Source organism: Dromiciops gliroides, chromosome 5 (assembly GCF_019393635.1).
Source record: "Dromiciops gliroides isolate mDroGli1 chromosome 5, mDroGli1.pri, whole genome shotgun sequence".
In the NCBI taxonomy this organism is placed as follows: Eukaryota; Metazoa; Chordata; class Mammalia; order Microbiotheria; family Microbiotheriidae; genus Dromiciops; species Dromiciops gliroides.
Genome location: NC_057865.1, coordinates 278,896,535 through 279,021,046, shown reverse-complemented (window position 1 = coordinate 279,021,046; position 124,512 = coordinate 278,896,535). Strand labels below are relative to the sequence as shown.

General features: G+C 41.3%; 1 protein-coding gene across 4 annotated transcripts; it reads left to right on the top strand.

Annotated features, from left to right (window-relative positions):
* The first annotated feature begins 31,986 nt into the window (after positions 1-31,986).
* Positions 31,987-109,231, top strand: GNPTAB (N-acetylglucosamine-1-phosphate transferase subunits alpha and beta). Of its 4 annotated transcripts, none has more exons than XM_043966852.1 (23): positions 31,987-32,211; positions 49,135-49,220; positions 57,027-57,146; positions 57,885-57,926; positions 58,816-59,021; positions 63,945-64,009; positions 64,276-64,410; positions 71,675-71,836; positions 72,212-72,391; positions 72,888-73,058; positions 76,473-76,596; positions 77,670-77,873; positions 79,047-80,116; positions 81,412-81,611; positions 82,356-82,575; positions 83,904-84,017; positions 88,455-88,490; positions 89,047-89,076; positions 101,094-101,179; positions 101,389-101,487; positions 104,282-104,449; positions 107,289-107,379; positions 108,334-109,231. In XM_043966852.1, the coding sequence occupies exons 1-23, from the start codon at positions 32,095-32,097 to the stop codon at positions 108,409-108,411; spliced, it is 3,804 nt and encodes a 1,267-aa protein (XP_043822787.1). In that variant the 5' UTR covers positions 31,987-32,094; the 3' UTR covers positions 108,412-109,231. The 4 variants fall into 4 exon arrangements, with proteins under 4 accessions (XP_043822787.1, XP_043822788.1, XP_043822789.1 ...); XM_043966853.1 differs by lacking the exon at positions 108,334-109,231 and adding an exon at positions 107,595-108,153; XM_043966854.1 differs by lacking the exon at positions 89,047-89,076.
* Positions 109,232-124,512: the final 15,281 nt, after the last annotated feature.

Here is a 124,512-nt window from a genome sequence, read left to right as displayed (position 1 = left end):
AATTGTGGAATAGTTGCTGTTGCCCATTGTTGGAAAACATTCACCATACTTCTGTAATAACAGGTCAGAATCACACAAAATAAAACGAATAGGTTAATAGACTTGGATTCCTTATTGTCAAAGATTTGATATTTTTTAAGTGTATTCCTAATCACTGACTTTTTTTCCCCCAGTGGAGAAAAGATTTGTTTTTCTGAATCCCAGAAGTTTCCAGAGTCCCAGAGTGAGTGTGGTATGGTGGAATTAGCAATTGCATTTCCAATCAGAGGGCCTGGGTTCAAATCCTACCTCTCCCACCCTGATACTCATTGATACTCTCTGCCTCATTTTGGGCTAGCTCGGTCATTTGTGTGACCTTGAAAAGTCATTGTTTCTAAGCTTCAACTCCTTCATTTGTAAAATGAGGGTGTGGGCCAGACAGCTTCTAAAGTCCTTCTCCTCCCATTCATAACCAATGGTCCTATGAACCCTGAGCTGAAATCATATGTTATATGTCACATTAATTTGTGGTGCCTTAATGATTCATGTTCAATACTAACAAAAAACATTGTGTCTCTAGAGAATTATTGCATACTCTGAACCTCATCTATGCTTCTGAGGAAGTTGTGAAATCGTTTGAGATTTACAAACTATAACCATTGGCCATGTCTGTTAAAAAAGAAGCCCAATTTCCCCAATGAGCTCATTAAGAGAAATTAGGAATTGAAAAGCCTTTTTTTAAAAAATAGTATTTTATTTTTTCCAATTATATGTAAAGATAGTTTTCAACATTCTTTTTTTTTCTTTTTTTTTTTAGGGCAATGAGGGTTAAGTGACTTGCCCAGGGTCACACAGCTAGTAAGTGTTAAGTGTCTGAGGCCAGATTTGAACTCAGGTATTCCTGAATCCAGGGCTGGTGCTTTATCCACTGTGCCACCTAGCTGCCCCAACATTCATTTTTAAAAAAGATTTTCAATTCCAAATTTTTCTCTCTACCTTCTCTCCCCCCTCCCCAAGACAGCAAGGAATAGGTCATACAGTACAATCATATTGCACATATTTCCACACCAGTCATGTTGTGAGAGAAGAATTAGAACAAAAGGGAAAAAAACCACACAAACAAGAAGAAAAAAACAACAACAAAAAATGAAAATAGTATGCTTTGACCTGCATTCAGACTCCATAGGTTTTTGTTGTTGTTGTTGTTGTTGTTTTTTGGTGAGGCAATTGGGGTTAAGTGACTTGCCCAGGGTCACACAGCTAATAAGTGTCAAATGTCTGAGGCCAGATTTGAAGTCAGGTCCTACTGAATCCAGGACTGGTGCTTTATCCACTGCACCACCTAGCTGCCTCCTCCATAGGTTTTTTCTGGATGTGGAGAGCATATTCCATCATGAGTCTTTTTGAATTGTCTTCCATCATTGTATTGCTGAGAAGAGCTAAGTCTATCACAGTTGATCATCACAAAATGTTGTTGATACAGTGTACAATGTTCTCTTGGTTCTGCTCATTTCCAGGTTTTTCTGAAATCCAGCTGGTTATCATTTCTTACAGCACAATAGTATTCCATTACATTCATATACCACAACTTGTTTAGCCATTCCCCAATTGATGGGCATCCCCTCAATTTCCAATTCTTTGCTACCACAAAAATAGCAGCAATAGTTGGTCTGTTGACCACATGTTCTGAATTACTAACTTATACCGTTAACTAAACTATTTGGAGTTAGATTTTAAGAGAGAGAGAGAGAGAGAGAGAGAGAGAGAGAAACAGTCTTTTTCTCTCTCTTTCTCTCCCTTCTTCCCTCCCTGATGCTGACTGCAGCAGTATATGGGGGATGGGTGAGAGAGAGAATAAGTCCAGAGAATTTTATGATTAGTAAAAGCAGATAGAAAGAAAGTTGTGCCCTGTTTGTACAGGCAGTGAAAACAGTTTAGAAACGTTTGAGGGGGTAAAAAGGAGCATACTGTCACTTTAAGTACTTACCTGCAATTATCCAGGAAGAACCAAAAAAAATTGAGTTTGATTGAAAGATCTAGTTAGATATTTACAGTCTTGCAAACTAAAATACTGGTCAATTTTTAAGTTACTTTTAATTTGGTGTGTATGTATGTTAAAATTAGAAACAGCTGTAAATTATATGATACTTCTACCTGTTTTTGTTATGGACTATGTTAAAAAAAATTTTGGTAAATTATTGTATGGGAAAAGACAGAAAAAAACCTTCTAGACTCCCCATAATTTGTAAACTTGCCAGAAATGAGCTTGTTATGGGTTATGAAATTCCTAAACAAGAAATGGTCTTTCTGAGAAAAAAAAGAGAGAGACAATGTCAGGAGGACAAGGTTGATCAATAGCGTCAAATATAGCAGAGAGGTCATGAAGGATGCAGAGTGAGAATTTTAAAATGAGAGATCACTTACCAAAATAAAAAGGTAATTCTGTCAAAAAAAATAGCAGCTATAAATATTTTTGTACATGTGGGTCCTTTCCCCTTTTTTTATGATCTCTTTGGGATATAGACCTAGTAGTGGTATTGCTAGATCAAAGGGTATGCAGTTTTATAGCTCTTTTTGCATGGTTCCAAATTGTTCTCCAGAATGGTTAGATCAATTCACAACACAAAGTCTTAGTGTTCCAATTTCCCTACATCTCCAACATTTATCACTTTCCTTTTTTGTCATATTGGCCAATCTGATAGGTATGAGGTGGTACCTCAGAGCAGTTTTGATGTGCATTTCTCTAATCAAGAATGACTGAGGGGGCAGCTGGGGTGGCGCAGTGGATAAGGCACTGGCCCTGGATTCAGGAGGACCTGAGTTCAAATGTGGCCACAGACACTTGACATTTAACTAGCTGTGTGACCCTGGGCAAGTCACTTAACCCTCATTGCCCCACACCAAATAATAATAATAATAATTTTTAAAAATTAAATAAAAAAGAGTGAGAAAAAGTTTTCATATAGCTATAGATAGCTTTAATTTCTTCATCTGAAAACTGCCTATTTATATCAATTTGACCATTTCTCAAGTGGGGAATGACTTGTATTCTTACAAATTTGATTCAATTCTCTATATATTTAAGAAATGAGACCTTTATCAGAAGTACTGGCTGTAAAAATTTTCCCATATTTCAATTTTCCTTATTATCCTGATTGCATTGATTTTGTTTGTGCAAAAAATTTTAAATTTAATATAATCAAAATGATCCATTTTGCATTTCATAATGTTCTCTATTCATCTTTGGTCATAAATTCTTCCCCTCTTCATAGATCTGACAAGTAAATTGTTCCTTCCTCTTTTAATTTGCCTATGGCATCACCCTTTATGTCTAAGTCATTTACCCATTTTGACCTTATTTTGATATACAGTGTAAGATGTTGGTATCTATGCCTAGTTTCTACCATACTATTTTCCACTTTTTCCAGCAGTTTTTGTCAGATAGTGAGTTCTTTTCCCAGAAGCTAGAGGCTTTGGGTTTATCACACCGTAGATTGCTTTAATCATTTACTACTATGTAACTTGTTCCACTGATACCCTACCCTATTTCTTAGCCAGGACCAAATAGTTTTGATGGTTGTTTCTTTATAATATAATTTTGGATGTGATATGTCTAGGCTACCATCCTTTGAATTTTTTATCCCTTGATATTCTTGAACTTTTGGTCTTCCAAATGAAAAGTCTTTTTTAAAAAGAATATACATTTAATTTATTCAACAAGCATTTAAAAATGTATAATTTATGCTATAAACTGGGGAGACAAAGACATATTTTTTAAATCCACTTTATGAAAAAGTGTTAAGTAAAGGAATTCTATAACATTAAAAAAACCCACAACCTTTAGCTGGTGATTTTAAGGCACCTATTTTCTGTAATCTGATTGGGTAAAAATAATCCAAAACCAAGAACACTGGAAGAAGCAGTGGAACAAGCTTGGACTTGAAGTTGAGAAGACCTAAGATCAAATCCAGGGCAAATAGGTGGTGAAGTGGATAGAGTGCTGGGGGTCTGGAGTCAGGAAGACTCATTTTCCTCTGAGTTCAAATCTGGCCTCAGATACTTAGTAGCTGTGTAACCCTGGGTAAGTCACTTAACCCTGTTTGTCTCAGTTCCTCATCTGTAAAATGAACTGGAGAAGGAAATGGCAAACCATTCCAGTACCTCTGCCAAGAAAACCCCAAATGGGGTCACAAAGAGTCTGAAACAACTGACCAACAACAAGAAGTTCAAATAGAACCTGAGACACTTGTTAGCTATAGGCAAGCCTCAGTTTCCCTCTGAGCCTGTTTCCTATCTTTAAATGAGGTTAATAATACCTCTCTTATAGGGTTGTTGTATTAAAATGTAAATTTAGGGTGTCCATCCAGATAGGCAAGACCAAGTTAATGAAAAAGGTCTTTTGCCCAGATTTCAACATAAATGTTAAGTTAAATGTTTTTTTAATAATAAAAAATCAATTTTCCCTCTTTCCATACTTTCCACCATTGCAAAAACAAATAACCAACACCATTGTAATTAATATTCATACTCTAGAAAAAAAAATTCTCACAATGATCATATCCAAAAAATGTCTCATTCTGTATCCCAGGTCTATCACCTCTCTGTCAGCAGATGGATAACAGGCTTTATCATTGGTTCTCTGGAATCATGGTTGGTCGTTGTGTTGATCAGAGCTTTTCAAAGTTGTTTTTCTCTGTAATATTGTTTATATTGTATAAATTGTTCTGGTTCTCCACATTTAACTCAGAGTCAGTTTAAACAAATCTATTTCACTGAAAATGTGCCTTTTGTCATTTCTTATGGCACAATAGTATTCTTGGGGGGGGGCAGGGCAATGGGGGTTAAGTGACTTGCCCAGGGTCACACAGCTAGTAAGTATCAAGTGTCTGAGGCCGGATTTGAACTCAGGTACTCCTGAATCCAGGGTCGGTTCTTTATCCACTGCACCACCTAGCCGCCCCGGCACAATAGTATTTTAATCTATTCATATGCCATAATTTGTTTATTGATCTCCCCAAATTATAGGGATCTAACCTTAATTTCCAGCTCTTTCCTTTTACAAAAAAAACTGCTACAAACATTTTTGTTCATGTGGGTCTTTTTCCTCTGGCTTTGATCTCTTTGGGTGAGAGACTTGGCTGTGGGGTTGCTAGGTCAAAGGGTATGGCAGGGTTTAATAACTTTGGGGGAACAGTTCTAAATTGCTTTACAGAATGGCTGGCCTGATTCACAACTCAACCAACATTGCATGAATGCGCCTGTTTTACCACAGTCCCTCAAGCATTTGTCATTTTCCAGTATTGCCAACTTTCCCAATCTGATAAGTGTGAGGTAGACTAGAGTTGTTTGTAATTTGCATTTCTCTAATTATTAGTTATCTGGAGTTTATATTTTATCATAAAAGAAATAGAGAGCCATTAGAGTTTATCAAGGAGAATGATACCATCAGAATTGTGCATAAGAAAAACCACTGTTAGCTGTGAGGAGGATGGATAAGAGACGGGGAAGACTTGAGGCAGGGAGACTAATGTAAGGTCATTGAAATCATTCATGCAGCAGTTGATGAGGGCTTGAACTTAGGTGGTTAGCTGTGTGAGAGGAGAGGAAACTCCAGATATGGGAGATGTTTTGAAAGTAAAAACAAATTGCAAGATTTGGCAAGTGATTGCATATGTGGGAGTCAGGCTAAAAGGAACTAAAGATAAAATAGAGGTTGCAAATCTGAGAGAATGAAAGAATGGTGGAGCCTTTGACAGAAAGAGGGAAGTTTGGTAAAGACATGGGCTTTGGGGGAAGGAAAATAAGTTCTGTTTTGGACATGTTGAATTTGAGGTATCTATGGGATATCCAGTTTGAAATGTCTAATAATCTATTAGTAATGTAATACTGAGGCTCAGTAGAGAGATTCTGGCTTGATATATTAAAAAGAGCATGAGTAACTCCATTTTGCCTTTATCTGCTATTTTGTGAAGTTAAGTTCTAACTTCTTTTAAGTTACCTGATTACAGAAAGTTACAAGACAGGAAAGTCACAAGACTACCCTCCTACACACACACACACACACACACTCACCTCAATGTCTCCTGATGATCTTCACCAGGAAGAATTCAGGTGTCTCAATCCCTACAGTTCTGTTTTCCTATTCCCCTCAATTATATAATAACTAAAGTTTTGGGTCCTTTGTGCTACCAAGAGCATTGGAGCAGATTGTTTCTGCCATTACATGTATTGCTAAACAGTTGGTTGATTGGTTGGTTGTTGTCCTTGGTTCTTGGAGAGGACCAAAATGACTTCACTATGTTATAGTTAAGTTACAGTGTGTCTGACTGTAGCTGATCAGACCAATATGAGCCTGGAATGCTCTACTACAAGTTGGACACAAATAATCCATGTGAACATTTGGGTTGGATTCTCTAAATTTGCACATATAGCCTTTCTTTTGAAAGACTCTACTTTGCTCATAGAGCACACACAGCACCTTCTCTGATGAGGGCCAACTATGCTGGGCAGTCCTGTACCAGCGTATCCCACGTCATGCAATCAGTTCCAAAGTTCTTAAGAGAGACCTTGAGAGTGTCCCTATATCAATTTTTCTGACTACTATCTGAGCACTTGCCTTCTGTGAGTTCTCCATAAAATAGTCTTTGAGGCAAGCATACATTTGGCATTCAAACAACATGGCCAGACCATCGGAATTGCACTCTCCGCAATAGAGTTTGAATGCTTGGCAGTTTAGCTCAAGAGAGGATCTCAGTGTGTGGAATATTATGCGGCCAGGTGATCTTCAGAATCTTCCTAAAACAATTCAAATGGAAGCAATTCAGTTTCCTGGCATGGTATTACTAAATAAATAAATGTTCATCATTTCTTATAGTACACTAGAATTTCATCACAATCACATAATACAGCTTGTTCAGACATTCCCCAAATTGGTATCTGGATGTAACTACTTGGTGTCTTTATTCAGCCATAACAGCTATGGAGGCCACAAAGTAATTGAGACTTTGAGTCTCCACTTGGCGATAAGACCTTCACCAGAGGAACACTCTAGGGTGCTCTGGTAAAATTTTCACTAATCAGCTTCCTCCACTAGGATCACCTCTCCCCAGACTTCCACTTCCTCCTGAACCACATCCAGATGGTCACCTCCCTAGAGGTAAGTGGTTCATCTCAAAGGTTCCCTAGTTTCCTACAGTTCTAGTAAACCAATGTATACCCTAATATGGAAGTTCTTATTGGCCTCGGATCAGGGAAAGCTTCCCATTCAGAAGGGGATAACTAAGAATAAAGGTCTCAAATTATGCAAAGTTTGGTCTAAGATATTTAAAAATCTCAATGGGAGGGGGGCAGCTAGGTGACACAGTGGATAGAGCACTGGCCCTGGATTCAGGAGGACCCGAGTTCAAATCCAGCCTCAGACCCTTGACACTTACTAGCTGTGTGACCCTGGGCAAGTCACTTAACCCCAATTGACTCACCAAAAAACCAAAAACAAACAAACAAACAAAAATCTCAATGGGTCCCAAATTTGACCTAAAGAAGGGACTTTCAATTACTGCCAACTAAAGGAAGGGTTGGTTAGAACACAAAGAAATTGATTTGACTCATTGGGTGATGTTAAAGGAACCCAAAACACTATATAAATGTTAGTAAAATGTAAGTCCTCTATATTGGTCTTGAATGCAATCAGTTTACAATGTCAAAGGTGATAAAAATGAATTATTTTCTATATAAAATTGTTTGGAAATGCATTCCACTGAATTGGTCACCTGACTGTTAGTAAGTTTCATGTTTTAAATACATGATATTCTGAATGTTATTATTGTGACTCTAATTTTTTTTCTGATCTTGGGAAACCATTGTATCTGAAATGCTATTAGAAAAGTAATTTCTCAGGGGAAGAGGGGGAAGGAATTGGGGAGTGATTGAACCTTAATATCATCAGAATTGACTCAAAGAAGGATTAACATACATACTCAAGTGGGTATAGTAATATATTTTGCCCTGAGGGAGGGGAGGGAGATAAGGGGGGGAGGGGAAGAGGGGAAAGAGGGAAGGGCAGATTCTGGGAGAGAGTAGTAAAAAGCAAAATACTTTCAAGGAAGGTGAAGATGTTCTGCATAACAGCAGAAGTATGAAATATTGAATTGCTTGATTTCATAGGGAGGGTTGAGGAGAGAGGGAGGAAGAAAATTTGGAACATAGAATTAGCTCAAAGACCTTAAACTCATCAGAGTTAGCTCATGGAGGGAATAACATTCACACCCAGTTGGGAGGAGTAATTTATTTAACCTTATAGGAAAGTATGAGGGGAAGAGGATTAGGAAGGAAGGGCGGAAAAAAAAAGGTAGTGCAGAGTAGGGGAGGGGACAGTCAGAAGAAAAGTAATTTCTCTTTTATTCTGGTTGTTGTTAGATTATGAATTAAGCTATTAAAAGAGTATGGTATAATGTTTGAAAACTGTCAAATATTTAATGGGGTATATTTTGTTCTAAAATGGGTAATAATGATAACTTACTGTTGGGAGAAAAAGTAGTAAAGATCTCTTTCAGTTACCTTTTGCTATTTGGGCAGGGTTGGAAGATTTTATCAGCCCTCCTGGCAGTGTGTGATAAAATTGTAAACTACTGAAGTTTGGAAAAACTAAGACCAAGTCCCAGTAAAAATGAGAAAACTTACTAGTTAGCTTATAGTAAATAGTCAGTGTTATCTGATATCATCATATGAGCATCACTTATGAAAATTATAAAATTGCATCTATCAATAAATAATATGTATTAAAGTTGTGTTTTTGAGCCAACTTTGTAACAACAGACTTTGGACTCAAAGATTTCAATCTTGCCCGAGGGGTGAACAGGTGATAAGATTGGAGGTTTACTATGTAGTCAGCATTTTTCTGGCCATTTTGAGTCAGCCATCATTGATCACTGTATATGTGAAACTCCAGGATGTGATTACTCTTAATTTATAAAAGAAATTTTCTTATATTTGCTCATTTTTATGTAGCCTAATATGTATGTTTCTAATATGTTATATTCCCTAATTACATGTAAAAACATTTTTATATTTGTTTTTTTTTTTTAATTTTGAAGTCCAAATTCTCTCCCTCCCTCGCTCTCCTTTACCATCTTCATTGAGAAGGCAGGCAATTTTATATAAATTATACATGTGTAGTCATGCAAAACATTTCCATATTGGTCATGTTCTGGAAGAAAAAAACAGACCAAAACCAATAACGACAATAGCACAAGAAAAATAAAGTTAAAAGAAGTATGCTTTGATCTGCATTCAAATCATCATCAGTTTTTTCTCTGGAGATGGATAACTTTTTTCATCCTAACTAAGTCCTTGGGACTTATCTTGGATCACTGTATTGCTGAAAATAGCTAAGTCATTCACAGCTGATCATCTTACAACATTGCTATTATTGTGTACAATGTTCTCCTGGTTCTGCTCATTTTACTTTGCATCAGTTCATGGAAGTCTTTCCAATTTTTCTGAGAACATCCTGTTCATCATTTCTTATAGTACACTAGGATTCCATCATGAACACATAGCACAACTTTTTCAGTCATTCTCCAATTGATGGGCATGCCTTCAACTTCCAATTCTTTGCCACTACAAAGAGAGCCGCTATGAATATTTTTGTACATATAGGTCCTTTTCATTGTTGCTTTTCATCTCTTTGGGATGTAGACCTATTTTGTTACTGCTGGGTCAAAGGGTATGCACAGTTTTATAGCACTTTGGACATTGTTTCAAATTGCTCTCCAGAATGGTTAGATCCGTTCACAAGTCCATCAACGGTGCGTTAGTGTCTCAATTTTTCCACATCCTCTCCAACATTTGTCATTTCCCTTTTCTGGTATAATAGCCAACCTGATAGGTGTGAGGTGGTAACTGAAAATTATTTTGATTTGTATTTCCCTAATCAATAGTGATTTAGAGCATTTTAAAATATAACTATAGAAAACTTTGATTTCATCTGAAAACTGCCTGTTCATATCCTTTGACCATTTATCAATTGGGGAATGGCTCACATTTTTATAAATTTGATCCAGTTTTCTATATATTTGAGAACTGAGGCCTTTCTCAGAGAAACTTGCTATAATTTTTTTTCACAGTTAGGATTACCATGTATTTCCCCAATTTATCCTATTCATCTCTCTCCTTTAAACCTTTCCATCCTCAAAAGTGTTTTGACCCTGACTTTAAACACCCCCAATCCACCCTCTCTTCTATCAGCCCCACCCCCACTTCTCCTCCCACTTTCCTAAAAGGTAAGGTAGATTTCTATACTGTCACTGTGTATTTTATTCCTTCTTTGAGCCAATTCCAATGAGAATAAGGTTCAAGTGCTCTGCATCATATGCTCCATCTTCCCCTCTACTATAAAAGCTCTTTCATGCCTCTTTTATATGAGATAATTTACTCCATTCTACCTCTCCTTTTCCCCTCCTCCCAATGCATTCCTCTTTTTCACTCCTTAATTTGATTTAATAGGATTAAAACTATAAGGCTTGAGCTGGTCTTCAACACATAAATGAGTTATTGGAAAACCAAATTTAGGAGATTGTACTAACTTGTATTGAGGCTTGTTGCTGGCAGATTTTTAGCAGAATCTCTGCAAATGACTTGGAATCAGAGAAGCAGATATCCTAGGAGAATCCCCTTTCAGAGGTGCCCCAAGAATGAGACCTATTCTAGAATATCCAAGAGGAGATGTTTCCAGGGACCAGGCAACTAACTACCTGGGACATCTGGGACTCAAGACGAAATGTGATGATAAAATGGACATTGGGAGTGTGTTACCAGGTTACAAGGAGACTTGATATTATTTAATATTGATGATTGTTATTGTGTTGCTTCAGCTTTTTGATTCATAGTGTTTATGCCTGATGAATTTAAATGTCCCTTCTCAAGTTAGTCCATGGTGAACTTTCCAAGTAGTTTGATCTGTAGCCTGACTTAGATTACTTATAGAGTCAATTTAACAAGGTTTGTCTTCTTATGTATGAGATTATGACTGCTTTTTGTTCCTTTTGCTCCAACCCTTTGATGCCCCTTAAAAGAGACTATCATTCCATCCAGAAATCCCTAATAGATAAACTATTTAAATAAGCAACCTTGGGGGCTTAGAATCCCAGATTAAAAGAGGGGAAGTTACATTAAAAATCTTTTTCCCAAAGAGATCATAAAAAAGGGAAAAGGACCCACGTGTACAAAATTATTTATAGTTGCTCTTTTTGTGGTGGCAAAGAATTGGAAATGGAGAGGATGCCCATTAATTAGAGAATGGCTGAACAAGTTGTGGTATATGAATGTAATGGAATTCTATTGTGCTGTAAGAAACAATGAGCAGGAGGAATTCAGAGAAACCTGGAAGGATTTGCATGTACTGATGAGTGAGATGAGCAGAACCAGAAGAACATTGTACACAGCATCATCAACATTGTGTGTTGATCTACTGTGATGGACTAGATTCTTTTCACCAATGCAATGGTATAGGAGAGTTCCAGGGGACTCATTCATGATGGAAGGGGTCTCCAAATCCAGAAAAAAAAAAAAAGAACTGTGGAGTAGAGATGCTGATTGAACCGTACTATTTCTTTTGTTTTTGGTGCTGCTGTTTTTCTATTTTGAGGTTTTTCCTCATTGCTCTGATTCTTCTCTTATAACATGATGAATACAGAAATATGTTTAATGTTGTTATATATATAAAACTTATATCAGATTACCTGCTGTCTAGGGGAGCGAGGAGGGAGGGAGAAAAATCTGAAATTGGAAAACTTGTATAAACAAATGTTTACATGTAACTAGAAAAAAATAAAATACTTTTATCAGAAAAAATAGTTCAAGTAATTCCATTTTGCCTTTATCCACCATTTTGTGAAGTTTACTTCCAATTTCTTGTAAGTCAACTAATCATGGGAAAGTATCTACTGTCCCCTGCCCCTTATCTTGGTGTCTCCCAATCCCCTCTACCAGTAAGAGACCAGGTGTCTCAATTCCTTTAATCCTGTTTTTCCACTCTCTTCAATTTTGGAAAAACTGTAGAAACCAAGGTTCTAGGTCCTTTGTGCCACCAAGAGAGCACAAGACCCAATTTGTTCCTGCAATTTCATGCACTGCTAAATAAATTGTTGTCTGAATGTGGCTACTCAGTCTGGATATATAGTCATCTACATAGAGATGTCAAATCAATGGAAGCTGATAAGGTCACTGAGAAAGTATAGAAGGAAAAGATAAGAGGGCCCAGGAGCCTCAGGGACCCACAGTTAGGGAACATGACATGGATGATGGAGGCAGAGGAGTGATAAAACACATCAAAGGGCAGCTAGGTGGCACAGTGGATAGAGCACCGGCCCTGGATTCAGGACTCCCTGAGTTCAAATCTGGCCTCAGACACTTAACACTTACTAGCTGTGTGACCCTGGGCAAGTCACTTAACCCCAATTGCCTCACTTAAAAAAAAAACACATCAGAGAAGACCCAGGAGACAGTAGTGGCAAATAACAAAAACAAATAGCAAAACAAAAAACAAAGGAGATAGGATGGTGGTCAGCAGTGTCAAATACAACTGAGATTTAGAAAAAGACCCCAAGTTCTAACAAATAACATATAAACCAGTTTGTCTGTGAAATCATAGGACTTATCCAGCCCAGTGCCTGCCTGGTACTAGGAAACACACAAGAATTTCATGTTGTGTTCAGAGTGTTGATTGAAGCTTTTGGTCATTTTTCTTGTTGGACTTTATATGTTTATGTCAAGCTTTGTTCTTCTTGCTTTCTCAATGCAGAGGTCTGGGGAGATAGGGTATGAGTCAGGAGGGACAAAAGTCAGACCTGAAATGAAACTAAAGTAAACTAAACTACAAAATAGAAAATAGAAATTTTAAAACAGGACATTTTAGGGAAAGATTTCTTGTGTTGCTTTTCTGAAATATTGTAGAATTTAGAGCTGGAATGGATCCTAAAAGTCATCTAGCTCTGTCCTCTAATTTTAAAGATTAGTGATCTGAAGCAAAGAGAGGGCAACCCAAGGTCTTATGGGGATTAAGTAGCAGTGTTAATATTTGATCTCAAGCTCTCTAATACCAAATCTAATAATGCCTCTCTCTTGTTCTTTACCAAATTATAAAATATATAATACTTATATATTTATAATTCATAGAGGTCCATTAGTTTTATACCTAATAACAATCTAAGTATAGCTTGCTTTACACAGAGATGCATTTCTGAAAATGGGGTGTGGATTCAATTTTTGCAATTGAAATTGGGTTTTATTTATGATAAAAAAACTCAGATTTTTATGTTCCTGACATCATATAAGAAATAAAACATTTATTAAGTACTTCCTATGAATCAAGTTCTGGGAATACAAAAACAAGAAAACAAAATGGTTCCTAACATACTCTGAAAGGGGGGGTGTGTATTAAATATATGGGAGGGGTTGTGACATAAATCAGCACATGGTCTGGAGATAGCTAAGACATGTCTGTAGAGGCCTACTTCTGGGCAAGTTCAACAATCAGAGCCCAGAGGGATTCTAGAAGCAGAGCTCAAGGTTCTGGTGGGAGGTGGATGAGGAAGATGATGAAAATAGTTAAGGTGCAGGGGGTGGGGCAGCTAGGTGGCAAAGTGGATAGAGCACCAGCCCTGGATTCAGAAGGACCTGAGTTCAAATCCTACCTCAGACATTTGACACGTACTAGCTGTGTGACCCTGGGCAAATCACTTAACCCCAATTGCCTCACCAAAAAAAATAAAAACAAAAACAAATAAAGTGCAGGAGGCAATGGCCCAGAAGTAAGGATTTTAGAAAGTTTTTTTCAATCATTCATGTGGGATTTCTGCTTTACAAAGCATTCTTCTCAATCATGGAAAGTGGATTTAATAAATGCTATTATCCCAATAATAATATGATCTATAATTTACATAGCTTTCTAAGGCTTGCAAAGTACTTTGCATGTATTATCTCATTTGTTCCTTGGTGTCAGTGCCATCATTATCCCCATTTTAGAGATGGAGAAAACTGAGGGTCAGGGAAGTGGTGGAGAGGGTAGAGAGCCCAGAAGACCTGAGTTCTACTTCTGACACATACTGGCTATGTGATCTTAGGCAAGTCACATATCCTCTCTAGGTAACTCTCTAAAATTATAAATTTCAGAGAAGGTGCTGACCTGAATGGGTAGCACCTGTAGCAATGAACTCACAGCAGTTTCTATGCCCTATTTTGGAGATGGAAGAAATTGAGGATTAGAGAAGTTAAGCAATTTGCCTGAGGTCACACAGGTTGTAGATGCCAAGAGCACATTCTAAACCCAGGGGCTCCTTATTCTGGGCAATGTGTTCTTTCCACCTCACCATGATACCCTCAAATACTATTTCTGAGGAACTCAATGGCTCTCCATTGGGTTTATTTCTGTTGGAATCCAGCCAAATTGAGCTACCTGCTGTTCCCTTGAACTCGGTGTTCCTTCTCACTCATGCCTGGAATGCACAACTTCCTCATTCTACTTCTCCTCCTGTTTGGAATCATTAGCTTCCTTAAAAGCTCAGAAGTCTCTCCTGAGCCCCCAAGTGGTTAATGCCTCTTCCCCCCTCCCATCTGATTCTTCATTCCTATCTTTGCATCCTCTATAGTTATCATAGTGCTCAGCACACAGTAGATACTTAAATGTTTGCTGAATTGAATCCATATTCTCATGGACATGAGTGCTCCTTTGAATGAAAAGGTTCTTAATTTCAAGTCTGTGAATGTCTAATATATATATGTGTGTGTGTGTGTGTGTGTGTGTGTGTGTGTGTGAGGCAATTGGGGTTGTGACTTGCCCAGGGTCACACAGCTAGTAAGTGTCAAGTATCTGAGGTTGGATTTGAACTCAGGTCCTCCTGACTCCAGGGCTAGTGCTCTATCCACTGTGCCACATAGCTGCCCCTAAAAATATTTTTAATAATTATATTTCGGCATCATTGATATCCTTTATAATCCTAGGGACTTTATTCTACTTACTTAAAAAGATAATTCTGAGAAGGGAGTGTATAGGCTGTCTCAGACTGCTCAACATGACCCAAATGTTGAGACCCTGTTCATTCCTCCTCATCCCATGCCAATATTTAAAAAAATTCTCCATTCATGGAGAATCTACCCAGCATGCTGAAGACCTTTGTCTACCTCTCCCAGCATGCCTTGGGTTCCAGTGTTCTCCCACTGACCTGATCTCACATTACCAGGCTACCTACTTTTCGATTTCCTGGATGATACACCTTTTATACTGTTTCTCATTTGTAAATTATTCAAGTCATCTCAACAAGCATTTATTAAACTCCTGCTATATTACACATACTTTGGATTTAAAGATAAAAGGGGAAAAAAAGTGCTTACCCTCTAGGCACTTACAGGGATCATACAACATTTTTATAGATAATTTAACAAATAGAGAGAGAGCCCTAAGAAATGGAGGTGGGAAGGAGTCAGAAAGGGTTTCTAGAAGGCAGTACCATGACTTGAGCCTAGAAGGAAGCTAAGCATTCTGGGAAGGAGGCTTAGGGAATTCAGTGCAAGCATTAGTAATGGCCTGGGCAAAAGCATGGAGGTAAGGGAGGCAATATGGTATAGGAGCAAGGTGCTAAGCTTAAATCAGGTAGACCTGGTTTCAAGTCCTGCCCCAGAGATTTGCCCCCTGCAAGACCCTAGACAAGTCACTTAACCTCTCTAAGCCTCAGTTTCCTCATCTGTAAAATGTGAAGGCTAGATCCAATGAGCTCTAAAGTCCCTTTCAACTCTAAATCTATAATCTTGTGATTTGTTGTTGTTCAAGTATGTCTGACTCTTCATGACCTCATTGGGCAGATATAAGTGGTTTGTCATTTCCTTCTACAGCTCATTTTATGGATATATAGGAAACCGAAGCAAACAGGGTGAAGTGACTTGCCTAGAGTCACCCAGCTACTAAGTGTCTGAAGGCAGATTTGAACACAGGAAGATGAATCTTCATAACCCCAGGCCTGGCCCTCTATCCAATGAGCCACCTAACTGCCACGCAATTAATAATAAATCATTGGACTTTTGGAGAGAGACTTTGTTTGAATGATGAGGTTGGAAGCCATATAGATGTTAAAGTGTTGAAAACTGAAGAAACATGAATGGGAAGTAGAGAAGTTTGGCTAAGAAAGGGAGGAAAGAGATAGAAGGAGGGCTTGAAGGAACAATCATCATTGGTAAAACAGCCTATTTATGCCAACCATGTGTCCCATCATTGTTTTGTGGAACTCTTGAGTCTTCATAAATTGTGGTATCCTATGACTCACAACTATAATGCATCAGAAAAAAATATTTCTAATACTTTGATGCATCTGTGATCTCATCAAAGTGGGAACTCCCTCCCACAGAACAAATCACATCACAATCCGTCCATATTATCTCATCCTGTGCAATTGTTGTCCATGTTTTCCCATAATATTCTACAAGGAGAATCCACCCAATATACTGGAGACTTTAGATTGTAGGTCTAGAGCTAGAAGAGACCTCAGAGACCTTCTCATGCAACCCTCTAATTTTACAGAGAGGAGAGTAAAGCCAAGGGGTTAGATGACTTGCCCAAGGTCACATGGATAGCAAGTGGAAGATCTGAGATATGAATTCATGTCCTGGGATTCCAAGTTCACTGCTCTTTCCACTGTACCAAGATGCCTTCCTTTAGACCTCTTGACTTGCATGTATACCAAAATTGACAGCCTCACAATTTCTACCATAGTGACCCTTTGCCAGGGCAGCTCATCCTTATCTTTGTTTTTCCATTAGTCTTTCATGACAGACAAACTTATCATGCTATAGGCCTTCTTGTATCCATAGAATTAGCAGCTTAGAAGTAGAATCGACCCTAGAGGTCATCAGAGCCAATCTCCCTTTTTTTTTGTTTTTTTTTTGTTTTTTTTTTTAGTGAGGCAATTGGGGTTAAGTGACTTGCCCAGGGTCACACAGCTAGTAAGTGTTAAGTGTCTGAAGCCGGATTTAAACTCAGGTACTCCTGAATCCAGGGCCAGTGCTCTATCCACTGTGCCACCTATCTGCCCCCCATTTTTTTTAATAGATGAGGAAATGGAGGTTGAAGGAGATACAGTTATTTGCCCAAAGTAATGCAGGTATTAGAGATCAGAGGCAGGATTTGAACCCAGGCCCTCTGCCTCTGAAGCCACTAGACCATGTTTCCTGGTATTTTGTCTTCAAAGTCAATTGGTTGGGGTAGCTGGGTGTCACAGTGGATAAAGCTTCAGCCCTGAATTCAGGAGGACCTGAGTTCAAATTTGACCTCAGACACTTGACACTTACTAGCTGTGTGACCCTGGGCAAGTCACTTAACCCTCATCTCCCAGAAACAAAGTCCATTGGTTTCACATTCTGCAGAGTTAACCATTGTGAGTCATAGAAGACTCATTTTCTATTCCTTCCTTGACAGCTAATGTATCTTGAGACACATTATTTTAAGATCTTTCAAACTGCAATTTTTGGGGGGGGAGTGTTAAATTGTAGACAAATATTTTTAGGAGAAGGAAGCAGGGCAATTAATAAAACAGGCAGTTAATTAATAAGGTAATTAATAAAAGGGTAATTCATAAACAAAGGGAACATGTTATTGGGCAGAAATCCAATGAGTGTTTAAAAAATAAATTCAGGGATCTAGGGCAAAGTTGAGGCCCCACATGGGGTCCCATAACTGAATGTGGGGGTTGAGAAAAATTTGTAAAAGGTTATGTATACCTATTTTATATATTTATATACCAGGGGGTGCTTAAAAATTTCTCATAGGGAAAGAGATCAAGAGTGGAAAAGGTTTAAGAAGCTCTGATCTAGGGTTGTTGTTTGTCCTTTGTTCTCAAAAAGGACCAGTGACATCAGGATGGTGTCATGACTTGCAAGTGAATTATATTTAAATGAGAGAGGGCTGTACAAAGTCAACAACCTCCTTCTCTCCTCCAGAACCATCTGGGTCCAGTGGCAAAAATATATGTGTGTGTGTGTTTCATCACGAGGCTTTTGGAATTGTCTTTTTTTTCATTTTTTAAAATATATTTTTTATTATTTTTTTGGAATTGTCTAATCAAGGATAATATTCACAAATGACCTAGTATTTTCACAAAGTCTGTTATGCATTGAACTTTCCTGCACTCCATCTTTCTCTCTTTTTTTTAATCACTTCTATTTGGTTAATGTTCATTTCTACAATTAAGAAAGAAAGAATAGGGGCAGCTAGGTGGCACAGTGGATAGAGCACCGGCTCTGGAGTCAGGAGTACCTGAGTTCAAATCTGACCTCAGACACTTAACACTTACTAGCTGTGTGACCCTGGGCAAGTCACTTAACCCCCACTGTCCCACAAAAAAAAAAAGAAAGAATACAGTTAGGAAATCAGGGGATTCACAATTGGGTCATATAATGACTAGTAAAAAGAAGGATTTACTTTAAGAATTATATTGTGGTTATGTTTTATTTTTTTTTCCTTTCCCCTAGGCTCAGAATTGACAATTAGTCTCAAAACAAACGAGAATAAATGAATTCTAAACAAACTGGTTGATCTTGGAAATGAGGTGCTCTGATTTGCATTAATTAGCATTATCTGTTACTTCATGCTCAAATGAACTCTTCTAAAAGCCACCCACACATCATGCTTTGGATGCCTTAACTCATTGGGGAAAGTACTTCCATTTCCCCAAGAGATATGGTCAGGAGATATGAATAGCTTTTAGAAAAATGCAAATGAGCAATAAAAATATGAAAAAACGTTGCAAATAATGAATAGGAAGAGAAAACAAAATAATTCTGAGGCTTCATCTCACATCTGGAAAATTGTTGTTTGTTGTTCTTGAGCCCTTTCAGTCACATCTCACTCTCTATGACCCCATTTGGGGTTTTCTTGGCAGGTATACTGGAGTGGTTGGCCATTTCCTTCTCCAGCTCATTTTCCAGATGAGGAAACTGAGGCAAACGGTTACATGACTTGTCCAGGGTCACACAACTAGGAAGTATCTGAGGCTGTATTTGACTGAAGGAAGATAAGTCTTCTTGCCTCCAGGCCAGGAGCTGTATTCATTGAGCCCCGTAGCTGCCCCTCTAGAAAACTGGCAAAGATGAAAAAAAAAAATAGTCAATGGGGGAAGAACCTTGGGAAGATTGGAGGACAGTACTTAATACACATTTGGTAGAGCTGTGCCTTCATGCCAATCCCTTGCTTTTGTTTTCTTGAATTTATCTGATATAGATATAGATATAGATATAGATCTTGCTTGTGCATATTGTTTTCATGTTATCTCCCCTGTTAGGCTGTGGACTCCCTGAGAGCAGGGTCTTATCTTTTGCCCTTCCTTGTATCCCTAGCTCTTACTACAGTGCCTGGAATATTTGTTGTTGTTCAGTCGTTTTCAGTCATGCCAGATTCTTCATAGGTGCTTCATAAATGCTAGTTGACTGACTGATTGTATCTGATCTAACATTTCTAGAAAGCAATTTGGAATTATGTGAGAAAAGTCACTCAATTATTTCTATTTCACCTAGCAATCCCCACTACTGGGCATATTCCCCATTGAGATTAATGACAGAAAACGTCAATCTATAACAAAATAATTCATACCAACTTTCTTTGTGGCAGCAAAACAAACTAAAAACAAAACAAAAAAAGGAAGCAAAGATAGTATCCATCAGTCAGAGAATTGGAGAACAAATTGTGATACATGAATGTAATGGGAAAGTTTTTCTTTTCTTTTCTTTTCTTTTTTTACTGGACCTGTTATTTCATCCAAACCCTTCTTTCTACCTTCATAAGCCATCATCTTAGTTCAGACCCTCATCATCTCTCAACAAATGTGTTTTCCTCCCCACTCCAGTTCATACTCAACAAAGCTGCCAACGTGACTGGTTTGGTTCACGTCACTCTTCTCAGTGTCAATGGCTGCCTATTGATTCGAGTCAAATAAAAATTTCTCTAGTTGGCTTTTAAAGTCTCTCACAACCTGCCTCAATCTATCTTTGCATCCTCTTTGGACATTACTCTCCTCTTCTCTGGGACCCTGGCAATATGGCCTTCTCTTTTTTCCTCACATATGATTCTCTCTCTCCTACCTCCTAGTCTTTGCACTGGCTGTCCATTTCTACTCCTTTCTCACCTTCACCTCATAGAATTCTTCATTACAACCTTCTACAGGAAGTCTTTCCTAATCCCTTAATTGGTAGTATTCTCTCTCCCAGTTAGGATTTGATGCTAGAATCAATAGGGAGCCACTAGAGTTCATAAAGTATGGGAATGTCATGGTCAGACATATGTTTAAGGACAATTACTTTAGCAGCTATATTAAGGATGGCTTGATGTGGGGAAAACCTTGAAGCAGGGAAACTAATCATCCAGGTCAAAGCTTCTTAAATTGTGGGTTGTGAGCCCATATGAGGTAACCTAATGTGGAAGAGTCATGAAAAATTTGGCAACAGTAAAAGGTTATGTATTCCTTTTTTATATGCCTATAAACCTGGAGTCACATAAAAATTTCTTGGTCAAAAAGGGGTCGCAAGTGGGAAAAGTTTAAGAAGCCCTGATCTAGGTGAGAGGTGATAAGGTGATGGCTTATAAAAGTAGACAGAAGGGCTTGGAAAATACTTTATGCTGTTTATATTTATTCTGCATATACTTATGTAGCCCAAGTAAATTGAGAATCTTCCACTCCCACTGGTGAGTTTTAGGGTCTGAAGCAAGGCTACATTTCCCCTTCAAGGTTCTAAGGATACTCCTGAGGAAGTTAAGCTGATTCTCTGCTAGTATTGGTTTGAGCCCCCACTGGTATGCTTCTATCCAAGATTATCAGTTAAGAATCAATTTAGTCAGCTATAGTTCAGTATGTTTTTGCAAAAGGCATTTACTACTACAGTGCTACAATTAGAATAGTTAGTACAAATCATCCCTCCAAATGCCTGCAGCACATTTTCCCTTAAGAACAGAGTCCAGGGGAGTATGAACTTTAACTTAACATAGCATATGTGACAAAGGAGTAACTAAGCTCTGTTGCTGCAGGTCCATTTCTCCCATTACTAGGAAGCTCAATCATTTCCCCTTAGGCAGGGAGTGGTTTCTTTGCCAATCTCCTTATATTGCCCTGAGTGTAGACTGTCCTGGACTGGCAAACTAGCCCCTGACACCAGCTAGTGCTGACCTAGGGGGATGATGTTAGGATGCTGATAGGAAGGTGGGAAGTCCAAAGTCCTAGGGACCTTTGGAAACTCACAAAGCCCTCCTTCAACCAAAGTTGGGAGGGGTACTTAACATTCTCAGGATGGTTATGAAGATCAAATGAGATATTTGTAAAGCTCTTAGCACAGTGCCTATACTTATATAACAAACGCTACTATTATTATCATTACCTTAAAATCTATAAGGGAAACAAGCCTAAGAGGAATGAAAATAACATTCTGTAAAAAATAAAAATTAAAAAAATTCTGATGATACAAATGCACATTTTTTCAATGGGGCAAAAAAGATAGATGCTTGCCTAATGATACCAATGTGGATACATAAGAAACTCATTGAGCAACTTGGTTTTTTTTGTTTGTTTGTTTGTTTGTTTTTTAGTGAGGCAATTGGGGTTAAGCGACATGCCCAGGATCACACAGCTAGTAAGTGTTAAGTGTCTGAGGCCAGATTTGAACTCAGGTACTCCTGAATCCAGGGCCAGTGCTCTATCCACTGTGCCACCTAGCTGCCCCTCAACTTGGATTTTTAAAAGACACATTTAGAAGATGAAAATCCAGGCCATGTTGATGAATCCTGAAGAGCTTCATGGGCTTGACTGTTCTGTTCAACAAGACCAACAAAAGGACATTTTTCCAGCTTTCTAAGAGGAAAAGGGGAAATCTGATGGAGAGGATTCCTCCCACATTGGTGAGGAAGATAACACATCCTCAATCTTTCTTTTTCTTGCCAACCTCCTTAGGCTTCCTTCTGGTCCCAGCTGAAACCCTATCTTCTACAGGAAGCTTTTTCCCTTAATTCTGTTGCCCTTCCTCTGTTGATAATTTCCCAAAATATATCCTGTATATAGCTTGTTTGTACATAGTTATTTGTATGTTGTTTCCTCCATCAAACTGGGAGCCCCTTGGGAGAAAAGATGGTAACCAATGCTTAGTACAGTACCCTGCATATAATTGGAGCTGGAAGTGACCCTAGAGGTCATTTAGTCCAACCTCAGCATTTTACAGATGAAAAAACAGATCCAGAGAGTCCATGTGACTTACTTAGGGTCACAGGGTCATGGATTTAGAGCTGGTTACAGATCTAGCCTTACAGATCTAGTCCAACCTCCCCATTTTTACAGCTGAGGAAACTGAGGTCCCAGAGAGGTTATGGGGTCACTTAAGGAATAAGAGAGCTTACTTGGGTAAGCTGACAATGAATTCAAGTCCTGGGAAACAATAAAAGCTAGGATTTACATAGTTAAGGTTTCCAAAGCACTTTACACACGTCATCTCAAAATATATTCAAAGTATTCAAATAACTTGATAATAATAATAAAACAGTACTGTAAAGAAAAACAACTTAGAAAAACTTCAGAAATCTTGTCTATTCCAAAGGACTCAGGATGGAAAATGATCACCACATCCAGAAAAAAAGAATTGTGGACTCTAGATGCCAATTGAAGGGTTAGGGTTAGGGTTAGGGTTACTCTTTCTACTTGTTTTGTTTTTTGTTTTTTCTTGTTTGAGGTTTTCCCCTTTAGTTCTGATTCTTCTTTCACAACATGATGAATGCAGGGAAAAAAAAAGAAATAGTATCTAGGCAAAGATTCACAATGATTTGATAAAGCAGATACTCCCGAGTCTGGAATGCCCTCCCTCCACTCTGCCTCTGGGTTTGCCAGGTTTCCTTGGAGTCCCAGCCAAAACCCTATCTTCTATAGGTAGTCTTTCCCTTTCTCCCTTAATTCTGTTGCCCTCCCTTTGTTGATAATTCCCCATTTATCCTGTATATAGCTTGTTTGTGTATAGTTATTTTCGTGTTGTCTCCTCCATTAGACTGACAGCTCCTAATGAGAAAAGATGGTGCCCAATACCTAGCATGGTAGCTGTCATGTAGTAGGAGTTTAATTAATGGTAATTGACTGGTTGGCTGACTTCTAGACCAAGAAGCAATGGATGCTAGGTGAAGAATGAAGCATACATTTTCAGTCAAGGCCAATGAGGGGGTAAAGTATACTGTTTTAAATTTGCATTATCTTGTTCAGTTGTGTCCAACTCTTCATGACCCTATTTGGGGTTTTATTGGCAGAGATCCTAGAGTGGCTTGCCATTTCCTTCTCCAGCTCATTTGACAGATGAGTAATTGAAACCAACAGGGTTAAGTGACTAGCCCAGGGTCATACAACTAGTAAGTGTCTGAGGCTGGATTTGAACTCAAAGAGGAGTCTTCCTGACTACAGGACCAGCACTCTCATTGTGCCACTTAGCAGCCCAACATATCTCATACAAAAGTTTTATTTTAATTTCTTTCAGCTTTAGAGGGGGAAGATTGGAAAGCTAGAAGGAGACCTGGGGAAAATTTTACCAAAAATGAAAAAAAGTAAGAAAAGACTGTTAATGAAACATTTTAAAAATGAAATAGAAGAGAAACCAGATCGAGAGTCAAGTTTGTTTTCATTTATTTATAGTGAACAATATTTGGTTTATATTTTTCACTATTTGATGCAGGCTATTATTTCAAAAATTTTAGTAAAAAATTCATATGATAAACTAGTAAAATATTTTTAAAAAACAACCCCCCACAAATAATCACAAATAAACATAAACAAAAAAGAACACAAATAATCATAACAACATTGCAGCAGCTTGGTGGTGTATAGTTGGTTGCATGTGGCCCTTGGGATCAGGAAACCTGAATTCATATCTGGCCTAATATAATGACTATAATGACCCTGGACAAGTCATTTAACTTCTATGTGCCTCCATTTCCTCAACTATAAAATAGAAATAATAATAGTACCCACCTCACTGGTTAGGTGAGGATCAAATGAGGTAGTATTTGTAAAAAGCACAGTGCCTGGCATATAATACGTACTATAGAAATGTTTATTCTGTTTCTCCTTTTTTTCCCTACCTGACTTCCTGAGCCTCAGTTTCCTCATCTGTAAAGCAAAAGGGTTGGAGTAGGTAGTCTCTGAGGTCCCTTAGTGCTCTAACATTCGATGTGTTTCACAAGCTTTGGAGCTGGAAAGTTCTCCCTAACATCTAACCTAAATCTTTCCAGCTGTAGTTAATAGCCTATTACACCCTGCCCTTTCCTCTGGGAACATGGGAAACAGCTGTCTCCCTGCAGTCCCCAGTACCTCCCCGCTCCCACTCCAAACTGCTTCTGTTACAAGAATTGTCAATTCAGAACACATGCTAGCATTCAGAACCCCTCCCATCCTGAGCTCTTCTTGGGTTCTCTTCCCCCTCATCCTGGACATCACAAGAAGATCAGGCCATACTGTGGATTGTTGTTTGGCTGGAGAAGAGCCTCTCCTTCCACCACCTCTGCTGGGCTGACCCTGGATCAGCTGCTCAGCTTCTCACCCAGTTTTCTGGGAAGATTATTTTTCATGATAGGAAAAATACCCTTCTTTATTGGCCAGCATTTTGTAGAGGAAGGAAACTCAGGTGCAAGTTAATTCTCTAGTATTTTCAGCTGTGTAACCACAGGCAAGTGACTCAACCATTCTGAGACTTAGTTTCCTCATCTGTAAAATGGGAACAATAGCATTTCCCTTCCTTTCTTTCCTCCTTCCCTCCTTTTCCTTCCATCTTTCCTTTCCTCCCTCCTTTCTTCTTTCCTTCATCCTTTCTTCCTTCCTCTCCCTCAAATGAGATAATATATGTAAAGTGCTTAGCTCTCAACTTAACACAGTGACTGGGAAATAGTAGGCACTTTAAAAATGTCTATTGACTGATGGTTTTACAAGCAGTCTTTAAGTTCTAGTTATTGTTATAGCTTTGAAAACTCCATGTTGAATTGATTTTATATTTAAGAAGCAAAGCAAGCTCTTCATTAAACAGATTTGCAACTTCCTATACAATCCTTTTTTTCTGTTTTACTTCCCACATGATAATGCTTCTTTTATTTGGCATTATTTAACTGGCGTGTTTGGGTTCTTTTTAAGGGGAGGGAAAGAGTTATTTGGTAAGATCCCTGAACCACCATCAGTGATATTTGAAAAACTGAGGAGAATGGGAGAGATGCTGCAGAACTGAAGAAGGGCCCTTCCCCCTATATTTCCTAGTGTTTATCTGTTTTTTTTAAATGCATGTGGGCAAAGTTTTGAAATTATCAGCCAAGGAGTTTGACCTTGAACCTTCTAGAAATTGAAATTCTAGACTCTATTACTCTTAAAGTTTTATTGCATTGTTTTGTTTTTAATGTTACAAGTACCTACAGATTATATATACTTCTGGACCTTATTATTTTTTCTTTTCCTTTCTTTTTTGTTTTTTCAGGGCAATGAGGGTTAAGTGACTTGCCTAAGGTCACACAGCTAGTAAGTGTCAAATGTCTGAGGCTGGATTTGAACTCAGGTCCTCCTGAATCTAGGGCCGATGCTTTATCCACTGTGCCACTTAGCTGCCCCTGGACCATATTATTAAAAGGTTCATCTGTGATCATTTAGAAAGGGAAGTGCTACTTGAAATTGGCTTTGACCCTGTGCTGTATTTTGATTGAAGATTTAGATGAAGGTAGGAATAGTGTTATGACCACTAGGGGGCACAGTGGCTAGAGCATTGGGTTTGGAATCAGGAAAACTGTTTTCTAAAGTTGAAATTCATCTTCAGACACTAGCTGTGTGACCCTGGGCAAATCACTTGACCCTGTTTGCTTCAATTCTTCATCTGGAAATGAGCTGGAGAAGGAAATGGCAAACCACTCCAGTATCTCTGCCAAGAAAATCCCAAATGGGGTCACCAAGAGTAAGACATGACTGAAACTACTCAACAAGGAATAATCAACTTTTTTCATCTCAATGATCTAATGATCAATCTAAAATAAAACATGATCAATATAAAATGATCTTGACAAGCTAGAATTGTAAAGTGAATCTAATATGATGAACTTTAATAGGAATCAACATAAAATTTCACCTATGAATTTTTAAAAATCCACTGGACCCTCTTTTTGTGGTTGCTAAGAATTGTCATTCAAAAGAATGTCCATCAATTGGGGAATGGCTAAACAAGCTGTGGTATAATGGTGATGGAGTATTATTGTGCTATTAGAAATGACAAGGAGGATGATTTCAGAAAGGCTTGGAAGGACTTGTATGAACTGATGTATAGTGAAGTGAGCAAAACCAGGAGAATGTTGTGCACAGTGACAGCAATGTTTTTTGATGAAGAACTGTGAAAGACAACTATTCTCAGCAATATAATGATCCAAGACAATTCCAAAGGACTATTGATAAAACATATGATCTACTTCCAAAGAAAGAACTGATATTGATTGAACGGACTGAAGCATACTATTTTTCACTTTCATTTTTTTCTTTTACTCAAGTTTTCTTGTACAAAATTACTAGTATGGAAATATTTTACAGAATTGCACAAATATAACCTATATCTGATTGCTTAGTGCCTGGAGTGGGGCAGGGAGAGGGAGGGAATGAGGGATAAAATTTGGAATTCAAAATTTTAAATAAAAATGTTTATTATTTTTTTAAAGTCCACTGGACCAGGGTAAGACTAGGGAAGTATGGCTAGAAAGCAGTCACTGTGAAAAAGATGTGAGGGTCTTAGAGGCAGCTAGGTGCTATGCATATAGAGCTCTGGGCCTGGAATCAAGAAGACCTGAGTTCAAAATTGGCCTCAGATACTTACTTAGTAGTTGTAAGACCCTAGACAAGTCGCTTAACTTCTGTTTGCCTCAGTTTTGTAAACCTCTCTGGGTTTTTCTGAGGATTATATGACATAATATTTGTAAAATTCTTAGCACAGTGCCTGGCACATATGCTATGCAAATATTTTATTCCATTCCTTCCTTTCCCCTTGGTGGATTCCAAATTCAACATGAATAAACAGTATGACACGGTAGCCAAAGAAACTGACATGTTCTTGGGTCACATTAAGAGCATTATGGTGCCAAGGCCTAGGGAAGCAATAATCCTACAACCTTCCACCTTGGCCAGATCACATCTATAGCTCTGTGTTCAGGGTTCCCCATTTAATGAAGGATATTAATAAATTATAGTTCATCCAGCAGAGGGTGACCAGAAGATGAATGAATGAAGGGAGGGAGGGAGTAATTTAGGTAATTAAAAAATACATATTTTTGTCCAGGAATATTGGATTGACCATGATTAATGTCCATGGTTTTTCACCTCATCTTCAGTTACTCTGTCCTTTAAACCTCTAGAGAAAATGAGCCCCAACATGTAAAAGATAGCATTGCATATGGTGCCACCTAGTTGTGAAATGTATGATTGTGTTATAGGACAAAAATCTCTGTTCAAGTTATAGGAAAGACAGCTAGTCCAGCCTGTACCTGAAGCATGAAATCTCTCTACAAAATCCCTGAGGAAGTTATTAACCTCTCTTGAAGGTCAGATATTTGCTACTATCCAGGGGCAGTGCATTCATTGTTTGGACTGTTTTAATTCTTAGGGAATTCCTTCCATCCATTAGTCCTTATTCTCAGCAGTAACGTGTCCCATGACTTCTCTTCTTTGGACTGAGCCCTCCCATGACTTCCACCACTTTAGTCTCCCTCATCTAGGCTCATTCACTCAGTCACTCTCCTTCCAAACAGTGGTGATCAGACAGGAATACAATACTCCACATAAGGACTGGTAGGGCAGAGGTCAAACTCGCTCTTACTGGACAGGGAACAACCTGACAGTTCTTATGTACTTTAGTATATTTTCATCCATTTGTCAAATATTTAGCCAATGCCTATTATGTGCAAGGTACTAGGTATCTCTTGCTATAGATGAGATTTGAAGGACTCTGCATTCCAGGAGTTTACATTCTAGTTGGAAAGAGAAGACATGTAATCACAGTGACAAAAAATAGAATACAGTAGATATATAGCTAGATAGATAGATATGTGGGTGGATAGGTGAATGAATAGTCAAATGAACAGTTGTGTCTGTCTGTGTGTAGGGGAGTCCAGAGCTCTTGATTTCATTCACATAGGAAGTTCTCAGTGAGGAAATTCCCCCTACTAGTACAATTTGGCATCTGTTCTGTAATTTACAGACTTAGAGAATGATTGTGTATGATACCTCATTTGTCCATTATCCTCAGGAAATAAAAATTTCCAAGCCTTTCTCTTTTAGATACTAAACTTTTGCTTGTTTTCATACACACACACATATATGTATGTATGTATATGTGTATGTATGTATTGATATATACCCAATGTTGATATATTGGAAAATAAGCTTGGATTCTGGAGGCAGAGGGCCTTGTTAAAAATCCTGACTCTTTCAGTTATCACCTGTGTGACCTTGGGCAAGTCACTTCATAACTTTAGGCTACAGTTTCCTCATCTTTAAAATGAAGCTTAGACTTAGATGAAATAATGGGATTTTGCAGATACTCAAAGACCCACCTGGAGATTTATCTAGACTGATTGAATCAAGTGAGAGTGATTGACTGCTGATTAGCCTACTTCAAGTTAACTGGATTGTAATCACACCTGGCTAGCCCTTAAGAAGGTATTGTTCTCAGAAGCTAGACTGTGAATTCAGCTGGAGAACACCTTCAAAACCAATGGATTTGAATGACTCCAACCAGTCAGCTTGAAGCAGTGTGTAAGAACCACCTCTGTTCCAGACCTATAAAAAGCTTCCACAATCAGCTTTCTGGAGAGTTCCTGATAAAAGCAGGCTCATGGCAGAAGACTTGAGGAAGAACCAGACCAGGCTAGTACTCTAGACCAGATAGGCTTTTTCTTAACTTTCTGAACTCCATATGAATACCTGTATGCTTTAATAAATGTTTAATGCCCAAAGACTGGTGCTAAAGCTTCTAATTTAAGGTGATCACACAACATAGATTTTAAGCATCATAGTGTGGACAAATGATTTAGGACTAGCAATAATTTTGAAATCTCATTTTGTGACTGCAGTGGCCTACCTGTCTGCTTCTATTGACACTAGGGTTTTGTTGTTCATTTTTCCTTCTCAAAGAGGACCATGACATCAGGGTGATGTCATGACTTTCAGTGAATTGGATTTAAGTGAGGGAGGGATGTACAAAGTCACCAGCCTCACTCTCTCCCTCAGAGTCATCTGGGTCCAGTAGCAAGATATATATCAGGATGAATGGAGATGGCCCCTGATGTTTACGGCAATTGGGGTTAAGTGAAGAAAAAAATGTTTCTCATGAATAAGTCAGTACAAATGCTAGAGTACTGGTGATAGGGGAAAAGTAATTTTTATTAATAAAATTCACTTTTTAATTCAAGGCTTCATCAAAAGCATTGTCAAAGGAACTCCAGGTATGCCTGTAAGATCTGGGCATCTTCAGCATAAACTCTGGAAGTTGTCTTCCTGACTCTAGGCCCAATGCTATAGCTACAACTTCCAGAGTTCAAATCCAATTTCTGACACTGCCTAGCTGTGTGACCCTGGGCAAGCCACTTAAGCCCCATTGCCCTGCAAAATAAACAAACAAACAAAAATATCTACTTTTGCTTCTGTGACTACACTAAAGCCTTTGACTGTGTGTATCACAATAAAATATGGAAAGTACTTAAAGACAGGGGAGTACTAGATCATCTTCCTTGTCTCCTGAGGAACCTTTACATGGGCCAAGAAGTAACAGTGAGAAATGAACATGCAATAACAGATTCATTTAAGATTGGAAAAGGAGAATGACAAGGCTGCATGTTGTCACCTTGCTTTTATTTAACATATATGCACATCATGTAAAATGCCAGGCTAGATAAATCAAAAGTTGGAATTAAGGTTGCTGGGAGAAATATCAACAATGTCAGATACCACTCTGATGACAAAAAATGAAGAAGAATCAAGAAGCCTCTTGATGAGGGTGAAAGAGGGGAGTGTAAAAGCTGGCTTGAAGCTTACTATCCCAAAAAATAAGATCTTGGCAACTGGTTCCATCACTTCCTGGCAAATAGAGGGAGAAGAAATGGAAGCAGTTTCAGGTTTTTGTGAAGAAATGGGTAATGGTCTCCTCTCAATAAGGATATAATTGTCACCATTCAAATTACACTCCTCCTGACCTGTTTGAGGACAAAGGTCTCAGTCCCCCTTCCCTCTCCTCTGGCAAACAGATCACATGGTTCAAATAACCCTGAGCTGGTCTCAATGAGGTCCTCTTCTGGGCTGTGTCCATATAAGGGAATATTGAAGAAATGTCCCTGTCTCACCTCCCCCACTGGCTGAGAACCCAAAGAATAATTATGGAAATTAGGGTTAAGAATACTGTGTTCTGGTTAGCTAGCTTTCCCACATAGATTGTAACCCTTAAGTAATCAGGCCAGTAATGAACAAGGGGAGGGTCCATTTCCAGTTAGGGACTAGGGGCCTGTGAGCCCTCACTCTTGGCACTTGTACTTGCTGGATGGAGTACTTATCTGCAAATGTCCATTTTCTCAAGAATGAAAATAAATGACTCTTTGACACATCGCTGCTGAGCTCCAGAAAATTATTGAGCAGGAGTCGTTTCCTTCTCATTTTATATTCTTGAGCTCAAAGATCAGTGCAGATGGCTACTGAAGCCATGGAATTAAAAGATACTTGCTCCTGGGAAGGAAAGCTATGGCAAATCTGGACAACATACAGAAATATCACCTTACTAACAAAGGTCCATATAGTCAAAGCTATGGGTTGTTGGTTTTTTTTTCCCCAGTAGTGTAATGTATGGCTTTGAGCATTGCAATGTAAGGAAAGCAGAGCACCTCAGATACTTTTGAATTGTGGTGCTGGAGAAAACTTTTGAGAGTTCCTTGGACAGCAAGGAGGTCAAATCTGTCAATACTTAAATTAATTCAGACTGCTTGTTGGAAGGTCAGATTCTGAGGGTGACGCTGAAATACTTTGGCCATATGATGAGAAGACAGGACTCCCTGATGTTGGGAAAGATTGAAGGCAAAAAGAGAAGGGGAGAGCAGAGTTTGAGATGGATGGATACAACAAACATCAGCTTGGACAGACTTTGGAAGATAGTGGAGGACAGAAGGGCCTGGCTTGCTAAGGTCCATGGAGTTACAAAGTGTTGGACAGGACTGATTGAATGAAGAACAAGAAACTTGGTTTATAAGAAAACACTTTCAAGGTTGCAAAACTCTTTAAATACATTGTCTCATTTCAGACTCTAAGAGGTTTAAATTGCACTAAGACTTTTTGGGGACACCCTGTATTTCAAGCACTTTTCCAGCTTTAACTCCTCTTATCGCAAGACCCCAGTGAAACAATGTTTGCAAAGTGCTTTGTAAACTTTAGGACAGAAAACCCACCTTTTGAACAGCTCAAATGAGACAATGTATTTAAAGCACTCTGCTACCTTGAAAGTGAGTTTAAAAGCCACCCTTCCAGGGGAAGGGAGGGGAAGCTCAAACGAGACAATGTATTTAAGGGGGTTTGCAACTTTTCAAGTGTTTTTATAACCCCACTTCCGGAGGAGCGGAGCACTCAACTCAGACGGTGTATTCAAAGTGCTCGGCAACCTTTAAAGCGCTTATAAAGCACGCTTTTCTCTGAGTTCGATCCTCCCGCCCCGGGTCTCCTCAGTTCAGTGCAGGGTGCGCGCGCTGCCTAGGGGAGCACGCGGTGGGCGGTGCTTCTGGAAGGCGGGGCCTGTGGCGGTCCCACGCGCCTCGGAGGGCGCCGCGTCCCTCCGCGCACCAGGGGGCGCTGGCGGCCCGAGGGGGGCCGGGAGGCGCCTGGAGCGGGCGCCTCCGCAGGCTCCGCCCCCAGCCTCGCTCTCGCCGCGGCGCGCTGTGGGGGCGGGGCCGGGGCCGGCGGCCTCCCGGAAGCGGCGGCGGCGGCGGCGGCAGCTGGCGCGGAGCGGAGCCGGGGGACGAGCGGCCGTGGCCGGGGCTGCGATGAGCGGCGGCGGTGGCGGCAGCGGCAGCTGCAGGCGGCGGGGATGCTGCTCAAGCTCCTGCAGAGGCAGACCTACACCTGCCTGTCGCACAGGTACGGCCTTTACCTGTGCTTCGGGGGCGTCGTGCTCATGATCGTCTCCGCTTTCCAGTTTGGAGAGGTGAGTCCGCGCCGAGTCCTGGGGGGCTGCTTGGGGGAGGGGTCCCTGCTATTCCCCACCCGCCCGCCCGCCGGTGTGCCTCTGCGGGGGTCCCCGCTATCCTGCCCCAGCCCCCCCCCCCACGTGCTGCCTCTGCTGCGGGTCCCAGCTGTTCCCCCCTGCATTCTCCGCTGGGGCGGGGGTCCTTGCCTCCCCTTCCCATATACTGCCTCTGCACGGGGTCCCTGCTCCCCTCTTCCATCGGGTCCCGCTATCCCCCTGAATGTAACATCTCTTGGGAGGGGGCCCCCCCGCTCACCCCCTCCCCATGTGCTGTCTTTTTAAAGGGGGTCTTTGCTATCCTCTAATATTTTGCCCCTGGGGAGGGGGGATCTCTACTAACCACCACTTGATGCCTCTTTTGGTGTGTGTGTGTGTGGGGGGGTCTCTGCTAATGCCCCCCCCATGCTGATTCATTTGAACGTGCATCTCTCCTCAGCCTTCCAGTGGAGACAGGTGCGACCCTTCCCACTTTGCCTTCCCGTTTTTTTGTTTCTCTCTATCTCAGCCCACCCCGAGAGCCTCTAACTTCCTCTTCCCAGCACATATTCCACATTTTTGGGGGAAGCCTCTGCCCAAGCCTTTCACTTTGGGGAGAGATGTATAATCCTCATCACTTCTACCACCCTCTTTCCCCCCTAAATTTCTACCTCCTCACACCTGACATCTTCTAAATCCTTCCACAGTCTCCATTATCCCCTCTTCCCCCCATTATTACCTATCATTGTAGAAAGGTGAGTTTGGAAAGGTGTGGCCCTCTCCATCTAACCCTTCTTGTTTCCCAAATTTCTCTCTCCTCACACCCTGAAAGCCTTGTTACCTTTATTATTCCTTCCTTTTCTTACTCTTTTTAGGGGGAGGGAGAAGTTTTGGTTCCTTTTAGCTTGGAGTGGTGAGTCTCTCACCACAGAGCCCCTCCTCCCCCCATTGCCTAAATCTCCACCTTCCCGAGGCATCCTGAGCTGCTTCAACTCCACTGCCAATCAAACAAACCCCCCAGCCTCCCCAAAAACCTACTTTTTATTTTCTGAGGTGAAAGAAGTTGACTTGACCTTTCCCTTGGGAGAGGTGAACCTCTCACCAGTCCTCTCACCACTACCTTCCTTTGACCCATGTTTCCTAAATTTCTGTTTCCCTAATATGCCCTGAAGGGGGGGGGGTGCTGGTAAATGTTTAATGTCCAGCTCTTGGAAGACTTAGGAACACGGTTTTAAATCATTCTGCATTGCGGTTGCTAGGTGGTCCAGTGGATAGACCACCAGTCCTGGAGTCAGGAGGACCCAAGTTCAAATTCAGCCTCAGATACTAGCTGTGTGATCCTGGACGAGTCACTTAACCCTGTTGACCTTAGTTTCCTCATCTGTAGAATGAGCTGGAGAAGGAAGTGAGAAGCCAAGAAAACCTCAAAAAGGGTCACAACTGAGATAACTAAACAACAACCACTGACTTCAAATCCATCGCTGCATATTTACTCCGTTTCCTCATTTCCCAAATTTCCATCTCCCTAACACCCTTTAAATGCCTGCCCTTCTATTATCTGCTTCCCTACTCCTTTTTTTTTGGGGGGGGGGGAGGTCGGGGAGGGTGTGATCACCTCAGCCCTGTATTTTGGAGATGAGATCTGCACCAAATCGGACTCTTGTCTCTACTTCCACCCGAGTTCCCCCAGGGTCCTTTCCCTGTTACTTGCTGTACACTATACACAGGTCTCCATCACTGAGTAGTGGCACTCCAACCTTAGCCTTATTGTGCTGCTTTTTTTCTTCTCCTGTTTGATCCAAGACACCTTGAACCCTCTTCCCTCTCCCAGGATAGTTGTCTTTTAACTGGCTTTTTTTTTTTTAGTGAGGCAATTAGGGTTAAGTGACTTGACCAGGGACACACAGCTAGTAAGTGTTAAGTGTCTTGAGGCTGGATTTGAACTCAGGTACTCCTGACTCCAGGGCCGGTGCTCTATCTACTGCGCCATCTAGCTGCCCCCTTAACTGCCTTTTAACACTAAGTTTCTCAAGTCCTTCAGCAAAAGTCCCTGCTTATTTCTAAAAGGTCTTGTCCTTATCTCCACTTTATCATTAGAACTTATGCCAAGTTTTTCACCTCTCCTGGACAGCCTTGTTCCTTTGCCTTGCCCTCCTATACCCCCTTCCCCTTATCCTACCCTTCTCTCCATAATCTTCCTCATCCCTCCTTTTCATATCTGGAAACTTGGGGGCGGCTAGATAGCACAGTGGATAGAGCACCAGCCCTGGATTCAGGAGGACCTGAGTTCAAATCCAGCCTCAGACACTTGACACTTACTAGCTGTGTGACCCTGGGCAAGTCACTTAACCCCCATTGCCCCGTGGGGAAAAAAAAAGACTTTCATATCTGGAAACTTTTAACTTTTAACATACTTTTAGAAAAGTGTGAGTTTTGAGGCTTTCCACCCCACTGATGGGTTGAAGAATCCAGGGGACTTGGTGCTTTCCAAACTTTTACCATCGCTACCAGGTATTAGACTTTTGTACATTTTTTTTCCCCAAACAAATTACTCAACATAAGTCAGCAACTGGTCTATCTGTAGTTTTCCTTTTAGATTCATGTTATCATCTCATGGTCACAAGACCAGCTCAGACTCCAGGGCACATGACTGTATGAGGACAGCTCACTTGGACTTTGGCACAAGGCATCTTGGGATGCAGCACAGGCATCAGTGGGAGAATACAGAAATATTCTAGAATAACATGGAGATCAGTCAAGTCTGAAATTCCTTAGCGTCAGTGTGTGAATCAGAAACTGTTAGAGGGTATGTATGTCTGAGCAGCAGTTGGAGATGCCCTTGATAGTAGCTTACATAGACGATTTAAAATGTCTTTGAGTGAATAAATACATTAGTTGATGTACTTTCTTGCAGTTGTTTTACTTTCTTAAAACTAAGTCAATATTTTCTCTTGGCATGATTTTTATGGAGGTTATAAAGAGTTGAATTACTAGTGGAGTGTGTGTGTGTACAGGTGCAGTTTTATCTAGAATTTTTTTTTTTTTAGTGAGGCAATTGGGGTTAAGTGACTTGCCCAGGGTCACACAGTTAGTAAGTGTTAAGTGTCTGAGGCCTGATTTGAACTCAGGTACTCCTGACTCCAGGGCTGGTGCTCTATCCACTGCGCCACCTAGCTGCCCCTGTAGTACTTTTTTTTAAAAGTACTTTTCAGGTTATTCAGAACCTGCCTTTTTGTAGAATTATTATATGGCTACTTGGCAGGAAAGGATATGACTTATTAATGAACCCATGATATAAATGATGTCCTCTCATCTATATGCTATTTTAGACATGTGGCCCTTACAATCCATGTTTTTGACCCCCTGTTTTAAGTTGTAAAAAACCATAAAGTTTTAAGTCATCTACATCTAGGTTCATTCATATATTTATTTGTATATCTGACACTAGGCACTTAAAGAAATACTTGTTGATTGATCGGTTATATATTTGAAGGAACAATGATGTCATTGACATGTGGGCTTTCTTCACTGATGCTAATTTTACAGGTATAGTTTCTTTATGACTTACATGATTTCACAAGTTACTTGGATGAAAAATATCATCCCTGGAGGTCACCTTCAGAGATAAGCCTCTGCATTTAGGGAGGCTGGCCTTAGAGTAGTGACTGGCCACCTCAAAGCCTATCTTCAAGGCCTTCACATTCTGCCTCCTCCCAAAAGCCTGCCTGAACTGTAGAAGATAATGCTGAGACTTCACTTATATAGTGCTTTAGGGTTTGCAAAGTGTTTTACCAAGCACCCATTTGGTTCTTACAGTAATCCCGTGCTATAGGTGCTTATTCTTATCCTTATTTTGTAGCTGAGAAAGCTAAATCTACATGTTGTGCCCAGGGATACACACAGCTAGTGTCTGAAGGCAGCATTCTTTTTTTTTCTTTTATTTTTTTTTGGGGGGGGGGCGAGGCAGTTGTGGTTAAGTGACTTGCCCAGGGTCACACAGCTAGTAAGTGTCAAGTGTCTGAGGCAGGATTTGAACTCCTGAATCCAATGCACCACCTAGCTGCCCCTGAGGGCAGCATTCTGACCCAGGTCTTCCTGCCTCAGCCCAGCTCAGAGTCTCTCTGCTGTGCACCTCTCTGGAGCAAACAATAGATTGGCTTATTCATTTTCCCAGGTGAAAATGGGAGGTTTACTGTATATAATATGTCAAAATCATACTTTGAGCTGCTTGAGTTGCCCATTTTTGTTACACTAACTTAAGTTCCTCTAATTAAGAGAATTCCTGGTGATGATTCAAGTCTGTGTAATATTAATGCAGGCACCAAGGTCAAGAATCCTTGTTAACAAAAACAGAAAAAAATGAATATTTTGCAGAATTGAGAAATAATGGAGCCTAGGATAGTACTCTCAGCCACTTCTAATTGCCCTTCTGTTCCGCTGTCTTCTCCTATCCACCCTTTGACTTGTCTGTTGCATTTAGCTCCATTTGGATAACTGTACTGACTAAAGCATCCCTTTACTAACTTGACTAAAGTTAAGATTGTTTTCTCCCTCTGTGCTCTCTGCCTTCAAATGCTACTTTTTTTTCCATTCCTCTTATTTTCTAGAGTCCCAGTGTAGGTCAATATTCTTTTATCCAATTTTCAGAATTTCCTAAGTGAGATTTTCTTTTTTCTTTAAAATTAAAAAAAAAATTTTGATTTTGAAAAATGCCAATAAACATAAACATTTCTATTTGCAAAGAACAGAAAAAAATTGCATATGAAATTACAAAATTTTAAATAGTATTTTATTTTTTCTGATTACATGTAAAGACAATTTTTAACATTAATTTTTAAAATATAATTTTGAGTTCCAAAATTTGATATAGGTTATATAAAACCATAAATTTTTTATGTACAGCTTGTAATTTTTTTTTTAATGTTTTGGAGGCAATGGGGGTGAAGTGACTTGCCTAGTGTCACACAGATCAGATTTGAACTAGTATCCTCCTGATTTCCAGGGCTGGTGGAGCACCACTACCACCATTGCACCACCTGGCTGCCCAGCTTGTATATTTTTAGAAGCATAAAATACATTTGTTATGATTTGAACTTAGGGAGATGAGTCTTCCTCACTCCAGCCATAACTCTCTATCCACTGTGCTACCATAGCTAGCTGCTACCATAATACATGTTAGTTTCAAAACTATCTTTTGCGTCTATGACTTCCTCTGAACTTTATTCTCTTCTGTACATTTTTTAAAAGTGCTTCAAAGATATTCCCTTCTTTGTCTTTGTTTGGAGGGATCACTGTCTCATGACTATTCTTCTGTACAGGTCCCCCACATTTCCTCCCCAAATTAAAAAAAAGCAACCCCCCCCCAAAAAAAAATCCCTTATAATAAGCCTAGTAGCTGTGTTGAAGAGTGTGTGCTTTTTTTTTTTAAGTGAGGTGATTGGGGTTAAGTGACTTGCCCAGGGTCACACAGCTAGTAAGTGTTAAGTGTCTGAGGCCAGATTTGAACTCAGGTCCTCCTGACTCCAGGGCCGGTGCTCTATCCACTGCGACACCTAGCTGCCCCATGTACAACTCTGGAGTGCTAACAGTAACCTTGGTAGGGCTTTCTTTATAGTCATTGTCCCAAGTCGTCTGCAATTCAAGACGTTCTATAACCTGAACCCTGCACAAAGGGAAGTTTAGGCATTCAGCTGCCTGAATCTGGATACGCCCGCAGAGTTGGTTTGAATCCATTTTTTTAATTTGAGATCGTTTTTTGTATTATCCTTGGTACGTGTTCCTCTTTCAAATGAGCACGTGTGTTGGCCAGCACTTGTATGCCAGCTTCTTCATTTCCAATGCCTCTTCCTTATCTCAGCTCACCCTATCCCCACTTCAAGGTCTCTAGTCTTTTTAAAAGCTATAACTAAAAGCAGACCACTGCCCAGCTCCTCCCCCCCATGCTGCCTTGATTCACTTCACATTACCCTGATCCTGGACCTTAGGCACTGTATTTTACTTTACACTTATATGTCATATTGTAAGAGGTCCAGAGTGATACCATTTCTGTAAATTCTTTGCTTCTGAAAGGAGTGGGCAGGGTCTTGAACCTTGCCTCAGTATCTTTATCTGTTAAACAGAGAGTATTGGGATAAGGAATCTTCAAGGTGTCTCCAAACCCTATGATTTTCCATTTTACACCATTATACAGTAACTAAAACAATCGAAAACAAGTTATCTTTTTTTAAAGGAAGCCCTCCACTGTTTTCTCTGGGAGTCATACAGAACTATATAAGATACTTCTGGAAAATTCAACATCTAGTTGTAGTTGTCATAACCTAAAAGAGAGGTTTTTTCCCCCCATAGTGGGAAATGGATAAAAGACTGACATCATCCCTATTTCCTATGAAGTTTAACCAGTGTAAACTGATCCCCACAAGGCCGAAACAGCCTAGAAACTAGTTTAGATAGCCAATATTTACATTGCTTTCTAAGTAGAGAGCGATAGCCACAGGCAATATCAATTTAGAATATAAACTCCTTTGTAAGATTTAATAGAAAATTGTAGAAGACTCTGAGTAGTATATCTTCGTAAAAGGTTTTTGTTTTGTTTTTTTTTAATAATGGAGATCAAATTTTCAAAAATGCTTGTGAATAGACCCAGTTAAATCTGAACATTCCACAAACATTTAGAATGACCCGGTAAGGAAGCTAAGGAGCAAGTAAAAAAAACAAAAGGCAAAGATGTGCTTAGCTGTTGCTACCAACTTTTCTCTACCACTTTTATAGTCTAGCCAGCTAGCCCACAGCGTGGCATGAGGGTAATGTGGGACTGAAGAAAACAAAGATGGAAGGGAGTTCTTTGTTGGATGGGAAATCATTTGGAGGGTACTGCAAGATCAAAGCTCCAAATACCTGAAAGTGGCTATAATGCTAAGAGCTTAACAAATTCACAGAGCCTATTTTTCTTTTTTTTTTTTCCCCCTGGTGAGGCAGTTGGGGTTAAGTGACTTGCCCAGGGTCACACAGCTAGTAAGTGTCAAGTGTCTGAGGCAGGATTGGAACTCAGGTCCTCCTGACTCCAGGGCTGGTGCTCTATCCACTGCGCCACCCAGCTGCCCCCAGAGCCTATTTTTCAAAAAAGCGATCTAGAGAATACACATAACAACTGACCTATATGCCTATTTCCCCATCTATCCTTTGATGAAGGCATGAGAAGGGAACAGGCAGGTTCTCAAAGCAATGGTACTCTACAGCAGAGCGCATATTTATAGTCACATAGTCTACTGAAAGTCAGAGGGAATCCAGTATCCCATTGTGCTTATTGCTTCAGTGGAGCAAAATGTCCCCTTCGGGGCTCTTCTCCAATAAAGTATCTCCTAAGTATGTTAAGAGCATATAAGAATTCTTTAAAGCAGTACAGAATTTGTTTGACCCTCAGATGATTATCGGTATTCAGTGTAGAATAAAGCAAGGAGACGTGATTGCCAGAGGTGTTTGCCACTGGCCTGGAGGATGCTCAGGTAGAGCCCAAGAAGGCTTCCCTCTAGGTAGTGAGGTCTTTTTCTTTTCTTTCTCTGTCCTTCCCTCCTTCCTTCCCTCCCTCCTTCCTTCCCTCCCTCCTTCCTTCCCTCCCTCCCTCCCTCCCTCCTTCCTTCCTTCCTTCCTTCCTTCCTTCCTTCCTTCCTTCCTTCCTTCCTTCCTTCCTTCCTTCCTTCCTTCCTTCCTTCCTTCCCTCCTTCCTTCCTTCCCTCCTTCCCTCCTTCCTTCCCTCCTTCCTTCCTTCCTTCCTTCCTTCCTTCCTTCCTTCCTTCCTTCCTTCCTTCCTTCCTTCCTTCCTTCCTTCCTTCCTTCCTTCCTTCCTTCCTTCCTTCCTTCCTTCCCTCCCTCCCTCCCTCCCTCCTCCTTCCTTCCTTCCTTCCTCCCTCCCTCCCTCCCTCCCCTCCCTCCCTCCCTCCCTTCCCTCCCTCCCTCCCTCCCTCCCTCCCTCCCTCCCTGAGGACATTATGCAGATTACACCCAGCCCAAGAATACTGCAGAGCCTCCTAAAAGAGGTCTGTAATTATTCAAGAGTTTGGCCTGACCATCCATATAGGAAGAACCAAATGACCTGTTGTCCAGATTGTAAGATGCCAATAGATGGGCAGCATACGGAACTGCTTCACTAATATCTGTATCTTGCATAGACGATATACATCAATAATGAAAGGGGGGGTCGTTTGCTTTGGGGAAATTGTCCAGTGTTTTTAATGACCTCAAGCTTCTCCCCACTTTTAGAAAGCTCTATTTTCCCTGTGATATGTTTGGCTGGGAGTCATGTCGTATTACCACATCTGAAGAATAGGTTGCCTTAAGGTCAGAGGAGGAGCTCATTGACTTAAGAAATGTTGAGACACAGTCAGTTTCATTTGTAATTTGAATTTTAGTGTGGCTAGAAGGAGAAGGGAGTTTGGGGGAGAGAGAGAGAGAGAGAGAGAGAGAGAGAGAGAGAGAGAGAGAGTGTGTGTGTGTGTGTGTGTGTGTGTGTGTGTGTGAGTGAGAGTGAGTGAGAGAGAGAGAGAGAGAGAGAATGAGTATGAGTATGAGTATGTGAGAAATCGTTTCTTTGTCATGGCACTTCTGATTTTTTTTTTTGCTAGGAACTTGTTAAAGATTACATTTATCACCATCACCATCTTATTTATTACTACACTTTTTGATTAGGCCTTCACATGATTCCATGCTGAGTTTGAAGACTAGTTTGAAAACATGTGTTTCCTATCTTCACAATTAAGAACAAAGTTCATTACCTAAAATTCTTTAGCATATATGTGCTATCTAAAAATTCAGAACTAACAAATTGAATGGTTCCTGAGAATTAAGAGACTCTTGGGCTAACATTAAAGTAGAGAAGATTTCTAATATTAAGAGAATCTTAGAACTGGAAGAAATATCTGAGGCCTTCTAATAACCGGTACCTGAATAGGATTCTACCTTCCAGGGTACCTTCACCCCAGTAGTTAGTCATTCCATTGCACATATTCTTTGTTTCCTATGACATTGCATTATAGTCACTGGCCACAATTCAGACTTTTTCCTAATCAATGGATGTGTTTTTCAGTAGCCACAAATAGTTTTGGTATATGTGGGCCTTTTTTTTTTTTTTTTTTTTTTTTTTTTTTTTTTTTGGCTTTCAACAGATAGCTCAGTTTTTGTTTAAGGAATAGAGAGCCTGCCTCAGATGAAGATATGGATCCAAGTTCCACTGGTGACTCAGATGTGTGACCCTGTAAAAGTGACAACCTCTCAGTGCTTCTGTTATCATAACTGTACTATATTGCAAAGTAGATAGAATGAGTGTCTTCATTGAGAGTTCTTCATGCCAACGAAATCGCGGGTCTAGTCCAAAAAAAAAGATGAAACTTTTGTTTCTATTTCCCAATAATCTGGAATGGTTGCATGATTCTCTCTACCTTCAGTCAGTGCTTGTGTGTAGGTGCAAAGGTGACAAAAGGTGGGATCTACTACTCAAGGCTCAGTGATATGGAAAGGGGAATAGGGCTTCAGGAGAAGAGGACAGTGTAAAGTTGAATTGGTCCACCAAGGGACCAAGATGAAGAGAAGAGGAGAGAGTGTCTAGGGCAGGAGAGGAATGAAGAGGTCAGAGGTCAAAGTGTACATGAAGAGTAGAGTTATATGAAGGAAGGCAGAGGGAGGGGTGAAAAGCTAAGAGGTGACGGTCAAATGAATGGGTTTCACAATTGTTGAACATAGCAATGGTACTTTTGTGAGTCATGGCAAGATCAAGGATATGTAACCGTCTTTGTGTGTGTGTATATGTGTGGAGGGGGGGGTGTTGGGTGGAGGAGGAGCTCATGGTAGATGAATAAGTTGAGGAACCAAGTAGTTAAAGCATTTGAAATAGAATCATGAATGTTGAATTCCCCTAGTATGAGGCCAGGAGTTGGGGAGAACAGAATTCTAATGCTTCCATAGATTATCCCTTCAAACACTCAGCTCTTCTCCTGTCCCATTTAAACATTCCCAGGTCCTTTAACTGATTCTTGTGTGGCATAATCTTCCCTAGTTGTAGACACTCCTTCGGAACAACGTGGGACTCAGAACTGAGCACATGCCTTGCCTTGTGGTCTGACCACAGGCAAGCTTGAGATCATATTAGCTCTTTTAGTTGGCCTGTTGACTCAGAGAGATTGAAACCACGAGATCTTTGTCTCCTGAGCTGATGTCTAGCCAAACTTCCCCCATCTTGTACTTCATACTGATGGGCTTGGACTTCTTAAAAATTTATTTAACCTAAGTATAGGACTTGACATTTCTTTCTCTTACATTCCATATTAGATTAGATTAAGCTTATCATCTTCACCTGTTGAAATCAAGGAAAAAGTGTTTACTGAGCACATTCTATTGTGGTGTGATGGGGAGGAAAGGAAAGCTCGGGCAGGCTGTGTGGTACAAATGCTAAGAACTAAGCAAACCCTACTTACAAGGAACTTATTGACATTCTAATCATTTTGGATCCTGACTTGTCATCCATTATTTTACTTATCCCTTCCAGGTTTGTGTCATTTGCAAATTTGATGAGTATACTATTATTTATTTTCATCTTAGTTCTTGATAAAAATGTAAAATAGCATTCCAAGGACAGATTCCTGGGAAACTGGCCCCCTAGAGTTCTCCCTCCAAATTGACATTGACTCCTAAATGACTATATTTTGGGGTCTGGTCATCATTCCTTAGGATTCTTAGAATCCACTTGACTTGTTTACACTTATCCTGTCATCTTGCCCACAAGAATTGCATAAGAAAGTTTGTCAAATGCTTTGATGAAATAGAAGTGTGCCAGGACTGCAACATTCTCCTTATCTAATAGTTTGTAACTGTTTTTTAAAGAAAAGGAGGGGCGGCTACGTGGCGCAGTGGATAAAGCACTGGCCTTGGATTCAGGAGGACCTGAGTTCAAATCCAGCCTTAGACACTTGACACTTACTAGCTGTGTGACCTTGGGCAAGTCACTTAACCCTCATTGCCCTACAAAAACAAAACCAAAAAAAAGGGGGCAGCTTGATGGCGCAGTGGATAGAGCACCGGCCCTGGAATCAGGAGTACCTGAGTTCAAATCTGGCCTCAGACACTTAACATTTACTAGCTGTGTGACCCTGGGCAAGTCACTTAACCCCAATTGCCTCACTAAAAAAAACAAAAACAATAAAGAAAAGGAATGAGGTTAGTTGATGAACAAAGCAGCATTGGATAGGGGACGGAGTGTTAGACGAATATTCTGGTGACCTGAGTTAGAATCCAACCTCAGACAGAAAAGTAACCATGGGAAAGATACCTCACCTCATCTGTAAAAGGAAGGACAGTAGGGCTTGCATCATCTATCTACTATTGAGAGCTGTAAGCAAAGCATTTTGGTAATCTTGAAATGCTATAGAAAGGTGAATTGTGTTTATTATTATTCTGATATTTGTTGTTGTTGAAACTTTTTAGTGACCACTACTTCTCTAGTCAGAAAGCATCCCTGGTTTCGATTACACCTTCAACCTAATCCTTAATTCCAGTGCGTTCTGTTCTTTAGTTATTTCCTATTTATCCTGTATAGTGCTTTCTATATACCTGTTCGCGTGCTGTCTCCCCACAGATTGTAAACTCCTTGAGGTCAGAGACTGTCTTTTGCCTCCTTTTGTATCCCTAGCATTTAGCACATGGCACATGGGAGGTGCTTAATAAATTTTAACTGATTGACTAATCATACACTTTAGAATTTTTCCAGTAATAAAAGTCATGCTCAGAGAGCAGGACCACATTTTACATCTATCTCCATCTTGAAGAGTCTTCAATTACCCATGATTGTTCATTTCAGAAGCTCAGGACTTAAATCTAACTGCTCTCTTAGTACCCTAGGATCTAGTTCATCTAACCTTGGTGCCTGAGCTCATTTAACACAGCTCTGCCCTCTCACTGTCTGTTTATTTTGGTTTTCAATTCCCTGTTAACTACTTTGGTTCTTTACTTTCCTGCCCCTAGATCCCTTAACTGCAAAGTAAGATAAGGATTGAGAAGTTCCTCTCCGCCCCCCCCCCAATCATCATCCATTCTTATCTTCTTGTTCTCCCACCTTTCCTTTGATCCTCTTTCCACTTAAGTAACTAAAAAAAAAGCTTTTTGTTGTCTCTAGTATCCATTGCCAGTCTGACTTTTATACTGTTGACAATGCTTTTTAAGGCGCTGCCACTCCCTTGCTATTTAATTGAGATGTGCTGTATAGCATATTATTAGAACAAAGCCAACCAGATTCTGTAAGTCTGATCGAATGACCACATTTCTATTGTGTAAGTTCTAAGTCTGGCCCTAGGTTGGCAGTCCTTTGTGTTCTGAACAATGGAAAGGGAGAAAGTGGTTTTGGATGGAAAGAATCACCACAGATCTACAGGAAGAAGGGATCTGTCCAAGGTGGTACAGGCAGTAATGACAATGCCGGCATTTGTACCCACTATGTACTATGACCCTAAGTCCTACTGTAGTTTGGAGAGATGTGTGCTCATCGAGTATTTGTTGATGTTGTGGGGAATATTCTGAGCAAAAATTTTAAAAGTGGAGAAATTCATTCCTTATATCCAGAAAGGTTGTCCAAATAGTCCCCTTTTTGTGGGCTGTGTTGTACTAATTGCATCAAACTTTTAAATGATATGTCCCCTTCAACTTTACACACTCTCTGTCTCTCTCTTTGGTACAACATTGTGTTCCTGTGGTTATTTTCATTGTGTGGAAGCTTTCTCCATTGATGTGTTTCTGCACCTTGTTTATAACTTATAATCATAGAAAATTACCTGGGGTATTGAGAGGTTAAGAGAGTTCCCCTGGGCCATATGGTGAATTTATACCCAAGGCAGGACTTGAAACATGGGTCTTTAGCAGGCCTGGCCCTCTGTGGTCACTCAGAAGAGACTGGCCTAATCACCAACCCAGGAAACACAAAAGGTGAAAAGTGGATGAAGGATGGATGAAAAATTCATATTGTCCAAGTTATGGATGAGCTAGCCCACCTCGGTGTGTACGTCTTGGGATATGCACAACCGCAGTGAGTTTGGGCCCCAAATCGTCGAGAAGATTAGGCAGCAGCTTATTTGGAATATTGTGCAGGTTTTTTTGGTTCCCTTGAGCCTCTTCTTGCGGCTGAAGGTCATCTTTTTGACACCAATATTCTCTTAGTTACATTATATGTTTGCAAATCACGGGACCCCACAATGTCAGAAAAATGTCAACTCTGGGCATCCTAAAGGCTTATGGAAAGATGTAAAGTGTGTCTAAGTAGACAGCCCCCCATGACCAATGGTGATTTATCAGTAAGAATTGGCTTTAAAATTCAGGAAGCGCGGGGGAAAGCGTAACCAGTGGACACCCCAAGTATGAAATTGATAGCCATGAAAAATATAGTGCAGGAAGCAGAGGACGAATTCAAGGGATTTGTGGAGGACAGAAATTACAGGAGCTAGACATATGATGGGTTGCAGTCAGCAGTGACAGAAGGAATAGCCACACATCTGTGTTCAGAGATCCAGAGAAGTTTATGCTACCTAAAAGACGCGATCCTGTAGTATATATAGGATGTATACACATGACCAGGAAGGGTATGGTTTGGTCTCGGCCTTCAAACAGGGAGCCAGCATCATTTCTACGAGAAATAGTCTTGCAGGGTTTCCTAGAGAGTATTGAGACTTAGTGACTTGCCCAAGGTCCCACAGCAAAGTGTGAGTCAGAAAGAACTTGAACCCAGGGCTTCCTGGTTTTAAGGTCAAGTCTTCTGTCCACTGTGACAAGATTTCCTTTCAGGGAAGACAGATAAGGTACAAAAATGTGAAAAGTGCCCTCAAATTAGGAGAGAGAAAGGATATGACAGTACAGGAAAGTCAGCCAAGAAAGCCCAAGGAAGTCATTGAGTTAAACAGGCAAGGACTGCCATGAGTTGAATTCAGATGGGAATCCCTTGTGGGCCAGCCTCACTGGAGAAGCTTCCTGGTCAGGAACTTCAGGTTCAAACATTTGAGCTGTTTTGGTTTTTCCTCCCCCTTCCCCCCCCCCCCAACCCCTTTTAACCATCTTATTTGTTGAGGAAAACACAGTATATGCTAATTGGAGGAGGCAGTACTGAAATTTTTGTGGGTTGCTTCAACCCCAACATCCCTTACAATCAGTACTATTTCTCTATAAGTAGGGGACAATTTTGTTGCAAAATCTCTCTCTGTTCTCAAGTTATTGTTGTTTTTTTTCCCAAGTTTTCTTAATGAGATTTTTCTTTTAAGAATTTACTTTGTAAATATTCATTTTGCTACTAACTAGCTGAGTGCCTTTCAAGTCTTAGGGCCTCAATTTGTTATGAAAAAGGAAGATAAAAGTGTAGCGCATTCTACTAAGAACTGGTTAGAAGGAACCCAAGCTGGCCAGCAAAGCTAAGGCTGACAAAGGGGAATGAATGACCGAACACGTTGTGGTCTATGATTGTGATGGAATACTGTTGTGCTATAAGAAATGAAAGGGGAGGGGGGTTAGTTTCAGAAAAACATGGCATGACTTATGTGAACTGATGCAAAGTGAAGTGAGAAGAACCAGAACATTGTATACAGTAACAGCAGTGTTGTAATGAGGATCAACTGTGATTAGCTACTCTAATCAATACAGTGATCCAAGACAATTCCAAAAGACTCATGATGAAAAAGGCTGTCCATCTTCAGAGAGCGAGCTGATGAACTGAGTGCAAATTGAAGCAATATTTTCTCACTTTATTTTTACAGTATGGCTAATATGGAAATGTTTTGCATGGTTTCTATAATTGTTACCATTTTGCTTGCCTTCTCTGTGGTTGGGGGAGGGGGTGGGAAGGAGGGAGAGAATTTGGAAATCAAAATTTAAAAAGAAAAGAATAGGCCTTACTGGAGTAACTTTTTTTCTGTTTTCAACAGTTTCTAGACTGAGTGGAAGAGGAGAGGATTCTTGGTCAGGGGTGAGACTGCTTGTCTTTGAGGTCCCTGAGGGGACTGAGAATCTGTGATTCCATTAGATCCTGTATAATGCGGTTCCATAGTCCAGAGTTAGACAAATCCTGGGTGCCAGCTCACCGTGGCCCTTAAGGATCTCATCATGGATGCCCGATATTTATCTTCCCTGAAAGCACCAGACAACTGTCAAGTGGATGGGGATGGTGGTAGGAGATAGATGGTAGCAGATGTGTTTAAGAGAGCCGTTTGGTGACGAGTGGGCCCCTCAGGCCAGGAAATACTCGGCTTCATGTACTTAGCTCTCTCTTTTTCAGGGTTTGCAGAAGAGTTTTCCTTCTAGAACTTTCTGCAAACCCTCAATGAGTTATAAATTTGGGTTGCAACTTGATAGTGTGAACTAAACCCTTAGGATCAGCCCCTTTATTTAAGCTGAAGACTTTCAGCTGGGGGCTACTTTTTTGGACTTATTTCTAGATCCAAACCAAATTTGCTCAGCCTGCTTTGGTCTGTTTCAAAAATTAGCAGTTAGGGCTAATTACAGAGGGGATGAAGAGTAAGGTATACATGGGGCCAAAGAAAAAGAGAAGCCATGCTGTGACATGCAAGAAAGAATAAAGCAACCCTCCAGTGAGATAACAGTGACCCACAGGGAATTCCCCTTGGATTTCTTTTTCTTTTCTTTTGTTTCCTTCTTTTTTGTTAATTTTGAAAGGCAAGTGGGGTTAAGTGACTTGCCTAGGATCACACAGCTAGTAAGTGTCAAGTGTTTGGGGCCAGATTTGAACTCAGGTCTTCCTGATGCAGGCTGGTACTCTATCCATTGCACCACCTAGCTGCCCCCCTCCTCTTGGACTTATTATTATGACAGTCTCCAGAATTTTTGTGAATGTGTTGAAAAAGGTCAGCTTCTCATTTGCTGGTTTGTGTGTATGTGTGTGTGTGTGTGTGTGTGTGTGTGTGTGTGTGTGTGTGTGAATGAATATATATAATGGAAACACTTTGAAGACCTTCAGATGAATTTATCTGGTGAAAGAAATGAGTAAGGGAGCTTGCACATGTGTCCTTGAGGGCTGGGATAGTCTTATGATTGGCAGTGCCTTATATATTGTAAGTGCTTAATAAATTAACTAAAAACAAGCATAGTACTGGATATAGAAAAATAGAAATAGCGTGTGTGTGTGTGTGTGTGTGTGTGTGTGTGTGTGTGTGTGTGTGTGTATGTATGTTAGGGCCTGGACCTGTGAATGAATTGGTATAGGGAAGTCCCAGATAAAGAAATTCCCTCTGCCTAGGCAGGTCAGTTCCTGCTCTATAATTTCTAGTCTTAGAGAGTTGCCTGAAATGACTTGCTAAGGGTCACACACTTAGCATGTGTCCTTGGTGGGGTCAGAAGCAGGATTGCTTTTGAAATAATTAGAAAAGAAGATAGAGGTGGGGCAGCTAGGTGGAGCAGTGGATAAAGCACTGGCTTTGGATTCAGGAGGACCTGAGTTCAAATCCGGCCTCAGATACTTGACACTTACTAGCTGTGTGACCCTGGGCAAGTCACTTAACCCCCATTGCCCCACAAAAAAAAAAAAGTTACTGTGCCACAAAGGAAGCTCCCCCCCCCAATATCAGTCAATCAGTAAGTGTTTATTAAGTGTCACCGACATGCCAAGCACTGTGCCAAGTGCTGGAGATGCAAAGAAAAGCAAAAGATAGGCCCTGATCTCAAGGAACTCATAATATATAGGAGTTATTTTAGAGACAATCACATTTGTTCCATCTATGAAAGTAATTTGGAAAGTAGTGTCTCTTCCCTTCCGTCACCCCCACCAACAACCCCATTTGGTGCAGGCATCCTCTGGGGGCGGGAGGACATAACTGTTAACCTTTCAATGCCAAGAAAATGTACTATGATGCAATAATCGAGTCTTTCTTTTTTTAGGTTGTTCTGGAATGGAGTCGGGATCAATATCATGTTCTCTTTGATTCATATAGAGATAACATTGCTGGAAAGTCATTTCAGAATAGGTAAGATTTATTTTGAAGATCATCATTGGACTTGTAGAATGCTTTACATCTTGTAACGTTCATGTATATAAGATACTGTGCTATCCTTTGAGATCCACAGAGGAAGAGTTCTGCAGGTGTCTGCAGAGAGTAACTGCCTCCTTTCCCCACACAGAGTTTTAATGTTTAGTTGAGCTTTCTAGGTTAGTTTAGAATCACCCATGTATTTGATCCAATCTGGATGGGGATTGGAAAGCCAGAACATACGTATAGAGAGTCATAGATGATGGAGATGTCAGCTCTGAGGTAAAATGAGGTGGGGAGGGTGGACTTTGTGGCCTGTAAGGCCCTTTCCAGCTCCAAATTTATTATCCTCTGGTTTTTTGCAAAGAAACCAGATGCTTAGAAAATTGGGTATTAAGAGAGTCTTTAGGGGGCAGCTATGTGGCACAGTGGATAAAGCACCGGCCCTGGATTCAGGAGGACCTGAGTTCAAATCCAGCCTCAGACACTTGACACTTACTAGCTGTGTGACCCTGGGCAAGTCACTTAACCCTCATTGCCCCACAAAACAAACAAAAAGGCAGTCTTTAAATACATGGGTTTGTACTAAGTGTGTGTATCTATAGTTTTGCTTTTAGATAGTATCAAGAGTCATTTGTTTTTATGCCAATGTATTTTCAATTATTAAATTTTGTTAGCAAAAGCTACAGATGGATTATAACATGCAAATATTTCAGTAAACTTTAAAAAATATTGTTCTATGGCATTTTCAGCTTCAGTAGACAATGCTTAAGTTTATACACATTTTTTTCTAATTTGAGTAGCTTAGAAATAGGATTCTAATTTTTTTTTTTATTTAAAAGAACCTAATATGTAAATGTCATTCTTTTCATTTTTCAACCTCTTTTTTGGAAATCCTGAAATCTGTCTATCCTCAGGCTCAGTGTGATCAAAGCTTTTACCCTCTTCTTCATCCAACCTTCTACCTTGCTCATTTCTATTGCTGGCCTTGTCTGTGGCCCCCCCCCCCCTCCTGCCACCCCTGAGTGCTCAGCAGCTGGACTCTTTTTGAAGGCTTCCAGGCAGAGAAGTCCTGAGGCACCCCAGAGCTCTTTTGGGGGATCTTAAATCTGCTCATTTGTGGCTTCTCCTCATTGCCCCATATCCTGTTTCCTGAGACCAAGCAGAATAACTCTGACCCCACCTTCACATGACAGCTCATCAAATATTTGAAGACAGCTGGCATGTGTCTTCCCCCTCCCCCCAACCCTATCCCCATCCTGAAGTCTTCACTCTAGCCCATTTCCATCCATCTCTCTTCGTGTAGTATAATTTCCAGTTCTCTTCCCAGTGTCAGTCAAGCTTATCCTTCTTCAACTGTGATGATGCCTAGAACTGAACTGTGTAATTTGGGGTGCTAGCCTCTCCTTAATGATTTGTCTTGATAAGCCAGATGAAAGTGATCTTTGCCCTCCTTGAATCTTACATCCCTCCCTCAGTCCTTGCTTCCTCTCTCTCTCTCTCTTTTCCTTTCTCTCTTTCTCCCTCCTTCCCCACTTCCTCCTTCCCACCTTCTCTCTCATTCTTTCTTTTCCCCCTTCTCTCTTTCTCTCTCTTCCATGTCTCTGTCTCTCTCTCCCTCTCTCTCACACACACACTTACATTCTAGTTATTTATGTGTCCATATGTTATGTAAACCTGAGCTTGTTTAGAGAGGGTGGGTGGCATAGTGGAGAACACCCTGCGCTGTGAGCTCAAAGATTGAGTTTCCCATCCAGGCTCTGACACTGGCACCATGGTCTTGCTTACTCTGCTGCTAGGGTCTTCATACAACAATATTACCACTAAGTGTCAGCCTCAGTTTCCATGGCTGAAATGTAGGAGCAGTGATAATACTGTCTTAGGGTTGTCCAATTTGAAATGTCCAATAGTCACTTGATGACGTGGAACTGAAGCCCAGGAGAGAGACAGTGTTGGATATACTCATCTGGGAGTTGTTTGCCTACGGTCATAGTTAAATGCATGGGCTCATCTTAGGTGATTACTGAGAGTGTAGAGGGAGAAGAGAAGAGAATGAAGCATGGGGCCTTGGGCAGTACCCACTATGAGGGGCTGTGTGATGGATGATGAGCCAGTAGAGGGTCTAAGGACTGGTCGGACGGGGGGGGGGGGAGGGGGACCCAGAGAGAAGAGAGCATCTTGGAGGAGAAGTTTGTCAACAAATAGGGGGAGGACTCATAGGCCAACGACCTTGGCCAAGTCACCAAGCCTTATAATGGAAGCTGTTGTGTGCTCTGTGATTTTAAGTCCGATATTGTGTTGTAAGTTATTTTTAAGATCTTCTAGGAAAAATCTTTTAGTTTTACCAAAAAATTAATTGTTATACTTTCTGACACGGGATAATGATCCAGCATGAGTCACAGATGATGTAGATGTCAGCTCGGAGACATGCTTATTTCTTATGGTTTACCTATTTGGAAACTCAGATGGTGGTTTAGTGGTTGGAACAAAGCCTCAGATAGAAAAGCCGTGTCTTATCTTAGAGAAACTGCCAACTGACTCACTGACCTTAAGGATGTCACATGGCCACAGTGGGTGCAATTATACAGATGCTCTTTTTTCTTTCCCAGAGCTAACGTTTGGCATGAGCCTCCTTAGCCAGACAGATTTGGAGTTTGGTTCCATAAGCCAGTGTACCTTTTCACATTATCTGGTTTTTGCTATTTCAAGCACTAGTTTCAGACACATCTTGCTTTCCAGGACCAGACTAGCTATGTTTGGAGTAGTTCATCACCACTAAGCTGGTAACTTGGCAAATCCCTGGGTTATGGCCACCTCATGTAACAACAACAAAAGATGCAGAAAAGGTCTTTAGCCCTTTGCTTCTGCATTGAGGGTCAAAGAGGGTGTTAAAATCAGTTTTTTTATTTTTTATTTTTTAGTGAGGCAATTGGGGTTAAGTGACTTGCCCAGGGTCACATAGTTAGTCAGTGTTAAGTGTCTGAGGCCAGATTTGAACTCAGGCACTCCTGACTCCAGGGCCGGTGCTCTATCCACTGTGCCACCTAGCTGCCCCTTAAAATCAGTTTTTAAACTGCCTATAAACAATGACTTATTTAGTTGATATTATAACTAAGATCCTTGTTCACTGACCCAAGAGTGGACAAACTTACTCCAGGGAATCATATCAATCTTGATATTCTTGCCAAAAATGAAACTAGGAGACAAGTATATCGCCCCTCTTTGAATAAGGCAAGTAAAGGAGTTGGTTCTACGTACCATGCATCAAAGATAACAAAAGATTATTTTGTGGGACAGTTTCTCATTTCTTATTGAAGTGCTCCTAATGAGCCTTGACAAAAGGATAACCAAGATAATTGTTGTTCACATGTTATATCTGTTAGATGAGGAAGTGGACAGTTCTACTGGAGGAAAAACTGTGTGACCCCTCCAAATGAAATAATCATATACTTGGTAACCTCTTTGCACAGTTAGGGCCTTGAAAAATGTGTTGGAAGATAGGGTTCCAAGGAATAAGAAAGGAGGCCAAATGATTTAATACAGAAGCCCCTCAGGCCTTCCTCATTGCAGCCCCCCTGCCCCCCAAGCTGAATTACATTCATGTGGAGCAGGGGTTCTCACAGTTTTTGGTCTTAGAGCCCCTTTTACATTTCTGAAAACTCAAGGATTACTGCCTCCCACCCTTCAGCTTTAGGTTTGATATTTACTTAAGTCACTGAATGGGTGTTGCCTCAGACAAACTGAGATCTGGGAAGGAAAGACCGTAGCTTCCAAAGGCCAAGGTCTCCCCCTGCATCTCCAGTCATCCTGGGCTCTGTCTCGCCACTGCACTCAGATGACTCTGCACAGCCCTGCCATCCTTAAATCCAGTTCACTTTCAAGTTAAGACATCATCCTTCTGATGTCATTGGTCCTCTTCAAGATCAAAGGACGAACACCAAGCACCCTCAGATTTATTATTTTAGCATTCTTCTTAGGCTCATATTAGTCTGGTTCTGCTGGTGACCACTTAGGCGACCTCAGTCAAGTCATTGTGCTTTGGGACTTTGGTTTCAAATATAGTTTTACCCATTTATGTGTAAAATCGGGGGTGGGGGTGGAGTCTTTGATTCCATGACTTATGGGAGGGTGGAGAATTGAGGATTAAGACTATCCAGCCCAGGTCACTGAACCACATGAAGACAATAGGGGTTGATGGATGCCCCACCAGATTAGTTTTCATCAAGCATGAGTTGAGAATTTTGTGAAAGAACATTTTCCTATAGCCTGAGTTGAATGAGATTAGATAACCTCAAACTTAATATGCAGCAGAAACTTCCAGGAGGGTTAAAATTTGCATTAGGAACTATTTCACAAGAGTAATAATCAAGTCTTTATGGGATTAGACAAGGTTGGGCAGTTTATAGTGTTAGATTTGGGGACCTTCCCAAAACACTTAAGGCTTTAAGCCGGACTGTTTGTGAGTGATTACTATGATCTCTTGCCTCCCCCAGCTGTGGTAGGCTCAGGAGTACAGACTACTTGCTTGTGGTAGGAAGTAGAATCCATTCATTGTAGTTTCATTGGCAGGGGAATGAAATATAATCTTGGAGAAGGGACCCTCATGGTTTGTTTACCTGCCTTTCATTTCCCTAGAGCATGAATCTTTCCCTGCAATATCCCCAAGATATTATCTAGCCTCTGCATAGATGTCCAGTGATGGGGAACTTGCTGCCTACCTGCTTTGTAGCATCTCCATTATATTGAGAAGCAGTAGTATGGTGTGGAAGGAAGCTGGCTTCAGTCAAACCTAAGTTCAAGTCCTGTTTCTGACACATACTGACTGTGTGATGTTGGTTGAGGGACTTACCTCTTTTCTGTGGCCAGGGAAACTCCACTACCTTGAGCTGCTGCTTTGCTGGGGGGAATTGCCTCCCTGGGAGTTTCCACACTTATGAAGTCACAGGGGCAGTCCTTTGTTAGGGAATTCTTTCTGCCACTACAATTCTACCCGGTGTTCCTGGTTCTGCCTCTTAGAACTAAGCAGGACAGGTTTCCACAGTGGGGTATCCCCATCCCCAGCCCTTCATGAGGCTAAACAAGGAGGACTTTTTCTGTATGAATGGAAGGTGTGATCTCCAGGCCTTTCACCTTGTTGGTCACCTGCCCTATGACCAATTCCAGTTTTTCCATGTTCTTTTTCTTTCTTTCTTTCTTTTTGTGGGGCAATGAGGGTTAAGTGACTTGCCCAAGGTCACACAGCTAGTAAGTGTCAAGTGTCTGAGGTCAGATTTGAACTCAGGTCCTCCTGAATCCAGGGCTGGTGCTTTATCCATTGTATCACCTAGCTGTCCCCTTTTTCCATTAAAAAAAAATCAGGACAGTATTTGCCCATCTCCAGACTTGATTCCAACGTGCCTGCCAACTGAGAACACTTGCAGGGAAGCAATGTTTATAGAAAATTAAATACAAAACACTCAAGATTTTGTCACATGCTTTGCTGAGAAATAGGTATATTGTCCTGAGGACTTTCCCCTGATATACCACTCAACCTCGAATAAAGAATGAGGTTTGTCTGGCATGAGCTTTCTCACTTAACCCATGGAAGCTCATTTCTTTATCCATTTGATGTGGAAGACGCTTGCACTGGGAATTGAGAAATCTGAGTTCTAGACTTGTCACTCTGTTAAATTTCCCTATATGGAATACTTAACACCAGTATTCTTCCCGTGATATTATTTGATTATGAATCATAGAACACCTTGTTATTTGAAGACTTGAGACTATTAGCAATTAAGAAGGTGTAGCATATCTCAAAGATAATTTAACTGCAGGAAGTAACATCAGTGATATCCAGGAACCATAGACTCAGAGAAGGAAGTGTATCAGTCATGTTCCAATAGCAAGACTTAGCAGATGGGTAGCCTGAGTGAGGGTGACACAGGAACTGAGGCATAGCAAAAAGGAAGAGACCGCTAAGAAGGCCTCCGGCCATGGGGAGGATCCTCTGTGGAGACTTTGTGTGAGGACGTGGGCAAAACAATCAGCTTGAGAAGGCATGGAGGGGAGATAGCATCCCGAACTGCAGTTCAGATTTTGGAAAAGTCATTTTACTCGCCTGAATTTCCTTATCGGTAAAAACGGGTCTGGGGGCTGGGGAAAAACCACGATTAACAAACACATATTGGGTGCTTTCTGTGTTCAAAAGACTTCAGAGTAAAATGCCTTAAGCTCACCATTCAGTGGTCTTTACTATTCTAGGGGGAACTTTACATTTAAACTCATTTCTCATTTTATTCAGTCTAGTCTTGATCACATCAGAAGGTTAGACATTCTGATAACAAGAATACTTGGAACTAAACCCAAGAATGTCTTCTTTTCTCTTTTTTCTTTCTTTTTTCTTCCTTCCTTCCTCCTCCACACCCCATATCAGAGAATGAGTACTTTGTACCCCAGTGCTTCATTTTTATGCCTTAGTTGCCAGGAAATTGGTCAACTCTTAGGGCTCTACAGTAGTAATTAGCTATTTACTGTAGAACTCTGGCATGGTCTTTGTTCCATTTTTTATCTATTTCAGCTGCCTAGGTAGATTATAAAACAGCCACACCTTCTATGCAAAGACTTCACTCAACAGACTGCCCAAAGGGTTCATGACCCAAGAGAGGTAAAGAAGGCCCTGCTGTAGATCCTAATTCAGTATTTTAATATGACAGTAAGAAATAAGCACCATAAATGTATGAACTATATTTTTATAATCATTCAGAAGCAGGCCAGAGAACCTGCTAATTTGGCATTTGTGGTAATTTAGAAAAGATATCCACTATCTTTGGGGGGGGGGGGAGCTGAGAACAAAAAAATTATGCTTCAATCTGTATTCAGATACCATCAGTTCTTTCTCTGTGGATGGATTGCATTTTTCATAAGTCCTTTAGAGTTGTCTTGGATCATTGTATTGCTGAAAATGACTAAGTCATTCACAGCAGATCATCTTACAACATTCTTAGAATTTTAAAGGGAAGGTGTTCGACTTAAAAACTTTCTTCCTTTTTTTTTGGTGGGGCAATGAGGGTTAAGTGACTTGCCCGGGGTCACACAGCTAGTGTCAAGTGTCTGAAGCAAGATTTGAACTCAGGTCCTCCTGAATCCAGGGCAAGTGCTTTATCCACTATGCCACCTAGCTGCCCCAACTTAAAAGCTTTCAAAGGGCTTTAAAAGAGCCCATCTACATTCAAATAATTATTTTGCTAATTTCCATTTTCCTTCATTAATGTTGGCCTCAAGGGCCTGCATACTTTCTTAGCCAAGGGTCTGTGTCTTGCTTGTGGAGCTTTAAGATAGTTGATTATAAATCAAATAATTCTAAATACATTGGATAGCTTACTATTTAAAGGAACTATATTATGAATTCTTTTTATAAAGGGAAAGTTACCCCCTCTCTTCCATTTATTTTCTTTGTGTAAATCGAGATTTTTCTATATCGATTTGCTTTGGAGATTGGTGTATTTGCTATATGTAAAAGCTAAGACCCAAACTAAGGTCCCTTCTAGCTCTAAATCAATGGTCCCAACATACTAACTGCGCAGCTTTTTGCTGCTTCGGGTAGATCCTTCCCCAGTTTGACTTAAATTAAGGAGGTTTCACTGTTTTTGAAAATGTGTCTATTTGGTACTTTACAAATGGAGTTCATTACTGCCCAACAGGCACTTTTAGAAACTTAATCATGAGGCTTTTATAACTTGTTGATTCAAACTTTTATTCTAAGTTTTTGTTGTAATACACGTAGAAAATTTAATCACCAGTGTTGTATGGGCCTTTGTCCTGCAGGCTCTGTTTGCCTATGCCCATCGATGTGGTCTACACCTGGGTAAATGGCACTGATGTTGAGCTGCTTAAAGAACTGCGACAGGTGAGAGAACAGATGGAGGAAGAGCAGGAAGCAATGAGGTAAGTTTGGAGCCCACCCTCCATGACTCTCCCCAAAAGCCTCTTGCTATCAGCATCTGGAGAGATTGGGCTTTAAGGTGACTAGCACAAAATTATCTTAAGGTAATGTAAACACATCCATTCTCCCCTCAGAGTTGTGGCATTTAAAGGAGTAAGCAGTCTGTTTATTATGAGGATATAGATTTTAGTTCTCTTCAACTGAACAATGGCTCATTTTCTTGGAAGTTTAAAACAATTAATTTTTAGTTACTTTAATTCTGCCAGATTAGTCTCTGGCCTCTCAAGGAAGTTGTCTCCCCTTTGTTGGGGAGGGGTGGTTTCCACGTAGCATGTACTTGCTGCTCCCTCCCCTGTCTCTTAGTTTCTTTCCCTGACTGCCTTGGAGACTCAGCTCAAATCTTACCTTCTAAAAGATATTTCTGGTCCCTGCCATCTGCTGACGTCGTCCCCTTTCGGATTATTTTCATATACTCTTATCTTATATGCACCTAGACGTATTATTATATACTATTTCCCCCAGGAGAATTTATTCTTCTTGAGGGCAGGGACTGTGCTTTTTTTGCTGTTATCTAGTGTTTGGCACACAGTAAGTGCTTAATAAATGCTTGACCTTTTATCATCATTAACTGCTCATAATTGGCTCATCAGACATTGTTTCTCTTTCTGACACCAATTGAACTTCCTTATGTATATATATATATATTCTATGGTGACCTTAATTTTATTGTTTTTATTTAGAGAAATCCTTGGGAAGAATTCCACAGAACCCACAAAGAAAAGGTAATCTTATCCATTTTCTCTGAGTAAGAGTTGAAAAATAAAAACAATTTCATTATTATATATTAGTTATAGTCATACTATACTATATTCATTATGTATAGTAATAATGTATGTAATAGTGATATTCCATATTAGTCATAATTTGTGTGCACTGGTCAGTACATATTTGAGAGGACAAAGAGTTTCAAGCCATGAATTCTCCTGCCATTTATGAAGTTGATGCTACTAGATTTGGTCACATCATGGTCTAGTGGCATATTCTGGCCTCAGATTGAGGGTAAAACCATTTATTTGGGGGAGAGAAGGGCAGGTAGGAGTTACAGTGATTAATGAAGGTTCTGAAGAAGCCAAAGAAAACTACTGGGATATAGGAGGCCTTGCAACGGTGACAGTGACGCTGACGATGATGTAACTTAGTTTACTCTGCCATTGTGTCTGTGGACAGGGGTTGGTCTCTCCCAGCATCAGACTCCACAACTGCAAAATGAGGCTAACTTGTACACAGCTGCAGATAATGATGTTGGGGTTTTTTTTTTTCCCCTCTAATGCACTTCAGATGCTGTAAGCCTCAGATGCTGTAAGGATGTGAATTATTAGTTTCTTTGACACCTAACAGTGAATAAATGTGTAAGAATTATTTTTAAAATGTTAATCCAGATCAGTAGCTAGTTTTATTATTCTGGGAGGAAATGAAGGGAAACACTAACCTTAAAGTTGTCTTTATTTCCTTGAATCTTGATGTTCTTGATAAAAATGCTTGTCAGTAAATCCTCCTCACTTTTCAAAGGATACAGATAAAAAGCAGCACAATTGAACACCATCACTATACCTTTCATTGTTGGATTGGTTTTTCAGCGCTCTTAATGATAATGTTGGTATTTCTTTCCAGTGAAAAGCAATTAGAATGTTTGCTCACCCACTGCATTAAAGTGCCCATGCTCATACTGGACCCTGCCCTGCCTGTCAACATCAGTCTGAAGGAGTTGCCGTCCATTTACCCTTCTTTGCAATCAGCTAGTGACACGTTCTACGTTGCCAAACCTAAAAACCCATCAACTAATGTTTCCGTCGTCGTTTTTGATGGTCAGAAGGAAGGTAAGCTCCTTTTTATTGGTCTGAAGAAATTATAGCAATTAGCTCATTTGAGATTTGTATTAAAATATTTCGCACACAATTGAATCAGTGTTAGAAGAACCAAAAAAAGAGACTAGTGAACAGAAAATGATTTAGAAATATTTTAGAGAAATGATTGTCGAGAAAGTGATTTTCTAAAAAGCTAGTGCTTTCAGTCCCGTTTTAGGGAGAGATAATGTAGTTCCCTTTCTATAGGGATTGGACTTGCACTGTGATTTTATTGCTGTAGGGAACTCACACAGGTGCTTATTAATTGCTTGTTTCCTTCCCCATATAAGGAAACTCCCTTTACCAGTGAAGGTCGGTGCCTTCTCTGTAACTTCAGAGTCATAAGAGACTGCTCCTACAACAGAGATGTTCACAGCTTGTTCAAGGTCACATGGCCTGTTTGTGTCCAAGCTTGTACTTGAACCCTATTCTCCTCAGTCCTAGGTCAGTTCTTTCTCCACAATGCCATGCAGTACTTCAGGTGATAGTTTTACCTTAGACTTTTAGCTTTTACAAATTTTTGCTACTGACCATTATGTTGTATAGGGCAACTAGGTTGTACAGAGGATAGAGCTCTGGGCCTAGAGTCAGAAAGACCTGAGTTCAAACCTGGCCTCTGACACTTACTAGCTGTGTTACCCTGGGCAAGTCACCTGTTTCCCTCAGTTTCCTCCTCTGGACTATGAGCTGGAGAAGACAGTGGCAGACCACCCTGGCATCTTTGCCAAGGAAACCCCAAATGGGGCTACGGAGAGTTGAACAGGGAACAGCAGCATTGTATTGTATGCTCCCCACTCTCCACCACCCCACCACAGTATAGTATAAATGTTTCTACGTGGCCACACCCCGCACTGCTGCAGGGCAGCTCTTTGATTCCTTTCTTGTTGACCTGGTCATGTGGTGGTGTTCCCCAAGCCTTCATCTCACCCACCTACCCTGCCCCCAACAGGCGACCTTGGCCTGCTGCTTTACAGACAGGTAGCAAAGTCATCTGTGACAAGATCACTTAAAACTCCCCTCCTCCCTCCTTCCAAAGCCGTTTGTGTTCTCACCTCTGCTTCCCTTCTTTCCTTCTCTGGGGCAAGAGACCTTCTTCCTTGTTAATAACTAATAATAATAACAACCACAATTATTATTGTTTTTATATAGTCTTGCATAAATGATCTCATGTGAGCCAAACAACAGCCTTATGAAGTTACAGGAATTATTGTTCCCATTTTATAGATGAGGAAAACAAGTTTCAGGTTAATTGATTTGCCCAGGGTTACAAGCTAGCAAGTATCAGAAGTGGGGTTCAGACCCAGGTATCTCTTATTACAACTCCAGAGCTTTGTCCACTTGGCTACACCATGTTTCATCTGACCTCTTCACCTGGGTTCTGGGTTCCAGTTCCTTGACCTTGTTCTCTCAGTCATCCTAGTCATAGACTGAGACTGCCAAGGAAGACTGTATCTTAATGGGGCTTCCTATTTCTGCTCCTTTCACATGCCAGGCTTTCACACCTCTATCATCTTATCCTTAGATATACTTCTGTCTCAGACCTGTAGTGGCTACTTATTGTTTACTGAACAAAATCTAAACTCCTTGTCCTGCCATTCAAGGCTTTCTACAATCTGGTGCCACCTTAATTCCTCTCCAGTCCAAACTCATATACCTTCCTTCCATGGACTCCATACTCTAGCCAAATTTGACTGTGTGTTTCCCTGTTTGGACCCTGTATTTCTTTACTCATCACGTACTCTACATGTGGAGTGGCCTGCCTCTGCTTTCTGCCCACCACCTTTCCTGATTTCACTCCCTCTCCAATCATTAGTATTGGATCTCACATGGTACTTTGTTTATCTTTGATAAACATTATTTTATGCTTCAGTTTTTGGTGGAAGAATTGTATCCCCCTCCTAGACTTTGTTAAGAGTGGGATGAGGACTAAGAAAAGGCCAGAGAATTGATCAGCAGAGAGCCCATGGGTACCCTTGGAGAGAGCAGAGAAGGCCTGTCTGCCAATGACTGAAGTGTTTGAGAAGTGAGGAAATGGAAGCCACAAGCCTGGATGACCCTTAGGAAGTTTGGCTGTGCAAGGGAGAAGAAGGAAAGGGTGATCGCTTGATGGTGGTGCAAGGTCTGTGAAGGTTTTTTGTAGTATCCAGAACCCTGGATGTGCTTGTAGGAATCGGGGGAAGAGATGAGGCCACAGTGACGAATGGCCCAGCTTCCCAGGCCAACAGGGAATGGGGTCCAGGGCACGAGGGGTGGGCCGGGCTTTGGCAGGGAGGCTGGCCACCACAGGAAGAGAAAAGAGAGGAGAATGTGAGGGACTAGAGGTATGGACGAGGGGAGAAGGAGCTTGTGGTGGATGACATCTTTCGTCTCATTACATGAGGAGGCCAAGTTCTGTCTTGGGTGGGAAGGAAGAAGAATGTATACTGTAAAAAATAATAATAAAAAAACAGAATGTGTGCTGTAGGGGCTTTGAGAGGATGAAGCTTGGGACTGAAGGGAGCGTGGTAGAGAGTTAATCTGGGAAGAAGAGAGGATTTAATGTAGGAATTCGTACCATGGATTAGTACCAACCGATCTCTGTGCCATGGATTCCTTTGGCAGTCTGTGGCTGCCTCCTCTGAATCATGGTTTTAAATACATAAAGGAGTGTGTGTGTGATTGATTGATTACAAAAAACCAGTTCTATCAAAATACAGTATAGCCTTCTACAGGTCAAGAACTTAGAGTTTAATATATAGTGGTGAGCATCCAGTTAAAATTAGATTTCCTAAATTGGTAATGGACCCAGTGGTTATTGAAACACACTTTAACATGATACAGGTAAGAATGTAGAAAACGAAGGTTGAGGCTTGATGGACAAAGGGGAAAAGAGGCAAAATATTCAAGGGTAGAGAATAGTAGAGGACTGATTTGGTGCTGATAGAGTTAGAAGTCTAGGGAGTGGAGCATTGTCCAAAGAGGGATATTGCACTGGGAGCACAGGGGCAGGACTTTTGGTCACAGAGGAATTTCAGAGTTCTGAGTCACAGAGGTAGCAGTTCTTTAAATCCTCAAGGCCAGCTAGCAAGTCCAGAGTTGTAGCTCTTCTGAAATAGGTCTTACCCCACTTTACACAATCAATCTCATCCTTAATCATTCTGGGTAAAACAAAGTTCTGTAAATCAAATTCTATTTTAAGTTCACTTTGAAGAAATCTTATGTTTTCTGTCAGTTCAGATTTTTAAATTTAGAATTTGCTTTAAGTGAGATCACTTAAGTTTTATCAGAAAATAAAGTTAAGTTGTGATTTATTAGTTCTGTGAAGCAAACCCTATTGGGTTTTGTAGTATAGCTGATATTTAAAGATTTTGAGCTTGAGAAGAGATAGAATTGACTATAGTTTTGTGATTGGGACTGAATGCGGTGTGACATCCAAGTGGGAAATTAATTTAATGCAATATCAAATTATTCTGAATTATTGACTTTTGGAGCTAGAAGAAGACTTAAAGGGACAGTTGTCTGAATTCTGCTTTCAGTTAAACTTGTAGTTTCAAGTTCTCAACTCGACACTCAATCCAACCCTTAATTCTAGCTGTTCTTTCCTTTTCTTCCTTGCTCTCCCTTCCCACTGTTCCTCTACATGTTTATACCCTTGACTATCTTGTCCCTGTAATCATCCAGCGTGGCATTTTCAGATTTTTTTTTTTTTGGTCTGGACCTATGATTTCTTGGTCTTGGGGATCTCCGTGGGGAAGCCACCTCAACCAAAGCAGATGGCCTTTTGCCTTGCTGCCCGTGGCCCTGAAAGGTTAAGTAATTTGCCCAGGGCAGTGCAGCTGGTATTTGTGAGAGGTGGAACCTGGTTCCCAAGTGTTGCTGACTGTGAGGCCAGCTCTATCCACCATAGCACACCACTGCTCCCGTCACAGTCCATCCCTGCAAAATCTTCACTTTCTTTATTTCACTCCCCTGCCATAAAATATGAGTCTAGAAAAGAGCAGCAGCTTGGGGAAATAGGAAATCTGCTAGATTTACTCTTGGAGGGCCTGGATTCAAATCTCCTCTCTGCCGCTTATCACCGGTGTGACCTAGAACAAGTCACTTCACCTTGGGACTAGATGTTGTCCTCCAGAATTCCTCCAAGTGGGATGTCTGATTCTGTGATCCCTCCTTGGACCTCAGTTTCCAAATCTGTAAAGTTAAAGAGAGTGGGCCTTGAAGGTACCTCCCAGTTCTAAATCTACGATTCTTTGATGGTTATTGTCGGTTTATTTATTGTCTCAAGTATAAACTGCTTGGCTTGGCTTCTAGCATGCTTCATCATCTAGTCCCACCTGAATTATCCAGGCTCCATTATCCTAGTTTTTTAATCATTATTCTCCACTTTAGAGACAACCATCTACTGTGTGAAGATGCTCTGACCCGTCTTGGCTATTTGACCTTGGGCCAGTCTGTCCCTGAACATCTCTGAGGTTGCAAGTTGTAGATTAATAGAGGGAGTTTCATGCCCTTGGAGTTCTCTGTAACAACCAATCCACAACTCTGGTTCTTTGGCCGAGCCCCTAACACCCGTCTCTGCCTTTATCTGAACTTGCCCCCAATATAGAAAATGCTCCTAATTTCCCATTGCTGTAACTTTGCTGTTGTCGCTCCTGTTTGGACAGCCCTGCCCACATCCTGCCCATGCTTTAAAAGACTTTCTTGCGGATCATCTCTTTGTCAAAGCCTTCCTGAACTGCTCTGGCACTAGTGGACGTCTCGGGGGGTCTCAATGCCTTGCTTAGTCTATAGTGTTTTGTGTTGTTCCAAAACAATTTTGCGTCTTAATTTTGTCCCCCCAGCTAGCTTGTCCTCCACTTGTTTTGTGTGTTTGGCACAGAGTGGATTCTCATTCCATGTCATGATTGTATTTTGTAGTTGAAGAGGTCCAGGCTGCAATGCTGAAAGGAGCCAGCAAACAGTCCGTGTGGAGGGGCTACCTGGTAGGTGACCCACGTTACTTACGTGTAACAGCATCAGAGATCCATGCCCCTTGGCTTGGAGAAGCTCTTGGCATTCGTGTTCTCGGCTCCCTGGTGTGCTAATGTTAATGTGAAGCTAAATTGCTCCTGGCACTGTGACTGAGGCATGTGCAGAGTGACGTCTTCATTCATTTTCTCATCTCTGAGGTCCTCTCCACGAGTCACAGATAGAGCTCTAAAGTGAAAAAGCCATAGAACTGGGATGGATGTATTTTGTCTTCTTTCAGACGACAGACAAAGAAGTCCCAGGCCTGGTGCTGATGCGGGACTTGGCTTTTCTGAGCGGATTTCCACCAACATTCAAGGAAACAGAACAGCTGAGAGCAAAGCTCCCGGAGAACCTGTCCTCTAAAATAACACTGGTAAGGATGTGGAGGGGAGGGAAGTTGAATATAGGAGGAACCGGACATTAATTAAAGAACATAGACTGGCCCCGGGCCCCCTCCGTGAATGGAATGTGGGTCCAGGGGAAGAAGGCAGGGAGTCCTCAGCCTTGGTCCTTGTGGTCACTGCGGCTTTCCAGGACAGGGTTCAGAACCAAGGCAAAGATCAGATGAGGGTCTGGGAGCAGCCAGAGTGTGTGGGGGGGATGTGACCAGGGCCTGCTCTGGTTTACTCTCTTTATACACGGTTTTCACCTACTGTGTGTTAGAAATAGCAGATTGGAGGGGGACGAGGGTATCGTTTTAGAGACAGGTCTCCTAAAAATGGCCACTGATGCTATTGAGGCTGTCTCCCCCCTTCTCTTTCTTTCTCTCTCTCTGTCTCTCTCTCTCTCTCTCTCACACACACACACACACACACACACACATGTGCACGCACACATGCACAGAAATAGGCAGGACCTAGGGCTTGTTTCTCTCCCAGGAGCTGGCTGTGTTACCTCACCAACAAAAAGTTCTCTCTGTATTGAGTACTTACTGTGAGCAGAGCCCTGGTCTCTGAATGGAGGAGGTTCAGAGTTTAAAAGGGTTTCATAATTTAGTGCTTATCTTTATGGAAAGTGCATCGGAAAATTGATGGGAAAGGCTGCTGAATACCTGCCCCAGGCCAGGGGAGACCTCAGGGAGGAGGTGACCATGGGGGTGGATCAGGGATTCTCCAGGTGATGGAGGGGAGGTCGGGGGGCATTTCACACACAAGGAATTTGAGAGATGGGAGACTACTGAGTGTAGCTGGGGAAGGTGGGCCGTGTGACAAGGATCGGAGACTACACTGACTAAACCTGGATTCAGTTTTGGGCAGCCATGGTTCACTGTTGGCTTTTCCAGACTCTGTAGTTGAGTAAAACCTCCCTCTTGCTCTTTTTTTCCTCATGAGTTCTAAGCCTCCATCATTCTAAACTTGTGTGGTTGATGCTTTAAACCTTTCAGAGCCAAAGCTCAGAAACCAGAGATGGTCCAGTCCAAGAACTGCTGAAACCAGAGACTAGACATACCTGCAGAGGTGGGGTAATGAGCAGTCTAGACAGGTGGGTGGAGCAGCCAGCAAGCTTGGCAGTAGTCAGGCAGCTGCTGGCCAGGTGAGGCCTCCGTGTGTCCTGGTGTGCGGATTGAGGCATTGTCACATGAGGTTTGTAGTGAGCAAGGCAGAGGTCAAGAGAAGCATAGTGGTCATGCTTGAGTCTGATGGACACATGCCCCCACGGGACTGGAGACGGGCCTGCTGAGAAAAGTTGGTGCTCACTTACAGAATTGTATGGAGCAGGAGCTTATGGGGTCTTGTTTTTCTTTGCATTGATTGGGTGGAGAGCTCAGAGCAGGACGGAAGCTGGTAGAGATGCAGCAGCAGGGAAAAGATCTGATGCTCACAGAACTAACGTGGTCTTTAGTTAGCCCCACTAGGGTCCAGGCGGTTACTCCCTGTCATTCCTTCAGACCTGTCAGGATAATGCACCTGAGCCTCATCTGTAAGCTGGCTCAGTGTGAGCATCACAGCAACTAGGAACAGTTAGGTGGTGAAGTGGGTAAAGCACCGGCCCTGGAGTCAGGAGGACCTGAGTTCAAATCTGGCCTTAGATACTTGACACTTATTAGCTGTGTGACCCTGGGCAAGTCACTTAACCCCCATTGCTTTAAACATCTGGGGCCATCTCCAGTTGTCCTGATCTCTATTTTGTCACTGGATCCATATGGCTCTGGAGAAGAGAGTGAGGTTGGTAACCCATGCACAGTCCTCCCTCACTTAAATCCAATTTACTGCAAGTCATGGCATTATCTTCTCTGAGAATGAAAGACAGACAACAACAACACAGCCACAAGATTATAAAGATCTCTAAATGAGGTGATAGCTATGTACATAGGGGCCTGGCTTATCTGGCACTTTGCCTTTTGGTGTTTCATTTGCAAGTGTGATGATGAGCCCAGGATCTGTGTATTCCTCCAAGTAAGGACAGTGCCCTGCCTACCACTGGAGGCCTTCCCCGTGGTGTTGGCCCCTCCAGTAGGTCTGTTTTTCAGCTCACCCTTCCTCATCTTGTTCCCAAGAATTATCATGAGGATCAGCTCTCAGTCTTCAAAAATGAACTGGTTAGTTCTTTGTGAACCTGCATCTGCTGCTTCTCCTTCCTTTGTTTAGAGTGCTGTTGCTCCCCCCCCCCCCCCGCCCGTTTTAATACTTAGAGCTTTTCTGTAGAGTGAATCACCTATCAGGCTTGCCAGGTTCTTGTGTCTGGGCTCCACATTTATTTAAATGAACTGAGAGGAAATCTCCAGGACCAAACAGGTTATCATCAGAGAGAAGTGGGGCATGTCATCAGGGAGCGCCATCTCTTGTCTCTGAACCATTCCAAAGGGCAGGAGCTGTTCCGAGAACCTGGAGACTGTGTCTGTATAAAAAAGGGGGATGAATGTGGAGCCCCCTCTTCTCTTCCTTCTTATCTTGGGCTCTGCTTTTCTCTTTCAGCATTTTTTCTCCTTCCCAGATTTTCAGGTCATTCTCTTTCAGAGGCAGAATTCATCAGGCTTATTATCCATCTCAAGCATTACATCCATCTCTTCTTTCCTACCCATCTTGGTCGGGGCATAGCTGAATCTCAGCTTTGTGAGATTCACTTTCCTCTGTCTATAAAATAACAACATTGAATTAGAGACTGGTTCTTTTCAGACCTGAAATGGGGCATATTTCACCTGGCAGCCACATTGGTTCTTTTCAATAAACCTTTCTTTTCCTTTTGGGATTATTGGGGATTGTATAAGATTTCACAATGTCCCAGATTAGGCTGTGCTGCTCAGTGTGTGATACCAGAGGACAAAGAAGTGACACATCCCTTGTGGACTCAGAATTCTGATCAGGGATTTATTATTAAGTTACCAGGAAATGTGTACATTTGTGCAAGCACATGATGATACCAGCTGAACGGACCCTAGTGATCACCTTGTCCTGCCCTCTCATTTTATAGACAGAAACATTTTCTGCGTTACCACTTTTAGATGTTCATAGTGAGTGGGTTCTCCTCCCCCCTCCCCCCTTCCCTGTGAAGCCAAGCCCTTGCTCATAGGCAGGGGAGTCTTAGGACCCTTTCAGACCATTTCAACCCTTCCTTCCCAGTAGGGTTTGTTTTGTTTGTTTTTAATGTGTCCTGGGATTATGCTGGCATTATGTCTCATAGAGGCATAGTGCTAAGTTTGGGGGAAACAGTCACCATACAAGTGCTGAGCCCTGGGCCTAAAAACTAGGGATACATAGAAAGAGGACAGAAAATAAAGGAGGGGTTGAAGTGACCCACTCACAGTTTGTCTCAGAGGGGAAACTTGAATCCAGGTCTTATGTCTCTAAGGTTGACACTCTCTCCTTTTTTTCCCTGATAACTCGGTGCTTTCTTGAAGGTATAAGCTGATTCTAGAAAGATGGGTGGTTAGGTGTCCTCTGTGTACAGAGTTGTGTTTGGTGCTGGAGGTGAAGCAAAGTTTAGTTCTCAGGGAGCTTGGCCATGAGTGGAGGATATGAAATGAGAGAAAGTCCACCTGAGGTCTGCCGAGAGCTACTGAGGGCCACAGAGAGGAGGCCATTGCTGACAGTGACAGAGGAGATCAGGGCTGCAGTGACATTTTAGTTTGGCCGGGCTCATTTGAAGCAGAGATGAGAATTTATCCTGGGGACGGGGTAGGGGAGACGCGAGGTGGAAAGGTATATGGTGCTCAGGTACAGGGGACAGTGAGGACAAAGACAGGGAGGTGGGAACGTGAGGAGTAAGTAGCCTTGTTTGGTTGACAAGTCGGCAGCAGAGGAGAGCAATGATGAAAACTCATTTGAGGACTTGGGCAGTGAAGCAGAGAAGAGAGGAAACATCGTTGGTGGGCCTGAGTGCAGGGAAAGGTTTTCCTATGACTCAGGAGGCCCTGAGCATGCTCTAGGCCCATGGGAAGGAGCCGGCGGAGAATGCAGCAGGAGGACAAGAGACAGGATGAGGCTGAGGAGGGAAGCTGCGGCAGCTCCTGTTGGATGGCCCCAGGCTTGCCCACTTGAGTACCCGCCCGAGTCCTCTGTGAGATTGGCTGGAGAAGAGGGAATCCTAGGGAATGAAAGAGGGAGCTGTAAAAATGGGACACAGCGCCAGCCCTGGGGGGGAAGGGGGGAAGGGGGAGGGGCTCAGTGGCAGAACTCAAAGTATTTCAGGTTACTTTTAACATTGCTCAGATCTGATCCTCCTTTTCTAGTTAATGTTCCATTTAAACTTTTTTTTTTTCTCCCAACCTGAGATTTTACTGACATGGGAGACTCGCAGCAAGGAATAATGCCTGAGTGGCCCCTGCCTGCAGCTTCTGGTCTCCGAAGTGCCAGGGTCATAGAGCTTCCCGCCCAGTTGGCCACACTGCCCCCTGACCTGACACACCATCCTTGTGATTCCCTGAATCCTTTTCTTGGGGGTCACAGGCTTCAGTGTCACTTTCTGTCCCTGCACTTCAGCACCTAACTTGGTTCTCCTTAGTCAGGATGTAGGTCCTCCTAAGAGTCCTTCCTGCCTTGTTTCTTCTTTGTTCTTACAAGAGAGTATTTTTTTTTTTTTTTTGATAATTGGGGTTAAGTTACACAGCTAGTCAGTGTCTGAGGCTGGATTTGTACTTAGGTCCTCCTGACTCCAGGGCCGGTGCTGTATCTACTACGCCACCTAGCTGCCCCAACATGATTAAGTCTTTTTTTTTTTTTTTTTGCAGGGCAATGAGGGTTAAGTGACTTGCCCAGGGTCACACAGCTAGTAAGTGTCAAGTGTCTGAGGCTGGATCTGAACTCAGGTCCTCCTGAATCCAGGGCTGGTGTTCTATCCACTGTGCCACCTAGCTGCCCCTTGATTAAGTCTTAAACCAGACAAGTCAAGAACTTATCAGACTCTCTGAAGTCCCTGGTTATTTGTCTGTATACCCATTGGTTAATAACATTCGGTGTCCAATATCCTTTCCCCTTGTATGGACAATCATATACTCCTGCCATAGTACATAAGATTTATAGCTGGAAGGAACCTTAGATCACTTAATTTACCCTCTTTCCACCATTCCCATTGTGCGGTTGTGGAAGTCAAGGCCTAGTGATCTTATGGGACTTATCCAAGGTTAGGCAGCCAGTGACTAGCAAAGCAGAGCCTCTAATCAAGTCATTCTAAAGCCAGCATTTATTTTTAAGCCACCGTCACCCCTCTGCTTCTGTCCCCTGATGCATGGATTATCAAGCATACTCTCCTGACAGTCCCTTTTGGAGAAGGAAGATGCAGCCCCTTCTATGGGTATATTGCAGTCAACAGTGTGCCTGGGGGTGGAGGGGAGGAGGAGCTGTGATTTCATTGGTGTGGGGTAGCGGGGGCCAAACCCATGGCCTGGGTGTCATGCAGCCCACAGCCCTCCCTCCCAGGCATGGCCTGAACCAGATTAAGAGGTAATGGGGGGGGGCAGCTAGGTGGCACTATAGTGGATAAAGCACTGGCCTTGGATTCAGGAGGACCTGAGTTCAAATCCAGCCTCAGACACTTGACACTTACTAGCTGTGTGACCCTGGGCAAGTCACTTAGCCCTCATTGCCCTGCAAAAAAAAAGAAAGAAAGAAAGAAAGAAAGAGGTAATCGGGAAATATTTAACATAGTAAATAAGCATACATGACAACAGACATCATATTTGTAAGTCAGCGTGTGGCCCGCAGGGGTCCTTTTGTGTTTTTCTTGGAGTCTGACTCCACCGTGGTAGGAAAGGCTGGAGGAGGAAGCTCCCTTGCCATGCACTGAGGAGCTAAGCCACTTGGCCAGGGGCCCCCGGCCAGCCAGGGGCAGCAGGCCCTTCTGCCTCTCAGGACATGAGTAACACTTCAGTCCTTCGTATTACTCTAAGTTTCCCTTCTTGCTCATGTTGTGTGACTTGGCTTTTTGTATACATAGAGGGGCTTCCAGAGTCCTTGGGGCACTTTCAAACTCAGTGTTCAGAACTAGTTACCTTTGGGTGCTTTTGTCCTCAGTCCTGTTCCCTTTCGTTTTCTTGTAAAAATGAAGGACTTCTGGGCACATTCCCGACTCACCGGTGACCCTTACCCCACTGTTCTTCATGGGTCGTTTTGTTTTCCACAGGAGCTGCTTTTGCAGTTTTATGTGAGCATTGTATTCCCTCCCTAAATGCCCAGGTAGTGCCCATCAGATCAGGTTGGCAGTGCTCTTGCCAAACAAACATGGTCTGCTTAGGTCTCCTGTAACATATTTGATTCATTGCCAGAAGCCAGTCTTCTTATGTGAAGAACTAATGGGCCAGAAAATTGCATCTGGCTGTGTTGTCTTTGCTAGATGATGCTGTGACTGGGAAAGAGGTGGCCGGCTCATCCTCCTCATCTCACCTATGTTTTCTGGCTTGATGTCCATAGCACCTGATTGACAGGTGCCCTGCTCCTCCTTCCCATATTGTCTACCACCCACAGCCCTGGTGGTGTCTGTGGTTTTGTCGGTGTTGTGTGAGGTGGCTTTGCGCTCTTCCTTTTCCCTCTCTTCCAGCCTTTGTTTATTAATTCAGGAAAATCTCCCTTCTTTTCATTTCACTTGTCAGTCTCTAAAGTGACCCTGATACGTAGGAACTCTACTAATATGCCCATTTGAAGGAAAAGGAAAGGTGTCCATGTCGGGGGAAATTATCTATACTGAGCAACCAGCATTATCAATTCTTCCATCCCTGCCTCGCCTATCTTATGGGGTGTAGTCTGGAATTTGACCCCCTCTGGAGACCCTTACGTAAACACACACATCCAGCTTTCATCCCTAGTACCTCATGCTACTCATTTTTGGCTGTGCCCCTGAAGACAATTACGGCACTGATTGAGATGCCATGCAGGTCGTGTGGGGGGCCCTCCATGGAGCTGTCCAGCAGGCCCCTGGCCCTGCCTGCAAGCAGCCGTGCCACTTGGGTTTGTCATTCAGTAGCCTGTTTGACCATCCTGTTGTCATCTGCACTCAGAACAATTCCCCAGGAGTCCTTGTGGGAAGAGGGTCTGTGGCCACAGGGCCAGTGGCCTGGTGACATTCTGGCATTCCTTTCTTGGGGGATTGTTCCGCTACAATCAACTGTATTGAGGAAATACACTGAAAATGTGAATTTGGAAAGTCTGAGGTGACTCATTTTTCCCCTGGAAACTTTCTTAAGATGTCATATTGTTTCTGTGTAGCTGCAGTTGTATTCAGAAGCCAGTGTAGCCCTTCTGAAACTGAATAACCCGAGGGGTTTCCAGGAATTGAATAAGCAAGCTAAGAAGAACATGACCATTGAGGGAAAGGAACTGACCCTCAGTCCTGCCTATTTGTTGTGGGATCTCAGCACCATCAGTCAGGTAAGGAACGGAAGGGGATTTTTGAAAGTTAGCAGTAATGGGGATCAAGGGCCCGAAAAGATGAAGGAAGAATGACCTGGCTGTGGTAGCTAATGACCACGGCCCCACACTGACAAATGGTTGGATACTTTGACATCTCCAGGTTCCTGGGCTGTTTCTGCCTCTGCTCCCAGCTTCAGGAGGGGACAGGAAGAAGAGTCCAGAGGCCAGGGTGGGGAGAAGGGACAGGGCCGAGCTGCCTTGTGCAGGCCCTGCTGTCTGTCTGCACTGGGGTAGATCTTAGCCCCTTGGCTACCATTTACATAAAGCTTCCTTTCTCTGCTCTGGTGGAAGCGACTACGACATAATTTAACAGGCTGAATGGTTCTTTTGCAGTCTAAGCAGGATGAAGATATTTCTGCCAGCCGCTTTGAAGATAACGAAGAGCTGAGATATTCTTTGAGGTCCATAGAGAAGCACGCCCCTTGGGTGAGAAATATCTTCATCGTAACCAATGGGCAAATTCCTTCCTGGCTGAACCTTGATAACCCTCGGATAACAATAGTAACTCATCAGGTAAATGTCTTCCCATTAGTCAGTCAGTCACCAAGCATTTATTAAGCACCTGTTGCATGCCAGGCATTGTTCTCAGTATACAGAGATTAAAACCACCCTCGCTCACAAGGAGCCCACATCCGTGCCATTTCCTTTTCATGTCTTTCATTGTGTCACAAGCCTCAAATTACTGTGCAGATTGGCCACTCCTTAAATTTGGATTGTAGTATGACAGTTGTCTCCTGTTCTGTGCTTGCTACTTAGGCATCAGGTCACCAGAGTTAGGAAAGGCAGTGGAACACTCAAGTGGGGAGGCGAGGAGGGAGGCCTCCTAGAGATGCCCCTGCCCTGTAGGGAAGGAGTTTAAGGAAATCCCTCCCTTGGTGGCACAAGTCAAGGGAAACTGGTCCTTGAGCAGTTTTTAGGGGAACTGCAAAGAACGGGCCAGCTTGTATCCAAAGAGTATTTTAATAAAACAGCCACGACGTCCAACCTTTGATCTGCTTTGTCTTCCCAGGAGGTGTTTCGGAATTTGAGTCACTTGCCTACTTTTAGCTCCCCTGCAATTGAAAGTCACATTCATCGCATCGAGGGGCTGTCACAGAAGTTCATTTACTTAAATGATGATGTGATGTTTGGCAAGGATGTCTGGCCAGATGATTTTTACAGTCACTCCAAAGGTCAGAAGGTGAGTAAAGCTGGCAAGGAAGTTCCCACCCAGGTGCCAAGTCAGACCATGGGTGTCAGTTGATCAAGCATTCATTGAGTCGCTTCTCCACTGTGCTAGACACTCAAGGCCTGAATGCTGCTCAGGACCTGATAACTTTTTGCCACAATAATGAATAAAACCCACCCATTAAGGAATTGAGGGGTCAGACCTTCCTTTAGTAGCAGAGGGTCGGGGCAGCTAGATGGCGCAGTGGATAGAGCACCAGCCCTCAGACACTTAACACTTACTAGCTGTGTGACCCTGGGCAAGTCACTTAACCTCAATTGCCTCACTAAAAAAAGAAAAAAAAAATAGCAGATGGTCTTTGAGCTGCTCTACCTTCAGCAGCTCAGAAAATTAAAGAGTAAAAGACAACTGTAGAAGACTGAAGATGTGCCTCTCCCAAATAGTTTGTATTCAATACATCCACTCTTGTCCTGCTCCTCTAAGTCCCTTCCGTCCAAAGAGAGAGCTAGCATTCCATCCAAAGAGTGACTTCCCATCCTTTAGGTTCTTTTCTTTTCTTTTCCTTTCTTTTTTTTTTTTTTTTGGTGGAGCAATGAGAGTTAAGTGACTTACCCAGGGTCACACAGCTAGTAAGTGTCAAGTGTCTGAGGCCAGATTTGAACTCAGGTCCTCCTGAATCCAGGGCCGGTGCTTTATCCACTGCGCCACCTAGCTGCCCCCCTTTAGGTTCTTTTCAAAAAAATATATATATATATTCATGTCTTCCAGTTATCCCAATAATTATCACGTATATAAGCAAATTTTTGTTATTGAAAAATAGCTCTTTGCCACATAGGACTTTTAAAATGGGGAAAAATATCACAATTTTCTAGCTATAGAAACCCTATTCAAATTTATGATAGAATCTTAAGGTTGAAAGGTAAATATTGAGCTTTTATCTGAATGTTTTCTAACTATGATAGGGGATTGTATATACAGATTTTTCCAGAACAGTCTCAATTTCTTTTTTTTTAATTAATAGTATATTTTTTTCCAATTATGTGTAAAGATAGTTTTCAACATTTGTTTTATAAGATTTTGAGTTCCAAATTTTTCTCCCTCCTTCCTTCCCCTCCCCACCAAGGGAGCAAGCAATCTGATATAAGTTATACATGTACTATCATGTTAAACAAATTTCCACATCAGCCACGTTGTAAAAGAAGAATCAGAGCAAAAAGGAAAAACCATGAGAAAGAAAACAACAAAAAACAGCCAATACAAGGGAAAATAGCATGCTTTGATCTGCATTCAGACTCCATAGCTCTTTTTCCGAATGTGGGGAGCATTTCCCATCATGAGTCTTTTGGCCTCGTCTTGGATCATTGCACTGCTGAGAAGAGCCGAGTCTATCACAGCTGATCGTCACACAGTGTTCCTGTTACTGTGTACAATGTTCTCTTGGTTCTGCTCACTTCCCTCAGCATCAGTTGTCTTTCCAGGTTTCTCTGAAATCTGCCTGCTCATCATTTCTTATAGCACAATAGTGTGTTCCATTACATTCATATACCACAACTTGTTTAGGCATTCCCCAGTTGATGGGCATTCCTTTGATTTCCAGTTCTTTGCCCCCACAAAAAGCTACTGCAAATAATTTTTGGACATGTGGGTCCTTTTCCTCTTTTTATGATCTTTTTGGGATACAGACATAGGAGTGCTATTACTGGGTCAAAGGGTAGGCACAGTTTGATTGCCTTTTGGGCGTAAGAACAGTCTCAATTTCAAGGAAAAAGGCTTTGCTCTGTAGGGAGTTTGGGAGAAATTGAAGAGAATTAGATTATTTGTGCTCAGTTTGGGTTGAGGTGCAGTCCTGCTGGCCCGTGCCCATCATAGGGTGAGGACCTTGACCTGAGCCCAAGTTGTCCTGTGGTTGACCTGTGACGTGAGCATCATCCTCCCATTATTGTGCTTTACACTGTATCGGCTACTGGGGGGTGAGGCATTCGTGTATTCACAGAGTGTTATTGCTTGTGGGCCTTAGTCCCATTGATTGCTCTTTTAAATGAGGACAGTTCATCTTGCCTGCTAAGATCTATTACACCATTTGGAAGGGAGCCCTTGAAGCATCCAAAACAGAAATGAGAGAGAAGGGAGGATACAAGTTTTCTTTGGGTCCAAGGGCTCACGAGAATTAATTTATGGTCTGGGATTTAAGACCTGAACCCCTGACCAAGGTTAATGAGACCTAGTGAATCTCCCTGTCCAGTTAAGGGAGAGCCACCCTTTTGATTTCTGTATGAAACTGGGAAGAGTGATTGCTTTATAGAGCAAAATAAATTCCACCCGTGAACCTTCCCTTTGGCCTTTTTAATCCTAAAAGGAGGCAGCGTGATGCAGTGGAGGGGTGCTGGCTTTCGTCATTGAAGCATCATAGATTTAGAACTGGCAGGGATTATAGAGGCTCCTCTTCATTTATAAATGGGGAAACCAAGGCACAAAAAGTACAAGGCCAGGCTCACAGAGTTTGTGTCTGAGGAGGGATTAGCCTTCTCCAAGTGCTACACTCGGTCCGCCATGCTGCCTAGCTGCTTCTGAGGACCGAGATCAGTTTGGCTAGGCCACGTCTATAGAATGGCTTAGATCTCAGAACTGCCTTTTATGTGAGATGTGGATGAGATGAATGGGGTGACTGGGACAGTTAGGAAACTCAAAGCCATGTCCCGGGGTGATTGAAGGAACTGGAAATGTCCAGGGCCAGAGAAGTCATGGCAGATGTCTCAGCTCTCTGAAGGGTTGTCCTGTGGAAGAGGAAGAGCTGGTCTTACTGTGTCGGTCCCGAGAGGGCACCAGTCAGGGGCAGTTATCAGGAGACAGGCTGGGATTCAGTGTGAGGAAGCTGGAACTGTCCAGAAGCGGACACTGGGCAGGGATACACTGGGGCCAGGGGGACACCATGCCCACTTTGAGGAGGAGCTGGCCGTCAGTGTGTTTCCCTTACAATGACACTTTGCTGCAAGGAGGTAGCTCCTCTCTGGGTGCTACAAAGCACTGACAGAAACGACTTACCCCAGTTCTTCTAGACTCCGCTATGGCCATTGAATGATTGGATTTCAGGAAGCCATCCTCCTGAGGTGCTGGATACAGGTAGAGTGATTAAGTAGAGGAAGGGAGGGGCGGAGAAAGAGAGGGAGAGGGAGAGGTGGATGAGGGGGAGGGAGGAAGGAAGGGGGAGAGGAAGAGGAAGGGAAGGGGACTATTAACAGCTAAACTGAATTCTCTAGCTGCTGTTAGTGAACTTGGAAGCAAAATTTGTCAGCTGTTTAGCCTTTGGGTAGTTGAGTTCTGACGGCATCTAGCACTTGACTTTTCCTAGGTGTCCTGTAATTTTTTCAAGTCCTGATTTGTTGATAGAGAGAATAGAAGTTAAAAACATTTCTTGTTTCCCCCTAGGTTTATTTGACCTGGCCTGTTCCCAACTGTGCGGAGGGCTGCCCTGGTTCCTGGATTAAAGATGGCTACTGTGATAAGGCTTGTAATAATTCAGCATGTGATTGGGACGGAGGAGATTGCATTGGTAAGAGTGGGTGCAGAAGCACTTAGGTGGCATTTCTTACTCACGGTTGTAAAGCAAACAACGTTAGTCAAACTGCTCTTCTGGCCTGTGGTCCCATCTTTTGCTTATTTAAAGTGAGTAAACATGGAACGCCTCAGATACTGAGCCTGGATTGCGGCTATGGACTCTTACAGGATGTAACGACTTTAAGGTCTAGGTAGTGCAGTGGAGAGAGTGCTTGGCCTGGAATCAGGAAGACCTGAGTTCAAATCCAGATCTGGGAACCTGGGAAAGTCACTTCACCCTGTTGGCCTCAGTTTCCTTGTGAGTCAAATGAGCTGGAGAAGGAAATAGGAGATACCACCCCAGTATCTTTGCCAAGAAAACCCCAGATGGGGTCACTGAGAGGTCATAACTGAAAAGACTAAACAACAAAAGATCAAAAAGATGCTCGGTCCTGAACAACAGCAATAAAGCGCATTGTTCACAATAGCCTGGTGAGAGAAGGGAGTGGAGGAGTTAAGTCATATCCACTTTACACACAAGATAACTGAGAGGGACAGGAGATGAAGGCATCTGTCTGTAGCCACACCTGAGTCAGGACTAGAACCTAGGACTTTCTGCTGCATTGTGTTTCCTGTCCCCATGTCTACTCATGGTCCAGCCAGCACTTCTAGGCATTGTGCTGGCTAAGGCCTGGGATCAGAAGGTCAAAGGATGAAACAATCTCTGCTTTCAAGGATCTTTTCCTTCTATCAAGGGAGGTGATAAGTGCAGATGATGAGTGGATTCAGAATAAATGTCAAAAGAGTAATGACTGGGTAGTTAGGGAGGGAGAGTTCTAGCAATTGTGGCAGATGGGGAAGGCTTCAGAGAAGCTGGTGCTGAAGTTATATCTTGAAGGAAAAGAGGGATGCTGTGGTGTAGTGGTAAGCAGGGAGAGCATTCTAGGCATGGGGACCATCGAATGCAAAGACCTGGAGGTGGGAGATGAGAATCAAGTATGAGAAACAGAGGAAATCACTTCTGAGAACAGAAATAGGTTCATTACATTTTCAAAAGAATGTAGTGAGAATTAGTCTCTTCTCTTTCAGGGAACACTGGCAGCAGTCGATATGCTGGTGGCGGAGCTGGCCACGGTGGCACGGGGGTTGGACAGCCCTGGCACTTTGGTGGCAGAATAAGCGGTATTTCTTACTGCAACCAGGGATGCGCCAATTCTTGGCTTGCCGATAAGTTCTGTGATCAGGCATGCAATGTGCTGTCTTGTGGGTTTGATGCTGGTGACTGTGGGCAAGGTACGTGACCTGCTGAGGGAGGAGAGGAGTATGTTGTTGAAGAGTGTTGGGTCCTTTTTTTTTTTTTTAAGAGACTATAAAATTACATTTTGTCTCAGGACCAAACCGTGCTACATGTCTAAGATGGGTCTGAGAGAAGGATATGGTTCCTTAGTGTAATGTAGAAACTTAAGCAAGTTTCTTTGCATGATATAACTAACATTCAGTTACCTTAGCTTTCAAAAATGAGAGAGAGAGAGAGAGTGAGTGTGAGTGTGTGTGTGTGTGTGTGTGTGTGTTGTGTGTGTGTGTAACACCAAAAAACAATTAACAGTGATTAAAAAGTTTCAGGATGGGATCCCATTGATAGCTCTGTAATTTTACTTGAATGTATTGCATTAGAAATGGTGGGATGACCCTGGGCAAGTCACTTAACCCCAAATGCCTCACCAAAAAAAAAAAAGAAAAGAAAAGAAATGGTGGGAGAGCAGCTAGGTGGCACAGTGGATAAAGCACTGGCCCTGGATTCAGGAGGACCTGAGTTCAAATCCAGCCTCAGACACTTGACACTTCCTAGCTGTGTGAACCTGGGCAAGTCACTTAACCCTCATTGCCCTGCAAAAAAACCCAAAAAACAAAAAGAAACACGCAGAAAGGTGAAATTGGTCATTGGAATACTCTGGCATAGCATCTTGTCTCCCTGGGTTCTGTGTCATGCCAGGTGTTTATCAAACATCTACTATGTTCAAGGCACTGGGCACCGGGTATGTAGAAGTGAAAAATGATACTTTGCCTGCCCTCAGGGAGCTTAGGCCAACACATGCATGTATATGTAGTGTATCACAGGCCAACACAGAGAGGCACAGGGAATTCTTAGGAGGGATTGGAAAAGGAATTACTTTTAGTTGGGGGTGGATAAAGATTAGAGTCTTGGGGACTGAGGCACAAAGGAAGGATTATAAGAGGCATTAGTGAAGGTGGCAGAAAGAGCCAGTCTTGAGCATGCATGCACGTGGGCCCGTGTTTTAAGCTTGCCTGTGGGCAGTGAGAAGTAAAGAGAAGGGAAGAAAAAGATCTCCCTCTGCTCCCTTTTTTAAAATACTAGGTCTGTGATTTCATTGGTGCCGGGAACTCCCAGGACTGAAAGTCCCTCTACCAATGCAAAACATTCAAGTGTTATGGTATCTTTTCTAGATCATTTTGATGAATTATACAAGGTGACTCTCATCCTGAACCAGACTCATTACATTATCCCCAAGGGGGAATACCTCCCTTATTTCAGCTTTGCTGAGATAGCCAAAAGAGGAATTGAGGGTGCCTACAGTGACAATCTAATCATCCGCCACGCCTCTATTGCCAACAAGTGGAAGACGATCCACCTCATACTGCACAGTGGCATGAATGCCACCGTCATACATTTCAACCTCACATTTCAAAATAAGAACAACCAAGAGTTTAAAATGCAGATCACAGTAGAAGTAGACACTAGGGAGGAACCAAAGCCCAACATTACCACCCAGAAGCCTCATTCGAGTCTGGCTAGCCTCATCACACCTCTGCCAGAGGCCGAAATCCTTTTTGAAGATGTTCCAGAAGAAAAACGCTTCCCAAAGTACAAGAAACATGGAGATGGTTTTCAGGAAACTATAAAAATACCCCTTGTAAATATTTCCGAACTCCCAAAGGAAGTCCAACTGAGTCTGAAGAAGTTGGATGTGAAGCTGGAGGGTGGGGACATTACTCTGAAGGGATATAACCTGTCCAAGTCTGCACTGCTGAGGCCGTTCCTGGAAGGTGCTCAGGTCATGGAGGTGAACACTAACCAGACTGTCAAAAGGGAGAAAGACAACAGTCAGCAAGACCCAGGGAGGAGCGAGCGCCTCATTGATCTCCCCAGAGAAAGCTCAGAAAATGCCGATGGCACGAAGAGAGTGGACCGGAGAGCTGATGGTGCTGCTGGGGCAGTGGAGGGGGGCAGGACCTACCAGGAGCACACTTCACCTCAGGACCAGACAAAAGCTGGAGAGAGCGTTGGCTTCAGAGGAGTGGCCGTTGTCCCCCCAGAAGGCCGAATGGCCCAGGAGAAGGAGCTCCTGGGAAAAGCAGAGGAGAGCAGAGCAGTGGGGCCAAATGAAGGGCTTGCTGCCCACAGTGATCTAGGCAATGCGGGAGTAAGGCTTGGAAGGAAACTTCAGGAATACGCTGGGAGCTACCCAGGTTTCTTGCCTTGGGAAAAAAGGAAGTATTTTCAAGATCTTCTTGAGGTAAGTTGGTTCAGCATCAGCCTCTTTTATTTCGAAGGAAAAAAGATCTTACGCATTCTACTCGGGGTCAGTCATCATGGGGCGCTTCAGGCCCCAGGGAGGGAGCTTGAGCTGCCTCCCAGAGGAAGGGAGGGGCTGACAGGGAGGGAGGAGGGGGTGCAGGAAGGGACCTGGTAAGAGACACAGGGAAGACTATTGGACGGACTCAGCCAGGCTGTGTTTCTTTTGTTGGGATTTATAATCCCATTGTAGGTGACTCTCAGGGAGGAAACTCCTACAAGGACCATCTGGTAGTGCTCTTAGCTTGGTAGTCTTGGGGCATGTTGCTTGGTGCATTGAGAAGCTGATTTTGTTGGGATCATGGAGCCCCTATGCATTAGGGGTAGGTTATGATTCCAGATCATCTGAATTTCAAAACTTGATTCCCACTGCCTGCCTGCCTCCCTCAAAAAAATTGGGAAGTGACAGAGGAAGGTGAGACTGGACAACAAAATGAGAGGCATAGGGTCCAGCAGGTAGAGCACCTGACAGGGAATCGGAAGACCCGAGTCCTGGTATTGGCCCTGCCTAACCCTGTGTCCCTACACAAGCTACTCAGTCTTTCCAGGCCACCTTTCTTCTGCTGCTTGATTGGGGTTGTGGATCTCTGAGGCCCCTTCTAGCACAGCATGTTAGGATTCTGTGGTTTGCCCAGCTGGGCAGCCTGTGGCAAGAGGACAGAGGTGCTTACAGCCTCCTTGTCATGCATCCCGAGTTTGGTGCTCTCTTAGTTATTCTGATCGCTGACATAAAACTGAAGAGAGATTTCAGTCTCCTTGTCATCTGCCATATTAGTGGGTAGTTCGGCCTCTGCCTTTTCGTCTTTGCCAAGGTGAGAAGCCTTGCTGGTCCCAGTAAACTGTGGAAGTTCCCTTTCTCTGGCTTCACAATTCTTAACTTGTCCATATTGGCTTCTGATACCGTGCATTCTTCAGGGCACAAACGGACACAGGTTTCAGTATCCGCAGAAAAGCACGTGTGTGCCAGTCCATAGTAACATTGGTACGTAGGACTGCTCTGGGAACAGCCCCTTCAGAGCAGCTGGCAACCCCTGCTGCTCAGGCAGCCTTAGAGTATCACGCAGAGCCAGTGTATGCTCAACTTCGAACATTATCAAGTTAAGGAAAACTTCACTGATCATCTCCATAGTTCTCATATTCAATTGGCTACTAAACCTCAGAACTGCTTTTTATAAAACATTACCCACTTCTCTCCTTTTCAGTCGTTCTCATTTTGCATTTTTCTGGATTTCTTAGGAAGAAGAATCATTAAAGAAACAGTTGTTGTACTTCACGAATAGCAAACATGTTGGAAGACAACTGAAAGATACATTTGCTGATTCTCTCCGATATGTAAATAAAATTCTAAATAGCAAGTTTGGATTTACCTCTCGGAAAGTCCCTGCCCATATGCCTCATATGATTGACCGCATTGTTATGCAAGAACTACAGGATATGTGAGTAAAAGTGCCTGTTTCTAGACTTAAATGTCCACTATGTTGGATTTGTAGCAGGAATATTTGGTAACGTTTGAACTAGTCATTTAAACCAAGGCAAAAGTCACTTCTACGTGGATTTTGTTTTTTTCACTTCTTACAAAAATCAACATCCTTGATTATTACGTCAATTCTAAATAAATATACCCTTCTCTTCCACCCTCCTCCTCACACCTACTCAGTGAGCTATCTATTAAAATAAATACTTGAAGTAATCTTTTACCACCCTCATCCACATCCCCCAATTACATATAAAACCAATTTTTAATATTCGGTTTTTAAAAAAGTTTTGAATTTCAAATGTTCTCTTTCCCTCCCTCCCCACACCTCTCCATGAGATAGTAAGCAATCTGATATAGGTTATACATGTGCAATCATATAAAACATAATATAAATATTAAAAAGAGAGATGGAGGAAAAGGCATTGAGCAAAACAAGCCAATGTGTCACCTATGTCTGACAGCAAATGCAGCATTTCACAACCATAGTCCCCGAACCCGCCCCCCCCCCCCTCCCCGCAACAAAGGGAGCGAGTTGACTTTCTCAGCTGTTCGCCACATCAATCCCTCTCTTCAGAATTGTACAGGAGGCAATTGCCCCTGCCTTTCACATGATCGTAGCCATTGCCTGGCCATCTCTACATTTTGTGGGATACTGATATTCTGGATGTAGCCAGCTCTGCCTTCTTGTATTGTATCCAAATAGGTTTCCCGAAGAATTTGACAAGACCTCTGTTCACAAAGTGCGCCACTCCGAAGACATGCAGTTTGCCTTTTCTTACTTCTACTATCTCATGAGTGCACTGCAGCCACTGAACATTGCTCAAGTTTTTGATGAAGTTGATACTGACCATTCTGGCATCTTGTCGGACAGGGAAATTCGGACATTAGCTACGAGGATTCATGACCTGCCTTTAAGCTTGCAGGTACTAACTAGAAATGTCTCCACTGGGGCTGGGTGGGTTCTGGAGAGGGGCCCTGGGAGGGAAGGAACTTGGATCTTTGTGTTCTGTTTCAAAACAGGGATGGACAATATTTCAAAATATCCATCTACTATATTATACAATGAGATGATAGATTCAGAGCTAGGAGGGATGGCAGTGGTAACTTCTGCAAAATGACAACTTGGATTTTTAAAACTTTGCTTTTGTTCCCCCAAAAGATTAAAATTTTGTTATGACCCAAGCAAAAAGTAGTGAGTATTTGTTGGAAAAAATACTTGCCATTGTCTTTTTTTTTTTAATGCACATTAGAATATAACCTGATTTAATACTGGCTATTATTTAATGTTTGCATTTTTCTATTTGGTTTTTTAGCAGGACAGATTTTTTGAGTCACAGCACCTGGAAGAGACCTGGCATTTGACCATGCTAAAAATGCATTTAAAATGGTCTTCCTGCCCTCTTCATGGGGTAGAAGGTCTGGGAGCTCTGTGGCTTGCCACATTCAAGCTTTGGTCTATTCCAGGGCTACATCCATAGATCTAAGTTGGGTGTGACCTAAGAGCCTGCCTAGCCCAACCTCATTTTGTTTTTTTTAGTGAGGCAATTGGGGTCAAGTGACTTGCCCAGGGTCACATAGCTAGTAAGTGTTAAGTGTCTGAGGCCGGATTTGAACCCAGGTACTCCTGACTCCAGGGCCGATGCTCTATCCACTGCGCCACCTAGCTGCCCCCCAACCTCATTTTGTAGGTGAAGATGAAAGGACTTGCCCCAAGTCCCATAGGCCAAATTTGAGTCTCATGTCCTTTGCAGAGTCAGTGTTCTTTCCTCTATCATGCCTAAAATGGAGAGCCATTGAAGATGAATTGAGCTGACCAGCTATGCAGATCGAGGCACAAGATCCGAAAGAGAGGCCGAGACCCCAGTGCCATGAGGCGCATACCTCTTCTTTCACCTTGATAGAGGAAAGCTTGGAGGGTTACATGAAATACTTACCTTGGAAGAGGGGGCCAGAGAGCAGATCTTTGATTTCCCTGGGATAAAGAAATTCTTCCAAGAGAGATGCCTTCAGGCAGCGCAGATCAGCAACTGCCAGAAAGCTGCCTGCCAGAGGCCAGCTCTACACACTACTCAAGATGCTCTCTTCTGTTTTTAATGGGTCCCTTACCATTTACTTTTGTTGCTAGGTCAGCTTTTAATATATTAGTTTAGCTATTTTTGTATACTTCACTATACCACTGAATAGCATTAAAAAAAGTGCCGCTAATCCCTGAAGTGCTTATAACTTGTTTGTTCTTGTTTTCTTATGTTAGGATTTGACAGGTCTGGAGCATATGTTAATAAATTGTTCTAAAATGCTCCCTACTAACGTCACTCAAATAAACAACATCCCTCCAACCCAGGAAGCTTACTACGACCCTAACCTGGTAAGAGAATTTCCTAACACAGCATTTCTCAGAACTATCATTTAAACCCAGCAAACAGTGGTTTCCTCAGCTAGAACTCTTATACTCAATTCTGTAGTATACAGCTTGGGCCATCCATGATGGGATGCCATGTCATAGCCCAGATAGTCCAAAATCAGCTCTGTCTGACTCTGGTGCACCCTGTGTTTCTTTTTTCTCAAGATACCACATCCCACATTAACCATTGTTTCAGTCAATATTTCAGTTGCTTTTTCTTATGCTTCCTTATTTCATAGAAATCGCAGGGGAGGGAAGGTAGCCAAAAAGTATCCAAAAATAATGAGAAATGTATCTTGGAAAATTCACCAAGTTTATCAATAATGCAAGAGTTCACCCATGATCATTGATTAGGCATAGGAACATCTTAGAGAAGTGAAATAAAATTATTAAGACTTGTTTAAATTATTTTGGTTAAAAACAGATGTTTACATGGATTGAATATCCAGGTTGTGTGCCTCACTTACCAAGAGACCAATAGTCAAACATTTAAATGTAAAATGGATCAATTGGGGGCAGGAATAACTGGGGGAAAGGGCAATTATTTGTGTTACAGAGGGATTCATAGCAGAATTTCTTTAAATGATGAAATGCTGTTAATACATCTGATTATCTTTTATGATATGGTTATGTTAGCATATTTCTGGGTTTTGCTATTATAAAACAATAATGGCTACTTTTAGGCCATTAGGTCATTTTATTAATATCTCTAGGATGTAGTCTCAACAATGGCATTTTTAAAGCACAAATTGGATCATGTTTGTGACTCATGATATAGCTTGTCTCCAATGCTCGGCTTGCTGTGTGACCCAGAACACATTGCTTCACCTATCTCTTTCTTCATCTGTCAGTGGGAAGGAATGACAGCACCTCTTTGTGAATGATGGGTACTCAATAAAAGTAGAATTCAGAGTAGCATGTGGTAGGAGTTGTAGATCTGTACCCATTTTTCCCCAGATAGTTCAAATACATACAAGTTTTTATTCTTTTTTTTTCTAAGGTTTTGTTGTTGTTTTAACCTTTGGTAAACCTAACATTAATTTCTTATGTACATATGATTCTGGTTTTGGATTCTCTGTTCTGTTCCATTGATTTATTTTGTTTAATTTTTACTTAATTTTTAAAATTATTTCTTTGGTTTCCACATCACTTTTGTTTTCAAATATCCTTCTCCCTCCTACTTAGCAAGACATATCTTATAAGAAGAGGGGGTGGTGGAGAAAAAGGTACCCTAGTCAAACTAACCAATACATCCAGTGAATCTGACCAAATCGCAATGTTCCAAACCTATTGTTTCCCACCCCAACAGATCCATTCAAATTAGAGTTGTACCTAAACTACATAACTTGCCAACATTTAAAATTCCATTCATGAAATCACTGACTTTAATAGCTATCAAATGTGTAATTTTTAAAATGTTATGAACTGTGCATAAAATATTTTTAAAAGTAAATATCTGCAATTAGCCACAAAACACAAAGTGAATTTCCTGAACTACAGAGATAATACCTTGAAAGTGATTTCAGAAATGTACCTCAAGTTATAGAAGGTAAAATTCACTCTCATGTTAAAGAAAATAATGGACATTGATTTACTTTTATGCTTTTTTAAAAAATCTACCATCAGACAGTTTCAATAATCATAGCTGTACATTAGGTATAGATTTTTTGCCCTTAGTTGTTCCATTTGTATGATAAACATTCCATTCTTTCCATCAGTTTTTTCCCCAGAATTTCTCCCAGTCATCTCTCCTTGTCCTTCCCTGTGAATTTTGTTAGGGTTTTGCTCATTTCTGGCTAGGGTATTATATTAAGTCTACACATTAATTTGGGAAATATTGATTTTTTTACTGTATTTGTTCCATATTCATGGAAGAAAGATCAATAATATTGGGCCTTGGTTCCTTATCTGTACAACTAAAGAGGCCACAGATTCTAATCTTATGGTGTATGGCTGTTCAATGCTCTTTGCATAATATCACAAAATCCATAGTTCATGAACAAGCATTTTTTTTTAACTCTCCCCAAAAGAAATACACAATCCTTTAACAAATAAGCAAAATCAAGCTAAACAAATCCACACATTTAACCATGCCCCAAAATGTATGCTTAACATTCTTCGCATTGGGTCCAGTGCCGTTGCCCCATTAAAAGATGGGGAGCAGGCTTTGACATCCAGCCTCTGGAGTCCTGACTAGCCAACGTACTGATCAGGGTCCAGAGTCTTTCAAAGTTGCTTTTTCTTTACAATGTTGTTGCTATTGTATAAATTGTTCTTCTGGCTCAGTTCCCTTCATTCTTTATCCTTCAGAAATGCCCAAGATTATCTTTTGTCATTTCATCAGTTGATGGGCACTCTCTTTGTTTCCACTTCTTTGCTGGGGGAAAAAAAAAGGTGCTATAAGAAATTTTAGACAGTTCTTTTTCCTCTTTTTGGGGATATCTTTGGGGTATAAGTTTAGAAGTGTTATTTCTTTACAGCTTAGTGATTTGGGGGACTTTGCCATTTTTCTTTTGTCATCTTTACCCAATCCGATGAGTGTTGAAATGGAACCTGAGAGTTGTTTTAATTTGCATTTCCCCAATGGAGCTTTTTTATGTCTATTGATAGCTTGGATTTCTTCATTTGAAAACTCTGATCAGTTTCTTTGATCAGTTATCTTGGAAGAATGGCTGTCATTCTTATATGTTTGAATCAGTTCCTTATTTATATTTGCATATCCATTATCTTGTAGAGAACAGCGAGCCTGGAGTCAGGAAGACCCGAGTTCAGTTTTGGCATCAGAAACTTACTAGTTGTGACCCTGGGGCAAATCATTGAACCTCTGCTTATCTGTAAAATGGGGTTGTTGTGAGGATCAGATGAGATGTTATCTTTGTAAAGCACTTAGCACAGTTTCTGGCATGGAGCAGGCCCTTAATAAATTGCTGAAATGAATGGTGTGCTAAGTGCTTTACGGTTTCCTTTTTTAATTTGGATTGCATTGTTTTTGTTTGTGCAAAAAGTTTTCACTACTATGTGATCAAAATAATCTGTCTAGTTACAAACTTTTCCTTTTTTCAGAGTTGGCAGAAAGGTATTTTCTTTCTTGATCCTCTAATTTGTTTGTAATATGACCTTTTATATGTATGGTTATGTATTCTTCTAGAAGTCATTGCAGTATAAAGTGTGAGATGCTAGTCCAAACCTAATTTTCTCCCCAGGTTGCTTTTTAGTTTTCCCAGCATTTTTTTGTTGAGTAGCATCCTTACCCAGTAGTAGTCTCTGACTTTACTAAGCATTGTTACTGTGTTCATTTGCTTCTCTATTGTGTGACTAATCTGTTGTACTCATTGGCTTTTCTATTTTTGGCCAGTACCAAATAGTTTTGATTGTTATTGCTTTGTAATATAGTTTGAAATCTGGTACTGATAGACCCTCTTCCTTCCTCCTTTTTCCCTCCAGTATTTCTCTTGAGAATCTTAACGTTATCCTTTAAAACAAGCTTTATTATTGTTGGTTTTTTTTACCTTTCTAATGTACTTAAAATGTTTTGATTGGTATAGCACTAAATAAGTAAATGAATATAAGTAGTATTATCACAGGATAATACTATCTGTCTTGGTTTTGGAAAGAATGTTTTGTAGTTTTATTCACATAGTTCTTATGTGTGATTTGGCAGGTTATGTGTATAAATTTATTTTATACATCTTTTAGTTGTGAATGGAATGTTTCTTTTATATCTCTACATGCTTAGTTTTGTTGGTAGTATATAGAAAAGGCTGATGGACTTGTGGGAGTTTATTTTGTATCCTGCTACTTTGCTTTTGTTTCCAGTTGTTTCAATTAATTTTTTAGTTAACTATACAATTCTTATGCAGACCATCTCATTATTTGCAAAAGTGCTAGTTTTGTTTACTTTTTGCCTATGCTTATTCCCTCAATTCCTTTTTCTTGTCTTATTGCCATAACCAGCATCTCTAGTAAATGTTTAAAGAATAAGGTAATAAAAGGCATCCTTACTTTACCTCTGATCTTACTGAAAAGGTCTCTAGTTTATTTCCACTGCATATAAAGCAAACCTGGTCTTGGTTTTAGATAGATACTACTTGTCATAATACAGAAAGTTTCATTTATTCCTGTGCTATTTAGTATTTTTTAACAGAAATAGGTGTTGTATTTTGTTGAGCTTTTTCTGCATCTATTTATATATAATTTTTATTATTATTTAATATGGTCTATTAAGTTCATAGTTTTCTTATTATTGAACCAGCTTTGCATTCCTGGTGTATAAATCTTACATGGTCATAATATATAATCTTTTTGATTTGTTGATGTAGCTGCTTTAAAAATATTTGTGCTAATATTCATTAGCCATTGGTCTTTAGTTTTCTTTCTCTGATTTTTCTCTTTCTGGTTTAGGTATCAAGAACATATTTGTATCATAGAAGGAATTTGGTAGGATCCCTTCTTTTCCTATTTTTGCATACAATTGCTATAATATTGGAATTCATTATTCTTTGAACATTTGATCAAATTCAGTTTTATATTCATCTGATCCAGGGATTTTTTTTTTCTCCTTTGGGAGTTCATTAATGGCTTATTCAGTTTTTTTTTTCTAAATATGTCTAAATGTCATTCGAGTTCTATTTTTTCTTTTGTTAGCCTGAACATTTAATAATTTTGTAGACATTAATCCATTTCATTTAAATTGTCAGTATTGGGGGCAAAATTTCTAAAAATTTCCTTTGTTTCTTCACCTTTGTCATTTCTCCTTTTTCATTTTTAACACTTATTTGGTTTTCCTCCTTTTTTCATAAGACTAGCTAATTTTTTATCACTTTTATTGGTTTTGTTTGCTTTCAGTCTTGATTTCTTCTTTGATTTTCAGAATTTCTGTTTTGGTGTTTTAAATTGGAGGGGGAGGATTTTTTTAGTTGCATGCTAAATTCATTGCTCTTTTCTTTCTCTTTTGTTGATGAAAGTGTTTAGAGATATAAATTTTCTCCCTCAGGACTTCTTTGGCTGCATTTCAAAAGTTTTGGTATGTTTATCTTTTGTCATTTTTTGAAGAAATTGTCTATTTTAAAAATATATATACCATTGATTGTATTAAGGAAAGGGCCCGTGCTGTTTAACATTTTTAGCAGGTATGAGTATGGTATTTTGTGAAAAAGCTTGTTCTATATCTGTTCATATCATCATGAGATCACTATGGTATAATCAAATTCTATATCTCCAATTAATTTTTTATGCTTTCTTTAAAGACCCTTTATTAAGCCTAACTTTCATTTCATTGTGGTTGATAAAGGACATAATTTATTTTTCTTATTCTCTTGCATTTGTTTGTGAGGTTTTTATGCCCTAATTCATGGTCATTTTTTTAAAGCATCCATGCTCAGCTGTAAAATATGTAAATTCCTTTCTCCTCCCATGTAATGATCACTAGTTGCTAATAATTCATTGTCATGGGTACCTTTTATACATAATGTAATTTCTTTGTTTATTTATTTTCACCATGTCTCTTTTTACTGTTGCCTTGTCTGAGATCATGATTGCCATTCCTGCTTTTTTTGAGTTCTCCTGAGGGTTAATGAATTCTGCTCTAGCCTCTAATCTAAAATGTTTCATGTAAACAATATATTATTGGATTCAGCTTTCTGGACCCATTCTGCTAACTTTTTTTCATTTTATAGGCCAATTCATCCCATTTATGATTACGGTGATTGTTTATTGTATACCCCCACCACCCATTCTTTCCTCTTACACTCCTTCCTTTCTTTACTTCTGTTCCACTTTATAAAGAAGGTAGTGAGATAGAGAGCATGCACAACATTTCTGAGTGACCTTTCATTCTACTACTCCCTTTCTTTCCCTCCCTCTCAAAAGTCCACTTTCCAATGTTGGAGATTATTTTTATTATGACTGATGTCTACTCTCCTTCTTAAGTCTTTCCTCTTCTCACCCATTCCTCTGTTGAATTTGATATTTTTATACACCACAGTGTATGTTTTCAACTTTCTTCTTTCTTTTTCTTTTGTACCCTTGACTATGACATATAGGAAGTTCCTACCTCTTTCTTCTTTACTGTATTCTTTTCTATCTCTCTTTTCTTCAATTTAGATCATTAAAATTGAACAAAATTATCCATCGGGCCCACATTAGTCTTATTTAACTCCCTCTATGACCCTTGAAGTTATTAGGGTTCTGAGGGGACATTTGTTTCTTCTTCCCCTATTAGAGTATAAAAACTTATTTGTATAGGCTCTTTCAGTTGCTTGATTTGCCTTTCTGGGTTCTCTTGATTTTTGTGTTTCAAAGATTGTATTCAGCGCTCATCTTCTCATCAGGAATGATTGGGTCTCTTCTTTCATTAAGAGTCCATTTTTTTTTCTCTTAGAGATTTATACTCAGTTTTATTAAATAGATTATTATTATTGATTGAAAGCTTTTTATCTTTTGTAATAGCATACTTCAGCCTCTCTCATCCTTCAGAATTGTAGCTACCAAACCTTGTTTCATTCTGATTATAGTCTTGTGGTTCTCGAACTCTCACAGTATGGCTGCTCACAGTTTTTTTTCTTTCATTTGGAAACTTTGGATTTTGGCTATGCCATTCCTAGAGATTTCCATTCTAGGGTTTCTTTCAGGAAATGACAAGTGTATTTTTTCTATTTTCACTTTGTCCTGTGGTCATAATAGGTATTGACAGTTTTCATTTATGATTTCTTAGAATGTGGCATACAGGATTTTTGGGGGGTAGGGGCAGGATAGACAGTGGTCATGGTTTTCTGGTGACTCCATGATTCTTTTTTTTTGTTTTTGTTTTTGTTTTTTGGTGAGGCAGTTGGAGTTAAGTGACTTACCTAGGGTCACACAGCTAGTAATTGTTAAGTGTCTGAGGCCGGATTTGAACTCAGGTCCTCCTGAATCCAGGGCCAGTACTCTATCCACTGCGCCACCTAGCTGCCCTGCTCCATGATTCTTAAGTTATCTCTCCATGACCCATTTTCAGGTCGGTTGTTTTGTTTTGTTTGTTTTTGTTTTTGTTTTTTTTTGGCAGGGCAATGGGGGTTAAGTGACTTGCCCAGGGTCACACAGCTAGTAAGTGTCTGAGGCTGGGTTTGAACTCAGGTCCTCCTGACTCCAAGGCTGGTGCCTCATCCACTGCGCCACATAGCTGCCCCCAGGTCGGTTGTTTTGGATAGGAACTATCTTATATTTTCTTCTTTATAATTTTTTTGTTTGTTTGTTTTAATGTTTCTTGTTTCATGGAATCTTTGTTTCTGCTAATTTGTTCTGCTAAATATCAGGGAGTCTATTGGTTGAGTAAGATTTTGTACATTCTTTATTAAGCTGTTGATTCTCCTTTCAGTTCTTTGCTGGAGAGCTCTCATTTTACTTATATTTTGGTTTCTTTCATCTCTTCCAGAAATTTTAATAGACCTTGTGGACAAGCCATGCCTTTATCTGAGGCCCTGCTTGTATTCACTATGGAATTAACTCTCTTTTTCTAAGCTTATACCCTGAAGATCCATGGATGTACACAATTTCTTTATCATTGATGCTTTCATATTTCATTTATTCTTATTCCACACCTTTTTGTCAAGTCCAAGGTCCCTCTGCTCCTACCTCTTAGATGGGATAAGGGGCCTCTGATTGTTCTCTATTTATGTTGTCTAGGCTTCTGTTGCTGGCCCTTCCCTCTGCTCATTTCTGTTATATCCCAGTATCCTCTGGGTGCATAGTGCTGAGCTAGCTCCCCAAGTCTGTCAAGGACAGCTCAGGTCAGTAGCTACAAACTTTCAGAGTGCCTCAGGCCTGCAAACTGAGAGCTGACTTTTCTGGGGCTTGATAGACTTCTTGGCCTGGACACATTTGAGGTGGAAGGACTAAGGCACCTTCATGCCTGCTACCTCTGGGTGTTCCCTTTTACTGACTCTGGCCAGAGGGAGGTATTTCCTGGAAGTGTTCTCTGTTTCCTAGTCATTATTCTTTCTGCTGCTTCCTTTGTTTTCTTTTTTCTGGAGTCTACGGGTGCCAGGTGGATTGCATTCTCCCATTCACTCTGCCATTTGGACCGGAGTCAACAAGTGTTTGTTTGTTTGTTAAGAACATATCCAAGGGGGTAGCTAGGTGGCTCAGTGGATAAAGCACCACCCCTGGATTCAGGAGGACCTGAGTTCAAATCCGGCCTCAGACACTTGACACTTACTAGCTGTGTGACCCTGGGCAAGTCACTTAACCCTCATTGTGTTCCCCCCCCTCCCCCCAATTAAAAAGAACATATCCAAAGCCCCGTAGTGCTATACTTGACATTTGGGATAGACACTGACCAGGCCATTCCTGCCCTTAAAAAAAAAAAAAAGAAGTATAATCTCATGGAAAATTTTAGTGTTGAAAGGGTCTATTAAAGTCGTTGTATTTCACGCTCTTATTTTTGGCAAATAAAAAGGAAGAAAAAACCAATAAACTAAAGATATTTGTCTGGCACAGTGGCTTCTCTGTGGTAGCCACTTAATAAATTTTGTTGACTTAAATTGGAGAGAAGGAAATGTGTGCATCTACCTATCCATCCATCCACATCTATTGCCACATCTACTTAGCCATGCATTCCCCTTCCACAGTTTCACACAGAGTGGGAGGAGCTGACTGACTGCAAGAGCCATCCTGTCCAAGTGTTCTCAAATGAGAATCCCCAACAAAGGGTTCTCTAGCTTTTGCATGTAGACCTCAAGGGAGGGAGAGTCTGGGACTGCATGGGGCAGGCCACTCCTCTGGTGATTGACTCTTACCATAAGGAGGATGTTTTCCTGACCTTGAGCCTAAATCTGTCTCTGAGCAATTTCTTTTTTTTTTTTGGTGGGGCAATGGGGGGTTAAGTGACTTGCCCAGGGTCACACAGCCAGTAAGTATCAAGTGTCTGAGGCCGGATTTGAACTCAGGTCCTCCTGAATCCAGGGCCGGTGGTTTATCCACTGCGCCACCTAGCCGCCCCCCTCTGAGCAATTTCTACCCTTCCTGCTTCTCCCCTGTGGGACCAAGCCAAACAAGTCAAATTGTTCTTCCACCTGACAGCCCTCCAAGGACTTCAAGACAGGCAGCACATTCCCCTAAGTTCTTCCTCAAAGGAAATGCCCATGGACTGGTCTCCAGTTTCCAGGTCTTTCCCCATTCTCTTGTGGGTGCTGTCCAGCTTGTCATGGGCTTCTGAGAGAGGAGCGCAGTGCTGCCAAGGGCAGGGAGATGGTCATCTTTCTGCTTCTCCCAAGAGCCTATTAGCTTCTTCTCCGCTTTTGCTCTCTTGGCTCGTATTGAGCTGGGAGCCCACCAGAATCCCCAGGCCTTTTCTAACTGAATTTCCTTTCCCATTTTGTACTTGTGAAGTTTTGAATGTTTTTAAGCCTCTATTTAATTTCACCTCATTAGATTTAGGCCAACAGTCTAGCCTCTTGAGATCTTTTTTGCCCCTCACTCTTGTCTCCTAGCATGTTAGCCATCCCTCCTGGCTTTGTCACCTGCCAGTTTGGTCATATCATGCCATTTATCCCCTTAGCCAAGCAATGAATAAAAATGTCAGACAGCATGGGACCAGTGACAGCTGTCATGAGACCCTCTAATGGCTACTTCTGGGGTCTGGTCCTTCACCCAGTTCTGAGTTTAACTAGTCCAATATACTGTCATCCCTCGTCTCCTTCACCAGGATATCCAGAGACGTTATTCACTGGAAGAGACTCAGATCTGTAACCTCATCTGTTGGAATGTTCCCTTTGAAATGCTGGTTATAACTCATTCATACCTGCCCATTTTGTGTTTCCCTCATCCCTGTGCCAGGGTCATCGATGTAGGGCTGAAAGGGACCATTGGGGTTATCTAGTCCAATGCCCTCATTTTACAGTTGAAGAAACTGAGGCCAGATGAGTTAGTTGACTTTTCTGGGGTCACACACAAAGTAAGTAGCAGTGCAGGGATTTGAACTCTGGTTCTCTGGCCTCAGAGAACTCTTTCCCCTGCTGTAAGTTCCCTGCTGGGGCTCTTCTTGGCTCTCTCCTGATATCATGAAATTATCAGTAGAACCAAGCCCTAAGGTCTTCACCTAGTGTCCTGTGCTCTCAGCACATGGCCAGCCCATTGTTTTTGCTCAGTCCTTTTGGAAGGATGCTCATGTTGCATCCTCATACCCACCATGCACCTTGACATTGCCTTCTTGAATGTGATATTCTTTTAATAGTGCGTTTTTGTCGATGCCTTTTGTTTTTATATCCATGGTATGCTCTCCTCACTCTGACCCACTTTCAGTTCTTCAGTGAAGAATCTTGGCATTAAAAGTAAGGACCTTTTTTTCTAGGAGAAATTTGAAGCTTTGAAATTTCCTGAAGGTAGGCCAATTAGCCTGCTCTTCTTCTGGGCCCAACTCAGAGTGTGTGTGTGTGTGTGTGTGTGTGTGTGTGTGTGTGTGTGTGTGTGTGTGTGTGTGTGTGTGTGTAAGTACAACCATTTATGCTTTGTCCAAGTGGTTAGAAGATGATAAATAGCAGTCAATGACAGATGCCTCAGGAGGACAGGGACACACATGTATATACTGATACACAAGCTCTCTGTTGATAGTTCATAACCTCAACAACAAATATTCTTTATGATTTAACCTTGGTTGAATTTAGGTGTCAAGAAATGGAACATGGTCCCTCACTTTTTCTCCCTTCCTCCTTTTTGTACATATTCCCTACCTCCCACAGGATGAGTGGCAGGGACAGAGGCAGTAGGCCCGCTTGGCATTTGGCCTTCAGATTGAAAGCCCAAGGTTGTGAGTCTACTTCAGAAGCAAGATAGAAATAAATGTTAACAACTCTCAAAACTTCACTTTGAAGTCAATGCCAAATATCTCATGCATGGGATAGTGAGCTAACTTTATGGGAAAGCATGGATGCAAAGGAACGGATCAGAACAAATCCACTGATCTGAAGACTCTAATTTTTGGTAAATCATCAGTGGGATAGAACAAAGCTGAACCTCCTTTGCCTCCTACAAGAGGAAAATGAAGCGGTCAACAATTCTTTCTTGTTGACTAGAGTTAGGACTTCCAGTAACTGGAAAACATTTCCCATTAGTTTTCCTTTTTTCTTTTCAGAAAGACAGCAAACACTTTGTGTAAAAGAATTCATAGTAATCAGTGCAAGGGGCTGGAGGAAGGTCAGGCAGGTTCAGAAGAATTAGCGGGATCATCCAGTGTAAAGTTTCTTAAACTGTGGGTCTTGTAACCGAATGTGGGGATTGCATATAATTTGGCAGCAAATATTTGGTTTGTATACTTATTGTATATACCTGTATACCCGGGGTTGCATAAAAATTTCTCGGGCATAAAGGGGTCACAAGTGGAAAAAGTTTAAGAAGCACTCATCTAGGGGACTTGGTGCAGTAGAAAGAGCCCCAGTTCTGCAGTCTCTTCATATCGGCTCTCGGTGATGACCTTTGGAAAGTCAGGCCAACTCCCCAGAGTCCTCGCTTTCTCCGTCTGTACAATGAGGGACTGGGCCAAATATCCTTGAAGGTGCCTTCCAACTCAAAGTCTATCATATGATCTCCTCATCTCTAAGGTTACTTTCTGCTCCAGATCCTAAAATCTTATGAAAAGCTGACAGGTAAGATTGATGGCTAAGAGAAAGAGAAAAGCAGGAGGCTACTTTTATAATTGCATGGTGGCATTTCCTGAGAGCGTAGGAAATGGTCCAAAGAAGACCGCTACTGCTGTGGTTTTGTGGGGAGACTAGACAGACATTTGATGTCATTGCCATAGAGAACTCTCCCAGCAAACTCCCTCTCCCAATGCTGATCAGTCAGCACCTGCTCTTCAACAGAGAGAAGCTTCTAAAGATATCTTTAATTCCTGTCTTTGGTCTTTATACCCTCTATATTCCCTTATTCTGTCTCTCCCCCCTCCCCCCAATCTTATTACAAAGAATAAAAAAGAAAAGGAAAAATGAGTGCAACACTACTAACCACCATATCCAGAAAGTGTGATAGAACATGCTGTGCTCCACACCCACGGTCCCCCACCCCTTCCTTGTCATTCCTTCCATGCACATTGTTGCAGTTGTGTCTACTGCTTCCTTGTTGATACCCCTTTCATTTTGTAACATCAAGTTCATTGAAGTCCTTGCTTCTCTGTGTTTCTTAGAGCCCAGTAATATTCCATTATATCTACCCAATATAGCTGCTTTCATTACCCCCTGGTTATTGGGCATCCAGTACTTTGCTACCACAAAAATCGACCCTGTCAGTATTTCAGTGTTTATAGGGCCACTCTTTTTGTCATTAACCACTGTGAAGTATGTGTGTGTTTGTGGAATTTCTGGGTCAAGGGATATGGCTCTACCAAAAGTGCATTAGTGTGCCAGCCCTGCCAACAGCAACTGTTCCCATCATTGGTAATTTGCTGGGTGCAAAGTAAAACCTTGGAGTTCCTTTGATTTGCATTTTCCTTAGCAGTTGCCACCTAGAGTACTTTTTTCATATGGATATTAACTCTGTCATTATTCTTTTGACCACTTATCTATTGGGGAATGGTAAGTAAATGCTAGCCACCTATTATTACTATTATTATTGTTGTTATATGTTCAAACATGTTTGTGACTTTCCATGGATCCTGGAAGCCCTCTATAACACCATTCATTGTCTTACATTTAGTATAAGTCAGTTTAATTTCAGGCCCTATTGAAAGCAGAAGTGCTGCTAAAAGACCACTAGTCACTTCTGCCACCATTGTCCAAAAAATAGTTCTTAAGAACATAATTCTATCCATGGGGCTGTCACGGGGAAAAGGTGGGGGTCCTTAGGTATTCCTCAAAGAATTACACTCTCACACACAGTCCAATTAGAATTAAAGCAGTCTTTTATTTGGTGCTAGGGCAGGTTATTGAGAGGCAAGGCAAAGACTTTGCCTCAAGAGGAGGAGAAATTAGAAGCATTCTCCTCCTAGAACAGAGGGAAGGCAAAAGCTTTTATAGAGGATAGATGGGGTGTCTACCTGAAAGTGGAATGTTCCCTTTTTGGGTGGGGTGGGGAGAGCTTGGGTGCTTGTCATATTCCTGAGAGTTGAGGGGAGTTTTCTTTGAAAATCTGGGGTTCTCTCTCTCTCCTATCTCTGGTCTGGCAGTAGCCATGCCTAACTGACTTTCCTGCTATAGAATTTTATCTCCCCTTACTTCTTAGGTATGTCTGTCCTGATAACTAGTTGGTTAATCTAAACTTTAATAGTCCCTTGATTTCTTGATATGTCTGTCCTGTTACTTGGTCATCTTTGGCTTTACTTCTCACTGGAGAAACTTCTGATTTATCCTAATCCATTCAGTAATCTCTTTGTAATGAATCACAAACCCAGCAAGCCACTAGACTTTTCCTAGAATGTTAAGGAGACCTGGATGTAGGCTTAGAGAGTCCAGTTTTGTCTAGCTAAATGCATTCCCTAAGTGTGGCTTCTGTGTTCCATCCTTTTCCCAGCCTTGTTCATTCGCAAAGTCATCTAGATGACAGGTCATACTGTGTCTCCTCGCTCCAGAATTAGGATTGATGATGGTTGGGAATTAGCAGGAAGCAGATTTGGCTCCGGGCGGAATGGGCTGACTTGATCCTACCCTAGCAGCCTGAAGGAAGGTTGGAGGACCACTTGTCAGGAATATTAGAGAGCCATCCTTGGCTGGGGAAGGGTTAAAGCAGTTCAGTCTCTCAGAACCTTTTCTGTGCCAGGACCATTTGGACTCTCTCTGCCCAATTCACTGAGAAAACAAGGCTCTTTCTGGCAGGTCATCAAGACCTCTCTGGCAGGTCACCTAGACCCTGGATCCAGGCCTGGGGGACTTCCCAAGAGCCTGCTCCATCCTCCTTAGATTCCCTTAAAGATCCCTTTAACTCATCTCTGTCCCCTACTCATCAAGCCCAATTCAACATCACCTGTGCCTTCTTTGTTTGCTCTTGAGAGCAATCTATGCATTTCCTTCTTTGTTCTTCCTCACATTATGGAATTTTAGAGGTCATTTAGTCTAGCCCACCAAAAAAAAGTAATGCCTTTGTTGTTGTTGTTAGATTACTTTCTGATTATACCCCTTCCTTTCCCCTTTCCCTGCCTAGCACACCCTCTCTTAACAAAGATTAAATAAGAAGGGGGTGGGGGGAGTGAAGTTTAGCAAAACCCACTAACAAAATTACCTGTATCTGACAGTATGTGCAGTATCCCATACCTCTAGTGTCTCACCTCTGCAAAGAAGGGAAAGCTTCTCAGCTCTTCTTTAGGACCAATCCTTGTCATTTTAATTAAACAACCTTCAGATTTGTTTTCTAATTCTTTCCATTTACATAGATGGTAGTGCCTGCATATGGTATTTTCCTGGTTCTGCTTAATGAATTCACTCTGTAATCACTGTGAATCATTCTCATGTTTCTGAATTCTTCAGTCATTTTTTATAGCACAGTAACATCCCATCGTGTTCATGTACAACTGTGTTGTTTAGCCATTCCCCAGTCTGTGGGCAACTAGGATGTTGCTAATTCTTTGCTACCACAAAAAAGTACTGTTGTGCGTATTTTGATATCGATCCGGGCTTTTTTTTTTTAATCATCAGCCCTTTTTTTTTTTTTTTTTTGCAGGCAATGGGGGTTAAGTGACTTGCCCAGGGTCACACAGCTAGTAAGTGTCAAGTGTCTGAGGCCGGATTTGAACTCAGATACTCCTGAATTCAGGGCCGGTGCTTTAACCACTGCGCCATCTAGCTGCCCCCAATCATCAGCCCTTTTGAGAGCACATGCCCACCACTGGACCAGAGGGTACAGATGAGGTAGTCATGTTCTTAACATGACTCCATATGGATTCCCTCACTGGAACAGTCACAGCTCAACCCATGGTGCATTTATGTGTCTGTCTTTCCTCAGCCTTATCAAGTGACTTCCTTTATTTGCCACCTTTTGTCAGTTGACTTATACTAGCTATATTGATTTTGTTCAAGTCAAAGATTTTTGTCCTCATGTGTTTTAATGTTTTGTAATCTCTTACATCCCTTTTTAGTTAAAAATGAATGCTACACCTACCCAAGGTTACCTCCTTCTTAATCCATTCTCCTAATTTGTTTATATTCAAGTCACGTGATTATATGTGTGTGGATTGAGGTATTGGACTAAATCTAATTTGCCACGTTGCTTTTTAGTCTTTCCAGTATGTCTTATCAAACGAGGACTTCTTCCCCAACTAGTTTATGTTCTCAGGCTTATCCTATAGTGGGTTATTAAATTGGGTTGTTTTTATTCTTCCTTAGGTTTCTTTCTTTGTACTTGAATCTTTAACACCTAGCATTAGCACAGTGATTGGTACACAGTAGTGACTGCATATGGTATTTTAATGTGTGCTTGTTGATGGATTAGGATACTCTGTTCCACCTATTGCTTTTTCCATTTTTCAACCAGCACTAAAGAGTTTTAATGATTATCACTTTATAATTTGAGAAGTAACATTCTGCCTTGATTTTCTCTTTTGTCATTATTTTCCTTGTTATATTAGACTTTTTGTTCCCCCAAATGAAATTTTAAATCGTGTCTGGTTTTCTAACCCTCCCTTAGTAATTATGCATGTAAATGCATAATGTATTTATTTACAAATTTATAAATCATTTTACATGGTCACCGTTTTAATTATATTGATAAAACCCAACCATGAGCAGTGAATGCTCCTTCAATTATTTGTCATTTGTTTTTTCTGTAAACTGTACCTTGTAATTATATCTACATTAATTTTGAGTCTGTCTCACAACAGATATCAAATATGCATTGTAAAACAGAACAGGTTTCTCTCCTGGCTAAGTCCAAAAAGTGTGTTTTGTTATTCATATTGAATCCCTCACCTCTCTGTCAACAGGGAGGGCAGGGAGGGGGGATAGTAGTAATGACATCCCATAAAAGATAGCTGATAAAATCTCTTTTGTGGTGTGTAGAAGAGAACAGAGGGAAGCTGAGACAAGCAGAACAATTTTGAAAGTGTGTGGGATTTATTATGTACTTTTAAAAAAGCAAATGGTGGGGCAGCTAGGTGACACAGTGGATAAAGCACCGGCCCTGGAGTCAGGAGGACCTAAGTTCAAATCCGGCCTCAGATACTTGACACTTAGTAGCTGTGTGACCCTGGACAAGGCACTTAATCTCCATTACCCCACCAAAAAAATAAAAAGAGCAAATGGTATAAAATGGCGACTTATGCTTTCATATAAAATCCTTTTTGCATTCTGCTCTGTGCATAGAAATGATACTTTATGTTGTTGTTAAAGTTTGAAATAAAAAGATATTTTCAAAGATTATAAGTCCTTTGTGCTTAGCAATTGTTTCATTTGGTATACTTGTATCCCCAGTATCTGGCACATAGTACGTAGGCAGGCACTGTTGTTTATCTTGGGGTAGAGAACTCCTCATGAGTAGAGAACTCCTCATGAGTAAATCTCTTCTACCAATACAGGTCAGTGGCTGTTATGCAGTTTACATGCTTGTGGCACTGAGAAGCTAAGGAACTTGTCTTGGGTCACATAGCCGGCCTATGAAATGTAGGCCCTGAATTCAGGTCTTCCTGAACCAGGAGCCTTTTCTTTGGACAGTCACAGCCTTCAAAGTCTCCAGCATAACATTGACATTTGAATTATATAAGAGATGAAATTTCAATAAAATTAGACCATAATTCAAATTTGAAATATAAAATTTACTTTAAAAACATCTGTTTTGTACATGAGGAGCAGGTATAGTAGTTATTAGCATAAACAGACTTCCCTCCAGAAATGTCAGTTGGTTATAATTAGAGTTGAGGTGCAGACAATATTTATCAATAAGGATTGGAAGTTAAGTAATATAAGGGTTGTAAATTCCATTGGTTTGCCTCAAGAAGCAAGACGAGTTTTGCTTTGTGATAGAACAGGATATTCTTTCCATTGATTGTACCTATTAAGGAGGAGAAGGTTTTACAGAGTAATGGGGACAAGTGTGTGTGTGTGTGTGTGTGTGTCTTTAATATCTCATATATCTTATATTTTCTCACAGCCACCCGTGACTAAAAGTCTAGTAACCAACTGTAAACCAGTAACTGATAAAATCCATAAAGCATATAAAGACAAAAACAAATATAGGTATGTAATTTGGGTGGTGGTGGTGTTGAGCTCATCTAGCATGATGGAACCATTATTTTAAACGATCCTCTCGTTGATTAAGCATTTTCCTTTAATAAAAAATTTTTCCTATGACTACATACTTCTTATTATTTTAGCTAAGTAACCATATTTCTGTTAAATCTGTGTAAATGTTTTTCTCCCCTTCATTATGTCTTGGCAACAATTAGGTTTGAAATCATGGGAGAAGAGGAAATTGCTTTCAAAATGATTCGCACCAATGTTTCTCATGTGGTTGGCCAATTAGATGACATCAGAAAAAATCCCAGGTACTCATTTCTTAATTTGCACCGTAAAATTTAAATGGCCTTTTCTTCTTCTTCTTTTTTTTTTTTTTAGCAAGGAATAATTTAGAATAAACTTAGTAATTACTAATTAGCAAAATAAAAAATGATCATTTAACCACAAGGCGTCCAGTTTATTTATAATTGGTTTTAAAACCCGTATGTTAATATTACATTGTTTCATATATCATCTTTGTTTGGCCTTTCCCCCCTCAATCATGAATGTACAATGTATGAATTATTTCCAGGGATCCTTTTTTTTTTTCTTTTTTTGGCTATTACCTCTAAGATGGTTATGAATATTTTTGTACACATAGAAATTCTGGCCCCTACTTAAGTCATTCAACAGTAACATATATTATATTCATACTAATTAACAGATCAGAATGCCAGAAGAAACTGGACATAGGCAGGCACACCCCAAAGCAAGTAAAACCGAACAACTAAAGTGAACTCTGAGTGCTGTGCATTAATAAGAATACCCTCAGAACTGAACCCATTGTGTATTATTGGGACTACCAAGTCAGAAAATTCCCTTTGAAGAAACGTTGAGAAGAAAGGAGCAAACTCCTGCTCGATCTCAAAGTTCTTTTAGACCCTTGAGCAATTCAAATACCTGAGAAGCTAAACACGTTTCAGAATATATTTTCTTGTTCCAAGTCAACATGTTAAAAAATTTTTGTGTAAGAAAAACGTATTATCCCCAAATTTTAAAACACTTGTTTTAATCTGTGGTAAGTTAGTTACATGGTTATGGCCAGAAACCATTACACATTGTTTTGTTTGCCTGTTTGTTTTCTGTCCATCAGATTCCAAATTCAAATTAAGTTGGCAAGCAGGAACTATTTACCTTTGCTTGAGATTAGTAGGAGTTTAAAATGAGTAGTCATACTATTCCAGACACAAGCTGTAAAAGATCTAGAGTAGGGATGAGCTCTTGGCCAGGATATCTAAAATGACTGATAGACATATGTTTGTTTAGTGTTCTTTACCCATAACACATTTTGAGTAATTTAAAAATTTTTCAGCAATCAAGCATTAAAATGCAATTTGGGGAGAGAAGGAAAAACTGTCCGGAAGAAGAGCAAGTAATAGAGAAGACAGTATGTCATAGAAAATATCCAGGAAGAGGGATGGTAATAATCTTCCCAGCCTCAGATAAATTGCTCAAATGTACAGAATGAATTAGAAACCTTGCAGAATAGTCTAGCCCACCTTTGTGGTATTGCTGTGACTTGATAAGATGGAATTCTTGATTAGAATATGGACCAGAAAGAATATACTTTGGGACAGTTAGAACCCTGAGGTGAGGGGAAGGCAGAACTACATAAATCTTTTCTTTCCTTCTTGTATATTAGCTAGATTTTCATTTTACATCTCCCTGATGTGTCAGGCAGACTTTATTCTTGGAAAAGAAATCATGGCTGACATGCAGCGATATAACAATGTTTTGGCGACTTGTCAGGCATATTGTAAAAACATGGCTCAGTGTCGTCATTAACTTTATCAGTGTGTGATTTATATGTCCCTAGTTGCTGAATTCTCAGAGACAGTTTGTTTTTCCTTTTCCCTCTGCTGGTAACCAAGCTTTTCTAAAATGGTTAGTGAGAGCCAGGGAACTCTCATTTTTGCAGTGCTTTTACCTTCCTGATCCAGCTCCTTAATCATCCATCGGGCTAATGCTGGGGGGTCAGTGAGGGCCTTTTCCTCATCCCACAGAGAGGATACTCTATCTGTGCCTAAGGCTACTGCAGCTACAAGATACCAGACTGTCTTTTCTCCATAGGGCCCTCATTTCAGCCACAAATTCATTCTGAGTCAGGCTAGCCAACTGATGCCAAATGTTCTGAGCCAGGCCTAGCTCAGGTCAAGTCCAGTTATTCAGCCTTGGGATTGAGATCCAGTGAGATGCTCAAGGCCCACTGTAGTGAAAGAATTAAAGGGGATATAAAGCTGCTGTCTTCCACTTCCACATTAACAGGACAACAGTGCCTGAACACATTGGTGTCCTACAGGACAGTGGGAGGGAATACCACCATCACTCCCTTAAGCTGAGCTTTATATATCGCTGTTCCCCTAGACCAACTAAATCCTAAGGTGGCATCCTTAAAGAAAACTACCCTAATCTACATAAAATAAACGCTTTTCTTCCTACATGGCCCCTACCAAATTGTAAAAGATTAAGGTATGTTCTGGTCGATAGCTTGTGTGTCTGTGGTCTGAGAACTGGCTTCGTTGGGTTTGGGAAGGTTTATCACTTGGTTGGATACAGCTCTTCTTCCTCTTTTTTTTTTTTTGTTTGTTTGTTTTGGTGAGGCAATTGGGGTCAAGTGACTTGCCCAGGGACATACAGCTAGTAAGTGTCAAGTGTCTGAGCCGGATTTGAACTCAGGTGCTCCTGACTCCAGAACCAGTGCTCTATCCACTGTGCCACCTAGCCGCCCCTATACAGCTTTTCTTAAAGACCATCTATTAAGTTCTAGACAGTGCGGGAAACAGCATTGATGGACATTGATTATCCGTAGCATCTTTCTCATGAGATTTTAAGAAACTTTAAGCTCAGATTTCTTGCTGTGTTTTAAGAAATACCATCGTCTATTTATAAAAGACAAGTCATCTTTTACACAGCTTATGCTTTCGCAAGAGATTCATAAAAGGCTAGATTCATTCCTTTGCACCAATTCTCATTAGTTTCCATTTCAGAATGTGATAAATCAAGTCTTTTCTTCAAATTTTGGCAGTATAACATATAAATAACAGCAGATGTTTGTTCTTTCAGAAAATTTGTTTGCTTGAATGACAATATTGATCACAATCACAAAGATGCACAGACTGTAAAAGCCGTGCTAAGAGATTTCTACGAGTCCATGTTTCCCCAACCATCCCAGTTTGAGCTGCCACGAGAATATCGCAACCGTTTCCTTCACATGCATGAGCTCCAGGAATGGTAAGTCCTTGTGTCAGGTAGTGATCATACAACGAGCAGTTATCATCGAGCATATGTTGTTGCTTTTCCTTCTTAGAATATGCTTTTTAAAATACCCTTACAAAATAAAGACAGGGATCTTTTTTTTTCCCCTTAATATCATAAAAAGCAAGGAGCTTTAGAAAAGAAAGGCAGGTATGGAGGGCAAAGGTACAAAAGATGAAGAAGATAAAAATCAAGGAGAAGGGCCCTTAGGTTTCTGAATCTAGGATTAAGATACAGGAATGCAATGAAGCTACACTAGAAATTTCCTAATTACTTAAGAATATAAAGCAATGATGCCCATTCTTCTTTACAATATTGTATATAATTCTAGAAATGCCATCAATAGAACTAAGATAAAAGAAAGAATTGAAGGGTATAAAGATAGGTAAAGAGGAGATAAAACTCTTTTTGCTGATGACAGGATAGTTTACTTGCAAAATTTTAGGGAGGAAATAGCCTACTGAAGCATGCTCAGTACTTAGCTAGATTCAAGGAACACTTTGGTGTAGTAGATAAAGCACTGGCCCTGTATTCAAGAGGATCTGAATTCAAATGTGGCCTCAGACACTTGACACTTACTAGCTGTGTGACCCTGGACAAGTCATTTAACTCTCATTGCCTTGCAAAAAAACAAAAAGCAAAACCACAAAGTGTTCCTTAAAGAAATAAAAACAACATTAAAAAGATACTCATTTAATGTTGAAATATGTATTTACATAACATCTATCATTTACAAGGCAATCCAGGTGCCAGGCAGGATCCAAACAAGTATAGATTGTGCCATCAAGGATGGTCCTTGTAGGGTTGTTATAAGGGTGAGGGTCAGTCCTAAAAAGGTGGTAGCAAGGTAGCCTAGCATAAGTGCCTATGCATTGTAATGGCAAGAGCTCTGGACTGGGCTCTGTAGCCACCTGACTCTGCCTTGGGAGAAGCTCCAGCCTCCTGGACTGTCTCTTCGTCTGTGAAGTGAGGGCGCTGGATGAGTGGAGCTCTAAGTTACCCTCTAGCATTTGAGAGCTGTTTGAGGGCAGGGAACTATGTCAGTAAGTATGTCGAGATGGAAATAAGAAAAGTTTTTCAAGGGATAAGAAGGGAGAGAGAATGCGTGTAGATGGATGGATGGATGGATAGCCAGATTTGAACCATAGGGTAGTAGTGGAAGATGAAGTTAAAAAAAGTAACCTGGGGCCTGATTGTGGAGGAATTGGAATGCAAACTTAAAGAATTTAGACTTTGTTTCATTTACAAATGAAATATTACATGTAAAGAAAGTGCTTTATAAACCTTCAAGTGTTCTATAAGTGTTAGCAATTAATATACTTTGGGGAACCATGCAAAGTCCATGCACAGTGGAGTAACATCTCTAAAGTATTATTTTAGGAAAATTAATCTGGTCAGTGATTCTCAGCAAGGTGGATTAAAGGGAAGAGGCAAGAGACAGAAAGTTATTTAAATAACCCAAATGTGAGGTGATTGGAGCTTAAGCTGGGGCAATGGTATTGGGCAAAGAAGGGCAGGGATGAATGAGGGAGAAGGGAATTGGTGGGCCTTTGTGCCTGACCATGTTTGGGACTCAAGAAAGAAGGAAAGGTAAAGAATAATCAAGATTTCAAGTCTGAGTAACAGGAATAAGGAATGTTGAGTAAGGGGAGGAAGCCCAGACAAGCAGAGCAGTTTTGAAAAGAATGGAGTGGATTTACCATGGACTTTTTAAACACGTGGCATATGAAATCTAGAGTCATAGTTTAATGTGCTGTCTCCTTTGTGGTTGGTCCGTCGGTCTTGGTCTCTCTCTCTAGGTGACGCAGTTGGGGTTAAGTGACTTGCCCAGGGTCACACAGCTAATAAGTGTCAAGTGTCAGGTCCTTCTGACTCCAGGGCCAGTGCTTTATCCACTGTGCCACCTAGCTGTCCCAGTGGTCTCTCTTATATGTGGAAATGTTCTGTGAGTGTGTGGGTGTGCGTGCGCGCACACGTTCGTGTTTGTGTAGTTCAAAATAAAATGAAAAATGAGAAAGGCAGATGGGAAGCAGATTTGGGAGGGAAAATGGTAAATTTGATTTTAGGTTAGTGCTATGGACAAAGTCATCTGCACAGAGATAACAGGGAAGCTGAGAGCATTGGTCATTGAGTTCTCCAGAGGATGGGCAGGTTTAAAGAGAGAAGCCAGAGGCCAGTGTCAGTGACCTTGGGTGGTGACCTTGGACCAAGAAAGAAGGAAGAAGAGCCAGCAAAGCACAGACTTCACTTAGAGCAGTTCTGCAGGGAGGAAGGAAAAGTGCAGATTAAAGGGATTGGTGAATTGGTCTCCACTACCCCATATGTCTGTCTTGTCAGTGTCATTCTAAAAGATCAGTCAAAGTGTTGTGGACATCCACATGTTTTCCTTTTTAGTAGGAGAGGATGTTGTTTGTGGGTCATAGTCCTTCCCTCCTTCCTTCCCTCCTTCCTTCCCTCCTTCCTTCCTTCCCTCCTTCCTTCCTTCCTAAGCACCGGCTTAAATGCATTTTTGCTTCCCCTCCATCTGGTAGAGGAGGACCATGAAATGCTTCCCAGCGAAATACTGCTAACTGTTGACGGGCCTTTTCACTTTGGCGTGTGCCTGCAATTTGGGAAAGACGTGATTAAAAGGTGACAAGAGACACAGTGATAAAAAAAGAAAAGACAAAGTTACATAGCAAACCTTCCTGAGGTCAGATTTGAGAGCTTCCCATAGTCATTTCTTTTATTTAAAGAATGATAAATATTTGACTACATACTGGTAGAGATAAGCATATGTGAAAGTACATATGTGTTTTCCTCTTTCTCTTTGCAGGAGGGCTTATAGAGATAAATTAAAATTTTGGACCCATTGTGTACTTGTAACATTGATCATGTTTACCGTGTTCTCATTTTTTGCCGAGCAGGTAAGTTTTGTGAGCTTTAGGTAAATACTAGACCCTATTAATTGGTATACTAACATCTGATAATTTTAAGAAAATGATATAAGTTTATAATCTATCACATCTTAACACTTTAATAACATTTGAGTTAATGCTAGCCAAATATCATTAAACAGTGTACCCCTTTTACGTAATTAGCCTCAGAATTAATTATTGCCTGTAATATTTTTGGCCTGAAGACTCAACAGATGACCTTTGGTGACTCAAGCTATAAATATTCTCAAATGGGAGGGATGTTGGAACCTTCCTGAATATGATGCCACATCTGGACACTCCTAAAAGGCACTTGATTGTTTTTCTTCACTGTTTCTATAGCTAGTTTTCATGTCATCTGATGCCATTACATTTTGTAAGACTTGTTGTGTATGTAACACTGTGTCTATGCAGAATCTTTAGGTGTGTGCGTATGTGTCGGTATAAAAACTGTGTAAATGAATTATGATTCCTTCATTATGTGTAATAAAAGTTTTCCAAAGTGTTAAGCAGATGACCATTTCTTGTGCATTTTTAGATGTAGAAACGCAGTGGAAATATGACAGTTGTCTTCGACTTTTACATAACAGTCGGCCATCTCCTTACAAAAGAGTGCCCCCTCCTAACACAGCTGTGCATGAGCTTGAGGTCCCTGAAGAAATTATGCACCACTAATAAATTTGTATTAATTTAAAACAGCGGTCCAGAGCTCACATGCTGCACTCCTTTAACTTTTTTACTGCAGTACACAGATGGGGTAGGTCTCTGGAAATTCTACATGCTGATGAACATTTTCTCAGTTTGGCAGGCTTAAAACATATGTAGAGGGCTGGCTTGCTGAGTCTGATGTACAGTCAGTGTTGCCACGCCTGCTGTCACTTGGTATATTTTAATCCCTATTATGGACAATTAAGAGCCATGTTCTGCCTTCCTTCCACTATTTAGCTAATTGCACTCAAACGGAAGATTTTTCCCAGAAGGAGGATCCACAAGGAAGCTGGTACCGAACGGATCGGGGTGTAGGAGGTGGAAAGAGTCTGCCTTCGAGTTCAGTCGATGTCAGTGGCGTCTTTGTGACATGATGCCTCGAGATCCGGGCCTGAAGAAATGAAGAGAAACATCCTGACAGATGCCAATTTGTGGGCACAAAGCGTGGCACCCAGACCAGCCGAGCTGTCTAACAGACACACTGAAAAAGAAGAGGTGTGTTGGGCAGCCATCAGCTGGAATTTCACTTTGGAAGCATTAGCTCATGGACATGTTATCCTTTTTTATAAAAAGGGTTACCGAAAGAGAGACAGCTGCCTTTATTGCAGTGGACATTGCCAAGTAAATTTTATATCTGAATCCTAGGCCAGCGTGGGAGCAGTTACCAAGAGGCCTCCCTCAGCCTTTGCATTCCAAAGCATTCTGCTGTTCTCTTGCTGGGATGCTTTTTCTCATTTTCCATTTTTGAAAAAGTAATAACTAAGTTAACTCTTTTAGCTGTCCTTGTGTCTAAACTGTGATGCCAAAACATATTGGTGAATGTACTATTTAAACACAGCCTCATATGGGGGAGGGGGGGGCAAAACAATTTGGATACAAAGAATGTTAGTGGGATTTGGCTATGGAAGACCTCAGCAACTGACGTCTGAAATGTCTTGGTTTGGGTTCACTTGAGCCCCTGGGAATACAGGGATTGTGGTTGGAGGTCTGAGGACAGAGGGCTGCTGACCAAGTGTACTCGTGTTTTGGAAACGGTGTCAAATTCAAACAGAAGTGCCTCATTGTAGAAATCGGCGATATTGTCCCCAATATTGAGATAACCTTTTAATCCTGGGCAAGCTCGAACGTTGTGTTATGACATGAATAGGGCTATCAAAGACTTGGGGAGACAAGGAAGTCTTTTCCAGTGGACATTTCTGATGTACTTTAAATCACAGTCACAGCAGTATTCTTTCAAAAATCACATGAATCATTTTGTAATAATGGTAAAATTTGGAATTTGGAATGTACAGAATGTGTTTGTGCTGTCACTGTGTGGTTAAAAAGACTCACTAAAAAAAGTCACTTGTCTGATGATTTCTTTGCCCCATTACATTTTTAACAAAAGCTTCACTGAATATTCAGCAATATTTAAACAAGTGTCTGTATCAAAAGGCCAACAGGTGCTAATTGGGTTGGGAGGGAGGGTGGTTCTATTCTGGAAGAGAAATGCTATCCAAGATTTGAGGGGGGGGGGAAGGACAATAGTTTTCATTTACATACTTTCAAATATATACTTCCAGGCTTTCTGTCCATTAGCAAATATATCTTTTTTTCCTTTAGGTTCTACCTTTATTTTTAGACTTAATATTTTTTTATTCTCCCTCATGTCATCCCTCCCCCCCACCCACCCATTGAGAAGGCAAGCAATATGACAACCATTATACATGTGAAGTCATGCAAAACATATTGCCACATCGTCAGTAAGTATATCTTAAGTGTACCTAATGTTCTCTGGGCTATGGAAATGCATGGACAAGAATGAAACATTCCTATCGACAAGATGTTGAATAACATTCTAATTAAGTAACTTAGCCCAAACGTTAAAATCCCCATTTTACAGATTTGGAAGGTGATCCTTAGCTTTGAAGTATCTTGCTCAAGGTCATACATCTGATAAGAGGAAGAACTAGTATGTAAACCCTAGTTTCTTTAATTCAATGCTCTTTTTACTGTAGGAGTCTGCTTCTGTAGTCTGTGTATAAATAGGGGCTTAGTAGATAGTTGGTATAATGGTAATAATAAATTATAATTTCTGTTGGGGAATGCAATGGAAGGAGGGGTCTGACTCAGGAGTGGAGGTCTGACTTAGAAATTGTCACTGGGGGCAGCTAGGTAGTGTAGTGGATAAAGCACTGGCCCTGGATTCAGGAGGACCTGAGTTCAAATCCAGACTCAGACACTTGACACTTACTAGCACATTGGGCAAGTCACTTAGCCCTCATTGTACTGCCAAAAAAAAAAAAAAGGTCACCATTTTCTTTCACTTTTTTTTTTTTGCAGGGGGGTGGGGAGGATAAGGATGATTTGGTTTGGTTTGGTTTTCCACCACACTACTCTCAGTATTTGCCCTTACTCCCTTAGACTTTTGCCCATGCCTGGGGTTTTAGAATTGGAAGCTCTTCTTGTGGACGCACGTCCTTGACTTGTTGAAATTTGTCTATTGAATTATGACATTTACATATCAAGATAAATATCATTTTTATTCAGAATTCATAATAATTGAACCAGAACTGGACTGGTTTTACTTTGTACCCAAATTTTATTTGAAGAAAGGCTTCTTTGAACTGATTACTATTTGAGCAAGATTGCAAGGAAAATAAATGCCTATAGCAAAGCACTTTGTAAACACTGATTCCCAAGACGAGGAAACTTTACCCAGTAGCTACTTTAATTATAATTATAAATGTTCAAATGGGATTTCTTTTAACCTTTATAGTTTAAACATTGCACTAATTCATATGGCCCCCTAGTAACTCCAAATCATTGAAGAAATTTTATTCCACACACATACAAAAAACGACCATGTAGATTATGTCCCTCATATTTGGAAACAGTGTTGTGCAGTTGTGTCGATAAAAGACAGATCATTTGGTCCTTGTCATCATCCAGACTTGCCTTGCTCTCTGCCACACCCTTTGTACATCAAAGGCTAATTGGCCCCTGTTAAAATGGATCCATCCTGTGTACTTAAATTCTTCCGTGCCAAATGGAGGCATAATCTGGGACAGTTCCCCACCATTCATCACTACTGCTGACGAATACTATTATCGCCATCATGTCCAGTCGTGATTCATTACACTGCCCTTGGTGGCCCATGGCATCTTGCCCAGGCATCCGGCTTCTCTCCTGGCTGCCTTGTGAAGCCATCTGCGACATTCTGGCCTGGTCATAAATGTCAGTCCAAAGATCTTAAAATAAAGCAGCACCGCCAGCTGCTCCGTAGGCCTTTGGTTGGGTGTTTGATGTGCAGTCGATGCTACCATGTTTGATAGCTTTTGGGAAGACAGAATGAACAAGGTCTTTACAATTTTATTTTCTATTTTGGGCAATAAGCCTATGAGTAAACAGCTTTATTGGGGCATTTGTTTCCAATAGGCAGCTAAGTGGCATGGTAAATAGTGTTGGACTTGGAGTTAGAAAGACTCCACTCCAAGTCCTGCCTCTAGCTAAGCCTGGTGATCCTAGGCAAATTGTTTTACCTCTCAGCCTCAGTTTCCTCATCCGTAAATGGGGAGAATAATATCCCCTCTTCCCAGGGTTCTGGTGGATAAAATGAGATAATTTTTCTAAGGTGCTTTGCAAACTTTAGAGTATTAGATAAATGCTAGCTGTTATTGTTATGGGTATATGGGAGAGCCGGATCTCAGCAGAGTAGTGGGTTATTTAACCGTTATTTCTAAGTGTTTTCCATTTGGAGGAGTAGAAGTCAACTCCAGAATAGTCTGTGAATTTGGAATCGTTTGGGGTGAAGAGGGAAGGCTGAACTAAGTTCTAAATCCTTGAAAGGTGGGAGAATCTCACAGAGGATGACAGAAATGAGGATTCAGCTTCTGCCCTGAAACCCTGGGATGCTGATTGGTGAGAGCTCTCTATATCTAGCCCAACCCAAACCCAGCCTGTGAAGGTCTATATGCCGGGGCAGCTAGGTGGCACAGTGGATAAAGCATCGGCCCTGAATTCAGGAGTACCCGAATTCAAATCTGGCCTCAGACACTTGACACTTACTAGCTGTGTGACCCTGGGCAAGTCACTTAACCCCCATTGCCCCCCCCACACACACACACACAAAAAAAAAAGAAGGTCTATATGCCATGTCTCCTTGCTCTGGTCTTGACCTCTGAGGGAACATATGTCTTTCTACTTCTGGCTCTCAAAGAAAACCATGACTATTGCTAGAAAGGATGTGTCGATCACCTGATGTTTCCACTCATTGCCTCTGTGATCTTTCTGATAATAGCCCCTTGAAGGCAGAGGATGTCTTGCTTGTTAGATTTATATCCCCAGTGTTTATGTCTGTCACACAGAAGCCTTTAATATATGCTGTTTGGTTCCCTCATTTGTCTGACTAGAGTGGTTGAGCTAGATGGAATGAATGTGAAAGGAGAGGCCTCTGAGTGATAGCTTCAGAGGGAGCATCTACAAAGAAGCAGGGAGGAGGCCTGTCCTCTCTAGCCTCGGTATAGGCAGGGATCGGGGATGAGGGAAGAGTGCGAGGGAGCGCAAATGTCCTTGGAGAGGGGAAACAGATGCAATGCCTTTCAGAGACACATTTTTCTTGATTGCAAACATTGTGGGAAGAAATCAAGAGTGAAGGGAAGTTTATGAATGACAGAGGTGAGATAGCAAAGGCATAGAGAAGAGGAAAGGGGAAAAAGTCTAAGCAAAGATGACTACTGAAAGAAATGGGGGGGCAGCTAGGTGGTGCAGTGGATAAAGCACCGGCCCTGGATTCAGGAGGACCTGAGTTCAAATCCGGCCACAGACACTCGACACTTACTAGCTGTGTGACCCTGGGCAAGTCACTTAACCCTCATTGCCCTGCAGAAAAGAAAGAAAGAAAGAAATAGAAAGGGTATTTTCATTGTAGCAGCTGGGAACAAAATCAAAGGGATCAGACCTCTAACACGGGACAGATCCTTCGGAGGATTTATGGGAGAATGTGGAGGAGAACTGAGAAGACATTTGGATTGTAGTTTGCACCAGTGGGGAGCATATTGGTACCAATTAGATTCCAAGTCTTATCAAGGGATCCAGGTAAGCAGAATACTTTTAAGTTCTACTTCATTCATTCCACAAATGTGGAATGGCATTGTTTGAGTTGTTGAGGGAGATAGGTTTAATCTGACAGTCCTTGGTTTCAGTGAGCTCACAGGAATTCAGTATTTATTGTGTGTCTGCTAATACATGTGGTCCTCATGCATCTTCTCCACTTATCACAAAACTTTGAAATGATTCATACAAAATTATACAGAATTGAATCAATAAAGTGAATTCAAGCACAGCATCAAAACATCTCCAGTCCACCTGCCGTAGACCTTGGATTTTGGTTCAAATTATTAGAATTTTTAATGGTAATTCTCCTAATCTGGTTCATTTGGTCTCATTTGGTTTGAAACTCGGGATTACTGAAGCCATTTCAAATCTAAAATGTTCAGTTTCTCACCTTGGTATCAGACCCAGGCAAAAAAAAAAAATAGCATTGAAAAAACAAATGAATGAAAAAATATTTTTAAGTGCTAAGCTCAGTGCTAGAGTTAAAAATACAAAAAGCAAGACAGTCACTACCCATAAGCCTTTACATTCTAATAGCTGAAGACAACACATAGAGGGCAGTAGCAGCTAGTGAGGGGTGTTATGGTTTGAGAAGTCACTAAGATGAAAAGGGGAGTTAGGGCAATTAATTGAAATAATTATAATAGAGTTTATATAGTACTTTATGGTTTGCATAATGCTTCATGTCAATCTGTTTGTGACTCCCATTTGGGGTTTTCTTGGCAAAGATACCAGAGTGGTTTGCCATTTCCTTCTCCAGCTTATTTTACAGGTGAGGAAACTGAGGCCAACAGGGTTAAGTGATTTTCCCAGGGTCACACAGCTAGTAAGTGTCTGAGGCCAGATTTGAACTCATAAGGATGAGACTTCCTGAGTCCAGTCTTGGCACCTAGCTACCTATAGGGCTTTATTTGTGATCTCATTTGATTCAGGCATGTCTTCCCAAGAATGATAGTGTGGATTTGAAACTAATAAAACAGTAAGAGAAAAATCATATCAGCACATGTTCTCAAATGGGTGCAACCTCAGTCTTTCCCCATTTTCTGCCTCCCTTCCTCTCCCCTCAACTACTTTTGCAAATAAGCTTCTCCAGGATTCCTCTCTCCAAAAGGGGAGCGAGATACAATCTCAGTGGCTTGAGTGTTCTTACTGGGTCTGAGCTTGGTCGGACTTGAATGAAGAGCTGAGTCTTGTCTCACTGTTTCTCAGTCACTGCCATTCATTTCAGTGCACTCAAGATTGTGCTGTTATAATTGGCCAACTTTTTCTAGGCTCAGGATGTCTTCTTGCTCCATCTCCACCCCAGAGAAGATTAAAAAAACTGCTGCCATTGCTCATTCTTAAAAACCTCCCTTTCCCCTAATGGCCATAGATCTAGCTATGACTTCTGTCTTCTCCATTCCTTTATTTTTCTCACCTCCCAAACAATCACATTACAGGTACATACACTTTATGGTAATTGGAGTTCTTGTATTGATGTCTGGGTCCAGGCATCCAGGGAAATGTAATCCTTGACACCACCTGAGCTAAAGCTTTTTCCCAGGGAAGAACAAGGTTATAGAAGCAGAACTGGAAGGAACCTTAGGCATCATTAAGTCCAAATCCCTAATTTTTTGTTGTTGTTGTTATTGTTTGGCAATGAGGATTAAGTGACTTGCCCAGGGTCACACAGCTAGTAAGTGTCAAGTGTCTGAGGTTGGATTTGAGCTCAGGTCTTCCTGAATCCAGGGCTGGTTCTTTATCCACTGCACAACCTAGCTGCCCCCCTATTTTTTTTTAAGATGAGGAAATTGGGGTCCACAGAGGTTGTGACTTGGGATTTGAACCCGTGTCCCCTGACTCTGGGTGAAAGGTTCTTAAGTGTTTTTGTGTCCCGGAAGTCTGGTTGAAGCCTGTGGACCCCTTTTCAGAATCATGTTTTTAAATGCATAAAATAAAATAAATAGGATTATGAATGAAGGAAACCAGTTCTATTGAAATTGCCACTATCAAAATATTATTTTTAAACTTCACAGATCCCATATTAAAAAGCTTTGAGAGTTTGTGTTTTTTCCACTGTATCAAACCGCTACTCACACTGTTCCCCAATTTAAAAAATAATTGCAGTCCTTACAGATTACATCAGGTACATGCATATGTTCAGACTGTAGGTATATGTCATTTAATATCTCAAGTTACATATGGGATAATTTTAAACAAATTGTCTCAGATACATAGATCTCATTAAATAAATAAACAGCACATCATATCCTTAATAAAGAGGGAAGGAGAGAGAGCAAGGGAGCATATTAAGGCATTGTGCTAAGTGTTAGGGATACAAAAACAAGACAATCTCTACTCTCAAAGAGCTTATATTCTAATATGGGTATATGCAAGCATATAGTGCACCATACCCCTTATTAGGGTTACATACTATACACTCTACCAGTGGGTGTTGGCTGACCCCACGCATAACTTCCTTGGCCGTTAACTCTGAAATATCCTATGTTAGTCTGGTTACCTGCTGTCACTTCTTAATCCCTAGCCTCCACACTCCTTTTCCTTGGACTAGTTTCCTTGCAAGTCACCATGAATGGTGTTCTCTTTAGTCCCCAGAGTCAACTTCTATAGGTGGCTTCTGTTCCCCTGGGCCCCACACAACTGGAGTCTCAGGAAAGAGATCACCCTCAGCCTCCCCAATTGCCAGGCAAGTACCAGCATACATCTTAGTCTTTATCCATGTCTTCCTCCTTATAAACTATCATTCAGTATCAACAGCCCCTCTCTAATGGGTGCCTAAGTCCTTAGAATCTTCTTCCTCAACTAGCCTTTGCTCTGGATTGACTAACCACAAACACTGCAGTTTTTGTTGCTCGTTTTTTTGCTCATTCCTGGAAGTTTCTCTCGCTTCTTACTCACGGTCATCAAAGCCACACAGGGTCTTTGCTTCCTCCATCTTCTTCCGTGCCCTTCCCTCTTGATGACATGGGCACATGTTTCATGGGGACCACATGCTCTGGGCTCAGGTACCTGGGGAAATGTCCTTTCATCCATTTCTCCATCCCTCTCCTTCGATTTCATATCACTAAACAGAAGTTTTCCCAACTTGATACTGCTGAAATTGAAAACACCGCATCTTCAGACAAGAATGGTAAGTGGCAATTTGTCCTAAATTATAATATCTCTTTTAAAAAATTTCACCTTGATGATTCTCTCTTTTAGAATTAAGAAATGTTGAGTAGGAAGAGCGCTTGGAGATCGTTCAGTCCAATGCTTTCTTTTACAGATGAGGAACATGAGTAGCAACTAAAACCTAGGGGTGTCCTGATGCCCAGCCTCGAGCTACTTCTAGCCTCAATTACTCTTTACTAATGACACTTAAAATCCACTCATATTGTGTGAACATCCACTGTGGTTTCATCATGTTTGATTTCTACTGTACAGCCCACCAGTGCCAGCTAGTGGTCTTTTCACAAATAATATAAAGGAGCACATTTCTCACTACATTTCTAAATGTCTTCAGTGTTCAAATGGAAATATTCATTTCAGCTCCTCTCTCTGGAATGAATGCATTTCTGGACAAGCAAAGGGGCTTCCTGTATCCCAGGGTAGCCTTCATTAGCAGTTCGGGGGTGGGGGTAGGGGGAGCTGGAGAAGTGTAGTTTTCCCACTTAGAAGGAGAGACTTTGGGGGACAGCTAGGTGGCGCAATGGATAGAGCACCAGCCCTGGAGTCAGGAGGACCTGAGTTCAAATCCAGCCTCAGACACTTGACAATTTACTAGCTGTGTGACCCTGGGCAAGTCACTTAACTCCAATTGCCTCACCAAAAAAAAAAAGAGAGAGAGAGAGAGAGAGAGAGAGAGAGACTTTGGAGCGACACTGATAAGGGAAATGTAGTCCATCCCATTAGATGTCTCTGTTAAACTCTGACAGAGCATTAGCTGATGTTTATACTGCAGTTTCAGGTTTACAGATTGCTTTATGTAGGTTCTTTTCTATGATCCTCACAATTCTGTGAGGCAAATGCTGTTATTAGGTAACTACCTAATGGTACAGTGGATAGCACTCTCAAAAGACCCAAGTTCAAATGTGACCACACACACTCTGGGCAAGTCACTTCACCTCTGTTTGCCTCAGTTTCCTCATCTGTTAAACAGAACTAAAAGTAGCACCTACCTCCCAGGGTGGTTGTAAGGATCAAATGAGATAACATTTGTAAGGTACTTAGCATAGTGCCTGGCACGTAGTAAATGCTATATAAATATTAGCTATTATTATTATTTTAAAGATGAAGAAATGGAGGTTAAGAGATATTAAGTGGTTTGGTCAGTTACATGGCTAGTAAGTGTTTGAAGTAGGATATGAATTTTAGCCTTTCTGACTCCAAGCCAACAAGTATTTGTTAACTGTGTGACAGGCACTGTGCTAAGAAGATGTCAAGTCCTCTAAGTCCAACACTATTTATTATGTAAAGTGGTTTCTTGACTAGTGTTGTATAGGTTTGCATCCCCACACAGCTTACGAAAATTCATTCATTCCTCTGTCCATGGACTCAACAACATTCAACAGGTTATTTTGTATGAGTTTGTCCAATGCTCTTTGATGGAGAAAGGCTTTTAAAGCTGAGATTTGTTCCACCAAATCCAGTGCTTTTTGTCAACAGTAAGCAGAGTTGATCTCATATTATTGGTGTCTTTCATCATTAATGTGACTGTAAAGGTATGACTAGGTGTAGACTATTGTTTGCAAAAGTCTGCCTAGACTTTTTTTTTTTTTACAGTGATCACAAATATCATCAATGTAAGTGTAGATTATTCCTAGAAAAAATGTGTTGGGGCAGCTAGGTAGCACAGTGAATAAAGCACCAGCCCTGGATTCAGGAGGACCTGAGTTCAAATCTGGCCTCAGACACTTGACACTTACTAGCTGTGTGACCCTTGGCAAGTTAATTAACCCTCATTGCCCTGCAAAAAATTAAAAAAAAAAAAAGGAAAGAAAAAATGTGTAGAGATGAGAGGGAATAAGCTGTTATATAGCACCTACTATATACCAGGTATGGTGCTAAGTACTTTTTTAAAAAATTTATTTAATTATTTTAACTTTTTTTTTCGGGGCAATGGGGGTTAAGTGACTTGCCCAGGGTCACACAGCTAGAAAGTGTCAAGTGTGTGAGGCCGGATTTGAACTCAGGTACTCCTGACTCCAGGGCCGGTGCTTTATCTACTGCGCCACCTAGCTGCCCCCTTAGGTATGTTTTTACAAATGTTGTCTCATTTGATGGGACAACAGATGATGGTTTTGTTATTATTGGTGTTTTCTTGATCACTTTTTTATTGTTAATAAGGTCCCAGGTTTTTTCCCCCATACCTTGGGTATCTTTTCCCCCTTAAAACACCCTGAGAAATTATCCCTCAACCTCCTCATGATTGTGTTGCCTCTATCACAGGCCTCCTCCTTCCCTGTTTAGTTGATTTAACATAGCTGCTCTTCTCAAGTTTATTTTTTGAAGCAAAATTTCTACTTCCTCCTATAGTACATTCTGGGACTCTCCATGTGGAGGCTCCACAGTCCTTGATGGTAAAAAAACAAAAACAAAAACAAAAAACCCCAAACTTCTTATAAAAGTCTTTGTAGATCTTTTCCATTTTTTTGTCATCCCTGTTCTACTTTGTTTCACCCTTAATTGACCCATGACTGCTTATTTGAGCCTCTTGCCAAACTTCCTTGAATGTAGTTTTTCTTCCATAGTTTCTTGTTGTTTGATGAGATAAACTGTTGGATTTACCATCCTCTTCTATAGGATTTCAAAAATTTATACTTATTTATATTTGTTATATACGAACATACATGCATGCAACACGCATGTGTCACTGCACACATATGCACGTGTATGCACACACACATATATGTGTGTGTGTGTGTGTACACGTATATATTCACACATACACACACGACAATGTGGCCTTTAACTGCCGTTATCTCTCCTTGGCAAAAGAGATCAGCTCTCATATTACTCCTTTCCTTCCCATTCTCCTTCTCCCTTCCTTTCCTCCTTGTACTTTCCTTCTCCCCCGCCCCCTTCTTTCTGCCCCTCCCTTTCCATGCGCATTTTACTCGATGCTCCCCCGCTGCCGCCATTCACGCCTGCGCAGTAGGGCCGGAAAGCCGCGAGCGCGTGCTTGCCTTCCCGCCTCGCGCCTCGCGCAGCCGCAGTGTCGGACTCGCCTCGTGGTCTCTCACGCTCTAGGACGTCGTCCTCGCTCCGGGGCCTGAGGCGCAGCTTGAGGTCCGGCGTGAGAGGCCTCTGCCCACCCAGGGCCCGAGCTGAGAACAGGGGAGGTCCGAGGGAGGTTCCCCCCACCAGCGGCCGAGGTAAATATTGCCACCGCCCCCTCCTCCCCGGGCCTTTGAGGGCCGGGAGGCCGCTGGACCCCGCGGACAGCTGAGGAAACGGAGGCCCAGAGACGGACGGGCCTGTTCGGGGCGGCGGGAGGCGGCGTCGCCTCTCGCGTGAACTTCGCGTGAACTTCGCGTGTTGGGCGAGGGGGGCGAGGGGGAATTAGGAAAGAAAACGGGGGTTTGCTGCGCTCCCTAAAGCTGGATCCGAGGGCTCAACCCGGAGGCCGCCGGCTGGGTGTAGATCCATTGTGATGATCGGGGTTTAAAAAATGTTCCTGTCTGTGTATTTTATTTTATTCAGTTGAAACTATTTTCCTGAAAGGGGGGCGCCGGGAGGTCGGGGTGTCATCATAATTTTAAAAAAGGTTAAGCGCCCGTGGCCGAGGGTGGAGGGCAGGTGTAGTGTGGTCAGTCAAACATTTATCACCTGCGGGGACGCTGCCTGCAGGAGCTGAGGGAGGGGAGGGGACAAAGGGGGGGGGAGGGGGAAGGGAGGATACAGGGGGGGGGGGAGGGGAGGGGGAGGAAGGGCAGGGAAGGGCTCGGAGCTCAGCTCGGGCCTGGCTTATATCTCTGTGTGAGAGAGGGCGAGAGACCACGCTGGCCGTGTCACCCTGGGCAAGTCGTTTCACCAGGCCACGGCGTAAGACTACAGGTTTTCAGGCTTGCTGCAGTTTTCTCACTGAGACTTGCCGTGGAATGACTTGGGGGGGTGTGGAATGACTTTTTTTTTTAATCTGTTTTCATGCTCAGCGTATTTCTATTAAAATGAAACAAGAATCCTTTTGATGGAAAGAATGCTCATTTCAATAAATTCCATGATTCAACCAGAGCTGGCACTCCTTCCCACCATTGGAATTGCAGCTTCTCTGAGCTGTATAAAAATATGAGGTCCTTGGTTTCTGTATCGCGCCCCCTCGGCGCCCCCCCCCCCCTTGCCGGGTCTGTGCCTAGTTTCTTCCGTGCTTATTCCAGAAGCTGGAATCTTCGGGTTTAACAAATTACTACGGTCATGGGGTAGCTAGATGGCACAGTGGATAGAGCACAAACCCTGGATCCAGGAGGACCTGAGTTCAAATCCAGCCTCAGACACTTGACACTTACTAGCTATGTGACCCTGGGCAAGTCACTTAACCCCAATTGCCTCAAAAGAAAATTACTATGGTCATTTACTACTACTGTGTCTCGTGTGCCTAACCTATTCCATTGTCCCACCTCCTGTTTCTTAGCCAGTACCAAATGGTTTGGATGGTTGCTGCTTTATAGTAGAGTTTTAGATCTGGTTCAGCTAGCCCACCATTCTTTGCATTTTTTTTCATTAATTAACTTGATATTCTTGATCTTTTGTTATTCCAGACAAATTTTGTCACTGTTTTTTCTAGCTCTATGAAATCCTTTTTTGGTAGTTTGATTGGTATGGCACTAAATAAATAAGCTAATTTGGGTAGAATTATAATTTTTATTAAATTAGCAGAGCTGACCCGTGAGCAATTTATATTTTTTTCATTTGTTTCCATTTGACTTTATTTGTGTGAAGTGTTTTGTTCATAGAGTTCCTGGGTTTGTCTTGGCAGGTAGACTCCCAAGTATTTTATATTGTCTACAGTTATTTCAAATGTGAGTGGGTCGGGGAATGCACCCACCGATTCAATACTCGGGAATCAAGAAGGGAGGCCAAAGCATAGAGCCCATTTATTCTTTCGAGAGAGGTGCACATGCAGCTAGGACACGTGACACGAAGCAATAAGTCAAGCAGTTTTTATACTTTTTTTTAACAAACAATCACAATGCTCAGCACAGGATGTGACAATGAATGTTGAGACCAGATGGTCGGGACACACTTCTTTTTCAGAGCAGAATCCACTTGACCCTAGGGTCCCAACAATAGGTTATTCTTTTATTCTTTAACCTGTCAAACCTTTGATTTCTTTGATTTCCCAATATAGCCAAAGGTAAGTTTTAAGCCTATTATCCTTCTAAGATTAACACAACTACAAAACAATGCTGAAATACCTGAGTGACTCTTCCTGTTACATCTTTAGAGATAGGGGCTGGGGAGGGGGGGGTCAGTGGGAATTATGAGATCTGAACATGATTCCTCTCAAATGGAATTTCTCTTTCTATCTCTTGCTGCTGGACTTGGTTGGTCATATAGGAATGCTGACAATTTATGTGGATTTATTTTATATCCTGCAACTTTGCTAAAGTTCATTGTTTCAAGTAGTTTTTTAGTTTCTTTAGGATTCTCTAAGTATACAATCATATCATCCGCAAAGAATGATAGTTTTGTTTCTTCCTTGCCTATTCTAATTCCTTCCATTTCTTTTTCTTCTCTTATTGCTAAGGCTAACATTTCTAGTACAGTATTGAATAATAGTAGCGATAATAGGCATCCTTGTTTCACCCCTGATCTTACTGGCAATGCCTCTAATTTATCCTCATTGCATATAATGCCTGCTGATGGTTTAAGATAGATACTGTTTATCATCTTAAGGAAAGCTCCATTTATTCCTATGCTCTCTAGTGTTTTTGATAGGAATGGGTGTTGTGTTTTGTCAAAGGTTTTCTCTGCATCTATGAGATAATCATATGATTTTGGTTAGTTTTGTTATTGAAATGGTCAGTTATGTTGATGGTTTTCCTAATATTGAACCACCCCCTTGTTAAGGGTTAAAATTCTAGCTAAACTGTCTAAAATATCTAATGAGTGGTCGCCAATAAATTATAAGCTTTAGCAAGAGTTAGACTTTTAAGCATTTATTAAGGAGAATAAGAATTTAGTAAAGAGAGAGAAAGGCCTAGATTCCTATCTATAAAAGGGAGAGCACATTTCTAGCTCCGCTCTCTACCAGAGTCCTCAGGAAAGAGCGCGAGACTGAGCGCCAGTCTCTGCCTTCCTCCTCCCACTAGCCCGGGTCACTTCCTGACACCAAAGAAAAGACACCTGGTCTTGCCCTCAAAGACAGAATGGGCAGAACTCTTCTACAGTAAGTCTCCAGCAGGTGGCGTCATTCCAATCGTTACACCCTGCATTCCTGGTGTAAATCCCACCTGGTCACAATGTATTATCCTGGTAAAAAATTGCTGTAATCTCTTTGCAAATATTCTATTTAGAATTTTTGCATCAATATTCATTAGGGAGATTGGTCTATAATCTTTCTCTGTTTCTGTTCTTCCTGGTTTAGGTATCAGTACTGTGTTTGTCTCAAAGAAGGAATTTGGTGGAATTCCTTCTTCATCTATTTTTCCAAATAGTTTGTGTAGTATTGGAATTAACTGTTCTTTAAATGTTTGGTAGAATTCACTTGTAAACAAACCCATCTGGCCCTGGAGATTTTTTCTTAGGGAGTTCATTGATGGCTTGTTTAATGTCTTTTTCTGAAATGGGCTTATTTAAGGATTTTATTTCCTCTTCTGTTAATCTGAGCAGTTTATATTTTTGTAAATATTCATCCTTTTCATTTGGATTTTCAAATTTATTGCCATATATTTGGGCAAAATAGCTCCTAATTATTGCTTTAATTTCCTTTTCATTGGTGGTGAGTTCACCCTTTTCATTTTGATTCTGGTAACTTGGTTTTCTTCTTTCTTTTTTTAAATCAAATTAACCAACGGTTTATCTATTTTATTGTTTTTTCATAGAAGCAGCTCTTAGTTTTATTTATTAATTCTATAATTTTCTTAATCTTACCTTTAATTTTCAGAATTTCCAATTTGGTGTTTAATTGGGGATTTTTAATTTGTTCTTTTTCTAGCTTTTTTAGGTGCATGCCCAATTCATTGATCTCCTCTTTCTCCATTTTATTCATGTAGGCATTTAGAGATATAAAATTTCCCAGAAGAACTGCTTTGGCTGCATCCCATAAATTTTGCTATGTTGTCTCATTATTGTCATTCTCTTGGATGAAGTTACTGATTGTTTCTATGATTTGTTGTTTGACCCACTCATTCTTCAGGATGAGATTATTTAGTTTACAATTCATTTTTGGTCTATCTTTCCATGGTTCTTGTTACTCTTTTTTTTTTTTAAAGCTCTTGCTTTATCTCTTCCATGGATTCTAGTTGAATTTGTGTCCAAACTGAGTTTTTCTTTGAGACTTTGCTTGTAAATGTTTTGGAGCCGTTCTCTGTTTCTGAGTTTGTGTCATGAGTGTCCCTGTTGACACAATAGCTTTTTATGGTAGGATTCTTTTTTGTTTGTTTGGTTATTCTTCCAGCCTACTTTTTTTTTCTTTTTCTTTTGTTTTTCCCAGTGGAACAAACATATTTATTTTATTTTTTCCAGTTACATGTAAGGGTAGTTTTCAACATTCATTTTCATAAGATTTAGAGTTCAAAATTTTTCTCCCTCCCTCCCTTTCCTCCCCTCTCTACAAGACATCTACCAATCTGATATAGGTTATATATGTACAATCTACAAGTGCTCTTTTTTTCCCGTTCTTCCCATGGGGGTGGATAGTATTCCTACCTACTTCTTAACCTCAGATGTGACATTAGCATGCAACTGTTTGCTCCTGAGCTTGCTTCTCTCAGTATACTGCCCACAACCCATCATGATCCTTACTACCCCAAAATCCTGCCTCTAGGCACAGATCTCCTTGTCAGTCAGCCTTGACTCTGTGACCTGTAACTGGGTAGTGTGAGACAAGGATGCCAATTGCTGGTAGTTCCTGTTCATTTCTCCAGTATGGGCTTCCTCTTGCCAAGGCTCCCCTCCCCTCCCTGGGCTGTAGGACTCTACTACAGATCCCATCCCTAGTAGCCAAAGACCTCTCTGTAAGACCTGAACCAGCATGGACTGGAGAAATGGGACTTCTTGAATTTTCCCAAGATTTGGCCTGCTGTGTTTTCTAGATCAGTTTGGCAAAGTTTTGAGGGGGGAAAGGGAGAACTTCCTGTTTTTCCTGCTACTCTGCCATTTGGTTCTACCCCATAGTTGCAT

Bases quoted from the DNA above. Each gene is read 5' to 3' on its own strand.
- GNPTAB (XM_043966852.1), top strand. From the start codon at position 32,095: ATGCTGCTCAAGCTCCTGCAGAGGCAGACCTACACCTGCCTGTCGCAC. The intron at 49,221-57,026 runs GTAAGATTTATT...TTTGTCCTGCAG, and splicing joins GGAAAGTCATTTCAGAATAG to GCTCTGTTTGCCTATGCCCA. The intron at 82,576-83,903 runs GTACTAACTAGA...TTCTTATGTTAG, and splicing joins ACCTGCCTTTAAGCTTGCAG to GATTTGACAGGTCTGGAGCA.